Source organism: Rhinolophus sinicus, chromosome 4 (genome assembly GCF_057876585.1).
Source record: "Rhinolophus sinicus isolate RSI-liver-muscle chromosome 4, RSI-T2T, whole genome shotgun sequence".
Classification (NCBI taxonomy): Eukaryota; Metazoa; Chordata; class Mammalia; order Chiroptera; family Rhinolophidae; genus Rhinolophus; species Rhinolophus sinicus.
Genome location: NC_142504.1, coordinates 102,161,301 through 102,279,922, shown reverse-complemented (window position 1 = coordinate 102,279,922; position 118,622 = coordinate 102,161,301). Strand labels below are relative to the sequence as shown.

Below are 118,622 nucleotides of genomic sequence, written 5' to 3'. Positions count from 1 at the left end.
AAAAATGGCAAAGTAATTCCCCTCCCCCAAAAGATGTCCTGGGTGAGTTGTATGCATAGTAAAATTGTCAAAGTGCTGACCTGGTCAAAGAATAAGTGTTCAGGAAACGCTAGATTCTTCCCTTTTCATTACATTCATCGTACTAATAATTCAATTCAACTGGGACACAGTGACTGTCACCATCATTTCTTACTGTTGGTTTAAGGACATCAGGTACACTTTTAGCTCGTGCACAGTGGAAAGGCATTCATAAATAAACAAACGCATGGTCTGGAAATCGAGCTCCTGCAAAGGTAACAGGATTTCACGTTCAGGCCTTTGCTCCCACACACTGCCACAGGCATGAAGAAGACAGCACACATTTTTCAGTCTTCTCTAATGATTATTTCTGAGCTGGTACATGTCGCTGACAGTTTCCTACACAGCTTTCACTACCATTTAGCAATTGTGGGTAGCAGCAGAGGCCTACAGCCCATAACTCAATTGGTCAATGCATGAATCAAAATTTGTGTTCGGTTTCATAAACAGGTTTTTCTTTTTTTTTTTCTTTTCACTTCCAGAGTTTATTATTGAACCCTGCAGAGTCAGAAGAGGAGAATTAGGCAGAACCTGTCTTACTGCATCAAAGACATTTTCAGTAATTGCCAGCATTAAGATGTGTACAGCACATGTTAGTACATGACAAATGAAAATGAAGACTATATATTTTAAACTTTGAGGGTGCACTCAGGGAATAATGGAAAATGCTGGCTGCTGCAATTAACATTTTAGCTGGGATGCTTTTATTAAAACAGCACATAAGTTTAGTTTAATGTTTAAAAGTAATAATTTATTCTTATAAATAGAATTTATAACTCTAATTTAACTTTATAACTTTTAATCTAATTCTAAGATTTTATTATCCTTACACTTTATAATCGAATTCTCAGATTTATAGATATTCCAGCCACAAAAAGAGAGATTCCTCCAATGTCTTGTGTTTCTTAAACAGTGTACTCCCCAGCAGAACTTAGTGACATCTGGTATTTGTAAGTGTTCCATCACTGATATGTTCCTTATAAAAATATTCTTTTCACAGGTGGCTGGTTGGCTCAGTTGGTGAGAATGTGGTGCTGGTAGCACCAAGGTTGCCGGTTCGATCCCAGCATGGGCCACTGTGAGCTGCGCCTTCCTTCAAAAAAAAAAAATAAAATAACTTTTTTAAAAAATGTATTAAAATATGTATATTCTTTTTGATTTTCCAATTCTTGGAGGCTTTTTGGTTATATACACTGTATTCTGTAGCTAAGCCAGCAGTCTGACTTCAACCCCAGCCCCACCTCTCTCATTTTCTATGCTGAGAAAGTGGTAAGGTGTGTTCTGTCTTATTGTTCCTAAGTTCTTGGGGAAAATCTGTATTTTGAAAGAGTAGAATACCGAGTTGGGTAGGACTGGAAGTCCACGTGGTAGGTCTTTGAATTTACTGACCATTCTTTGCAATATTGTGGAGGGCAAGCTTATTCTTCTCCATTTCAATGAGATAGATTCAGCAAAGAAAATGAGACATTCCTTGCTTGAAATTGAGAAAGAAAAGAAAAAGCATCGTTCACTAAAATCAATGGGTCATTGAAGAATTAGGTCTTCAAGAAAAGGGCTTTATACCTAAATTCACAATATAAACTATCCTTCACATTACAGGTTGAATTGTGTCACCCTTAAATTCATATGCTGAAGTCCTAACCCCCAATACCTCAGAATGTGACCTTATTTGGAGATGGGGTCTTTAGAGAAGTAATCAAGTTGAAAAGAGGTCACTAGGGTGTGTCATAATCCAGTGTGACTGGTGTCCTTATAAGAAGAGGGAGTTTGGACATAGACACTCGTAGTGGAAAGACAATGTGAAGAGACACAGGGAGAAGACAGCCATTTACATACAAGTCAAGGTAAAAGGCCTGGGACAGATCTTTGCCTCATTGAAGGAACCAAACCCTGCTGACATTGATTTTGGGCTTCTTGCCTCAAGAACTGTGAGACAATACATTTCTGTTTAAGCCACAGAACTTGTGATACTTGGTTAGGGCAGTCCTAGCAAAGTAATCCACTTCATGAATCATTAGGAAAAGAAAACAGGAGGGGATGTAGTATTTAGCAGGATTAGGGCAGCTAAACTCTCCATTATGTACTTATAATAGAAAAAAACAAGATTATTGATTTGATGAATTTTTTTTCAATGCAAACTTTAGGTTGCTTTTAACTTAATAATAATAACTGTGTATACTTTATAGTCATATTGCCACAATTGAGGAACATTTTTACTTGTGTTATTTCATTGTCATTAGGAAGTACTTTCTCATTCATTAACTCTGTTGATCTTCACAGAAACCTTGAGCCAGACAGGAGATTAGCCTATATCACCCTCAAGTATGGGACCAAGTACAAGGACAGAAACATCACTAATACCTTCCGTCTGTTACCTCTGCTGATCTCCTTTATTCTTGTGGAAATGGGGGTTGTGGGAGGGAGGGGTTTATTCCACAATCAGGAATAATTGCGTCAGATACCAACAGAAAGCAGAAAGTATCTATTCTGGTTTGTACATTAATTGGCTGTCAAGGGAGAGGTGGACCTAAGGCCAACCTTATATGGAAAAGGTGAGATCTGAGGGACACGCCAGGGATATCACGCTCTTCCGAGACTTCACAGTCCTGCCAAAATGCCTGAAATTCCCACCCCTGGAAAAGGGTTCTTGTAGAGCTCTTCTACAGTACAAATATCCCTTCGAGGAGATAACGAGTTCCTTTTGACGATTCTATGGGAAGAGCCAAAGGTCTTATGGGAAGGGGCGAAGATTAACCATCTAATCACGACTAACTTCCAAAATGAACCTATAATGCTACAATGAGTACATGCAGCTCATGGTCACCTCATTATTTGATTCAAGGGTTATCTTAGTTAAATCAGAACTTTCCTAAAAGGCCACTTTCCTTTTGAACTGACTATCTACACAGAAGTCACAGGGTTTTCTGAAATTTATAATTTACATTGGTTTGGATACAACACAGGAGTTGGCAAATTTTTTCTATAAGGATACAATAATAAATATGTAGGCTCCTTAGACATAAGTTCTCTTGATGTCTCATGATTCAGCTCTGCCCTTGTAAGTGAAAGCAGCCATACACAAAACATAAACAAATGGCCATGGCTGTGTTCCAATCAAACTTTATTTATGGACACTGAAATTAAAATTTCGTATAATCTTTATGAGTCAAAAATATTCTTTTATTTTTCCAACCATTTAAAAACGTAAAAACCATTTTTTAGCTCGTGGGTGCTAAAAAAAAACATATGTAGGTTGGATTTGGCCCATAGGCCCTGCTTTGCCTACCTCTTAAATAACAGTTTCCCCCGCAAATAATTGAAGCCCATGAATTCATAATTGAGATCACTCTTAAAAGTCACCTAGTTTGGTGGCTTTGGGGGAAAAAATTGTTTTGAAGCAGTGGAAACTTTTCTTCAAATACAACTACACAGTACATCCAAAAAAAGGGAAGCTGCTCTGGTTGAACGGGTAGAGATGCAAGGCAGGCCAAGAGTACCAACTGCTTTGCTCTTTAGGGCCTGGACTACTTTTCTAGACTCCACACAACAGGCTTAAAATCACTGATTTATTCCAAAACTACAATTTTCCAAAGAGTCGTCCAAGATGGCTTAGCTACTTAGTGGACAAATGTAGACTATATTTCAGATCCATTGATCTGTTTATGAAATATAATGTGAAGTCTGATTCAGCCCTATTAAGAGTCCTACTACATTGTATGATTCCTAAGTGACTGTGTTTCTATTACCCCTTTTTAATTAATTTTTAATTTTCAAATAATTTTAGGTATACAGAAAAGTTGTAAAAATAGTAGTAGATGGTACTTTCATATATATATATATATATATATATATATATATATATATATATATATATAATATATATAGTAGAAGGAACTATCCTTTATACAGATTCATAAATTTTTAACATTTTGCCACACACATACATACATACATACACATTTTTTTCTGAACTATTTGGGAATGGGTTCCATACATCATGCCTTTTACCCTTTAATATTTCAGTGCATATTTCCTAAATCCTATCACTCCTTTGGGTGTGTAATTTTGCAGTCAGAAACACTTTTTTATTGAAATCTAATCATCTAGTTTATATCCTTTCCCACTCCTAATTCTTTCCAACATGGTACATATTTATGCTTTTTGTGTGCTATTCCTTTTCAAATATTTTTAGTCTATGGATTTCTCATTTCACCTAAGCAGTGAAAGTTTCCCAATTCTTTGTCTTTCCTCATGGCTTTGTTCCCCTACTCTCCCCTGTAACTTTTATCTACATTTCTGGTAAGGAGTGGCCATAACTGAATCATAACTTGGCTCTACATTTTGGCCTCAAATTTACCTTCCCAGAGCTCGGTTGTTATCTTTCAATCTCTCATGATTATCCTTCTATTCATATCACAACAAGAGCACTGGTCATTTTGTTACTTTCATTTGTTATTTACTTTTAGTTTGAGTTTAATGTGGATTGAGTAATGAAAGGAAATATCACCAGTAGAAGTAACGCATGCATAATTAGTGATTCCAAACAGTTTTGCTTTCTCTTGTGTCTTTTTGTGGTTTACTCAGGAATTTGCTGAGATCAGAAGACCTGAGTTCGTGTTCCGGTCCTGCTATTTATCAGATAGGTTATCTTTGCCAACCACATCTCTATCCTCTAAAGATCTCCCTTGTGTTCTTTAAGGATTTTTTGGAGGATAAAATGATAAAGTGTATAGGAAAGGGCTTTATAAGAAATTCCAGAGTATTTTAAACAGTATACATTCAAGTATTCAGAGTTGGAAGGGGTTTATAGAGACTATCCAGCAACTGGGTCATTTTACAGATGAGGAAACTAAAAACCAGAAAGATAAACTAACTTGCTCACAGTTATTGAGCTGTTTGGCAGAACCAGGTTTTCTGGTTCCTAAACCAGTGCTTTTTAAATCTCAGCCAACCGTCTTTCTAGACAGTCTACCTCTTAGGTGGCTCACGTTCACCCTTCCCCACATCATGATTTGAGGTTGTGAAGAACACAATTTCAAGAGCCAAATATTTTTAAAGCATCAGTGGTGCAGAGTAGAAATAAATAGACAAGTTTAGAAAAAGAGAGACAATTTAAAGATGCACAAGGATTATAGGTGACTTAGAATTTTGTTTTGACATTATGTGAAATACCTGTCAGGAAATCATTCTTGTTCACCGAGGTGAAGGTTTTGTAAAAGTGTCAACAGCTAGGACCTATGTTACGCTGGAACAGGTGAGTCCTTCGTTCAAGGTCCACAAATGGCCAGTGTAAACTGTCAACAATCGTCATATTTCAATTGATTTCAGTATAAAGACACTGACACAGTATAACAGGTTAAGCGTGAAATAGTCCTGCCTAAAGCTCTATGCAATATTGATCTAATAATTTAGACTTGCAATTCTTAAAGCATAATTTTTTAGGTGAAATTAGCAACAAATTCATTTGCAATGTTGAGGTTTGGAAAAAATATCTTCTAGGACACTTGGGTGAATGGACTCTGTGTCCATTCAAACAGAATCTCACTAGTAGAATTTAAGAAAGTTAAGAGGGTGGCAAAGCTTGAAGCTCATAAATCTGAGATTTTTAACTGTTCTGATATGAAAGTCTACACTGTACACAGTAACTAATTCAAACTTTTTATTCAAGTGAATTATATGGGGAAGTATTACTAGGTTTCAATCAGAGAAAAGACTGCAATTACAAAGTCAAGGGCAATGTTAGAGCAGATGTTAGAGCAGAGAAGGCCTGCAAACTTTCTGTCAGGGCTGGGGCTTCTGTAATCTCATGCACCAGAATTCTTCCACTCTCCTCAGTGAAAGTTCGACTAGGCAGATTCAGGATTTTTCACATATACTTACAGGTAATAAACTTATAATAAAACTGAAAACTCCTGAGTTCTCAGAGGACCTCATCTGACTTTGTGCCTCCAGCTCACTAATCATGGAATTTTAAACATGAGAAGGATAAAGTCTCTTTTAGGTTGCTCTTGATCTGTTTTTCAATATCTGAGGCAAATTTCAAGAAATAATAGAATTTGAAAGCCCATGATTTTCAACCAGGTCATTTAATTTTTATCTTTTTAACTTAATAAAAATTTCTGACAAACATAAAGCGATGTGTTCATCCTTTATCAATTATGAAGGTTAAATTCTTAAAAAGTACTGTGGCCGGCAAAACCACTATTGGTACAATCCTGATCACAGAGAATATACAGTGTGAAGAGAAAAATGCATGCCATAAAAATATTGTGTGTTTTAACTCAATAAATACAAGCAGTAGGCATCTCCTTCCGAAACAAACCAGATTTGCCGGCATTAAGTACCGTGGCTCAGTGGCTCATCCTTTTCCTGAGTCACATTAATCCACCATTTAGGAAAAATGCTGAGATAGATTCTCACATTAGTATCATGTGATCAGACTGTAACTACTTTCAAATCAGCCTTTTCTACCTTGACATTTACTGTTTCTTTTACTTATGCTTTCTTTCCTTTGCTTTCTGCAAGGCTCAGCTAATGCTTGTGTACCAATCAGCCTTTTTACAAAGTATCTCAATAGTTAAGGATTAGGGGAGAGAGGAGGGAATCTAGTCTTGAAGGCATATACAGAGAGGATGAGGCAAAAAACAGAGAACGCTGTGAACCACATCGTGTATGTGTCGTCTGAACTGGGCAATGCTGCCAGGAAGGGAACAGGATGGAGCCAAACACACTTTCATAAGTCAGTCAAGTTGTTTTCCGGCTCTCAGAAATAGACCCAAGGAGACAGAAGATGGGTTGATCCTCAACTTTATGAGCAGTAAAACTAGGTTTAAAGGAAAACAGTTTTTCCTGAGGCCTCTCCCCTAGCTCTTGCTTTGCCCTACACTCCATCAATTGAAGGTAAACAGTGATATGAACAGCCAACCTGACGTTTCTACCCAGTAGCAGGGTTAAGAAGCTGGTTGTGAGAGAACTGAGGCCTGTTGGGATCTGTGGGAGGCCTAACAACACCTGCCAGTTTACTAAATTGGAACCAGGAAACACAGTGAACCCACAATGCTCCGGCAGGGGATGGGGAGGGGGGGGGAGCAGGGGAGATGGGGGTAGGGATCCAGGAGGACTTTAAGTAAGGGCTCAGCCCCAGCACCATTAACCCAGTGGCCTTTCGATTGTCAGGCTTTTCTCCTCACTAACTAAATAAATATCTGTTTTTGCCTTGGGGAAGAGGAAAGAGAATGAAGAAAGAAAAAGAGAGAAAGAACATAAGTCCATTGCCTCTGGGAGAGGAGAGCCAAAGTCCTCTTCATTATTAAAATATTAAGCAAATGTCTACCACCACCACCACCACCCCTCAATCTGCAACAGTGGGGAGAAATAGATAACCACTATTGTTTGGGATGTGACTCCATCTTTTTATCTGTATTTCTTTTTTCAATCAGGCTACAGTATTGATCTCAAAGCTCAATGATGCACACAACTCAACTTGGAGAAAGCCAGTCAAGACTTAAAGAGATATCAGTCGTTGTCTATTAGAGTCCAAAACATCTACCCTGAGGATGGTAGTGAGCAAAAAGAGCTTAATTATTTTTCAATTAACCTTTCACTTTAAATAGATAATGCTAAATCCAAGGGTAAATCTAATGTTCCCCTTAGATTTCTACTGGCAACATCTCATTTATTGCTTAATACAGTTAGAGAAAGGTTTCTGCTTAAGTTGGCATGTGCACCCTAGAAGGATAATCATAAAACAAAACACCAAAAGCCTCACTGTCATTCTACATTGATTGCAACGAGGCTTTCAATAGCCCCTGCACCAATTCTAGTGCCCACGTCTCCAATAATAATATCTACCACAGGGCACGACACGTAAAATAAAGAGGGCACCAAATTGTAGCTGCACATTTTAGCAGGCAGTGCATGTCCTGGCAGGAAAGATATGAATATAGAGGTAAAGGACATCTAACATAGTAGGTGATCAGATGAGCTCAGAAGAGATTCTTCTTATACGGAGAGGAAAGTAGCAGTCCCCTCGAATGAGCTGGGGATCAAAGTGGTTGCCTTATCATTTTCTGAGCCAAAACTTTCAACGTGAGCAAATGAGTTGTTTGAAATCCAAGTCTTTCCCAGACACATTCATTAAAAACACACTGGACAACCCAGGAAGAAAATGGGCAGGAATATTTGAACAGACACTTCACACCCAGAAAAAAAGAGATGCTTCACATCATTAGTCATTGGGGAAACGTAACTTAAAACTACCACACGCCCATTAGAAAAACTACACTTCTACAAACTGACTATACCAGGTGAAGACGAGGGTGCAGAGCAACCAGAACTCTCCTACATTGTTCACAGGAAAGCAAAATGGTGCAATGACTGTGGAAAGCTGTGCAGCAGTTTCTTAAAAAGTTAAACGTGATACCCATAAATCATTCCATTCCTAGCTATTTACCGTGGAGAAATGAAAATGTATGCCTGGATAAAGATTTGTATGTGAAATTTCCTGTCAGGTTTATTTGTAATAGCTGAAAATTGGAAACAACTGAAATGTTTGTTAATAATAAATGGAGAAACAAATTGTGATACAGTCATACAGTGGAATACTATTCAGCAATAAAAAGGATGGATGTTTGATGTTCTTCAGAACACGGATAAATCTCAAAATGAGTATCTGAGGGAACAAAGACAGGCAAAAAAGAGCACACACTAGAATTTTCTGGAATTTATGTAAAATTCCAGAAAGTGTTAATATACAATGACAGAAAGCAGGTCAGTGGCTCTTTGGGGAAGGGGATAAAGAGGCCATGGCAACTTCTGAGGTGGATGGAAACGTTCATTATCTTGATTGTGGTATGTGCATACGTTGAGATTGAGCAAACTGTACTCTCTCGATGTGTGTGGTTTGGTACACTTTTAATGATGCTGTAACACAATTGGGGGACAAACATCTTGAGAAACCTAACACTTTAGGACATTAGGATTTAGGTTCTTACCTGGCCTCATCCCAGGAGAGGAAATCTTTGTCAATTAGGAAGCATACATCAAGGAATCTACTGTGTTTGGAAAATTGTATCATGGACTTTATACGGCCTACAGTTAATTAAAACTATAGCTGACAGTTGAAAGAACTGACCTTGTCTGGTAAAACGAATACAGTCACATCTGGGTAATAGGAGATTTATTTATTCAGGTGTAAGGCTTACTCAGTGACACAAGATGGGCTATTGTGTATCCCTGAAGGAGAGAATGAATGCGGGGTCTTCATGCAGTGCAAGAAACCCTCAGCTGGAGGAGGCGATGTCAGTAGTCCCGTTATCAGACTGGGCGGATGTACAAATGGTCACATTATGTAGCAGTTCCACAAGTCCTATTAAAGAAAGAATTGAACTAAATTATTACTTGATTTGGTTCCTGAATTTTCTAGATTCATTCACTGGCTGTAGATCCAGCCTTCCCAACACTATCTTTTCAAACTCATCTGTGGCTTTCAAACCTTTTTAAAACAATAGACTCTTTAAGCAAGCAAAATCTCACAATACCACCCCACTCACTGCCCCACTGCAGACAAAAGGAGGAACTAATGATCATAATTTATTTTATAAGGTTACATTTTCAATTCTTATCGATAAGTGCAATGTAACTGGAGGACAGTAAACACAGACTTGCCGTGTAGATTTTGTACATGATGGTTGCTGATATATCAATCTCAGCGTCCATTTCTGTATCTTGTTTGGTTTGCAGAGTTTCCAGAAATTCCAGATTCATACAGATTAGCCATTTCAATATTTTTTAATCAGTGTCCACTACAAACTGAGTATATTTTTTGAATTAAACTGTCCCAGATGCTTGAGAGGATGTCCATAAATATTTGCCTCTAAGTGAAATAACTAATAATGTCTAACAACTGATTTCATTTCTTACCAAAAATGCAGGCAAGAAGCACCAAAATTTTACAGTTAAGTGTTAAAATGATTTAATATGAAAGTATCACAACTCAGTGTGTTTACTTGTTATTGCATGACTTCTACTCCAGAGTAAGCACACCTAAAGAATACATACCCCAGCCTCACCTGGTATTTCACAATGGTGCACACATGTCGTAACAGTGCTTTTACTTGTATAATTTTATGTGTTCAGACATGTGAAACTCTAAATTAAAAATGAAAAACAAAAAAGCTGAGTCAGAACCGAGTAACAAACTCAGCCCAGGAAGCAATACAAGAATTTCAAGTATCTAATCCAGATGGCAAAGGTGAAGGGGTTTTGCAGATGTAATTAACATCCCTGATTAGTTGACTTTGAGTTAATCAAGACGGAGATGATCCTTGGTGGGCCTGACATAACCCTTTAAAAGAGCGTCTAGAGATCAGAAGCAGAAGCCAGAGGCTCTTCTTCTGTCGTGAAGAAATAAGCTGCCATAAGTTCTACAGCTGCAAGGAATGAATACTGCTAACAACCACGTGCGTTTGGAAGAAGACCTGAGCCTCAGATTGAGACCCTGGCCCCAGGCAACACCTCCAATTTGCCCAAGAGCAGAGGACCCAGCTGAGCCATGCTCCATGGAAACTCTGTGATACTAAATGCATCTGTTTCAAAATGCTAACTTTGTGGTCATTTGTTATCCAGCACAAGAAAATGAATGCAGATGCTTTATTCCCAGCCAATAAATACTGTGAACACTTCAGGGCTATCATTCAATGTTAAAAGTTCTTTAAGCTCAGAGGTATGGCTGAACGTAACCTCAGATCAGAAAACTCAGATCAACAAAAGTAAAAACAATATGAAGAGTCATTCAAAATTATATAGTAAGAACCTGAGGACGGTAGTAAGTAATGTCCTAAGCTCCATGGAAATATGACGGAAGCCACCAACTTAAAATGGCCTCCAAGGAATTAAAATTTGATTTATAATATAGGCGACTGTGTTTTACTATCATTTAAAAATGTTTGAGCCTATATACTTAAATATGTATAAACGACGAAGGCGAAAAACATAACTTGACAGTGGAGGAGCTTGCCAGACCCCACCTTACTCAAGTGACCAAGGTGAACATCACCAGTAATGGGACAAATTGAAATCTTGTGTCAGCTGATACGAGGTTACGAGAACACAGCATCGCTTCTGCGATGTTCCTGCCAGAGATGCATATTACCTGAATTTAATTATGAGGACACATCAGACAAACCCAAATTGAAGGACTTCTACAAAATAACTGACTTGTAATCTCCAAAAGCTTCAAGGTCATGAAAGTCAACACAACACGAAAGAATTCTTCCACAATTGAAAGAGACTAAAAAGATATGACAGCGAAATTCACTGGGATTCTGGACTAGATCCCTTTGCTATAAAGGACATAGTTGGGAGAACTGGCAGAACTTGAATGGGGTCTGAAGATTTTGGTTACATAACAATGTTAACTTCTTGATTTTGATGGTTGTATTGTGGTTGTTGTGGAGAATGTCCTTGGTTTTAAGAACTACACATGAAAGAATGTGGGGTTATAGGACATCAGGTTAGCAATGTACTTTCAAATAGTGAGGGGAAATATGGTCTTAAAATTTTTCTGGAAGTTTGAGATTGTTTGTAAATGAAAGGTACACAAAAACTACATACACGGATTTTTAAGAAATTACGTATTTGGAGAACTGCTCAAGACTTCCCATGGAGCACAGTTTTTAAGTCTATTTTGTTTTTTTCCAAAAATAACACAATGTTAAATAAAACTTTCTCTCATGTATATGGCTACCACACAACTTTTCTATTTATTTTAAAACTGTAAAATTTATTATTTTTCTTTTTTGTGGTTTCACTAATTGCTTTTTCCCCTTTGTGATAGATCCTTCTTGTGTAATCAGAGACTTTGAAAAGTTGGCAAGAGATGTTTTCTATTATAGAATAGGTACAAATTTCTCTCTTCATATTTTCAAGTGTTCATTAATTCTCCATTTCTCTCTAAAATGTAATTTAGTTTGGAGCTTTTTTCCTTATGCAGCTTCAAGTGCTATTTATTTATTATTCAGGATCAGTTAATTATATATAGTGTTCTGTAAATTGTAGTGGCTAATAGCATATCCACCATAGAAGGACAAATGTTATTTAAGTGTAAGCTACAAAAAGTATACATTTGGAAAAAAGTTTCTTTCTGACCTTAGAGGCTAAAATAATCAATTTATAATCCTAGCCTCTTTTTATTGTTAACTAGATTCCAAAGAGTCTCTTCCTCATGTATAATTACTATAGACAAGTTACGTGTTCAGAAAAATTTGTAAACACTTGTGTTTCATGTCTTTTAAAGAAATATATTTCCCATTAAATTTTTGACATTACTTTAATATTTTCATACATTTCTACTGTCACGAAACCCTTCTATTGGAAGATTACTCACTAGTTAATAGAGGGAGATGAGTAAGGAAAAGAAATGAGGGCTTAACTCTCATCAAGAGCAAACTTTACTCTTTCTGTTTCCTAAGGCTGCTGCTATCATATTTGGCTCTTTGGTCAGTGAGCCTATAGAAACTCGGATTTTCTAGACACACCTTACCTGGTTCAATGAGCACATTTCTTCTTCATAGACCAAGCAATCAGACTTGCAAATGAATACTATGAACAGTTCAGGACTATCACTCAGTGCTAACAATTCCTTAAAGTTCAGAGTTAGAGCTGAGAGCAATCTCTGAAACTCACATCAGCTAAAGAGGAAACAATATGATGAGTCATTCAAAATTATGCACTAGAAACCCAAAGAAGATAAGTAAGCTACAGGCTGAAAATGTTAATTTAAGGAGTGACAGCATAACGGACAATACTGACCCACACATACATAAAGCCCACACAGGGAATAATTAATTAGCACGCGCAAAATTAAAATTACATATAAACAAAGGTAAAGCTGTATTTTACCACAATGTGTAATTGAAAGAGTCCAGTTTTTAAAACCAGATGGCGACACTCCAGCTTTATTATTTACCAGTTAGGTAAACTCTGGTGGGTAACTGAACCTCTCAATGCCTTAGTTTCCTCATCTATTATATAAACTGGAGATAATATTTACTTTGCATGGTGTTGCAATGATTAGATATAAAGCACATGAAGTATCCAGCAGGTAATAAGCACTCAGGAGGTAATAAGCAGGTAATAAGCACTCAGGAAAAGATGGTATTTTTTTCTTAATATCATGACGTGGTTAGTGAAGGTATTAAAAGGAAGTCACATTACAATTTTTAAAAATTATTATATTTTTACCAAAATCATCCTTGCACATTGTTCAAAAAGTTAAATAATACTAAGTATATATATATATATATAAAATGCGGTACCCAGCCCTACCGCTCTCTATTCCTCAGTCCCACTCCCCAGAAACAACAAATTTCTGCTTTATTAGCTACTTCCTTCAGTAGATTCACAGTCCCAATTTTTGGTTAAAGCACTCAAATATTAGTAGATATTATATAATATCACAATATTATGACCATGATTCTATTTTGTTTCCTTTTTCCTGAAGTTACCTCCTTTAAAAAATTTTCTTGGTGTTCTATGTAATTATCACTGATGCCACTACCCCCCACGCCCCGCTGCCACACACACACACACACACACACACACACAGTTTCCAAGAGCTTTCTAATATAATTTTGTGCATAAACAACTACATGGATAACTGATCTTTTTTTTTATTTTTCCCTAGATGTGCCTCCTATAAAGGTCCCCTTCCCCCAATGTGGGGTATTGCTCTCTGGGCCTACTGCACTGCTCTTAGGAGCTCCTTTCCCCCCATCCTGGGCATTCCTTTGTCTCTCTTCTGTGTTACTGAAAGCCCCCTTTCCTGGATCCCCCATCTTCCTCAATCTTCTTTTACTCCCATGTTTTGGTAGAGCTCATCCTTCAGCAGCCTCTTGAGAAAGACTCCTTGGAAAATTCAATTTTTGAGACCCAACTTGCAGTTCTGAAAGTGATTGTTGATTGTTACATAATTCTAGTTTGAAAATAAGTTTTAAAACATTTAAGGTAATATTTTTTTGCCTTGTAGCTTTAGGTGTTGTTGAGAAGTTCAGCAGTATTCTTACGGCCAGTCCTTCATATGTGAATTTTTTGAGTTCAATGGTGTTCTGATTGCCAATGCTTTTGCCATGAGGAATTTCTTCTCTCTGGAAGCTTTTAGGACTGCTCCTTTACCTACGATGTTCTGAAACCTCATGATGCTGTATCTAGGGATGAGTTTGTGTTTTTCTCCATTATGTAAAGGTCTCAGTGGGCCTATCAATCTGGAGACTCACGCCCTAGAAAATTTCTTAAATCGTTATTATTATTATTATTGATAACTACTCCTCTTTGCTTCTTCTGTTCTTTTATTTCTGGAACTAGATGTTGGACTTCCTAGTTTTTTGTTTTTTCCTGTCATTTTCTGGGAGATTTTCTTAATATTCTAATACCTCTATTGATTTTTCCTAAAAAAAAAAAAAAAATTCTGCTATCATAGTTACATTCTAATTGTTCCTTTTTAATATCATTTCTTCATCCTGAAACATCTTATGACTATGTTAATCTCCGAGCATATTAGATTTTGCTGTTTTTCCATGTTACGGGCTTTCCTCAATATCTGGAGAGCCCAGGCTGCCCATATTGAAGAGTAAAACATGAGAAAGCTGTTTTGAATCTCTGTGTACGTGGACAGGAAACATTTCAAAAATGTCTTGAAAGATTAAAAAAATAGTACAATACACTGAAAACAAGGCATTTATGTCCCTAAAGACTTGGGGATAGGTGCTGAAGAGTTAAGTAAAATTCTCTGAAAAAAAAATCTACCTTATATAAAGAATGAAAGAAACAAGATACTGTAGGAGGAAACCAAGTAAAGGTCCTTGGCCAAGCTGGTGAAACATTTGAAATGTAATCAAAGGAATGTATCTGATTGAGATACGATGAGAAGGTACCATAAGAATCTAAGTATGGGGCTGTCTGATCAAAATGAGTGAGAAACATTTAGAAGTGAGTGAAGGGCAGGCTGTTGTGCTGAAGAACGCAGTCATGATATAATGGTAGTTCAAGGAAGAGAGGTCAGTAGTCTGGTCATCGTCCTGCTTCTAGACGGGTGAAAATGACGTACGGCTTTATCTGCGTCTGGTTATGAAGGCAAGATCGACGCCAAAGTACCGATGAGAACAAGGAATGTTAAAATGTGATATTCTGATTATCTCTTTTATTCCTACAATCCAATTATTTCAGCAGGGAACATACAAAAATTCCACCTGCAACAACCTCCCCCCCAACCCTCACCCTGCCTTCAGATGAATCTTGAATAATTAAATAACATATACTCTAAAGTGGAATTTCTCTGGCAAAGAAAATTCACATTCTCATGATGGTTGCAAGAGGTTCCTATTTCAAAATATGTTCAGAAATCATTTCCTTATCTCATCTGTTCCATGATAAAGCAAGTTTAGGCAAAAACTAGACTGATTAAAATTCTATTTCTTTCCAATCACATTACTGACTTTGTGTTCCCTCCACCCCTACAGTATCAGTGAAATATCAAAACTTGCTTCACTTTACAGAAATTATCAGTATGTTGTCCTTCTATCTTATTAGACCATTTAGATCCTATGATCTTGTCATTATTCTAAGTTTAGGGTTAACTCATCTGAATATTTTCCAAACTTCTCAAAAACAAAAAGTAACACGATTTTGAAAGATAATGCTTAAAGGGACAATTTTCAACACTCATTAATGATACACTACTCTTAGAAGGGAATGTGTCTTTTCTACTCGTGTTTTTAAGCAGAGAAATATTTCTGTTTTGTTTTTCTTCTGGAACCCTCCTGTTCTCTTGTCTCAATTCCCCAGAGATAGAGTGAGTGGTGAATTGGGGCAAGAACAGGATCTTTGTAGCTCAGTTCCTTCCTTGCTTCTCTTCCTCTTTGGCATTTTGCTGCTCGCCCAGCCCATTTGTTGATTATTCTTAACAATGTTATAAAGACTAAGAGTAAAAACCAGGCCCCTGGGGGGGTTGGGGGAGAGACCCTATATGACTATATAGTCTTAACCAGGCAGGTTAGTCTATTAACTTTTGGGGTTCAGTGACAAGCCCATTCAGCTCTCACACTAGGTATGTCCTCTGGCCCAGACTTTCTCATTGACGAAGGAGTTATTTCTTAATTAGACTCACTACTCAAGAGTGATAGATGGGTGCCAGGCTTTGGGCTGCTCAAGACCTCAAAACTTGGAGATGTGCTATAGGATTATTTATCACAGGATGGTCGTGCCAATGCTGCCTAAGCCATGCTGGCATCGGAGGGCAAGGAGGGGTTAGCTCCTGTGGCTAAATCTGACGAGTAGGTGACGTTGCCAAGGAGAACACATAGAGAAGACAAGCCACCTAAAGATAGAACCTCAAAAAACACCATCCTTTAGGAACCATCCAAGAATGAATATACCCGAAGGCTACTGGAAAGTGATACACAGAAGGAGAATCAGAAGAGTATGGTATCTCATAAGCCAAGAAAGGAAAGAAATTTCAAGAAGTAGAGGGTCACCAGAGATGAATATTAATTTCTCAGAAATCTCATCACATAGGAAGAAAGGATATGATCATAAGAGTGCAAATTAGAGCACTTTTTCTCCAACTTGAGAAAATACATACTCCTTTTACAGAGAAAAAAATCATCGAGGGCCTCCACCAGCCCAGTTTTGAGTTAAATTATTGTTCTGATGTTACTTAAATGTGTAAAAACACTTAACTTGTTTTAACTTCACCACTATGCTTATGGTTCTTGTATAATTTCAAAAGTTAAATTAACTTATAAGGTAAAATGATCAAATAGTCATTAAATTAAATCAATTTACTATTTGGATGCTTTTCTCCCCCACAGAAGCCAAATCACTGATCTCAAAATGAATATGGTACAAATTGCCAGTCGTCAGATACTTTAACTCTTCAAAAATTTTCTTCAAAAATTTTGTTCCTCAAAAATTTTGTGGAATATATGTCATCAAAGATCTAATCACAAAACGAGGCTCTGCTTCTAAATAAGCATTCCTGAATTTGTGTATTTATCTACTTTACGTTTATGCTCTTTGACTTCAAATAACTTGACTCTTCCTAATATTCTCTGAAATTATATACACCCACATATAATTCAATGTCTTTTTATTTTGGAATCTGTTACAGTTTTTCTCAGATTGTTTTCTTTTTGGCTTGGCTAATTTCTAATTTACCCCTAACCTGCAATACTTGTTAGCATCAAGTTACTTTCAATTTATGCAGAAGAGACTACTCTAAAGAAAACGTTATAACTATCTTATAATCAAGCATGCTTTTAAAAAAAGAATTTAAGCCTCATTTTTAATTAAGTCAAATATCTCTTGGGACATGAAAACCGGTCTACTTTTTCTAAGACTGTAACAGCTGTTAATATTATGATTTTAGATAATCCATGTTATTATACACTTTCAATGAGAAAAAAATACATTGCTCGTCATTTTGAGAGTACACAATTTCTACAAATTGAATTAACTTGTTCATCAGTACCTAATAAATCCCTCCCATGTTCCAGGTAAGCCCAGCAGTAGGCGCTAGGGATGCAATGGTGAACGCGAAGAATAGCCTTCTAGGCTGGTACAGGAAGACGATGAAATAACTAATTACGATAAAGTACAGTAAATGGTTGGGGAAAATACCTAATGGTAGTGTGGTGCAGAGCACACAATCCAGGGGGTGCAGGAGTGGAGGGGTTGGAAAAGGTCAGGTAAGACTCCTTGGAAAAAGTGATATCTAAGGGATAAGTAGGAATTAGCCAAAGAAAGGTGCTGGGGTGTGGATGGAAGTGGAAACATAGGAGCTTTTCCCACTTCGAGGTAGCAGCCAAGTTCAAGGGTGAAGAAACCAGAAACAATAGGGCAGGATGAAAGCAGCAAAGCAGACAAAGCTGTAAGCTGAGACTTTGGGAAAGCCACAACAGCACAAGGTCTCCCGGCAAGATGCACTTTTCCAACCCACTCAGTTAGTGTTCACCCCCTTTTTGTGAACAGCAGCCACAGTCAGCCCTTATTTTTCATGGACTGGATCGTGTCCTAGGAGTCTGGTGTTTTGTAGACACAATTACGGTTAAAAACCACTGTTTAGCCTGTTAAATGGTATCTTAGAACTTTGAAACCTAAAGGTCATTTTCTTTCCACTGGTAGTATTATTTCTACTGGTAGTATTTTAGGAACTTAAATTGAATAAGCATGTCCCCATTCCTTAATCCTAAACACTTAACAGTACTAGCTACTTATCCACGGCTAATGTAACAACTAGCAGAAAAATTTTAAAATATTAGGTACTATCTTCTGAAATAATTTCCCTTGGTTCAAATTTACCATTCCTTGTTTTCTCGTCTTTCAAGTAATTAACTCTTCTTTTAGTTTGAACTATGCAGTATAAGATTCTCTGTAGTCATTCCAAGTGGAAGGTAATAATAATAAAAAAAATCTTTATTTATACAATATGTACTTGAAAGTGTCATTCAGCCTCCTGACATGCCACACGCTCAGCAGCATTTTGTTTTAGTTGGGAATTAGGTGAACAGTAGTTGGGCCAACTCAGTGACTCATAAAACCTGTTAATCAGAGCTGGAAAATGTCTTTTGGCTATGCCCTCACTCTTATTTAATGTCTTGGTATACTCTGACCACACTGTTTGGAAAAAAGTAAGGTTTTCCAGTATTTAAATCCTTCTTTTATTATCTTATCACACTCAAAAATTCAAATGCAGGTTACATATTTGTCAATAAAATATACAGATCTCAAGACCAGCCATTACCTCTCAACAGTTCCTGAATTTGTTCTATTTTTCTTAATAAGAATCCAAACTAACACCAATTTTTCTTGAAAAGGACTTTTTTTAATGGCTTACCCTCAGCTTTACTTGGTCAACAATAAAAAAGAAAAATATTTTTTAAAATTGATAGTTTTCCACAGGTGACACTTGGTGTTTCAGCACCTGCTTTTACACCTGGGAGGCAGAGATCAGAGGTGGTTAAATTTCCATTGTTTGTTTAGTGGACCAGATTTCATACGTAATTCTCTCTTGTTGTCTCACTTTTTCCATAAGGTGAGGCCAGCAAAACGTTTTCTATTGTAAGAGAGATGACATTGAAAAATTTGGTCACAACTTTACTGCTTGAGAAAAAGTGTTCCTATTCTTCTTCTTCGAGGAGTGATATAAAATGCATTTCCCAGAATTATAAAAGGTGTATTATTGGTCCAGCATTTTTCAGGAAACAATGGGATCTATCTCTTAGGTATTAAGCATCTATTCTCAATGCGTGTAGGGTCTCAATCTAGTCCCTGTGAGAATTTAATGTTTCCTTAATTAGATAGTTTTCTTTTAGTGGGAGAGTAAGTAAGTGGGGGGTTTTTTGTTTGTTTTGTTTTGGTAATTTGCTTTACGGTATCACAACAGAAAAATGCAAGTGTGACCAAAAAAACCTTTTGAAATAGCTAAATAAGATTTTTGTTAACAGAGGGAACACTGAACTATATAATATCTACTGGGATTTAGCAAATGATATGTAGTAGAGGCCAAAGTAATTACCTTAAGTTCATAGTGATTTACTCCTTGAAACACACTTTTCTATCCACAATATCATTTGACCTATAGCATTGTTAGACATAGTATGGAAGGGCAAAAATTTCCAAAAGTATATCTTTTCCCATCTATTGTCTCAACGACCATTTCTACTGAGAATTTTGCTCTTTTACCCTTTAATTTAAATCAGGTGTGAAAATCAAAGCCCTTACTCAAAGCCCTTACCCAGATTTTGAGCTCATTATTTCTGACTTTTATTCCTTCACCTGAGACTTAAAAGTAGATGCTCCTTAAGATTCAGTTATCAATTCCTTCCTTTTCTCTTCTTCTGTTTCTTCCCCCATCAATTGTCACTTTCATAAGCTGACTTCTAAATGCATGTTTCCACAATTGACCGCTCTCTGGAGAACGTGATTTTCCAACTCTTTGCTGGACACATTTCTAGATCGATTTCCTGAAGGAAGCTATTCTGTAATTCAGTGTATCTCAAATTAAGGACATTAAAAAGAAGTCTAAGGCCAGGCTCAGAGACAGACAAGTTTTTGTGTATGAGTTGGTGTTTGCATATATTGCAAAGGCAAATCAAATAAATTTGCAGTTTTTAATTTTTGATTAATATAAATCAACTTTTTCTATACATTAAACTTGGCCCTCAACTTTTAGGTCCTATATGTACAAAAAGTGAAGATAGGTTATCACCAACCTGATAAAATGTACATTTTCAGTCTTCCAAACATTTCATAATATATCACCTTGGATTTCGATAGCACGTTTCTCTAAGTGCTAAACAACAGACAGAAAATGTCCCCTAAAATTTAAATCAGTTTTTAAATCAATTTGGCATTGTTCTTTAAAATCACTCCTGAATGATGAGCCGGCAGATCCAAATGAATTCCAGATTCCTAAACGCGTGACAGTGGGTGAAGTTGGTCTTTCAACATAAGGGAGTATTTACCAAGCCAAAGGCCATTGATATCTGTCAAAGGCCATTCGTGAAGGAAGTCCAAATTAAAAAAAAGATCCTAACAAATTTGGTAAATTCGAGATGGATTCAGGGATTCTGGTCATTTTAAGGAGAATTCAGAGGTGAACTCCACAGAACTGGAGGGAGCGTTCTAAGCTATCATTTCCCTGCCTACAACCTTACAAAGCTCTGGGAGGACGATCAGTCCAGCGTCCTAAGGTCCAGAAGCCAGACTCTGGAGGACAGTGATACTAACCTAATGGGACGCTTTGACTCACTCTTTCAGTCAGCGCCCTGGTCAGTTTTGGTGCAGAGAGGCAGGAAAGGGGGTATCTGTTATCAAGTTAAATGAATAGTCGAGTTAGTATAAAATATGATATATATTTTGTTTGTTGTTCACTAACTGGGAAGCAAACGAGGGTCAAAATTACATAGTGGGAGGTTAGCACTACTCGAAGCACAGTAACTGCAGTACCTCTGACAACCGTGCACAAGCCACTCCACATCCGACCCGCCTTCCGGGCTCCGCGCGCCGCGTGGGGACCGGGGCCGGAAGGGCGCGGCCCGGGGAGGAGCGGGTGGGGCCGGGGGCGTGTCCTCGAGGAGGCGGAGACAAGATGGCCGCCCAGAGCGCTTGGAGGACCTAAGAGGCGGTGGCCGGGGCCACGCCCCGAGCGGGAGGGCCGCTCTGTGCGCGTCCGCTCTATGATGCTTGCGCGCGTCCCCCGCGCGCCGCGCTGCGGGCGGGGCGGGTCTCCGGGATTCCAAGGGCTCGGTTACGGAAGAAGCGCAGAGCCGGCTGGGGAGGGGGCTGGATGCGCGCGCACCCGGGGGGAGGCCGCTGCTGCCCGGAGCAGGAGGAGGGGGAGAGCGCGGCGGGCGGCAGCGGCGCTGGCGGCGACTCCGCCATAGAGCAGGGGGGCCAGGGCAGCGCGCTCGCCCCGTCCCCGGTGAGCGGCGTGCGCAGGGAAGGCGCTCGGGGCGGCGGCCGTGGCCGGGGGCGGTGGAAGCAGGCGGGCCGGGGCGGCGGCGTCTGTGGCCGTGGCCGGGGCCGTGGCCGTGGCCGGGGACGGGGCCGGGGCCGGGGGCGGGGCCGCGGCCGTCCCCCGAGTGGCGGCAGCGGCCTTGGCGGCGACGGCGGCGGCGGCGGCTGCGGCGGCGGCAGCGGTGGCGGCGGCGCCCCCCGGCGGGAGCCGGTCCCTTTCCCGTCGGGGAGCGCGGGGCCGGGGCCCAGGGGACCCCGGGCCACGGAGAGCGGGAAGAGGATGGACTGCCCGGCCCTCCCCCCCGGATGGAAGAAGGAGGAAGTGATCCGAAAATCTGGGCTCAGTGCCGGCAAGAGCGATGTCTACTACTTCAGGTACCGCCCTGGGGGCGGGGAGGGGACGTTGGGGTCAGACCGGGGTCAAGGGTCAAGTGCTGACCTGGGCTGAGGACGCCTGAATGAGAGCAGGGACCCGAGGGAAGTGTCAAAGACTGACTGGCCTGGTAGTAGAAGATGCCTGAGCCCTTGGGTGAGAATTGAGCCCAGAGTAGTGACAGGCACAGTGTCTGAATGGTGAGAGCCCAGAGGCGGGCGTCTCGTGTTGAAGGTATTGAGGACAGTAGTTTGTAAAGCCAGGGTTACTCTGGCAGCGATGAGTAGTCCCACTGAAGGGTTAAAAGAAGGTGTAATTCATCGAAACTGTAAAACCCAGTCACCGTTGGCTCCTTTCCCAGTCTGTCCCAGACTCATCATCACAAGAGTGTTTAATCATGCACATGTGGAAGAATTAGCTATCTGTGGTAGCAAGGTTTCAGTTACTTTGTGGGATCCAGGAAAGTTTCATATGAAGTAGCCATTTGGAATGCCTGAAGTTTCTAAGAACTCTCTTGGTGTTACAGAACTTACTGTCTTTTGGAAACTAAGACACTGTAACAAGTTGTTAGACTCCTAGACCAAAATTTGTCCCCCAGGGGACATTTGGCAACGTCTGTGGACATTTCTGGTTGTCACACCTTGGAAGGGGCTGCTATAGGCGCCTAGTGGGTAGAAGCCAGGGACGTTGCTAAATATTCTATAATACACAGGACAGCCCCCACCCCAAAAAATTATCTGCCCCATATGTCATCAGTGCCTTGCATCTAAGTGATTCAAGGTTTTCAGCTTGACGTGATCTTGCGATCCTGTGGACATACTGTCCATGTCATTAGCTGGGATGACCCAGTAAGCTCAGGAAAGTGCCTGTGGCTATTGATATCAGTGGAATTTTCTTACCAACAAATTTACTGACTTTTTTTTTTTTTTTTTTAATAAATCATCCCATTTATAGAAGAAAACAAACGTTATATTCTAGTCCTTGGAGGCCATGTTTGTGGGCTGATTGAATCATTTTACAGGGAGTGTATTTAGGTCTTGCAGCCATTTGTTGTCAGCTATTTAGTCTTTGGAATAATACTATGAAGGATTTCCATTCTTTCAACTTCCAGTAGGTTCACACATTAACCCCTGGGAAAATATATTTGTGTGTGTGTACTTGTGTGTCTCCACACAATACAGTATTTGTGAATTGCAAATACTCTTACATAGATTAAAAGGTTAAAAAAAATAGCTATGTGCATGTGTATATACATACATGCGCAAAAGAATGTGATCACTACTTGTATATGACATGTAAACATGAACGTATTTGTGATGGTTGCTCAAAATATATGGAGGAGTAGCTTCAGTAAATGTATTTCACCTCTTCAAGTAAAAAGAATTAAATGAAGTGGTGTTTCATTAGAACTATTTTGTCACTTGATCTGAGACAATTATCTTGAAATCTTAAATGATAAAAATGGAAAACTTACTGTAAACATACAAAGGTGATTATCTTATTATGTATTTCTCCGTCATTAAATATTAAATTTATTTGAATAATACGAAGAGAGTTATTGTAGAACAAATGGTTTACTCCTCTCACTTGTTTCATGTAGTGCTACTATTCACAATTGTTCCTTTTTGCATGCATATTCTTTTGTTAACAGCCCCTTCTGTTTTCTTTCTAAGCAGGTAGTATGCGTAATCTTTCTGTGAATTATGTTTTGATGTCTTGTAGCCAATTATATTAGACAGGAATATCCTGTATCTGGGATTGAGCTCCTTGAGGAATAGGAGACTAGACTAGTCTCAGTGGAGCATCTTAAACTTTGAATTTCACTCCCTATGGTATATTTCCGGGGATATGGTTTGTTTGGTTTTGGGATGACGCATTTGTTCAAACTAACTTTTGGTTACTGCAAAGCTTTTCTTGTTGTTTTCCTTGCAAAAGGTGGAAAAGTTATTTCAGAAAGGCAGCTTGCTGTATTCTGATTTGTGATCACTTAATATTTTTTGAATGTGTTGTAAATGTTTGATGTGCTTTTTTTTAATACATTCAATAAATATTTTGTGGTAGAAAAACTGATAAAATCAATTTAAAACAAACTTTCAAACAAATTGATTTTATGACGAATTACAAACCAATATAGTGATAATTACTTTCTGAATTAAAGTCTTTTTATGAGACAATACAATGTGATTTGCTTTTTACTTGTTTATGCAAAATGAAAGGGCAGGTTGAACAGATTTGTGCCACATGCGCTTAGTTCAGGGCTGCAAGGAGTGTTGTCTGTTGTTTGTTGACTGCCTACAAATTGTTAGTTACTATGCAGGATTGTAACACTCAGTCTTAATTTCCTCTTGAGAGGTTGGTTGCATTCTGAGGCAGGAGGACACATGTAGCATGACTTCCTCTTTCAGTAATGAATGATGGAGGTTACCTACTTAGAGTAAAGGTGAACATGTTATTTTTTCAATCTGCAGTGTCACTGCTTTGCATGTTAGCATCCCCATATATATCCACCCGTTAAAAACCAGTAGCTCAAAACACCCCCTGTATCTGTTAATAGGCGGGTTAAGGGTTAACCATCCTGTTGGTCTGTGAACACCTGCACCCAATTGTTCACACGGAGCCTAACAGTGCTAACTCCTGAATTAGCCTCACCCTGGGGAGATTAATTTAAAGCAATCTGGATCTGGTAACCTGGGGTGTGTCTTACACTTGTTAATTGGACTTAAGCTCATCAAGAAAAGCTCAAATACTGGTAGAATGGTTTTTTGTTGTTTCCTGAGACTGCCCAGCTCTAATAGGAAGGTGTGCCTCTGATGGCCAGTTGAGCAGTGTAATCATGCCTCTTGTCAAGGACTGCTGATAGGCCAGTGGCAGTTCATGTATTATCACCCAAAGTTTGTTTTGTAAAAGGGTGTGGTTTGATAAAGTGTTGGATCCATTAGTATAATTTCTGAAAAAGTAACCATCATATGAAACTCATTATTTGAACAATAATTTTCTAAACTGGTCTACTTGACTCCTGTCATTTCTGGTTTTGGGTTTCCTGCACTTGCAGGGAGATATTTTTGAAATACTTTGCTCTGCGTAGGAACCTTTAGTAACTATCTCATGCCCTTTTATTTTTTTTAATCTAAACTTTTAAATCTGTTGGATTCTAACTCTTTTTGTTATAATTGGGTTAAAGACCTGGGGAGTCATGGTAACCTGTTACAGCTGCTGCCATAAAATATCATCTGGTTGGATATTGGAAACATAACAGTGAACATTTTTGACTTTTATCAAAATTATGATGCATTTGCACCTGATCATTTCTCTGACGGATACGGTGGAATCAGAGAATAATTAAAATAATCATAGGGAGCCAGGTATATGAAGAGAGACTAAAAATATTTCACCTTGATCTAGAAAGAAGAGGACTCAGAGGCATTAGAATTGAAGTCTGTAAAGTTATGAGTGATATGATAAAAGTAGGAGTCTCTAGAGAAGGCAGTACAACACAGCTTCAGCTCATCAAGAAAACCTCAATGGTTTTCTTGTAGAATGTGTTTTTGGTTGTTTCCTGAGACTGGAGTTGGTATTCTAATTCCACTTCCCAGTGGTGCAGCCCTGCAGACGGCACCTAAACTTTGCAGCGCTGTGCTTTGTCTCTCCGTTTGTAAAGTGGCTATGGTGGTACCTGTACCTCGTAGTGCTATAAGGATTAGAGTCCAGAATACCAAAATCAGTACATAGATTCCTTGACGCCTTAGATATGTTTAAAGGCTAATTAAGGAAAACAGTTCATTAAGTAACTCAAGTTGTGTGGGCTGAACATACATCAATAGGTCTTTAAAAATGTATAGTAAAAAGTATTAAAAAAATTCCATTTGTTACTAAAACCGGGTATGGTGCTTTAAGGACATGAATTCTGAATCATTGAGGATGTCAAAGTTCAACCAGCTCCTCCTCCATTTGTCTTAAGGAAAAAACATCTCTCTCATGTAGTCTTTGTTGGAAAAAACTAGCTGAATAAGTCAAGAGAGAGATCCATTGTCACAGCTCTTAAAAATTAAAACCTCTGACTTGCAGTAAACTGTCCTTCCCATAATATTTTCTTTCTAGTCATCTCTGTAGTTAAACCGAACGTCCTGTGTGTTACTCTCCTGTTCATTTCCATGGACTCTGGCTTCCCCTTAGGCACAATGCTGAACACAGATGCTCATTAAGTGTTTACCAATTGATATAACTTAAAATTTTGTAAAACAACTGTTAAATGACTTCTTAGCCATTGCATTATGTTACCTGTGTTGTGCTGGGATGGAATTGGGAGATATTTTACGAAGTCCAAACATTTTCAACTTTATAATTTTTATCATTAATGTTGAGGATAGAGAGCTTTCTTCTTTTTTAGTATTGGAGATACAGTAAAATGACCAATAAGATGCTCACGGGAGATGTGAAAATGGTAAATAAGGTGCTCATTAGGGCACAGACACAGTAAGAAATCACCATCCAAGTTTCATTACTACGTACTATGGGATACAGTATAGGGCCTTAGATGCCTTGATTTTATGTGTATTGTGTCATAGCTGTCATAATTTTGGCAGTGATTAGTAGTATTTTGCTAAATGCTTTATATGTATTATCTTACCAGCTCCGTATAACCCTATGAAACATATACAGATTCTCCATTTTACAGGTGGGGAGTTAGGGCAGGAAGTTCAGTTCTGTGGACCAGGTTGTACTGCTGCAAGGGCAGAGTTAGAGCCCTGCTGTGGTGACCACCCTGCTGTGGTGACCACCCTGCTGTGCTGACCACCCTGCTGTGCTGCCTGTAATAGATCCCCACCTGTGTTCTCAAACATTGCACATCTCACGCCTCCTCTACCTATTGAGTTTGGTGTGCTACTACAATAATGTAATGATTCACTATTATACTTGCATCTTGAATCTGACAAAGGGTAAATTGGAATTCCAATTGGGCAGTGAAGCCATTCTACCAAAAGATGATCTTCCAGCTCTGTGTAATGTTGGAGGGCAAAAAATGGAAAAATGTGGTAAATTAACATTAATTAAAGCAGTTTTATTCTGGGTAACAGAAGTGATCATTTTGTTTAGAAATGTTTCCCTCCTCCCCCGCCCCTTTCATGTATGTTTAACCTCGATTGACCCTGTTATTTCTCAGATATTCAGATGGGCAACACATTCCCTAAGAAGCAAGCTCTAGGTCTTTATTTTAAAAGCTTTCAGAATTTGAAGGAATCACATTGTAACTTGCAGGCTAAATGTAACTTACTGAGATAGTTTTACATGGTTCCTGTAAAAAGTTCGTATGTTTCTTTTCAGAGTTGAGACACTATTGAAATGTACCCTACAGACTAATTTAAAAATCTCTTTAGTTGGAGAAAGGAAAGAAATGAAATATTAACTGTTGTTGCGTAATTGAAAGTTTGACTCGCTTTTAGTCTTTTTTCTTGATATTGCCTGATTGAAGCCAGGATCCACAAATAAAAGACATATGGGTGTGGTGGAAATTGTTCTCTGATAATTCTCCTTCAGCTGTACCATCACTTTTTGTGATGTGCTAGAGTAATTTTTGTGAGAGTGCAACACTGCCATCTGCCCTACATCTGATTTTTAGAATCTGACATGCAAAGTCTCACCTGCCAAAATGCCCACAATACCTGCAGTAGCGGAAATACGAGTACGTACCTCAAAAGGAAGTGATACACATAAATTCTAAAAATGATCAACAGAAATTGATAGGTGATATTTTCAGATTGCTTTAAAAATTTCATTTGTGAGACACAGTCATAAGTTGGTTTTAACAAATGGAACAGAAACAGGTGATTTGCAAAGGAGGTGATGCTTTTTTTTTTTTTAAGATTTTGTAGTGGGACTAACAATAGAAATTCATAACCTTTTATCTCATGTTTGAGATCTTATCAGACTTGCATGATGAATTGGAAATAAATCATCAACTCTTATTTCATGGATTTGCTGTTTGGCTAGGAATAGTAATACTCTTTGCAGCTCTTGTTTATTTTTTTATTGCTGTTTGCCATTTCCACTAAGAAACGACTAGGCAAGTTGTAAAATGAAGTTTTACTTAATTTCATCATAACTTTGAAAAACTAAAACTTGCCAAGATAGGAACATAAAAGTATGGAATAGAATGAAATTTGAATAGTATCTGTGGATCTTATGTGTTTGCCTTGTCTTATAAATTCAAACTCATTTGGTAACTAGATGTGAATATAAATAATAGTAAAAGTAACTTAAAATTAGATTTTAAAATTTGTCGGGAACAATTATGAGTGGTTTATAAATGTGAGGAAAAATGTCACCTTTTAAAGATTTTTGAAAAATGTGTCTTGGTATTTTTTTTTTTTTTCTTTTATGCTGGCAGAACCCATAGATTAAAGCAAGGCTGAATGTCCTTAAAATTCTTTTTAACATGTATGCAGTGATGTACATACATCTCTTTAAAAAGGCCTCTCTTGTAGGCCCCTACCCTCTTTTGAAAAAAAATACAGCCTGTTTTGGGGTTTGTTTGTATGTTTGTTTGTTTTATCTGTCTGTCTATTTTTTATTAGGAAAAGTTCAACATATACAAAAGAAAAAGCAGGTAGAAAAGTGTAATGAGTCCCCCAGGTGCTTGTCAGCCAGGTTGAACAACAAGTCCTGGCCAATCTTTCGTCAGTATCCAGCCTCTACCCTCCTGTCCCTCCCCACTACCCCCAATTATATTTTGAAATAATCTCCAGCCATATTTAGTTGTTGACATTTCCATAGCAGTGTCCAGTTCCAAATTGAACCAAAATACCAGTGTTTTTCCTTTTTCAGAAAGAGAGTGCCTTAAGGCAGTAGGATGAGATAGGTAGAATTCTACATTCATTCATTTTTTAAAATTATTTTTTTATTTTTTAGTGGATAATCTTGGCTTTTTTTCCTTCTTTAACCGTGATATAAAGATAATAGAATTTGCTACCAGTGATATGAATGCTGGTTCATGGAATGAGAATGATTGGTACAATTTGAATTATAGTTAAGGTCTTTTATACTGTTTAAAATTGTGTGGTGTGATTCCTTAAACATTTATGTCGAGGGAAAAGGTGGAATGCTGTCACATTTTATTAGTAGCCAAATTGTAAATAATTTTTTTCCTTATCAATACTTTAAAAATAATTCTGCACTCCCCTATCCCAAATGCTAAAGAAATTCTTTAATGCTCAAATTTACTTGCCCAAACTCTTCATATATTAAAGAGAGCTTTCCAACTTTCAAGGGAAATACTCAGTTGCATACTTTAATGTTTATATTTTAAACATACATTGTAGAAAATTTCAAACATATATATAAAAAGGTAGAGGAAATAATATAAAAAACTGCCAAGTCCCCAGCCTGGCAATTGCCAATTTTATTTCATCCATACCCCAATCCACTACCCCGATGCAGTCTTTATTATTTAGAAGAAAATCTGACATTATATCATTTCATTCATAAATAACTACTTAACATTCATAAATAACTACTCAGTATGCTATTTGTGAAGATAAGATTTAAACTTGTGGAAGTTTTATAGCCATACAGAACTCAGTATTTCAAAACTAGAATATAAGAGATGCCAACAGGAAGTTCATGATTATTTGCCTGATACAGGCAGTAATTGCTATATTGTTCAGGGGAAGGAAACAGTCCTATTACTTTGTTCTGTTAAGGCTTTATGGAAGAAGTATAAGTGGATTGGTATTTTTGGTCTTTTGGGGGTTGGGGATAAAGGACATGCATAGGCCAGGGAAAAGACATGGTTTGCGAGGGCTGAGGAGGGAAAACCATTCAGCCTGTTCAAAATAGAGTGAATAAACCAACATGGCTGGAACAAAGGTCACTGGGTAAGAGGAGTGGAAAGTAAGGTTGAAGATTAAGAGGAGGCTAGATGAAAAAAGATCTCAAATGCAGGACTAAGATATTTGACTCCCTTTTGCTAATGCGTGCAAGTCCATTGAAGGCTTTTAAACCGATTACGTAGTGATGTTTTTAGAAGAGCAATCTGCATAGGTTAGAACGCAAAGAGACTAGTAAACAGAAAATCTGCCTATCATGGTGACTTAGACCTGAGATGATAAATATTGATTTAGAGAGTAGGATGGAAATGGAAAGGTTTGATTAAAAGGTGATTATGAAGGAACTGGATTTAGTAACTGATTAGCGATGCGAGATAAAAGTGAGATAAGAGTAGGTAGAATGTACCAGGAACAAACTATAGAGGAGGACTGAGGATGGTTCATTTTAGGAAAGGTCTACACTTAAAGTTTGGAAACAAAGGAGTTAAGGGGGAGTGGAGAGCTGACTTTTAGATAGATATTTCTGTGTGCGTGTCATGTAGTTTTGAAGCAGTGGTATATAGTTTTTGAGTTTTGGTGTGGCAGTGTTCTGATTATATGCTTTGTATCTGAAAAGCCTTCCCAGACCTCATTCCAGTGTGTGTGTGGCAGCTGCCCCACACCAACAAGCAAATCTCAGACACCAGCCATCTGTCTGAGATTTCAGCTAAATTCTGACACCATGTACGTACCTGGAGATAGAATCAGACCCCACAGGTTAAGTGCTCAGTCCCACAAGACCTCCCACCACTTCGGATGCCAGTGAGATGCCAGCCGTAAGCCCAGGTTATTTGTGCTTCTGACCCGTTGGCTGCAAATTGGATGTTTCAGCAACCCCTGTTAGCTCAGGATGCCAGTGGCAATTCTAGGTTATCACCTGTACTTCTGACTGACTATGAATCACAGGTTCCCCACAACCCCTTCCTTGGGTTCTGTTAGTTTGCTGGAGTGGCTCATAGCACTCAGGAAACCCATTTACTCACTAGATGACCGATTTAGTACAAAGGATATTAAAGGATACAGATCAACAGCCAGATGCAGAGACACGAGGGTGAGGTCCTGGATGAAGGAGCCTCTGCCCTGGAGCTTGGCGTGTGGGAACGTCCTGGTTCTCTAATGCGGAGATCCTCCCAACAGGGCTGACAGGCGTCTTCTGGGATTTTTTTGAAGGCTTATGACATAGTCATAATTGACTAAGTCATTGGCTTATTGGCTGTTGAGTCAACGTCATGCCCCTCTCTCCTCCAGGAAGTCAGGAGGTGGGACTGAAAGTCTCTACCCTTGCGTGGGGTCCAAAAGTCACCTCATTAACATGGCAAGAGGCAGGATTGTTGCTCTTTCCACTTAGGAAATTCTAGGGGTTTGGGAGCTGTACGCCGGAAAGGATGAAGACCACGTATACATACATGAGATACGTGCATTTGGTTTTGGTCGGCTGCGTCACCAAATACACATTTCTTATACATCACAGTATTGCGGTACCTAAGTCCAAACAGTAATTTTAATTTCAGATTTTTAGTCTGCTAAAATTTAATTTCTGGAGACAATGGTTATTTAAAGCTAGAGAAGTCTTCCTTTCAATACTTACTTTTGTAAGTAACAGGTAAGCTTTAACATTTAAGGAGGGTAGGAAAAAATAGAGGTGCTGTTTTCTTATTCTCACACTTTTGCAGTGCTGTAGCTGATAGAATTTTCAGTGCAGGTATCTTTCTTATCCCCCAACAAGTACTTCCTGATGTTGTTGAGAGTGCTGCATCTCTGAGCGTGCCCTTCAGCCTGAGCTAACCATCTGCCACCCACAGTGCCGCTCGCCACTCATAGGCCATAGGCCGGTTCCTGTTACTCTGATTACTGCCGCCCACACAGCTCATCCTGTCGTAAACTGGTTTGAAGATATACCTGTGTTTGTTCAGACCTCTGGTCTTCGCAGAATGATTTGACTAAATACCATGATTATCCACGTTACCAAAGTAACAAGAAAAAATGTGTTCTGCTCTATTAGACTAGGAGTGTTTTCAGAGCAGTTTCCCATGCAAACAGCAGGTCGTCAGAAGAGTTAATTTGTGTCTTGTAGACAGGCAGGGCATGTTATAGTTGTCAGGTAATGATTACAGGTGAGTTTATAGAGTGACAGAAGGTGACTATCATTAAATTAAGGTGACTATAATTGAAGTATTTTGGTATTTCAGTTTTTTTTTAGATTTGAAAGCCAGATGCAAATAAAATTTCTCCTGATAATCTATAGTTAGAAACCTCCAATCGTAAGGTTAAAGAAGTGCTTTAAGCAGTTTAATCAGAATGAAAGCGAGCAAAGACATAGTTTCAGTGATGAAATTTTCTTCCATGCACTGGAAAAATATAACTCATGTTTTTGATTTGTATTAATTACTTTTCTTTAGGGTACTTAGTGGGTAGAATTTAAAGGTGAAGCCATCACAAGTTGGTTCAGGATTGGCATACATAGGGGGTAGTTGTAGGGATTTTTTTGTGGTTGAAAGTGAAATATTAGTATTTCATTACTGGGATTAGAAGTAGTCACTCTAGGCAGAGAAATCTGAAAATGACTAATCTTCACTAGTCTCCTTCAGTTAAAAAAAAAGTAATTTCCCTAAGTTACAATTTGATGCTTTTAGTCACATTAAGTCATGGTGTGTCTGAAGCTGGGATCTACAGTAGCCATCTTTAGAGTGCAGACAGATGGTAGTTTTGTCACTTTGGTAAGACCAGAGCTTAAATGACATACCATCTTTTTGTTCATGTAGCATTTACTTCCTCAGCCACGTCTAGGGCCATTTTGCTGCTGTGCAGATGGTCCGTGTGCGATGGGCAGAATTCCTGCTTGACCATCCCCTGAGGTCTTTTCCTTCAATATGCTTACCTTCATTTCCTGCAGAGGAAGGTCCCTCGTCTTAAAATCCACTGGGAAGCTAGGTCAACCTGCCTTAAATGTACCAAGCACAAGCTATATAGCAGTTATGGAGAAGAGTCTGGAAAAAAATATGTACACAGATTGAAGGGTTTTGATGTGTCATTAAGGTGAAGCTGTTTTGTCAGCATTGAGGAGTCTGCACTTTAGGACTTGGTATTGCCTTTGTGGCTGGCGGATGGGGGCACTGAAGTGCTGTGACTGGCCCTTCTGGCTGGAGGGTCACGTGCCAGGTGGATGGTGATGCTGCAGCAGAGGGCAGTGCGAGATGGGTTTGAGAGGGGATGTCTGGTACGCAGAGATGCTTCAAGTTGGGGACAGTATGGAGGGCTACGTGCTCTTTTATTTTACGATACTGAGCACATTGGGAAGTCTGCATTAGAATGGGAGTGGGGGGTTCCTACCCTAATCTTCCTTTCTTTTTTCTGCTGTGTTCTTGTTTTCCACTTTGTTCTAGTCTGTCACATTCTGGTTGTCACTGGTTCTTATCTTCATCTGTAGGCCGAATTCTATACTTTGAATTGTGTTTCAGGAATACTTGACGTCATGTGGTTGTGGAAAAAGAATGGTGATACGATCTTCAGTTGTCTTGAAGTCGGTGGTGGCAGAATACCAGAGTTTGTGACAAAGAGGGGTGTGTTGGTTTGGACTTGACCCAGAGAGAGATTTTGCTGTTCCAGGGGAGTGTTTTATTGCTGAGTTTTCTAGCCTTTTCTCTTTTGTCTTTTTGTTGAATTATCTTTCTTTTATTGTAGTCAGTTGGTGCAAGATTAAGTTCTAAATATAATATGTTGGCTTCTTTGAGAGGTAGTCTAGAATTCTCACAATTCTCTCTGGTGATACATCCCGCTGACTTTATCAGTTTATTCTAGCACATTTAGCTTAGAAAATTTAGATAAGACTTTGGAGCATACTTCCATAAAGATTTTCTTACAGATAAGTGCCACACAGGAAAAAATGTTTTAGAACATACCAGGTTAGCCTTCTGTATAATTCTGGCACTTTTGTAATTTTATAGCTTTGACAATATTTCTTACAGGAAATAAATTATTCTTGATATGCTTCTCTAAGGTAGGATTTTGGCTACAAAAACTCAGGTCAGCATCATATAAACACATTTACAAATGTTTGCCTTAGTTTTCTCCGTTTAGTAGTTAATACATAAGAGAGCATTTAAATATTGTCTAATTCAAGATTTTCTTTCCCCATTGTAAATGTTATGAGTTCAAATTGGTAGCCCAAAGAGATATGGATTCCAAGTGTTTATGTATGTTGTATGCGTGTTTTCAACGAGGGTGTTGACTTCAGAAAACAGTAGTTCTGAAGTTCTTTTTGATTACTGCTGACATTGTGTATATGTAATACTTATAGAAAAATCAGCATTTCAAAAGTCAATTTGGAAAAAAGTTTGTAAGATTGAAGACATTTGCAGTGTGCTTGTGCTGTGCATGTGGTTTGTGTAGGGATTCTGTTAGTGGTTGCTGAGTGAGTGACCAGTGGGATCGTCTGTAGTAACATCTGCTATGTGTTCCACTGGTGGACCTAGTGGATGTTACACTAGATGACACATTGTCTCTTTTTATAGTGAAGTTACAAAGTTCCTTTAAAACTTTAATGTTTCTTTGAAAAAAATAAACATGTACAATTGTGATGTGGTAACAGTTGAGAACAGGAAGGAAGGCATGAAGAAAAAGATGTATGTAGCGTCCAGGATAAATATTGCCGACTTTTGTACAATTAACATTATCTTTGTTCTAGTCCGAGTGGTAAGAAGTTCAGAAGCAAACCTCAGTTGGCAAGGTACCTGGGAAATACTGTTGACCTCAGCAGTTTTGACTTCAGAACTGGAAAGATGATGCCTAGTAAATTACAGAAGAACAAACAGAGACTGCGGAATGATCCTCTCAATCAGAATAAGGTTGGTTAATACGCATGCTATTTCAGAAGCTCTCCAAAAAGTATCTTCTGTTTCAGATATCTCACTGGAAGTTTGGTTGTCTGAATGTCCCAGTTTTCTTTTTTCCTTTCTCTCCTCGCTGAGCATTTGGACTTACACATCGGATTAATCTTCTGGTGGTTAGCAGTACGTATATAGCGGGAGAACCTAAGTCACTTGTGCACAGTTGAAAACATTTCAGTGTCTCTAGGCCAATCACACTTTTGGCTCATTGGGATTATTTACAAAAGATTGGTTTGTTGATTATTTTTCTTCCTTAGAAATAGTTCCTGTTGCGCAAAGAGGCAAAATTTTAATGTGGTATTCTTACCACATAGTTTATACTTATTAATTTTCAGGATTAGGATTTGAGAAAGGGGACTTTTTATTTGACTTTTGATGATGCTCTCATCACGGTGCTGTGATTGGAGGTTTTTCTATTAGCTCGTATTTTTATTGGGCTACTTAGTTTATGGTTTATTGTATAGGAATTTAAACAAATAACATTTGAATTACGCTAATTTAATTGTACAACAGCACCCAATATCTTTACAAAGAAAGCCTTTTCCTCCCTCCAAGGGTAACTGATCTTATAAAACCTTTTTCCGCCCCCTCAATTTTTCTTTCTCTAAATTTCAGAGATAAATGTGTATGTGTGTTGCCACCACCATTGTCTCACTCTGTGTGCAAATGGTGAAGGGAAAAGTAAGGGCTTTCTTTCTAGGGGTATGGCTGATGTACCCCTGCATGCCCCTTGGGAGTGTGCCTTCCTCTTCGGAACCCTGAGGCCGTGTGTAGGGTGGGAAGGGCTTGGGCTGCAGCGGGTGTGGTTCCAGGCCCTGGCTCTGCCCCTTAACTAGCTCACCCTGTCATGGGCAACTTCCTTAACCTCTGATGGCCTCACACTTCTCTTTGGTAAAATTAAGGTAGTGAAATCTTTTCCTTAGCATTGTGAGGAATAAATAGGAATTTATATGAAAACATCTAGCCAAGTATTTGACCCACATTAGTTCCATTCCTTTCCCTATTCCACCTTCCTACGCACTGAGCCACCTCGGTGAACAGTGTTGCCTGGTGGCCAGTCTAGGAGACTTTCTGATCCAAGCTCTTTTCCTCCTCATCTTTTTGCTTTTCCTGAACGGTATGGGGTCTCTGCTTCATATCTCTCTTGATTCAGCATTCAGCTTCCTACTTTGTTGACAGTAGTTTTAATTCAAAAAATTGTTATGATGGTTAGAATGCACTGTTTCCTCCTATGTTGCGTTGGTGACCTTGCATTGGTTTCCAGAGGGGCGTTGGCGGGTACCTTGTTTAGGGAGGCAGAGTGGGAAGGGAAGGCTGAAACTGCCTCTGTAATGCTTAACCACGGTGACATTGTTGACAGTTTTGAAGGTGTGAAGGATACGAGAGAGTGACAAGAGGAGAGGGAGCTCAAGTTAACAAAAGTTAGGACCTTGAGTGTATATAGGCAAAGCTGTGTGATTGCAGCTTAAGAAAACATTTATTCTTGGTTTATTTTGCTTCTTAAATGTGCAGAGGAAAATCAAGATTTATTTTTCTAAAACTGCCTTTTAAAAACTCTAACCACAGTGTTGGGTATCAATTGAAGGGGCTCAAATATTTCTGAAATGAATGGAATGCTTTCAAACTATCCTGCTGTTACCAGAATCACAGTTAAGCTACACTAAGTGTAATGTGAAGATGTGCTTCCTGATAGTTACGAGTCACTAAAAACCAAACACTGATTCGTCTCTTTAGTTTGTGTGCACCTTTACGCTCTAGCTGCGCGGGACCGCTCGCTCATCACCCTGCACCATGGCGTGCGCTTTCAAGACTCTGCTTGCTCATGTGCTGTGTCCTCTGCTTGGAATGCGCTCCCCCCTCCCCCTCACCTGGCGAACAGCTCCTCATCCAAGGCCCAGCTCCATTGTCTCCATCTCTGTGAAGCCTGCCCTGCATCCTCCCGGCAGAACCAGTCCCTCTTCGTTGTGCTTCCCTGGTGCTTTGCTGCTGTGTTTGTGGTTGTCGCCTCCTGCAGACTGTGAGCTCCACGAGGGCAGGGACCAGGCCTTTTTTTATAATTGTTTTTGTGTATATTTTCCAAAGCCTAGCACACGGTAGGTACTTAGTAAATGTTTGCTTCATGTTTATTTGATTGAATATCTACCTCATTCCAGAAGTTTATAGTGGTGATAAATGTTTATTGAATAAATTAATATACCATACATTATTTTGGAAACACCTTTCATTGTCAATGTTTTCTGAAGCTTTCTATCTGAATTTTTGGGGGTAGAGCCTTGTTTTGCATCTGATTGTATTTTAAGTAGTCAGAAAAATGCAGGAGTATTGCATTTTAAAAAATAAGCTCTCTTTTAAAATAACACCAATGTTAAATATCTCTGTAAAGCAGAAAACATATTTATGAGTAATTAATAACTGCATTATGTGTTTTTAATAATTATACAGTATAGAGAAAGCTGGGAGATTTAACCCAGTAAACAGGAATCTGAGGTAGTATTTTGTTCTGTGGTTGTAAACCTGCCTGAAGTGCATTATTACGTTGTTTTGAGTTTTTTTTAAAAAAAGGCTTATCTTCAAAGAATTAGGAATGTAATTAACAAAATAAACTTTGAAACAGGCTAAATTATAGTTTATATTGACTGATTGTAAACTGTGCTCCATCTTCCATATCAAAGGTGAGTTTAGTGGGTGAATAATCCATTTGGGTATGTTGGGAAGATAATCTTCTGATGATCTTTGCAAAGTGGCTTTTAATTATTTTAGGCTAGGTGGGTACAGTGGAGTGGGCATTGTCTTTTGATTAATGTTTATCATTTTTGCAGTACCTATTCTTGCTGGTCTCAGTCTCAGTCTTAACCTTACTCTGAAACTATTCCATTCTTGATTTCATTGTACCATAGCGATTTTCTTGCCACTGCCATAATTATTTCCAGTTAGTACCTCCATCTCGCCATCTGATCGAGTTGAGATATCAAGTAGGTTACTGACGCTGTTCCATTAGGTTAATGGGAAAAGACTCGAGAAGGATTTGGAAGTCATCACCATGGACGTGGTATTCGAAGGCGTGAGCGGCTTTCTCAGCTTACTCAGAGGGCGAACTTCTAGAGCAACACTGTCCAATAGTCGTTTCTAGGATGATGCAAATGTTTCAGCCGCCAGCCACATGTGGCTATTGAATACTTGAAAATGTGGCTAGTGTGACTGAATAACTGAATTTTTAGTTTTATTTAATTAAAGCTTAAATAGCCATGTATTCGTAGTGGTTACCATGTTGGACAGCTGAGTTCTAGAGCTATGACTCTCAATATGTAAATAAGACCACAGAACTTTTGCTTTGACAGCTAAGTATCATTTAGGCATTTATGCAGGCTTAGGTTTCTCAAGAGGAGCTGTTTCAAGGTTTCAGAGAGAATGATTCTCAACATTTTAAGAAGCAAGTTAGTTTCTTAAAAAGATCATAAGTGTCTATAAATTTAGAGAACACTCTAGGGTTAGATAAAGAAGAGGAGTGATTTTCAGTGCAAGATAATGTTTAAGGCACTTAAGTAGCTTGGTTTTGTTGCTAGAAATTCCTTTTATTTTTAATGTTTCAGATGTGTAAACAGTAAACTCAGTTTCTTGTGTTTCTAGCTCTTAACAACCGCAAAATGTTTACCAATTAAAGCTACAAAACTGACAAAATTTAAGTTCCCTAACATTAATGTGACATATGCTGTACTTTGTAAATTGTTTACAACATGAATATGGAGCAAGTTATTTTTAAGCTTCACTTGTCAGTGGTACTAATACGTTGGCAAGGCTCAATTTTTCCACTACATTTCTCTATTCACACAAATATGATAACATTTGAGAATAAAGGACATCATATTGTCTTGAATGGAATTAATTGTGTAAGTGTTGTTATTCATTTCTCATGAATTACCTTGGTTTAAGGTGGTATGCTATTGTGATTAAAAACACAGCCTTGAATTCTGTATGGCTGTGTCTTAAGTACTCAACCAAATGATCTAGCAGTTGCATGTTTTAATTATCTTCAACAAAATAATAAAAATAAATTCTTTTAGAGAGTTAATATATCATGGGGACAAAATATGTGCAGTTTGAGAAACTTAAGTGAGCTGGTGTGATGGTGGGAATCAGGGTGGTTATAGAATGGGTGCAGTAGGGAGAATGGGTTGGCAAAAGGTGCAACTGGAAGTAGGGAGAGCAGTTGGGGCTGTAGAAGTCTAGAAAAGTAATGATGACTTGAAATAATGCTGTAAAAGAGGTATGGAAAGGTGTGAGACTCAAGAGAATTGGTAGATATAAGTACCTGGTACCTGCTACAATTCTGAGCTGAGTCATTTGCTGCAGGGGTGGACATGAAGTAGGGAAGAAGAGCAAGTTTGGGGATGGGGTGAGGAAGATTGAGTTAAAATAGTTTTGTTTCTTGCACTTCTGAAAGGATCTTGTGGACCCCAGGACCTCCCAGGTCACTGAGAACTCCTGGCATAATGGTTTGCCATAACGGATTGAGATGGCCCAACACTGGGGCTAATAGAAGAAAAGTGTCTTGTCACACTTTGTGTCACACTTATTCATGTGCCTACATTCATTGTAGGCACATGAATAAGTGAACAAATTAATCTTATGGAGAGTAAGAATGAATTTCCAGAAAGGTGTAGTGGGAGAACCAAGAGAATGTGGTGTTATAAAAGCCTAGGAAAGATTTTTGTTAAACGTCATGGAGAGATCAAGGAAGATAAAGACTTGGTAGTAAAAAAAAGAAAAAAAAGAGGACTGTAGTATTCATTGGATTTCCAAATTAGAAGACATCTGGTGACCTTTACATACCAGCTTTGAGGGATGGAAGTACCAGAAGTCACTTAGAATGCCAGAAAGTTTCTCGGAAATGAGAAATTAGAGGCAAAATGTAGCCTGCTGGCCTGCTCTTCTAAAAGTTTAAAAATTTTGATTTGTTATTACTTGATTATGTAATTTGTACACATGGTACAAGTATGTTCAGTGAAAAACGTCTCCCTCCCTCTTCAGTCTCTCAAGCCCAACCCCATCCCTAGAGGAAACTATTATTAACCAGTTTTTTTTTGTATGTCCTTCCAGAGTTTCTACCCTGTTTCCCTGAAAATAAGACCTAATGGACAATCAGCTCTAATGCGTCTTTTGGAGCAAAAATTAATATAAGACCCGGTCTTATTTTGCTGTAATATAAGACTGGGTCTTATATTAATTTTTGCTCCAAAAGACGCATTAGAACTGATTGTCTGCCTAGGTCTTATTTTCGGGGAAACATGGTATATGCGTTTATAAATGTACACATGTGCATTTTTATCCCTCTCCCATAATAATGATTAGACTACTTTTATGAAGCTTGAATGAGATGTCGGGGAGGGAGGGCAATATTCTGAAGAGAATACACGATGAAGGAACATCATTATTTCCTTTAAAGGTTGAAAGAGGCCAGCTCAGAAGGAACTAATAGGGAGGTGTCTAAACTGAGAGTCCATGCTTCAGGAGGCTTTCCAGGAATCTTTGAACTTGGTGCAATATTTTCTGTTGTGCATTTTTCTAAGGCGAGAGTCTACATGAAATTCTCTAAGGAAAATGTCGTTGAAAAGTGAATAAATAGTGTTTCAGAAGCAGGAGAGGGAGCAAGGCCTTGGCAGAAGATGTGAGGGACCAGCTCACTTGCTGGAGCTCAAATTAGGCCTTGGCTTAATGAAGCAGGAATTTTTCAGTTATTGAAGTACCTCAGTGGGCTGACTTCTTTCTGTCCTAGAGACCTCTTGGTCAGTTCACCACCACTAAAAAGCCCTATGGTAGGATCATTCTGGTTCCTGGCTCCTGGCAGAGCATATTGTGGTAAGAACTGCCTCATGGCAGCTGCTTTCCTGGCCTGTGAAGAAAGTAACTCACATCTTTCCTAGACATGCTGGTGCTGTTTTTTGCTGAAAAAAGTGTCGTTTGGTCTCTCTCTGTTGGATATTGTTGGGGGAGAAGGGGAGTGAGTGGATCACAGATGATAAATCTAACATTCCTAGGCCTTGAAGTCCTTACAAGGAAGGGATTACTGGTATCTCCCTTTGGTGTTGGCCACTGTTGAGTACATGGTTCTATTTGAAATGAAGTTGACAAAAGTGGAAGTGAGGAACAAGTAGCTGTTATAGTTAGTCATTGACTGAGGACTCATGATGGCCTAGACACATGGTGGAGAGAAATAGATTATAGTTCTGTTTTGAATATAGAATTGAGAAGATTTGCTAAGGAAGGTTTGCTCGGGAAGAGGACAGAGAAAACGCAAGTGTGAATGAGCCCTTAGTTTTTAGATTGAGTGACAAGATGGATTGGGTTGCCATCTCCCAAAATCCCCTTAGGAAAGGATTTATATGGGTGGATAAAATCAACTTTGAATATGCAAAATTTGAGGTGTTTATTAAACACCCAAATGGAAATGTCATGTATGCAGTTGGTATACTGATTGAGAGGTCTGAGCTGGAAATTCCTTGGTTATTCCAAATGATGGAGCTGGAGGAGATTACCCAGCTATAGGAAAGTATCCAGAACCAAGTGCTGAGAAAAATCCATAATTAGAATTTGGTTGGAATAGAAGGAATCAGCAAAGTGGATTGTGAAAGGATGGCTAGTAAGGTAGGCGAAACATGGAAGGGGAGAATGTTTTAAAAAGGGGAGTGCTCAGTTACAATGATGGCCGCTACAAGGTTGACTAGGGGAGGACAGAAATCTCCATTGACCTTGGCAATATGAATTAATAACCTTCATAACAAATAGTTCCAATGGAAACAAAGGCCAGATTGGATTAAGTTGAAAGTGAATAAGATAAAATGGGTCAGTGTAGACAATTATTTCAATAAATTTTTTTGGGTAAGGAGGAGAATTACTAAATCAGTGGTAGATGAAAGGGATGCTGATGTGGTTAATTTCCCATTTTAAAGACTTTGGAATGGTTAAGAAGAGGGGGGTCGATAGCACAAGTGGAAAAACCACAGAGGTCAAAAAAGTGAAGCACATTTGCGGTGTGATGGTGGTGATAGGCCATGGGTAGGAAGGAATGTGAAAGGACTGAAGGAACAGTGAGAAAACAGTACAGTCAGTGGATAGGAGATATTGATGGAGTTAATGCAGAGGGCAGTGCTAAGTGAGCTGTAAGGATGAAAAGTAGAAACTGGAGGGCTGGCTGCTGGATTGCGATATTGGAGGTGGTGTCGTCACTAGGTTGACAAGCCTGTGACTATAGAGTTAGGGGAGTGAGGTTCGGGCAGAAGAAGAATTCTAAGAACTCGGGATGTTGTGTGAACTTTCCACATGGGTATCAAGGCCTCTAAGATTGAGGCCAAGAGTTAGGATGGAGAGGAAGACGGGAAACAGAAACGAAAGTCTTGAGTGAATGAAGGAGAAAGAGGAGGGGTAGAGAGTAGTACTGCCAGATCCTAAGAGCTTCAAAGGAGCTGGCGTTTTTTTGAAGGAGCAAAAATGAGGAAATGATTAGAAAAAGGAGGAAACCTATACCACTTCCTGGCTTGTAGGTATGTAGTGGGAAGAGAGAGGAAGAGGAAACGTCTTCATTTGAGAGAACGTAAGGGGAGATAGTATCTTTGAGGGACAGCCAAGTCCAAGGACTGAAGAACGTTTAGAGAATATTGAGGATGTAGGAAAGGCTGCCAATCAGCCATTCAAGAGTGTGCGGTGTTAAGGATTGAGGGCAGGGGATTGGTTTTCAAACTTCAGATCATTACATCAATGTAATTGTTCAAGACTAGAATTTTTAAAAAATGAAATACAAGAGGATTATAAAATAGTGCACATCTCATTTAGTAAGGGTGAGTATTTTAGGCAAGTTGTATTACACACGTGTGTACTGGAGTCATGGCGTAAAATATATTTCTACTTTTAGTTGAGGTCAAAAAAGTTTGAGAGCCACTGAACTGTGGGGTGAATGTACAGAATACTGTGGGACGAGTGGTGGGTAATAAGAGAGACTTGGCTGTTTATTACCAAGATAGGGATTTGAGGTGTGATGGGATTCATTGTGATAATAGCTAGAGCAGAGCACACAGTTAAAATAATATGGTCCTGACTTTTCAGAAAGGAGATATGTGTACCTCTGCTGGATTGCTATTATAAATGGATTTGTAAGACCTTCCTTAGGCAGCTAGGACCTGTCTGAACTCTGAGCCCCCAAAGAACTGGCTTTATTTCTGGCCTTAATTCTCAGCCTCCTACATGAATGATGTGTTACAGGACTATGCAGCAGAGTATGAGCTCCTTAAACGCCTTTGCTTGCCTCCCTAAGAGAGAATAGTTTTCCATTTGAAGCAAGCTTAATTGTCAGTCAGGTGTATTGGTGTGCAAGGTTGGTTAGCTCTGTTTATCTCCAAGTTGATACTGTTCTTCCAAGTAAGCTTTCTTGCAACTCAGCCAAGAAACAACCTGTCCCATCTCTATAACTTACCCATTGGCATCCTATTAATGAACCTTATACTTTGCACTTTGCCCCAAGGTGTTAATCTCCACGATAGTCTCCTCTGTCCAGACCACTGTGCTAAATTTTAAACATACAGATGAAAAGCTACTATGGCAGGTTAGTGACAGGGAGATCTAAGTTTTCAAATTTATACTGAAGAACATTTTCCCTGAGCCTCAGCTCTCTAAGAGCAATAGGCATGCTTTCTGCCAATGGACATGGTTTATTTTGATGTCTTAGTCTCATGTTGGCAGTCTGCTCAGTTCTAGATTCTTTGTACTCTATTTCTCTTGTTTCATGATATAAGCACTATGATTGACAGGGAGTTTGCCAGAAACACCATCTGTAGACTGAGGATTATTTTCCCGTGGGATGCTTGTGTAGGGCTGGCATGTGACTCAGAGGAAGACACTGGCTGTGTATCTGTAACTTCATGTTAAGTAGTAAAGATGGAACAAGTTGAGCGATTATTCTCTTACATTTATAATCTTGAGGCAGATAGTACAGACGACTACTTAATAATTTTGAGATGGATATTGTAAATAAACTACGTTGAATTGTAATATTTTCCACTTACATAGCATCTGTAAGTTTAAGGCAGAAAATGAGACTATTTAAGGGTAAGGGCTGCATAACAAGACCTAACATGTAGTAGACATTTTATGCATCATTTGTCTCAGAATTGTTTCAGCGCATTCTGTGTGCTCAGGTATTATTCCAGATTTGGGGAATACAGTAAAGAATGTTTCTATATTCATGGTGCTTATATTACAGTGGAATCACAAACTAATACACAATTTAAATACTACCTGCTACACAGTAAATTAAATAAGAATGATCGAGGTTGAGTGGCTATTTTTGGCTGAGTGATCAGGAAAGTTTTCTTTGAGGGGGTGATTTTTTTAGGCAAAGATCTGAATGACAAGGAGTCAGCTATACAAAAACCAGAGGGAAAAGCATTCCATGCTGAGGGAATAGTTAGTGCAAAACTCCTAAGGCAGGATACATTGAGCATAGGAGGGCAGAAAATAGGCCCCAGTGGCTGGAGTTTAGGGAGTGGGAGAGGAGGGCTAGGTCAGTCAAGGATGTAGACAACCTAATCTCAGGGCTTGGCCAGCCAGTGTAAGGAACAGTGTGGAATGCTACTTGCAGACTTTATGTAGGGAGCAATATGATTCCTTTGGCTGGGATTGTAGAGCTGCAGAAGTGGAAGTCGGGGCCCGTTAAGGAGGCTGTTATATTTACCCAGACAGGGATGATGGTGACTGGAACGGTAAAGGAACGGAGGACACTGGAACGATTTAGTAGTCTCTTGTCCGAAGAACATCTAATTTTCTTATGTGCAGAAATAGCCTTAATAAATAAAGGATATTTGTCTTTAATACATGAAGATAACTAATAAGTTGTTATGAGCTAATGGCACCATTCAATTTTTTTTTTGGTTAATTTGAACCAGGTGTTTAGATATTGATTGGCTAAAGATGGCTAGGAAGTAAAAGGTGGACAGAACTAAACAAAATAACTTTAGTTTGTTAGCAAATGGTCTTGCTCATGAGAATAGTCTGTTCAGGATTATGGTAGGTTTATCGTATATTAAGTTAGTGCTTTGTGTGTGTGTCCAAGTGTGATAGACCTTTCAAAAGGATCTGGGCTTGGCTTTCGTGCTAATAATAAAGGTAGATTGGGGACATAGTTGCTGGTGATATGGCTTTGTCAAGATTTATTTTGGATGCCCAGGTTTCTGTTGACAGTTGAGGTGTATTTCACTAAGTTTCATAGGTCCTAAAGAGTTACCTGACTTTGTAGACTCTACTTCAGCAAGACAATTTAGCCCTGCAGAAAACAGTTTGTGTGACTATTTCCCCAATTCGGAGGATGTGTAGTCAGCTAGCGCCAACCCAGATGTAAAGGAGATAATGAATTCTAGGCAATAGATGCCTTAGTTTGAATAGAGCTGCTCTGGGTATCTGGTTTAAACTCGTTACTCCTCGAATGACCGCATATTAACTAAAGCTCCAATAAGTTACTTGTCAAGCAGAACTTTTCAAAATTTGTTTTCAGTGATGAATTTCAGTCCTCTACCGCTTGAATTAACTATAAGCATAAGTCCTTTTTTAATGAGCTTAAATTATAGTTCACCCATTCTATTATTTTTTAAATAAGATCCATTGACCTTAAAAAATATATCTTTCTAGGATATTACATAAGTGGATTTTCAGTACAGAATCATAGATCCCAGATATATGTTTCTTTACTTGGCGCAAAGACCTATGCAGGTTGCACAACGTTGTGAACATACTAAAAACTGCTTAATTGTGCACTTTAAAATGGTGAATATTATGGTATGCGAATTCTGTCTCAATCAACAAAAACTCTGAAGGATTGTAAAGCACTTTTAATTGTTGGCTTTTGATTTTGTGGAAAGATACTAGCTGTTGGGTCCTATGCGTATTCTGGAGCAAATCCAAAATTACTTTTTGAGGATAATCCTGGTTTGACCTAAAGTTAACCATTCAGGCTCCCTATTTGTGAGCCAGGGGATGGTTTTCCTTCTGGGAAAGCATAATAGGTTAAGTTTCTAAATTTCAATAGTATATTCAATAACATTTTAACGCTGATAATAGAAATAGCTGCTGTTCAGCATTTATGTGCCACATGGCTATAAACTATAAACCTATTTTGTTAATTGTCTTCCCTCTACCCCAGAATACAAGCTCTGAGGCAGGGATTTTGATGCTCTGTAAATGACTGTATACCCAGCTTGCGGTCAGTCCCTGACAGACAGTGGGCACTCAGTATTTGTACGATGTCTGAATAAAAACTGCATCAGTAGCAGTAGCATTTTCTCATTTGATCTCTAAGAATCTTGTGAATAGTTATTCTCAGTTACAGATGAGGAAAACGACCTTAAAAAATAGTCTTTATTTCTCAAATTGGGGCATGAATATCTATTGGGGGTATGTGGTATATACAATGTTACAGAATTAAAATATTTGAATGACACTTGAAAGTGTTTTATTTGAACACTTTGGGTAGGTAGAGCCACAATTTACATTAAAGCAAACATGGCTAATTTTTTAAATAAATGCAAAATTTGCATGAATTTTCCAGATAAACTGAGCAGCCCTCCAGGCTCTTGTCATGGAATATGTACTACAATTTTGAGTTGTCGTGCAGTAGCTTTATTTCAAAGCCAGGCTGAGAATAGCGGTATTTACGAGTAGAATACATGGTGTATGTCCCTGATGTTCCGCCTGTGCTATGTGGTGGCTTTACTGTAACACCACATGGATGGGTCTGAAGGAGTTGTTTCTGTATCGTTAACTGTCGTATATACATTCTTCCCTTCAATTGATCTGAGACTGTACCTAAGACAGAAGTACAGGTTCTTTTTTCCCCAGTTCCCCTTTCATACGTAACTCTCTTCTGTTTTACAGAAGAATAGCAAACTTCTCACTTGTGTGCAGTATTACCATGCTATACAGAATGTTTGATCTCCAATAAAGGGACAGTTGGAAATATTGGTGTTGATACGGAGAAAATGAATGACTTGGTAACAGTCAAGTCTTTCTGTTAGTACAATTCTTTTCTGGCCACAAAATTTACAAAGGAGTTAATGTAGACGTGATTATTAAAGTTTTTTGATGGTGTACTATGTAATATTTTGACAACTCAAAGAAGTTCAAAGAATTGAGTGACAGAATAAGTGATTCTATTATTTATGTGAACAAGGTTTCTTGGTGTTACATTGATAAAAAATGAATAGGAATAGAGTTCTAACAATTAGTAATACTCATTCAAGCCATGAAGTTATTTTTAAATAAAATATATTTTTATTAATATATCTAATTTTTATCTCTTATGTTTAATAATTATTTGTTAAAGTGTATAATTTGCCATTTTTTGTCAGTTATGTACTACTCATAATTGTAATAAACCAGAACAAATTTTCTTTCATCACTAAGAGCTTTATGCTCACAGAAAATTTAAAAGTGTAATTGCATGATACATTAATGATCAGTTAAAGGTTTTCAGGTTTAAAACAGGAAATAACTCTGGGAATGGAATTATTAGTTCAAAGAGAAAAAGGAGTGAAATAAAATAGAAACTACTGAAAAGTTTGTTCATGTATAAATGGTTGATGGTATGTTTTAATTCTGTTAGAGATATTGTATTTTATTTTTGTCTGTTAGATATATTTTAAAATGATGTAACAGTTTATTAAAAGTGTCAGTATTTGAAATACTCTATAGTAAGTGGATCCTTCCCAACTATTTACATTAAAATACGAAATATTCCTGATGCCAACTTTAAAATGTAGGTGTGTATATACACTTATTTTCAGACATTGTTTAGGGAGTAGGAATGCAAACAATGTTTGCAAACCACCTGTTTATGACACGTGCCCTTCACCTACCTCCTTAGTTTCCTCTTTTCTAGTCTTAAGTTCGATCATTGAATGACGATTACACAATAATTAGGTCTCACTGGTTTAGTCTCTTTCAGAATCACCTTCACTGAGTTGCCCTTTAAATGCTATTTTCTTGGTTTTATGGAAGGTCATTGACAAAAGAAAAAAACACTTGAAATCTGCTTAATATTTGTTGTGATGTTCAGTGCCTTTAATATTTTTCTAGATTTAATATCAGATGGACAGCTTTTTGTTTTCTTCATTAATTGGTATGCTTCCTCCTGTATAATTTAATCTTTTTTCACTCAGACCCCTATACTCCATATTCGTTGCTCAGCTCTAGTATCACTATTAACCTTTTCAAAAGGAAATTTGTCTTCTCTTTGTCCTTGATTTTCTATTTTTAAAAATTAATTTTTATTGAATATTCTTTCCGGGTATAAAAGAGCTACCTCAGACACTTATTGTAAAGAGATGAAATAAAAGTTTAAAAAATAAAAGATTTATTTTTGTATTCCTCTCAGCACCTACTGGGATAGAATAGACCCTCAAAGTTTATTGAGTTATTTGAATATTTCCAATCTAATATGCACCTTATTATAAAATACATTAAATTTTGAGGCAAGTGTTAGTCTGTACACTGAGAAAATTTATCACAGGTTGGAAATGTTTCGCTCTAATATTAGAATATGTGTGTTTGCCAGTTTAATTTTGCAATGTAAGGAACTGCTGCTTCACTTTTCCTTATATTGAAAAAGAAGATCTCAAGTACATGACTAGCTTTAATCTTATCCCATAAAAAATAGTGTTTGCTTTATAACTCGTAAGTTTATGGCAGATTGATAGTTATTTAGCAAGACTCAGACACGCCACTGGGCAAGAATTAACTGACTGTGGCAGTCCTCAGGGAGACTGGTAATAAAATTTACTGTTTCTGTGACAGTTTCCAGGAAAACCAGTTCACCCAGCTTTTCAGATTATTCTACATGATACTGTTTTGGAATACAAAATTAATTAGTAAAAAATTCTGTCTTCAGAGATCCATGCCAATTAAAAGAACAAAATAATAAAACCCAGAATACGATCAAGAGAGGAATAACGGCACACTCTTGAATAATCTCATTCCATGTCACTGGGGAATGAACCGTCTTATTGTCAGAGAGTGGAAGTTAGTTGTATGTTTTGAAAATTTTTTAGCCAGCTCTTTTCCTTCTAATTTTTATTTATTGCACCAAAAACACAAGTTAATGGAAAAAACGATCAGTCTTACAGTTATAGTGCCAACATTTTTACACCTTTCAAGTTTCTTCCAGTCTTTGTTGATCCGTAATTCGTAGTTTAGAGTAGTTTGCTACCTCCAGCCATCCTTTGTAACAATGAGAATCTTACAAGTTTGACGGTGGCTGCTCATACAAGCAGTTGCAATGCCGTCTTCATTCTAATACCAACAGTGTATATTCTTATTTTAAAAACAAAGATATTAAAACCAAGCAAAGAATTGTTTCGTGACATATACTAGTTATAACTAGTGACAGGAAAAGTTCTCTGTGTTCGTGTGTTAAGCTTCTTTGGGATTGAACATTAACTGTAGGGTGGGTGGCTTCTCTTGGAGCCCAGAATGCTCTAGATGTCATAAATCAGAGGTGTCCAAGCCTTGTGTGCATCACAGAATTACCAGGAGAGCTTTTAAAAATACACATTTCTGGGCCTCGCACTTTTAAAAAAATGTCATCCTAAGTGATTCTTTTGCAGCCTGTTGGCCAAGTTTGTATACCTCTAAATCAAAGGTTTTTGAAAATCCATAAAGATAAGAAAACTAAAAACCTGAGAAATAATATTGTTAGGAGTTATTTAAAATGAATATGTCTCTTAGAGGTAAGCACAGACATTGGTAGAAAATTGAGTGAGATAAAGGAATGACAAGCATTCCCACTAAACAGAGAAGAACAGGTGTGTGTGGGTGGGGAGGAGGGTGGAGACCGGTAATAGTGGGTCCACATAATACTGTAATAATCGTCAGATTAGGCATTGCTAATAGTCTTTAAACAGAGGTTACAAAACAACACCTACAGAGCTCAGACAGGTAACACAAATGTGGGTTGTTGAGAAATGCTGCAAAAGAACCCTTGACACCTCGAGCGGGCAGCCGTTACTAATTAACCGTGGCCTGTGGTGACCAAATCATGTCCAGTATTTCTAGATCTTTTGAGTTTTTAAGAGAAGCTAGAATTCTAGATTTGACATGAAGTCCCCAGATTTGTAAATGTTGGCTTAATTTGTTTAGGACACCAAAAACTGACCTGCACACATCTATGAGTTAGACTTGCTCTGCGTGTCACCATTTTGCAATCTTTGTTTTAGGGCAGTGGTTCTGCAAGTGTGATTCCTGGAACAGCAGCAACAGCAAGCACCTGAGACCTTAACAGAAATGCAAATTCTCAGGCCCCACCCCAGACTTAATGAAGCCTCTGGGAGTGAGGCCCAGTAATCTGTGTCCTAATAAGACCTCTGGGTGATTCTGGTGCGTGCTCAAGTTTGAGAACCACTGTTCGGGAGTCTGGAAATTGACATTAAAATTTTTATCTGGAGGTAGCTGTGAAGATAAAAGTTCATTGACTATCCTGTAGATTGATCAAGTATATTTGTGTGTCAAAAATATTAGATATATGTTGGTTTCATATATATATATATATATATATATATATATATATATATATGTATGACCTTTTATATTTTTTGCCGTAATCATGTTTTGTTCTTTTCCTCACCTCCTCCTCTGCCCCACTCCCCGCCCTTACTGTTAAGAATATTGCACATGAAGTTCCACACGTTGATTTCACTGGAACACATATTGCATTTTATTTTCTGGTTGATTAAAAGTAGATAAGTATGTTGCTTGACTTTCTGAAGCTTCGATTTTAAGTCTCTTCTTTAAAAGTAGGAAATGTGATACACAAAATAAATAATATTTCCGTATTTTATTACATTTTTCTAAGGTGAGTTGTGTTTGCTAGAATTAGAACTTCTGTTTCGAATTATCTTTTTCTGCGTAAAAGGAGAAGGTTAATTCATGTGGTTTTACGTAAGCCTGCCTGGCTTCCACCAGCTGATCAGGTGGTTTATATTTTAAAAGCCAAGGATGCCATTGTTTTCCTCCATTCGCAGAATGTAGAAATGATTGCTGCTGGTTGTCCTGAAATTTCTCCTTCCTTTTGTATAACCCAACTTGAAACATACTGGTTCATTTGACAGCCCTTAGTATCTTGCTAACCCAAATTAATTTTGAATTCTATATAGAGAATTTTCTTACATTTAGAAGAATACAAAAAACTTTTTTATTATGTGCTAATTTCATGTATGTCTTATATAGTAAAGTACTTAAAATGTACTTCAGAGTATTTAAAATGCTGCTGTTGAGAGGTTTGGAATAGTTGATTCATTGATATTGGTATTGAATTAATAAAAATAATTTATTTATGCTATGTATTAATGAAAATATGCTTATATCCACAGGGTAAACCAGACTTGAATACAACATTGCCAATTAGACAAACAGCATCAATTTTCAAACAACCAGTAACCAAAGTCACAAATCATCCAAATAATAAAGTGAAATCAGACCCACAACGAATGAATGAGCAGCCACGTCAGGTAAGGATCTAACTGGTTCTCCAATCTTATTTTTCAGAAAATTCTGGTATTTTTTACCAGGTATAGTTCAAGTAAACTTTGGTTAAAATGGAATAAATTTGGAAAGAAGTTTGTTTTATGTCCTAGGCTATTACATGAATGCTGGCGAAGAACTAATTCAATATTTAGGTAAAATGTTTTAAGAAAAAATTTAAGAAGTTAATTATAAAAATGAATCTAAATTAATTTCATATTATAGACTACATTGTTATGCTTTTGTGTGTTAATGTACTTCAGACTGGGTTCTGCTAATCTTAGTCTTTTAAAGATTCTTTCTAGGGATAGTATTTCCTAAGGGGATGAAGCATGTAGTTTGTGTTGCTTAGTTTAAAAAATATTTTCTATTATTTGAAAATGACTTTTTGTTCTGATTTCTTATAACATGAAAGCTGTCCTTCCCCTTTTGAAAAACAATTAAAGAAATACGGTATATGTCAATATGGTATATTGTCCTGTGACTTCCATTTTTGTATAAATTGAATTTATTATTCTCTTTCTTTATTGCCTCAAGCTGTATTCAACCAAATCTTTTCTTAGAAAAAAAGTATTATCTGAAAGGCCTCCCTGCTCCTTAATAATAATGCCAAATAGCCAGGGGAGGGAGACTTGACAAAATGCTTAAACTTTCCAAGTAATCTTGCTTATTCACTCCCTAATTGTGGTCAAAAGTTTAGGTACGTTGTGAATTTTCAGTAGCAGTTGGGGTGAGGGACTGGAGGGAGAAACTCTCTGTGCATTTTTTTTCTCTCCTTTCTCTGCCTCCTCCCACTCAGGGATTAGAAACACTGATTTACCTAGGACGACGATTATCTTTTGCTCTCGTATTCCCCTTGTAGATGTCTCCACCTTTTCATTTGAATTTTGGTTTTCACTAAGTCCCTCAAGTGTCTCATCTCCAGACTTCATAAAGGATTGGGCCAAAACTTTCAGACAGTTGCTCTAGAAGAAACTACATAAGGAAATTCAGTTCCCACATCCTCTGTAGTGTTTTTTCCTCTTCAGGTGAGCCAGGAAAACAGAAGATATTTGGAGCCACATTGGATCAGCATCTTGCTATAGATGTCTCAAGATTTGAAGTTCTAAACTTGCTTTACTGTTGGTCCCCAAGAGATTCAACAGGGGCCATGTAAGTGTATCACATCCAATATAAAAGATGCATACCTGCATGTGCCTTTAGGCTCTTGTCACCACTTAGGTTTCTGTGGGCCATTCAGCTTCCTGTGCCAGGCTTTTCCCTTCTGTTTTACTACAGGACCCAGAGATAGTCACCAACTGCACTGTGAGTTTTAGTGTATTCATTACAACAGGGAAGGAATTCTGCTGTTCTGAACTTTGCCCACCTTGATAAAGCTGTTCCCTGATTGTACTCTTCCTTAGATACTGTCTAAAGTCTTGAACATCTTGTCCTTTGGCTTTTTGGTGATTTTTTAAATCATTTTCTTGTAAAGATTTTTTAATGAAAAATTTAAAAGTATGTAATTGGCTAAGACAGTTTGCTTCAAAAAGCCCAAAAAATAAAGAGAGTGGAATAACTAAAAATATTAGTTCCGTGTTGGAAATCTGAGTTGTCTTATTGAGGGGAGAGAGTATTTAGTAGATTTTATCCTCATCTTTTCTTTGCCAAATTGTTCTCAATGTACTCTGTAAACCCAAATACTTTGGTTAAAGACCGTTTGAGTAGCAAATTATGTTAATTGTAACAGTAATTTAATTGTTTTCTGCACGTAAGTTTAGTCACAGATTTTAAAAACTACAGTATTACTGAGTGTTTATCTGGCTGTAAAGATGTTGATAACCTAGATTTTTAAAGTTGAAGCAACCAGATTAGTTGCTCTTTATTCTTTGGTATGTTGAGTAGTTTTAAGTTTTCCTTTTATTAAGATTTATGAGATTTGTCTCAAATGAATATGTCAAAAGATTCTCCCCCCCCAAAAAAAATACCCAAAACTTATTTCATTTTACCCCAGATCTTTTGAGGGTTTTATGTTTCTTGCAGCTTGCATAGACAGGAAGTGTTAAAATTTTTTAGGAGGTTACTTTTCCATTAGTTTGGACTGTTTTTCACTTTATCCTCATGTCATCTGACAGTTTTTGCTGAATGTTTTTGATTATAGTAAGACATTATTAGTTGTCTTTCCCCCTTCTTTATCTTCAACATAAGAATTGAGGTAATATTTGACTACTACCTCATAAGAGTTCAAAATATAGGACTATGCATTGGGCAAATGCAGGATAACAGTAGAGAGACAACTTTTGTATTAATGTTTTTAAAGTCATGACCTGTCACCGTGACTATTCTGGTTTAGAGTCAAGGTTGCTAGTAAAGGCAAGATACTGACTTTAATTATATTTTAACATACATATGGCAGATGACTGCCAATATTGTTGAGGAGATAGCAAAAAATACATAAGCAAAAATGATTCTTCCAATTTTGCCACTTTTTGCATAGCTGCATTTAACTAGATTAGTAATATAAATTGCCAAATACTCCATTTGGAGAAGTTATTTTGATGATAGAGTAAATTAATTAGACAGTGAGGTTTCTATTTTTGTGGTTCCTATAGATATAAATGTGTTTCTCTTTAACCGTATCACATTCTTTTAATAAGGTATTCAAGCTAGTGGTATTGTAATTCCTTTCAAAGTGTTGAATTTTGAGACCTGGAACTAGGATTAGATTTTTGGATCTTAATCTAGGCTCTAGGTTTGAAGTTATTTAGATGTGAAATTAATAATTCCATCTTATATAACACATCCTATGCCTAGGTCATTATATGGCAGTCTGATTTGATTTCTGTAAAATATAGAAATTATGAATCCCTAATGTAGTGAATCCTTGAACATGCCATAGCTTTCATAGTGCAAATAAGGTAATGTAAGCAGAAGTGCATTAAACAGAATTCAGCAGTGATTTCTGCCTATGATTAAAATTATAAGGTAGAGATGGAATTTGTAAAACCTGGTTATGGTAGGGTAAGTAGCTAGATGTTTTTATATATACTATCATCTTATTTAATGAGCACTTGTTTTTTCATTAGATTAAAAAGAAATCTGGAGTGGGGTGGAGGGAACTCTCTCAACTATAAGAACATTATCCCAAACAGTAAAATCATTGAGATGTCCTTATTTGGCCAGATACGTAAAATACATTCAAAATTGTTTTGAATCTAGTTGAATTGTGATTTTACTGTTAGAGGTGTCTTTCCTAGTTTTCTTCTTTCAATATATGAAGAACGCACATTTCTGTTTCTTCCTTATTTCTTTGATGCTGTCATCTTGGACTCTTTCTGGTCTCACTTTTTTCTCTTTTATCATAACTCAAATCAGAACTTTCATCTTTCAGTCATTACTTCCTCCTTTTAATTATTAGACTATAGGGTGCTGATAGGCTTTAGGTGTTTTTGATAGTCCTTGAATATTAATTACATTTTGTATAGAACATTTACTTTTTTTTTTTAACCAAAAAGTAAATATTTGAATCAGTGAAGCGGATTTAAATCTTCCATTTGAGTCTAGATTTTTTTCTTTTATTTTGTTTGCTAATTCTTCTTTCACAGGATATGAAACTTTCTTTTACTCCCTTCCAGAAGTCAGCCTTTTTTCAGAATGATTTTTTCCAACTTTATTGAGATATAATTGACATTTAACATTGTGTAAATTTAAGGTGTACAATGTGATGATGATTTGATACACATATACATTGCAAAATGATTACCACAATAACACTAGTTAACACATCCATCGCTCCACATAATTACCATTTTTTTGTTGTGGTGGTGGTGGTGGTGGTGGTGGTGGTGGTGGTGGTGGTCGTGGTGGCGGTCGTGGTGGTGGTGGTAATAATATTTAAGGTCTCTCTTAACTTTCAGGTACACAGTACACTATTGTTAACTGTAGCCACCATGCTGTACATTAGGTACCCAGAACTTACTCATCTTATAACTGAAAGTTGGTAGCTTTAACCAACATCTTCCCACTTCCCTCACCCCCTCGCTCCTGGCAGTCACTAGTATACTCTCCTGTTTTTATGAGTTCTGCTCTTTTAGATTCCACATATAAGTGAGATCATACAGTATTTGTCTTTTTCTGTTTGGCCTATTTCACTTAGCATAAAGCCTTCGGGGTTCATTCATGTTATTGCCAACGGCACGATTTTGTTCTTTTTTTATGGCTGATAATCCATTTGTGTGTGTGTGACATTTCTGTATCTGTTCATTCATTGATGCACACCTAGATGGTTTCCATGTCTTGTCTATTGTGAATAATGTTGCCATGGACATGGGCGTGCAGAGGACAGATGACATGTTGCCCAGTACCACTTAAAAGCATTATTCTGGGCAATGTTGGAAAGATGCCATGTACAAAGTGTCAGATAAGTACTATAGACAAGTGCAAAGGATGCTCAAGAAGGGTAAGGTTACTATGGCTAGGAGGTTGGGGGAAATCTTTAGAAGAGATATGGAAATGTACCGAACTGTGCAGATTGAGTGGGATTTAGAAAACCAAATGAGAGGGAGAGGACATTGCAATTAGGGAGAGTAGTGTTTGCAAAGCTGTTACATGGCAATGGGCAGGAATGAGGAGACAAATAAGTTGGAGATCAGGGTTTTCATGGAAAGTCATGGGAGCTGAGAATGTAGTCAAGGGTTTCCTTAAATATCAGTCTTTACAAGTTTTAAAAGTGTTATCATTTGCTTTACTTAATAAGATAAAGAAATTCGGAATAGACAAAAGAAAAATACCTATAATTCTTTTTTTATAATGTAATTATAATAGTATTTTATCATTTTTATATTTCAATATTTTAATACGCCTTTTGAAAATATGATCATAATATATATATACATACTTAAAAAAGTTTTACCTAACTTTAGATTATGTATATTTTATTCATATTTTATATAATTTGTGTGATATAATTAACCGTATATTGCCCCAACAACTGTGTATTTGCTAGCATATGATTTACTTAACCATTTCCATATTCTTTCCACAATTTTTCACTCTTATAGGTAGTACTCCAGTGAATATCCTTATGTATATAAGTTCCTTCCTACATTTTACAATGTTTCCTTGGGATAGATTCCCAGAAATATAATTAGTGTGAATATTTATGATTTTTGATGCATTGTGGCAAATTGATTTCCACAGAATTGTACCAAATTAAAAGTATATTGAAAAGTTACGTGCATTCCAGTTTCAGCTTATCTTCTATGGCATTGAGTATTATCTATACTCTTCCTTTATTTTGGTAGTTCAATATATAAAATGTTATTTTAAATTTGCATTTATTTCAATAGACTAAAGCCTTTGTGTTTAATTTTGCAAATGAGAAATGATTAGAGGATTTTGAACAAGGGAGTAGTTTTTTTATTACCCTTCTGAACTGAACTTGAATGCATCTCCTTGTTGCCCAGAGCTAATTGTAACATCTGTGCGCCCCAGATGCATCCCTTCCTACTTCTCTTTCCGATCTTACTCAGTGGATTATGTCAGCTGCCTTTCATCTTCAACTTCTCTCTCTAAACTGCCTTCTTCCCAAAGCATTTAACTGTATTCAAATTTTCCCTATCTTATTATTTATTTCACTCTATGTCTTCTTTAGGATTTCCTTTCCTTTCCCTTTACAGTCAAACTTCTTGGAGTTGTCTGTATTTACTATCTACTTTGCCTCTTAATTTTTATATCTCTGAAGTATAGCTTTTGTTCCCACTGTGCCACTTGAACTGTTGTCATCAAGATAGCTGTTTCCTTACGAAATTGGATGGACACATTTTGGTACTTCAGTTACTTACCTGCTGTAGCATTAGGCACTGTGACTACCCGACTTCTGCAAAATTCTGTGACACTGTACTCGCTTGGTTTTCCTCCTTCCTTGTTTTTTCTCAATCCCCTTCTTAGGTTCTTCTTTCTCTATCTATGTTTTTAAATGGTGGGGTTTCCCCGGGAATACTTGGCATTCTTCTCTGGACGGGAACCCTCCATGGATGATTTCATTCATTCTCATGGCTTCAGTTATCATCTATATGTTAATGTTTCCAAACTGGTATCTTTACCCTGAGCTTCCATTGTTTTTATCAATCCATCTAAACATTGTTCGCTTGGAAGACTCACCAGCACCTCTAATTCAGCTTCTTAAACTCCAGCATCATTCTGTCACACTGGCCCTTTCTTCTATGTGCTTCACCTCAGTGAAGGTGCTACTGTCCCCTGGCTGCCTAAGCCAGGAAACTGAGCATCATCCTTGACTCTTTTACCCCAAACATCTTTTACCCTAAACTCTAATTATCCAACAAGCCCTATTGACTCTACTCCTAAATATTCACTTGCTCCATCTCTATACCAGGTAACTGTCATTTCATTTCATCTCCCTCCTGCTTGTCTTATTCTCTTCAATTCATTCCGTATATTGCATCCAGAACCTCCATCTGACGTGAAGATCTAATAGTGTTATTCTATTGATTAGTTTTTAGGTCAAAAAACCTAAATATGACTTACAAAGTCAAAACACCTAGCATTACTTACAAAATCCTTCATGATTCAGTTTCTGCTTTTCTCTCCGGCCTCACTTCCTTCTCTGGTTCTATACTTGAGTCACATGAAACTTTCTGTAGATTTTTGAATGTGCTCTTCATCTCCCTCCTGTATGTGCCCTGTCCTTGCCTCCCTGTTCATATGTCATGCTGTTTTCTTTCCCAACTATAATTAGCTCTTTCCTACTCATCCCTCAAGTCTGATCTTAGATATCACTTCATCTGTTCAGAAAGCCTCTGATTCATCAAGTCTGGACTTGGTGTTTCTCCCTTCTCCTTTTCAGATCATAAATGTATTAGTTATTCATTGCTTTGTCTACAGGATCTCTATTATGCATTTGTTGAATTAATGAATTAATGATTTTCAATTCAAATACCATAACTTGAGTCCTTGACTTGTGCCAGGCACTGTTCTAAGTAGTGAGGATACCACAGTGAACAAAACAAAGTCCCTGATCTCATGGAACTTACCTTCTAGTGTAACAAGGAGAGAGACAGACAAATAAATACGAGAGCAGAGAATTATGGGGAGGACATTCTAGACAGAGGTTTTAATCTGACTAATTGTGTGTAGCATGAGGACTGACTTAACACTAGGAGACCATTGGAAAAACTGTAGGAAGTTAGGACGTAACTAAAATTTGTTTCCTGCTGGTCGTAAAATAATTGACAAAATTTATTGACTGATCACCTGTGCCTGTGAGAAGAGTCTTAGAATTTAGGTAAATGGGAGAACAATGTCATTAGCAGGAATATGGAAACATCGAGGAGTAGCTCAGTATATTTTTTAAGTAATAAACTATAAATATGAGTATTAGGAAATTTATACTCTTAAAGCAGTCATGGGGTATCCAGGTAGTAAAAGATGATGGGTTGGAGCCCTGGACAGAAAACTGGTTTGGAGACTTGTCAGTCTTTATGGAGGTTAAGAGTTGTAGCTGAAAGATGATGTGTGAATTTTTTAAAAAAACTAATGAATCCATTGGTTATCTATTCATAGTAACCTTAATCATCATGTATTATTCTAGTCCATTTAAAAATATTTAAACTATCATGTGGGGAGATCCGTGCCAGTTTTGAACTTTAAAAATTTTCTAAGTCGCATAGGAATATAGAGTTAAACAAATACTAAAAAACTAATGTTTCAAAACAATAGTTCCTACTTTTATGTCTGTTAGTCCCATTTCCAGAAGCATTTATTCTCAATTCTTGTTATTTCTCTTTATAATTACCTCTCTATTTCTGAATAATATATTTATTATGCTGTTTGTTTATTTGTTAATTTTAGATGTTATTTCTTGACTTCCCACAGTGGTAGATGAGTACATAATTCTTTCTCTCTGCTCTCATGTGTTCAACATAGTTGTATCACATTTTTAGTTAAATAGGTTAAATAGTCAGTGTTTATATTATGATTGAAAATATTCATCAGTAGGGCAATTCATGCGCTATCGTCATCAGAATTGCTGTTATAATGCTTTATTGTTGTTATTGATCTTAAGAATTGTATGCTAGGTGTTATTTCAAATTATAGTTAGTATTTCCTAATGCGTTTTCATTTCTGCCTCATTTATGCCCATCAATAAAATTTTCCTTATGCTGAAGTCCGTGGGGTTCATTCTTGTGTTTTTCTGGAATCACCTCTGCTCCCCTTCAGTCTAGATCCATCCTCTGGTCCTGCTGGGTGGCTGTAGCTCTGCTGTGTTTCTACATTTCTGGATTTCTGTCTTTTCTGTCTTAGCGTACACTCTCAATTTGTAAATCATCCAGTAGCTTTCTAATAAAGTATAAAGGGAGGTAAAGTTTTTGAAAACCTGCACATGAGAAATAACTTCATTCCACTTGGACACAATTAAGTTTGTCTGGATATGTAATCCTGGATTGAACATCGTTTCCCTGGCGTCTTGAGGACATTGTTTCACTGTTCTCTAACTTCAAGGTTGCTGAAGAGAAATCCAAAACCATGCTGAATCTGTGTTCCTCTTTTACAGTTTTTTTTTTCTCTGAAAGTTTTTAGTATATTTACGATTTTTCATTTTTCCCTTTGTGTAAGTTGGGTATTGCCACCTTTGAATTTTCCTATTTCTACTTTTATATTTTCCGTCTCATTATCATTGTTGTGTTTTTACTTTCTGGGCTATTTTCTTGATTTTAACTTTTAGTACTTTTTTGAATTTTTAATTGTGATCCTATGTTTAATTGCCAGCAGCTCTGTCTTGGCTTTTATATATAAAATTTTACTGTTCTTGTTTTATGGGTACAACTTCTACTCTTACTCTTGAATATATTAATTATAGGGATATTTCTTATTTGTTTGACATTTAGCGTTTCTCTGTTCCCTGTATTAACTGTTTTGTTGTTGTTTATTTTAGGTTCTTATTGGTTTTTATGGCTATTGTTTAAATGAATATTCTAGTGCATGTTTTTAGTTTTGCGTTTATACCTAGCAGTAGAATTGCTGGGTCATAGAATATATAATATGTTCAGCTTTATTACATAATATCAAATAGTTTTCCAAAGAAGTTATATGAAGTTACACTTCTACTGGTGGTGTACAGTTTCTTCAAATCCTGGTCAACACTTGGCATTGTCAGTCTTTAAAATTTTAAACATTGTGGTACGTATTTTAGGGCATTTCATTATAGTTTTGTGTTTTCTTGGTAACTAATGATATTGAGCACCATTTACATGTTTATTGGCCATATAGCATCCTTTTATTTGAAGTACCTCTTCAAGTCTTTTGTGCCTTAGTTTTTTTGTTACACACACACACACACACACACACACACACACACATCTCAAATGTCTTCTCCCCGTTTGTGGCTTACCTTTTTTACTCTCTTAATGATGTCTTTGATAAATGTAAGTTCATACTTTCGAGTGAGCTGGGAAGTGGGACAGGGACTGGGAGGGTACAGGGGATACTAGTAATATTCAGTTTCTTGATCTGGGTGGTACTTACATGAGTGTATTTGCTTTGTGAAACTTTAGTGAGCTATATGCTTGTTTTTTGTTTTGTTTTTGCAGTTTTCTGTATGTAGTACTTCACAATACAGATTTATAAAAAGTAAAAAAATATGCTTTAATTTATCAGTCTCTTCCTTTGTATTCCTGTGACATGTTTAAGAAGTTTTTGCTTACTACAAGGTTATGGGTACATTCCCCTGTCTTCTGAAAGCTTTGTTTGACTTTTGCATTTAGGTCTGCAATCCGTTAGGAATTGACTTTTGTGTATGATGTGAGGTAGATTTATTTTTTCCAATGTGGATATTTAATTGACCCAGCACCATCTAATGAAAAGACCATTCTTTTTCTATTACTTTGCACTGTCACTTCCTGTCATGTGTGAAATGTCATGTGAGAATGTTAAACGTCAGATGTGAAAGTGTGACAGTTCTGTGAAAGTCAGGTTTTTGGACTCCCTGTTCTATTCCTTTGTTCTGTTTGTACATGTGAATCTGTTTCTACACTCTGTTCTGTTTCATGGGTCTGTTTATTCTTTCCCCATACCACATTGTCTTAATAACTATATTTTTATAAAAAGTCTTGATGTCTGTTAATGTAAGTTTTGCAGCTTTGTTATTTTTGGTTCAAAATTATCTTAGCTAGTCTTGGTTATTTGCATTTCCATATCAACTTTAGACTCAGCTTGTCCAGTGTTCCCCAAAACCTGCTAGGGTTTATATCTATAGATTAATTTGGGAGAGAATTAACAATAGTCTTGTAATTCATGAATCTTATATATCCCTCCATTAATATTTTATAATTTTCAGTCTAGAGAGCGTACACATCTTTAATTGATTTCTAGACAGTTGATGTTTTTTAATGCTACTCTAAGTGATTGCATTGAATTTAAAATTTTTTATTTGTTGCGAATATATATGTTAATTTTGTATATTGACTGTGTATTCAGTTATCTTCCTAAATTCACTTATTAAGTAATGAATGAGTCTCCTTAACTTTATACATGAACAAACATGTCATCTGCAAATGAATTTTATTTCTTTCTTGTTGATCCTTAAACCTTTCATTTATTTTTTTTCCTTGTCTTATTTCACTGGTTCGGACTTCCAATACAATCTTGAATAGAAGTAATAACAGGTATCCTTGTCTCATTTGTGATACCAGGGAGCGTTTTTAAAGTTTCTTCATTAAATATAATGTATGCTGTGGGTATTTTTTATGAGTACCCTTTGTCAGATTACAGAAATTCATTTTTATTCAAAGTTTACTAAGAATATTTTTCATGAATGGGTATTGAATTTTATCAGGTTCTTTTTTTCTACCTACTTAAATGATAAAATGATTTTTATTTATTCTGTTAATACAGTGAATTATAGTAATAGGTTTATGTGGTGAATTGCCTTGCCTAATTTTTTTTGAGTGTGAAACAAAGTTTGGATTACTGGATTAAGCCCAAAATGGTCATGATATATTGTCATTGTTATAGCTGTTTAGGTTTGCTGTTACTTTGTTTTAGATTTTTTGCTTTTATGTTAATGAGAGAGAGACTTGCATTTTTTTTTCTCGTAATCTTCTCCAGCTTTATTATCAAAGTTTTGTTGGCCTCATAAAGTAAGCTGGGAGGTGATCCCTCTTTTACCATTCTCTGGAAGAGTTTGTGTCAGATTAGTACTTTCTTTAAATGTTTGGAAGAATTATAAAGCCATCTCAGCCTAAGGTTTTCTTTTTTTTTTTTCAAATGGGAAAGCTTGAAATTACAGATTCAACTTTTTAAAAAAGTTACATGGATGAGTATTCATATTTTATATTTCTTTTTATACCAGTTTTGAGAACATCTTTTTCTAGGAATATGTGCCTATCATAATTTTCATATCTAGTGGTATAATGTTCATAATATTTTCTGGTACTATTTTTTAATATTTTTAGTGTCTGTTTTGATACCTACCTTCTTTTCTCCGCTTTTGGTAGCATCTTGATGAAAGATGGAAAGAAGTATTGAGGAGAGCTTTCTTAACAAGTTGCGTGCATTTTTCCCCGTGGAAATCCAAACACCAATTTTATCATCAAATTTGTTAAAATAACGTTTATTTCATAGAAGTCAGTTAATTATAATGGGTTATGCTTTGTCTTATTTGACGTTTATTGCCTTGAAGTAATCTTAGTAATATTGAGATCTTTGTTTTCTTAATGTCTATATTGGCTTGCTATTTCTTTGCTCTTTTCTTTTTTTTTTTTTCCCCCCAGCTTTCTGAGTCCCTTTATTTTTAGATACATTTCTTACGTAAAACACACAGTTGGGTTTTTTTTCCCATTTGATCTGAGGGTCTTTTTTTTCTTTTATAGGGGAGTTTCCCGTTACATTTATTGATTTTACAGATATGTTTGGTCTTGAGGCTATCATTGTTTTTATATATTGTTTTTAATATTTTATTGTCATTTTCTGGTATTTCTATTTTTATTCTATAGTGTGGGTTTTCTCTTTAAATTCATCCTAAGAATAATTTTGAGCATTTGTAACCTGATTTTAGTTCTAGTGGTTGCTTAATGTCATATTTTGAATAGTATGTATATACTTCTATTTCCTGATTTATCAATATTAAAAAGGAAATAGTATCTATTGATGTTACACTATAAAAAATGAATAACTAATTTACATTATTGAAATTAGTTTCAAGGAAGCTTTTCTGAAGGGCATCTCTTCTGATAATGATAGCTCTTATTACAGATCAAAGTTCCTACAGTTGAGTGGATTTTGAAATCATTAATTCATTTATTCAACAATATATATTGCTGATTATATTACAGGTACTATATAAACACACAAGTCAGATATGTACCCTGTCCTCATAAAACAACTTCAATATAGTAAGGAAAACAGACACTGAACAAATAACTCCAAGTGTGTGGAAATGTGACAAATAAGTGAAAGGGAAGAGCATACTTAAATCCCTGTATGGACTTATGTATTAATAAGAAAGTTATTATTATAACTTTTTCTGTGGGAGGAGCACATGGAAAACTTACAGGCATCATGAATGAGTGCTTTTAGTCCACATTCCACGATCGTCTTATGGTAATGGCACCTTTGGAGTCACTGACGAGTATTACCTGCCCACTTTGTGTGAGTTCGGTAGTATGACAAAATTTAGACAAGCAGCTGCTACAGATGGTTCCTGCTTCCCCATCCTCCGCTTCTCTTTTTCGCCTTTCACTTCGTTCTCCCATCCTCTTTAGCCAAAATGTTATCTTTTGCCCTAACAAGAGATCTTACTGGAGTTTTGCACAGCCACATGAATCAAGTTTTTCCTTCGTTTACATAATAATTTTCTTGTCATCGTCTAGCCCTTTCTTCCCAGGCCACTCACAAAATAAGGGGGTAGCTCATGGTTGACTTTGGATGTTTGAAGACTGATATTTAAGTTAAGTTGGTTTTTGCTAACTAAAATGAGACAGCTCAGATATCATATGGGGTTGATTTAAAGTAGAGCAGTTTATAAACTGGACGGCGAATTCCTTCTGTGTAGGAATCGTCCCTCTGTGTAGCCCTCTCCCAGTGTCTGACATATTTAGCTTTTCATGAGTCAGTGAATATGAACTGCACAATTTCTGGGTTTTGCCTTAGTCTACAAATACATAACCAGATCCTTTGTTCTTTGATTAGATTCAGCAAAAGCCTTCAAAAAGTGAGTAAGATATTCATTGAATTTATGAAATCCTAACTTTTGAAAGTATTTTGAGCAATTCAACAACAAAAAAATAGGTGTTTTCAAAGAATTTTCTCATTTTTATCAGTGTTTTGATAACCTTCTGAGACAGATAAGGCAGTTACTATTATAATAGTATTTCTATTTTCCTAGTGAAATACATCCCAAGGGACGAAGTGGCTTGCCTAAGACAGCACAGTATTTAATGGTTGAGTCAGGATTAAAGCATTTAGCTCCCACACCATTGTTCTTTCTGCTTCCCTGTACCCCCTCTACTTAGCTGCACATTCACCCCACAAACATTTGAGTGCCAGCCATGTGTCTGGCATCGTGCTCTTGACAGGGATGAGTCTGTGCTGATTAAAACTCTTAAAATGGTGAGATTTTGAAGGTAATCTTGGTTCTTCTGTTTTACAAAATATTAACACTTTTGTCCTCACTTTAAAGGTATATCACATCTTAGGCATTTTGAATGTTGTTCTCCTTAGAGAAAATGCTAATAGCCTTATTTCTTTGGCAATTACTGTTAGAAGTTGCAATTTGTTGCTTAATAGTAGTAGAAAATGCAGAAACATACAGAGACCCATCATAAAAGGCAGACTTTCATAAGTCTTCTGACAGCCGGCGATTGTAACAGTGATGTAGAGCAAAGGAGGCTTAAATCAGGAATTGGATTCGGTAATTAGAAGATTGCTGTGACCTTGGGTAGGTCAGTGTTAATATAGTACCCTATTTCCCCAAAAATAAGACCTAGGCGGACAATGAGCTCTAATGCGCCTTTTGGAGCAAAAACGAATATAAGACCCGGTCTTATATTACCCGATATTATATTGTATTATATTACATTACATTACATTACATTACATTACATTACATTACATTACATTACATTACATTACATTACATTATATTATATCATCTCATATCATATTATACCCAGTCTTATAGTAAAATAAGACTGGGTCTTATATTCATTTTTGCTCCAGAAGATGCATTCGAGCTGATTGTCTGGCTCAGTCTTATTTTTGGGGAAACACGGTAGGAGGAGCAGAGTCTAGGTTCGAAGGAAAAGGATGCAAAGAAGGCGAGGAAATGAAATGGAAAGCTTCTCTCCTAGTGAAAGGAGGAAGATAGCGGTGGTGTGAAGGAGAAGTCATGTGAATAAAGACAGTTTTTAGGTTATTGGTGTTTGAGGTGTATCTGTCACTTCAGGGGAAGGAGCGTCAAGAGAGTAAGGGGGAAAAGGGAAAATGTGAGCAGAGAAGTCGGGCAAATTGATGAGACTCGTCAGGAGGAGGCAGGAGACCAGTGACCGAGAGCCAAGTGTAGCAATAACCTTAGAAAGGCAGCAGGCTGCTTCCGGCTGGGAGACAGGCGATAAGGAGGGGAACATGGTTCAGAGGAGCCTGATGTGGCGGGAGGAGATTTGAAGAGCTCAGGGCCGTTAGGCTTGACCTCCTGGTTTTCCTCGTCAGCCTTAGAGTTGATGATTACAGGCTTCTTGGCTGAGGAGCTAATAGTCAGCCTGTGGTATTAAAAATAAACAATACGAAATAGGAGTTCAGATACGTAGGACTTTTAGATGAACTTTATTTAGTTCCGTTATTGAAATTTCAGTGTGTTTTATATAATCAGTTTATTTTTTTTCTAACAGACATTAGAATTTCAAAAGATGAGAGAAGATGCATTTTAATATATGAAGGCTAACATAAGTAAGTTTTTGTGTGGCTCAGTTTGGTGAGATGTTTTTTCTCTGGCTTTTAGTTTAGAGTTGGCCAGGCCCTACTGATAGCTGCAGACTAAGCATTTACGGGAGTTAACATGTTCAACATCAGTGTATCCATTCGGTTTTGTTGCTGTACCTACACTTGGACACCCTAAAGTCATTCTGAATGGAGCTGTGCCTTCCTCTCTCAATAGCAGTGACAGATTTGCACCTGCTTATATGCTCTGATCCTGTGGTGGTTTCGGAGAGCTCCTTCTAAAATCTGTATGTACAGAGAGAGGCCTTCTAGCTTACAGGGTGGGCTATAAAATGTCACGTTTCAGTTGTTTGGAACTCTACATCTTCCAATAGAAACGATATAAATGGTTCTAGCATCCCAGACCAGCCCATCAAAGACCACTGAATCTAAAGTGTGTCTGAATTATTAAAAATAATTACTGTTGATAACCATGTCTCTATCAGGAAGTGTGTTAAACGTCAACTCCTAAGGTAAGAAATGTTTCTCCCACTTCTGCTTTATCTTACTCTCCCGTTAATTGTCTGGCAGTGACAAAGAGGCACCCAGCTCCAAATCACTTAGGGCCAGGAATGAGGAGGTGGGACAGAGATGGTTATGAGTTGAGAAAGGAGCTGGCTGCAGTGATGGCTGTGCCAACGGAGGGGTCTGCCTTCTTTTTCTGCTACGAGATCTGGGCCCCTGCTGTTGTAAACATCCTACTCTCCTATCTTTTTCTCTGGACCAATGGTTCTCAGGCAGACCTGATGTTGTCTCTCCCACCCCTTCTACCCCCAAACCTGGGGGAAACTTGGCAATGTCCAGACATTTTTGGTTGTCACTACTGGGGTAGTGCTACTGGTAGGCTAAGGATGCTTCTCAACATCCACAACAAAGAATTACCAACCCCAAATGTCAGTAACGCTAAGATTGAGAAACTCTGCTCTAGGCTCTAGCTGCTGCTTCAAGCTTTTTTTTTTCCCCTTCTTGCTTCACTGCAAAACAGAAATGTGGTTTGTGTTCCCTCATTCTCTTCTACCTTCTATTCTTGAAAAACGTTCAGAGCCCTTTTGAGGTTTGTCTAAGGGCTTCACTGTCATCACAACATGGAAATAGAGGGGGTAAAAATAACAAGAAAATTACAGTTTCAGGAAGTCTTAATTAAAAGCCCTCCATGTTATCCACTGGACTTTAAATAGAACAAAGTTCTGATGCTTCTCTAGGCTCCAGTCCATTCTTCCCCGTTGCGTTCCTCATCCCCTGGGCTTCCCTCCCTCCTTACCCACACTGCTTCGCTGTGGAGAGCCTGGGCAGCAATCCTTTCAGCGGCCCTCCCCCCAAGTGAGGAGTGACAGGGGCGAAGAAAAAATCCTTGGGTTATTTTAAGGAGGAACGAAGGGACCATTCCTTTCTGCATAGATCCAGCCAGAACTATTTTCTCTTGCCCTCCTTCTTTTACGAAATCCACAGACTTCCATTATATCCCAGCATTTCCCTAAGTCCCGCTGCATGGCACAGGACCGGTCTCCCCCTTCCCATGGCTGCACAGTGCTTGTCACCAGCACTGTGAGCTTCACCACTGCGACCTGAGCGCCAGGCGCAGGCCCCAGTGCCTGGCTGAGTTCTCCACTGTCGCCATCATGAAATTCTTACTTCTTTTTGAACAAGGGGTCTCACAGTTTCATTTTGTACTGGGCCCTGCAAATTACCTAGCCGGCCCTGCTTAGTACGGTTCTTCCAGTCTTTGGCCCTCGGTGAGAGGCAGTCTGGCGTAGATGAGAAGAGGCAGTGGAAGAGTCATGAGCTTCTTGTAGCAGCAAGAAGACCCCAGCTGAAAACTGGGAGGGAAGGGCCAATTTGTAGCCACGTGCTCAGTCTTCATTGGTGAATACCCACCTTTCAGAGTTGATTTTTTTTTTGCTTTGTTTATATTTATTAATTTTAATAAGACTGCCAACTACTTATTAAGTGCTATTGTAGGATCAGCAGTGTGCTGAGCCATGAGTGAGCATCTATAGTAAAATGATACTTGCTCTCCACTGGGCATGTTCAAGTGTTGGTAAGTTTCCAAGTCCATTTGAGATTGTTTTTATTGTCCCGTTCCATAAGGCCCCAAACATACTGAGAGAGGTTAAGTTAGTTGTCCAACTTTATAAAGCTAGAAAGTGAAGAAGCAAGTATTGGAACAAGATCGGTGTGACTAAAGCCCATTCCATTCACTCTGCTACTCAGAAGTTAAATCTTCCTACCCTCTGAGCTGACTCGCAAGTTGAGGTCTTGCTTATACATACATAGAAGGTCAGTTTCTTTTTTTCATCAGTGATTGTTTTTTTTTAAATTCACACAGACACTTCAATGCTTTTTAAATTAAATATAATGGTGGATGAAAATAATACTGGTATATTTGATCTAGATGCTTTTCAGTGGGTTTATGAGAAATAGACGTTAGCATACTTAAGCTAAAACAGTATTCTAATAGAAAACTATTCAAACGCCTTCAGTTATATTCGCTTTGAAAATGACTGCCTCTGTCATTTTATGCCATCACTCCATTGTTAGTGTGACTCATATGCAAGTGATTTCTTGGGTATCCTTGGTCAGGCAAGTTGACCAAATCCCCCAAAGTCCCAGTTAAATCCAAGCAATGAAGGAAAAAAAAGGCTGCAGTTGTATCCTGGGTTGGTTTTACTTTCAGGAAGCAGATTTGATCATTCATCTCGCTAAAGAAGCAGCTTTCATAACACACCACCATGTTTGTCACAGTACATGTGCTGTACCTCCACTGATGTCACAGAGGTACCTCCTGCATCCACGTGAGGAGCAAAGGGCTAGAGATGCACTGCCACGCTCTACTGCCTCGGTCACTGACGTTTTAGGCACTGGTGTGGTTTCAGATGCCCTTTAATCCCATTCTGTTCTCCATCAACTGGTTTACTGGGGAGGGTGTTGCCCAGACCATTGGCCATAGGCAGTGATGCACACAGGAAGCCATCCAGTTTTGTTACCTACAGGAGGGTGACAAAGAGCAAGGTATTAGAGGCACCTGGAGGGTCTGATTAGTGGGGGTTAGAAAAGGATGTAGCAACTGAGGTGACAGCGCGTTGTGGGAGTTTCTGCGAACGTGAAATCATTGCCCCTTAAAAGTGTTACATTGATTATTCGGCCTCACCCCAGGCAGCAGGGTTAAGCTGAGGAAAGCACTGATTTGGCAGGGGAAGTCAGATCTTCAGCAGGGGGGTTAGGATTGATGAAAGCAATCGTGTTTAGAAAGTGTGGTAGGGCAGCCATGGTAGCTGTCATAGAGGGGGACTCCTTCCAAATTTAAGGAGATGCCTTTTCAGTATTTTTGCCTGTAGACTTCGAGGGGTTGGGAAAAGTAGTGCAATGGGAAGAACTGCAGGTGACTACAGTTAATCACCCAGTAAAAACGTGGGATTCCTAAATGAGCAGATAAGGAAATGTTAAATTCAGGCAGAGGAAGACCCCTCCTTCCCCCCCCCTCCCCCCCAATGAGAAAAGGTCATTGAATTTGCTGAGAGGAGCTGACTGCCTTCTAGAGTAAATTGAGTGAAAATTCCTGGAAAAGGACCTAGGGGAACGGAGGTGGTACATATTGATCGTTCCTTGAGGAATTGGCTTGGGGTGGGGGGTGGGAGGGCAGAAAATGGTATTTGTATCAGCTAGATCAAGTTCGTGTTTTTAAAAACCAGTACAATTCTAGCTCCCCAAAGAATTCCCTTGTGCGGACCCTTTGTAGTCGGACCCTCCCTCTACCCCTGACCCCTGGCAACCATCCCTGTAGTTTATTCTTTTTCAGAATGTCATTTAAACTGAACCATGTCGTGTGTGAAAGACTTAGCATCATACCTACTGTATGTACATTTTAAAAATATTTTAAAATGCAAAGAATGTCCCTTCCCCAAAACAAATAAAACCAAACAGGTAGGAACCTGACAAGATGAATGTAGTGAGTTAGGAACACACTGAGGTGTAGACAGACATTAGCTCAAGGTTTCAATTCTCATGAAAGTGAGGTGAGCGTATTAGCTTTGAATGAGTGGTGGAAAGGATGGAGAGGGCAGTGGTGATCTTCACCAGGTAAATGTTGTCTTTTTTCAAACCAGCCCCCTTGCCTTCTCTGACCTTTCCCACTTCCCCCACCTCCTCTGGCGGGTGGGAGGGATATATATGCGCACACATACACATGTATACATACGTAAGTACATGTATCTCCGTTTTCATGGCGTAAGCATTTCATTTATAAAGAGGTCATCCATGCGTATCAGATTCAACTTCCGATTTAGTTGAGGGCTATCTGATGACATGTGGTGGTACTAGGAGTTGTAATCTAGAGCCGTGCATTCATTTCTCAAGCCAAGATTTATTTTGCAAAATTTCCTTCCTCAACTTTTTCATCATTTTTCTTCAAATTCATAGGAATTTTAAAATTATGAATTAAGAATGATAGAATGTTAAAAAATTTAACTTTCGATATTTAGTATTGGAATTTTTAGATGTAAAGTATTATTAAGTATATCTGTTCATAATTTCCATTCTTTGTTTTCTTGGTAGTGTTGATTTGGTATTTTTCAAATTAGATTATGTCTATATAATTTTATTGTAAAAGTATTTGTTAATCTCATACTCACTGGTTCCTCTGAGTAAGTTTTCATTAGGAATTAACTGGCTTTTGTTTTCCTTGTCTTTTTCTATAGTTGTGATATTCAAAGCATAAGTGATGTTATTCCCCCAAAGAGGAAATAGAAAGCAGTCTGGGTTTCTCGGGACACTCATCACATCATCAGTTATAACGTTCACCTAACCATTTTTGGCCCACGATGGTTAATGTAGGCGTGTCCTCATATATGTTGACCACACATTCAGCTGGTGATGTAATTTGTAAGGAGATGTAAGATCTTCAAAGGAGAGTGAGGGCATTCTGTTGCAGGTTACTCTTGCTGCTAGCATTAGCATTGAGGTTATTACAAATGCAACATGTTACTATTCTGCCATAACTCCAATTGTTTTACTGTATCTTTGCGTTTGTCTGGAGGGCAGTTACCTGATACCTTTCCCATATCCATAGGTCAAAATTTGCTGAAAGTAAATATAGTAAACCTTATGCCTACTCTGTGGCAAGTACTTTATATATATTGCCTTATTTAATTCCCACAATAATCTTATGTGATAGTCATTGCTGCCATAGTTTATAGAAGACAAAATTGAAGATTATAGAACTTGTCTAAGGTCATACATCCAGAGCTTGGGTTTGTGTGTCCCTTCAAGGTCTCATTCTAAGTCCATTTACTCCCATGTTCAGTCATCCGCACAAACGCTTTTTCAGTACCTACTATGTAACAGGCCTCTGGTTTCCAGGATTATAGACAGATATACAGAGTCCTAAGGAACTCCTTTATCTGTTTTTTGCGGGTGTAGTAGATACAAACCAGACTAGAAAAGAGGTGAAGGCTTGAGAACAAAGGCACTGTCTGTCTTATCTACTGTTTCACCCACAGGGCAAGCACAGCACATAGTAGGAGCTCAATAAATACACACTGAATGGATGAATGGCAGTAGTGAGAAGTAATAGCTAAGTAGGTGGGAGAATGAAGTGTAGAAAGGATATCAAGTCTTGGAGCACTTAGGATTTAGATAAGCAGTCGCGTCCTCAGTAGCCCTGTAGGATATGAAGAGCTTCCGTGTGCTCACTGGCGCCCCAAGTGGTGACCTGGGCCACAGAGTGACTAAGGTGTCCCAGGCTCTGTGCAGCAGGGAGAAGGTCACTCATGAATGTGGCATCTGTTTCCAGAGCAAGGAAGTATGTAAGGCATTTTAGAAAAGTTTCCGTAAAGACACAGCCCCCTTTGCCCTTAAAATATGCGAAAGGGCTAAACTTCTTAGAAAACGTTTTGGAAAAATCGCAAAGGTAGAGGAGCTCTTAATGATACTGGATAAAGGGGTGTTACACCTTATAATTTGTTGTCTTTTCCCTGATAAATGATAGCGTTACATTCTCATGCCAAGTGAATCTTTAAAAATGTTTAAGTTACATTCTCCGGAAGATACCTTATAAAGAACTGTATATAGTACATAGCACGTAACAATCTGTATGGTACTGTATGTAACGAGTGGATAGGCTGCATAAAACAAGAAAACGGTTTTTGAGTAATATCATTTGAAAAGAATTATGATGTGTTAAAGTAATTCATGTTTGGAGTATCCTTTAGCTTTTTGTAAGGAACAAATGGGGAAATTAGGAAATTGTTGAAATAATTTCAATTTCATCATTCAGCAGCATCGATGCGCTACTTTCTTGTTCCAAGAATGTACCTATTAACGGTGATGTTTTGCCTTACAGCTTTTCTGGGAGAAGAGGCTACAAGGACTTAGTGCATCAGATGTAACAGAACAAATTATAAAAACCATGGAACTACCTAAAGGTCTTCAAGGTACTACTGAGTTCAGTTGTGCAGTGCCTGCTGTGTGCCAGGCTCTGTGTTAGGTGCTGTGGAGTCAGAAGTGATTGAGATGAGGTCTTTCTTGGGGGGATGGAATGCCTTTCTAGATGATGTACCTCTTGTGTTTTAGTGAACCTAGGGGAAATGCACACGGAAAGCTTGTGTGTTGCAGGAGTGCTTCAGGGAAGTGTACTAAGATTTTCTTCTGTGTAAAGATTTGGCTTTAGCTTAGGTTCATCACACTAATTCACCCAGTCAGCCCAATGCAGGTGAGTGGCGGAGTTTCCTAAGCTTCCTGCTCACAGCAGCGTCTGCCCCAGCCCTTGATCTTTCTCTCCTCTTTCATCTAAAGAACAGCTAACAGCTCTCCTTCTTCCTCTCCCTCCACAAACCCCTGCTGCAAATAGCAGTGGGAAGAGGTGCCCCTCTGTCCAGTCACAGTGGCACGTGGGATCTGGGCTGCTAGTGTGCTTGTCACATCATATGTTAATTCCAAGTTATAGACAAGCGTTATTTTAGAGTATGAGAAGTTCAGCTTCTAAATCTTGCTAGATTGTGGATTGCTTAAAAATCCTCATGATTCATGGTTAGCATATTGTTTCATCCCTCTGTGTCCTTGGAAATGATTGCTTTAATTGGTTTAACAAGCGTAGGAGTTGAAGCAGTGCATTTAAATGTAGCCATGGGGTCAGTCGCCTTAGAGTAGTCAGGGTGTACAATTATTAAATCTGTTAGCTTGGATAGTTTGTGAGGTATTTGAAAAAGCTGTGAAAGCTGCAGGTACAGCATGCTTACATTGACTTTGCCTTTGAAGTCCCAAAACAAAGAAGACAAGTGTATTGCTTAAAATTCATGTTAAAAGCTGTAAAAGAAAGTATTCCAGGACTCTTAAGAATTCATTAACAGGGATGCTTGAGTATAATACGACCTTAGAAGGGACTTACATCATTAAAATAATTGACCTTGCTTGAGGAAATGTAGTAGCCAACTTTTAAAAAGTTTAGTACTTAGGAAAATGTATTTTTAAAGTTATGTTAAAGTTTTATTGAAATGCTCAGCTATTTTGTTACTGTTTCTTGAATGTTAATCCTTTGGTGTGTAATAACTATTAAGTAGATACAATGTAGTCCTTTGCTGCTTTGGCTTATGTCAGTTTTAAATGTATGATCTCAAATGAACATTAAAATAGCAGTTGTTTTAGGTTACATAAGGTTTGCTTGGCACGTCCAGATTTTTCCTTTAACAAGTCCATATTTCTGATTGCAGGAGTTGGTCCAGGTAGTAATGATGAGACTCTGTTATCTGCTGTCGCTAGTGCTTTGCACACAAGCTCTGCACCCATCACAGGCCAAGTCTCCCCTGCTGTGGAAAAGAACCCCGCTGTTTGGCTTAACACATCTCAACCCCTCTGCAAAGCTTTCATTGTCACTGATGAAGACATTAGGTAAGGCAGTTTGACGTAACTTCAAACATATGTTTACATTTGATAAATTTTACATTGCCTATTAGGTTTAGTGGCACATCTAGTCAGTGATGAATCAGTCGGAATGTTTTATGTATTATATATACAGAGCTTTCGTGAACTAATGGAAGGTGATACAGGACATTTAAAACAAGTACATGCTTGAAAAAAGTAGAAGTGCGGTGTATAAGGGGTGTCATCAGAATCATGTGCAAAGGACGGATCCGTTGTGCTCTTTGCATATCATTTCTGTGGTCTCTTGGCAGTTTGCGTTTCCTCCGTTCTGCTCTGAAGAACCTCTTTCATTCAGTTTTGCCTTTTATGATTGCTTCCTGCATTGGTTTGTCTGCAAGCCAGTCTCTCTTTAAAGCAGATCATAGCCATGTTGCGTTAAGCTCAGTTGTGTCTTCACAGTTCAGTTTACTTACCTTGATTATGTTTACCTCACTTAAGCTCAATTTAGAGATTTATTTATCTCTACTTCACCTTGTTTCAAGGAAAGATTTAAGGTGGCTCCAAAAACACACGCACGCATGCACACACAAGCAAATGGAAAGGTAAAGGAAAGGGTAAAGCAATAAAACAGAGCTGGGAATGAGGAGATGACACGAGCTGCATCTGTTAACGGTTTTTACTCTTTCTAAGTCTGGACCACAAATTAGGTTTTCAGCAGCAAATAGTGAAAGGAAAGCATCCAACTCAGATTGATAATGCCCAGAAAGTATAAGCAAACCATTGCTCAAGAAAAGCAAAACTATTATAGTTATTAACACCTCAAATAAATTCTTATATGGGATTTATGAACTTTGGTATCATTACTTTATAATCATGGTACAGTATACTGTATTTTCTTTAAAAATGGGATAGTGTGTATATACTTCAGCGTTTCTTTCCTCTGAACGTCAGTCAGAAAGCTTTGCTGGGGTATTATTCCTAGACAAAACCAGCAGATGGCACTTTTGAATCATAATTTTAAAATATGTTTTATTTTTGTATTTTAAATCCATAGAAGGTGACATTAGAATGTTTTTTCTTCTTTTTCTTTTTTCCCCACCTATTTTTATTAATTTTATTAAATTTATTAGGGTGACACTGATTAATAAAATGATACAGGTTTCAAGTGTACAATTCTATAATACATCATCTGTGTGGCATGAGAATTTTTTTTAATGTGTGAGTCTAGCTAGGTTTATAATTGGAAAGTCCTTCCTGGATTTTAAAATACTGTAGTTCCTTTTACAAAGACGTAGAGTGGTTCAAAGTTGCATCCAGATGCTTCGATTACATAGCATTTAGGATCAGCATTATTTTTTAAAGAAAAACAAAATACAAAATCAAGGAGAGGAATCAACTAGTTTTTTTGGATTATTCTTACCCCTGAGGAAGGAAATTACTCAGGAGACAAGTTCCTTTCTGTCTTGGAATGAGTGATCAGCAGGATTTCATCAGGTCACTACGGGTGTTGCCTGAGGTTCTGAGTGGTGTCGTGGGAAGGTTGGTGGCTTCAACACCACATCTTCTGATCATAGAGGAAAAACTATCTCAAAGCCAGAGCTGGATGACTTCCTTTTAGGGTAAAATCATCTAACAAATTACCCATTTGATTTAATTGTCATAACAGAAATTGTTAAGCAAACATTTCTTGTTGAATCAGTACCCGTTCCAAATAAATTACTGCAAATGGAATTGTTACCCATTCTCCAATCATGTAGCCAATATTCTGTTTATATTAAACCTTCAGTTAAAGATCTCAACGTTAAGTATATATTTTTTCAGCATATTTGATAATATTTTCATCTGTGGGTATGTTTGTTTTCTTAATGCTGGCTAACAAATTCTCAGAAATGTAGCAACTTAAAACAACACCCACTTACAGCTCACAGTTGCATAGGTCAGAAGTCTGGGCCAGGCATGAGTGGCTTCTGTGCCTGTGCCTCACATGCCTGAAATCAAAGTGTCAGCTGGACTGCATTTCCTTCTGGAGCTTGGGGTCCTCTTTTAAGCTCCGACGGTTGTTGTAGAATTCATTTCCTTGTAGTTGTAGGACTGAGGCCCTGTTCTCTTGGTGGCTGTGGGATGGGGGCTGTTCCCAGCAGTTAGAGGCTGAGGGTAGTTATCCTGCGGCTCCCTCCATGTTCCTTCTCCAGCTTCTGTCAGGAAGGGCCAGCACCTTCTACGGGCGCTTCTTACTAGGTCAGGCCCTCTCCGATAATCTCTTTTGATTAATTCAAGGTCAGTTGGCTCATAACCTAATTGTGCAGTGATAGTCCATCGCATGTACACATTCTGCTTGCCCTGAAGAGCAGGGAATTAATTATACAAGGAGTGCACACAGGGCTGGGACAGGGGCACGTCTTGGGGACTGTGTTAGAATTCTGCCTGCTCCAGTGGTCAGATGGCTTAATTTCAGCTTTTATAAATGTGGGAAGTAAGGCTCAGGATGAAGGCGAATCAGTGGCAAATGTTAGAGTCAGAGATGTACTCCTCCAGCCAGAAGCACCGTTCGCGCCATTTTCTTTGTTCTTCTCATGGTGACACTCCAGGGCAGGTGTGCAGATTGTCGTACTCAACTGTAACTAGGAGTGAGAGACTGCCAGTGAGACCAATCTGTCGTTTGTCATAAACCTGGAGTCACTGAGCCAGGGGCAAAACGAACTATATAAGAAATAAACAATGTGTTCTCCTTGACCTTGCTGCACATGAAAATCTGTTGAACTCCGGTTTCTTTTAATATGACAGAGGCTATTGAGCTAAGGCTTACCGACAGCCTCCCTCTTTTTGAAAATTCATTTAAAAAGTGGAGTTCTCTCTCTTTGAACTCTTTGTGCTGTTTTTAGAGTTTAATAAAGATGACATGTGATGCTTTGGTGGCTGCACAATCTGTGAACTTTGCTACCTTGGACGTAGTCTCATGAGATAAAGAGACACGTAGGCGGGAATATATATACGTAACTTTCCAACTGGTTGAATACTCAAGGAGTGAATACTGGGAATCTTGGAGTCTTCTGGAACATTGCTCCTCTACTCCTGCTTTTCCAGGTTTGGGCAGTGCTGTAATTTGTCTTCCTCAGTTAGTGATGGAGAAAATCACTTCTTTTTTCAGTAGAGTCCTCAGTATTCCTTGTCACATCTCGTCATTGGGCTGCTCCATTCCCCACTCTGCATCATCCTGATCACCTTTCCTCTGGTCCCAGGAAGTGATTGTTCCTGTTTGCTAGTCAGAGCTAACTCTCCCTCCTGTGCCTTTGCCTCTCTCCCATCCTTGTTTTTCTAAGACTTTTACTCACCGGTCTTCTCTCTTCTGTGTGTCTTCAACCTTTGCCTCTCCGTGTGGCTCTGGACGTGACTTCCTGTTTACCACCTCTGCTTGCTGAAACTATTTTAGGAATTCCTCTCGTGCCCTGTCTGGAAACTACTCAAATATTTTCTGCTTTTTAAACATAGAGTGCATACCAATTGTCTTTCTTCTTGGGCTTTGTTTTCCATCTAATGATTTAGAATCTTTGTTTCTATCTTGGAGTTATTATTAGCTCACTTTTGAGGCCCTGTTGCAGTCCCCAAGACACAGAGAAATTCATGACATGTTCTTGACCTACTCAGCTCATCTGATTTGAAGAGATGCTTTTAAGTGTCTCTCCTCAATGTGTAGGATCATGTGGTCTTGGCTTCCTCATAATGACTCATTGCCAGTAGGCCTGGGAACCCCAGGAGGAGCTCTGCCATGCTTTCCCCTAACAGCCATAGAATACCAGATGGAATCACAGCTTATCATGCCCGCACTGCGTCCATCTTTCTCAGTGCTTCATTGAACAAATCTATTTTCCTTCTTTATTCTCCATGCTACTTCCCTGTTCTCTCCCTGCTTCCAGGATGTTTCTATTTATCCATTATAGAAATAACCCCAAATCTTCACATATTTGAAATTCTTGAAGTTGAAGAAAAGGTCACTGGAATAAGTCTACTCCTACCAGACTTCTCTGTGAGATGAAGGATACCTGCTTGTCTGAATATCCCTCTTTTTGGCAAGGCTCATCAGTGTGATTTGGTTTTGTGAGTGTAGAAGCAGCTTTTGCAAAGTCTAGTGAGAAGGAAGCGTGTTTTTCTCAGGAATGTTCATGATTTTGAAGTACAGATGAACTTCATTCGCAGTTTCATACATTTCCATGACTTGCCAAATGACCGGCATCTTTTTATTCTGTGAACAAGGAAACAAGAAGAGCGCGTACAACAAGTGCGTAAGAAATTGGAAGAAGCACTGATGGCAGACATCTTGTCACGGGCTGCTGATACAGAAGAGATGGATATTGAAATGGACAGTGGAGATGAAGCTTAAAAAGATGATCAGGTAGAGTAACACCCATGAGAGATGCCTGGGACGTAAGGTGTTTTCTTTCCCTGCCCTCGCCGTGGGTAGCCTGCCTCAGCAGGGGATGAGAGGGCTTCTCTCAGACACAGAATGAAAGCACCTATCATCTCAACCCCGCTAGCTTTCTGGAGGGCTGCTGTCCCCTCTTTAAAACTATGGCCACAAAGTAGGCAAAATCCATCCCTTTTTCTAGGTTCTCTCTAGTATAGACTTGATGCAGGGAGCATGAGGACATTTGAAATTGTCATAAATAATTTCCCTTAAAAAATACGAGTTTTAATCCTACCCTAAACTCACATGAGTTTCCTGGTCTCTGTTCCATTGGGTGTATGTTCTCTTCTGATAAATGCACTCCAGTCTCCAAGGGTTTATGTGGCCTCTGGCTTCCAAACCTTCTATCCTGCATTGTTTCGGCAGGCCTTGTCTTACTTTCTACCATCCATAGCTCATTATTTACTTGTGTCCTTTGAAGCCAGCACTGTGAGGGCAGGGTGTGTGTATGGGGGTGGGGAGAGGGAATGAGCAGAGTGAGTTAGAGCGTTCTAACTCTAGTTGGCTTTGAACCCTTCCTCCCCGTCCCTTGCAGTCTGGGGACATTTACCGCATCCAACAGTCATCCTTGCATTCAGTGCTAGGTCCTGAGGACACAGTGGTGGATAGTCCATACGCTTACATAACCTTAGAGTATAGTTGTATTAAAAAAATGCTCACATAACGGTGTGATCACCAACGGTGTTCAGAAAAATGAAGGTGTTGAGAGGGCTGACGGCAGGGGGAGCTGCTAATGAGGTGTGAAGGGTCAACAAAGTCTCCCTGAGGAGGTGACATTTACTCTGATTCTGAACGGTGAGGGCTATACTGTGTTGAGCACCTTTTGTGTACAAAGTGCACTGACTGAATGCTAATCAAGGCTTTAAAAATGTGGCTTTATGTGAAATTCAGCCTCTCACTGTAATACTTTTTCAAGTTTTGCTGACCTCACCTGAGACAACACTGAATTACTTAAGTTTGTTTGTTTTTCCTTACAGGTGACTTTCGGCTGACTTTCCCCAAGAGTGAATTCCTAGAATTGAACAAAAACGTTTCCACTGGGTTTTACCTGTAAGAAAAAAAATGTACCCGAGCACATAGAGCTTTTTAATAGCACTAACCAATGCCTTTTTAGATGTATTTTTGATGTATATATCTATTATTCAAAACAAATGATGTTTATTTTGAGTCCTAGGACTTAAAATTAGTCTTTTGTAATATCATACAGGACCCGAGGTGAAGCTGAGCTTTGGATGCCAGGTGCAATCTACTGGAAATGTAGCACTTACATGAAATATTTGTTTCCCCCACAATTTTAATATGAACGGATCAGGAGTACCAAATAAACGTCCCAATTAAAGATTATTGACTTCACTGTATATAAACAGATTTTTTTATACTTTATTGAAAGAGGACAACTGTACATTCTTCCATCATCACTGTAAAGACAAATAAATGATTATATTCACAGACTGATTGGGATTCTTTCTGTTAAAGAACACGCACAATAAACAGCCCCTCCTGAGGATCCCTGATTTTCATGCAGCTGTGATCCCTGGGCCTTAGGTTTGAAATGGAGGTGGTAGGAAATATTTATACATTTGCAATAGGCCTCCAGATATCATGAGAATTGTGCTGTCACCTGAATTCTTAAGTTGACATTTAGCATGTGTAATTCTTTTTCCCCCTAGCCTGTGACTAATACTTTTTGTTAGTCTGTAAAAATAAGGCATGTTCTTCCCTTGGGCATAAATTAGGTACACAAGTACTTTTCAGGTGTTTCTTGAAGTCCGTGGTTTGTTTTTGTTTTTGTTTTTTTAAGATCATTGTGCATTTTCTAATGTCCACTAGCTTATGAACGGGCAGGTCAGACCCGTGGCCACAGAAAGAGGCAGCTTTCTAGGCAGAGTTGCTTAATGAGCCAGGTTGTAATACCTCTCTAGTCAGTACCCAGCCTCCAAAGTATTAACAGTTTGATTGTTTTTTGTTTTTTTTTCCTGTTAAAATTCATAAGTGCAACTTCATTACCACTTAAATTCCTTGATATCTGATTACTAAAACTGGCGTAGTATTATTAATGAGTTTTAAAAATCAAAACATACGTCAGTCTGATTCCAAGAAAAGGAGGGAGTGGTTATAAGTAAATTTAAGCACATTTTGAGAAATACAGAAAAAATATCTTTCTATAGGAAGGTTTTATGTACTCCTTCTTAACTGAGTTCTTTTAAATTTAGACCTCCAAAATGTATGGTCCAAGATGTGACCAATTCTACATGAGAGCACCTGTGCGTTTCATTACCACAGCCTCCAGCACCCTTCCATTCCCCGAGGACAGGGAAAAAAGAGAAAATAGTCAAAGCAGTATGTAGCTGGCTAGGTTTGGGCTGCTGTCTCTCTGGACCTCGTGCCAAATTACATAAGTCACCCTTTCCTGGAATTCCTGATTTACATTCAACCTTGATTTCTGGACCGTAGCCTCCCAGGGTCCTGGGAGCAGTGCTGCTGGTGGATGAGCAGGGATACTTACAGGCTCTGGGCAGACCGTTGGCAGAGAGGGTCTGCTCCGCCCCCACTGGGGTGGCATTGGGAGGTTAATGCTGATTTCTTTCTAAGCTCTGGCATGACTAGTTCGAATGATGTCCTAAGGCTTCCTTAGCCGCCCCTCAGTCCGTGGTTCTTTGTTTGTAATCAGGCTCGGGGGACTTCATCTTGGCGTTCTTTTGTGTGTTCCTTTTACAAAGCAATCCAACCAAGATACATGTGCTTTTATACACGGCTTTTGTAAAAGCGAAAGCACAATGTACACACCTACAAAACTTTGATTTTTGTTCGTAACATACTTTGCTCAGGGTAGAGAACAGGTATGAAAGCCATCACATGGTGTCCAACTGGAGAGCATCCCATTAGGCCAGGTGTTCCCCGTATGCCCGCAGGACACGTCCAAAATGAAATGCATCATTTTATCTCCAGAGACTCCCACTCGCTTGCATTCCCTAACGTGGGTAAAAGCCAATCGTCTGATCACGTTGCCCAGGGAAGAGGCCCAGGAGTGATCCCAAATGCCACTCTTGCCCACATCCCATCAATTCTGTTAGAACGAGTAACCGCCCTCCTCACATCTGTTTCCTTTCCATTCCTGCAGCCACTGCCTTCACGCAACCTCCTTTCCTCTCGTCTGAGCTTCCAGGGGTTCCTTTAAAATCGTTTTTTTACCTGTCCCCATTCCTTTCACCTTCTCCATCCTTTTTCTCCTCCACATAGTCATCAAAATGGCCCTCAAAGCCAATGTGACTGTAGCACTTCCCTGCTCAAAATTCCTCACTCGTCTGTGTATACAGTTGAGAGAACTTTTTAAGAGCAAGCACTTTGAAATGAAGAGAACCTGGGTTTGAACCCTGGTTTGCCATTTGTGTGACTTGTCAGGTCACCCAATCTTGCGTGTGCTCCTCATCAGTGACAGGGATAATAATACCTACCTCATAGAGTTGTCGTGAGGACGGAATGAGATACTGTTTGTAAGGTGTTGGCCCAGTGCCTGGCGCGCAGTGGGTGCTCCCATTGGGCACCTTATTGTTCTGATCCCAGCAGGTGTCACTTTATGTCATTTCCAAGAGGCATTTGTTGATAACTCTAAATACTCTCTACCCCCCTCCCCATGATGCTTATTTGCTGCCTCAGCATCTTGTTTATTTCCTTTGTAGAGGTCTTCTACATCTGTATTTTATTTATGTGTTGACTTTTTGTCTATCTCTACTAGAATGTAAGCTCCCTGAGAGCAAGGGTGTGTATCTCAGTCCCCGTTTTAACCCTCGCACCTAGCACTAGTGTCTGGCACATAGTACGCACTCAATAAATGTTTGTTGAATAAATGGAAGAATGATCAGAAGCCTCTTCAGGATCTGATACCTGCCTGTTTGTCTAGCTCATCCTGCCACTCTCCCCATTGCACCTGCAGCTCAAGAAAAACTGCATAACCCGCTCCTGCAAAGTACCCCTTGGGCCTCTCCGTCTTTGCACCTGTCATTCCCTTTGCCTGCCTGTCTACATGGCAAATTCCCAATCATTGGTCAAGTCTTAGCTCGTGGCTACCTCCTCTGTGCAGCTGTCCCTGACTTCTCCAGGCAGATGTTCTTTTCCCCCTCTTCCAAGTTCCCCCTGCACTTTGTAAATACCTCCATGGAAGCACTTTATTGTATTGTGCATTTTTTTTGCATGTCTGTTTTTACTTTGAGACTGTAAGCACCGTGAAAGCAGAGATTGTATCTTTTCTTTCTAATGTCCCCAGAACATAGCACAGTGCCTGGCACGTAACAGTTTGTCAATAAATATTTGTTGATTGAATTTGTGAATGAACAAATAGTCTTGCAGTTGGAAGTGTTGCAAGATGTGTGTATTCTCAAGGAAAGGAAATGCCCTTGGTGGCTTCCAGGGTCTTTTTTGTGTTAGAAAGGAGATCTAGAAAGCATTGTGGGACCTTTTTTTGAATATAAGATTGCTTGTTTGAATTTTTAAAATAAGTTGAATAATATAGATCTTCATAAATGATTGCAAAAGATAACAAAAAGCTTTGTGATCTCTTCCAGTGCTACAAAGTCCAAAATAAATATTTGCACTATTAGTATTTCCATAGTAAATGCTATGTGAAAATGTACAGCAATAAATTTTGAAGCTTTCAAAATGTTTGTGTAAGTCATCTTCCGTGACTTGATTCAGGAAGGACGTCTCTGACCTGTGTTTCCCGGCCACAAGGGACTTCAGGCTGACGTAGGGCCCCAAAGCTTTCAGAACTTACCCAGTGATACTCCCTAGGCTTGCTCCTGAGACCGTTGCTCATTCTGCCGGCATGTCCAGTGGACAGGAAGGACTGAGAGCATACTCCACAGGATCACGGGGAGGCCACACTAGATCTGAGGCCACAGTCTCCAGGCCTCTGCCCGGGCTGTTGTAGCCCCTTCATCCTGTCCACTTTCACTCCCGGGATGCAGATGTGACCCCTGTACAGAATATACTTCGGTGGCTTCTGCGAAGTCCACAGCTGGGACATTTACGTCACTCAACGGGATTAGCTAGGGATGGCTGAGGAATTGGGGCGACGGCTGAGGCATGGGAACTTGCAGCACCGGGCTGTTAAATCTGCACGGCTCAAAGGGCCTGCCGGGGAATTTTAAGTCACATGCTGACTTCTCTAGAAGGGCACATGTGAGTCACTTCATCAAATATGTGGCTTTTGTTCTTTGACAGGAGGACAAGAGGTTTTCCTTCCTTTCATTCGTACCGCATTTTATAATTTACAGAACACGTTTACCTCCATTAATGTCATGTTTGAGTTTTAGCCTACTCAGGAGCATGTGTATGCACGTGTTCTTATCCCCATTTAAGAGTTGAGGAATCTAAGAACCAGACTTCCTCGAGCCAGGACCGTGCAGAGAGGGGAATTTGAATGGAGAGGTCTTCTGTTTCTAGAACATGCGAACTTCCACAGCTCTTCCCTACTCAGATCTCAAGCTGCCTTTCTGTGACAGAACAACACAGTTGTGTTTATAAAACACAGTGTAACTGTGGCATGATAGCTTATATAGGGCAGAGTGATTCTTCCTAGGAAACTTGGTTCTTTTATGTGTGACTAGTCAAAGCTTTTCCAGGGAACTCTCCTGTTCAGAAATCTTTACTAGAATTATTTATCTTTTATAAGAGGTGGGAACAGGGGCAGCTTCTTAGTCACACAATGTTGGGACAATGTTTTATTCAGGGGGTTAGCATTTTTCTTTCTGCTGCAGTACTCTCAGCCTTTCCATTTTCTCCTTTTCCGTTTCTTTATTTAACCATTTAGGTACTTGATGTTGTGAGAAGTGTGAGCAAGATGCAACTGGACAAGAGGTCCTGGGGAAAGGGGCTTCAAAGTGGGGTGCATGTATGAAAACATTGGGCATGTGTAGAAGCATTCACTGGGGGTGGGAAATTATCTTGACCTTTGAATATTTGTCTTCATCTCATCCTTTTGCGATTTTAATTTTTGAGTGTTTTATTAAGCACATAATACATTTGTAAAGTAGTTCATGTATACACTGTATATGCACATAACCATACATTTAGGACATGTGCTTTTGTTTTTGAAAGGGTTCAGTATTAAAAGTGTTTTGAGACCACCAATCCAGTGCAGGACTCCCCCTGGAGCCAAGGAGCCTACAACATCTTGCCCTCATATGCAAAGCTTTGTGACAATGTGCTCTATTTGTGGGGTAGTATCCTTGGCTTTCATAACATTCTTAATAGGGAAAATATATCACAGTGTCCGGCATACAGTAATGCATTTCACGAATGGTAGTAATCCCTTCCCTTAAAAAAAACCCTGGTGATTTTTTTCAGATTGGAGTCTGCTTTTTGGAAAGTTACCCTGAATTTTACTGACTGGACAGATAGATACTCCTTGAACTGAGAGAGAAGCAAAGTGGGGAGTTATGTGTGGTGGGGGTGTGGGGGAGGGGAGAGGTTGATGGCCAGTTGTCAGAGTGCCTTGTTGATCACAGCATGATTTATCCTAAAGGGCCTTGGACCCAACAATAGCTAGTTGTGTGGAAATAGAAACATTTGGAAACCTAAGGAAAAGAACACAAATAGCAACATGGTAGAATATGCTATTATGATGGGAATGAATGTCTTCTTTTAAAGCCTTTCTCTGTCCCTCTGTCTCCCCCAGAATGCAGAGTCACTTGGTATAATGTTATAAAGGAGAAAACCACAACCTTACACTATGACTGATAGTTTTAAAAACGATTGTAGCTCTTGGGAGCAAGCCAGATTTAGGTTTATCAGCAGCTGCTGTGGGGAGCTAGTGAATTAGTCACCTAACACTGAAAACACTTAACACTGGGGGTGGGGGGGCTGCAGTATTTCTCAGTGAGTCAAAAACACATTCAACTTTCCTGGAACTTGAAATTCATTCAGGGAATAGTCACCGTCTTTGTTCTGAAAAAAAAAAAAAAAAAAAAAAAAAATTATTTAAATGAAATCCTATAGGTTCTATTACCATATTTTTAAGAACCAGTAGAGACAACAGGAAATATGGGTGAGAGTTAAAGAATGGAGATAATTCAAATGGCTCAAGGAGATGTTTACCAAATATGGTATGTTAGAGCATACTTGGGGAAGAAATAAATGTTACAATGAAGGAATGTACTTTAAGAAACATGTCCACTTAGTAGTCTCTTGTTTCAGATGTCCAAAACCAAACTTAGCTTACATCTTCAAATAAAAAGGGAAACCTCTTTTCCATTTCTTTATTTAACTGTGTGACACGTGGCAGACACAGAAGTTTGGCTAACCCGATCAATAGCCATTCACAGATGGACTGGTACCACATTTATGCTTCTGATTGAGATCCAATGCCTAGCTCTTCAGCAGCCATCGTGTGACCTTGAAGAGACAAACATGAGGATGAAAAGTCAGCATGCAAGGATGGTGGATTGGAAAGCCAGCAAGAGCCCAGGTTCTCAATGACGTTGTTAAATTCTTGGACCAGCCTTGATAATATGTCCTCTGGACTGGTTTTTAAATCAACAATACCAGCATGCAATACCAACATGTATGTATGTCCCCCGCCCTTTTTTTTGGAGTTGTTGATAACTAGTACATACCCAAACTTTAGACTCGAAACTCTAGTCATCGAAAGCCCTGTCAAGTGTTCTTTTCCACTGACACGGTTTTCTATGCTATCAGACGTGTAGGCTTTTGTTAACCCCTCTCTGGATTACTACAGTGACTTCTATCTGTTCCGCTGCCTCTAGTTTTTCCAGTTCCATTCCATTTTGCATATTGCCTCCAGATCTTAGATTATCTGCTCTTCTAAATGTTCACATTTACAGTGAGCTTCTATCTTTTGCACCGGGTCTGAATTCCTCAAATGGCGTTGGTCTACACACCTTACCTGTGGATACTTCTAGCTAAAACCCTTGATCAATTCAGACACTGTATTAGTGTCCAATTGCTGCTGCAACAGATGACCACAAATGCAGTAACTTAAAACAGTGTCCATTTATTATCTCACAGTTTCTTTGGGTCAGAAATCCTGGCACAGTGTGACTGAGCAGGTTCTCTGCTTGGAGTCTCACCGAGTTGAGGTGGAGGGAGGTGTTGGCTGGCCTGCCCTTCTGTCTGGAGGCTCTGGGGGAGAGTCTGCTTCTAGGTGCCTTCAGATTGTCTGCACAATTTGGGAACATGCAGGTGTACGACTGAGCTCCCGTGTTCTCAATGACTGTTATCCGGAGGTCGTTCTCAGCTTCTGGAGGCTGCCCGCATTCTTCCCTGGCTCATGGCTCCCTTCATCTTTAAAGCCAACAAAAGTGGGTCAAATCCTTTCTGTGCTTCGTATCTCTCTGATCTCCCCTTCTACCTCATGTCTCCAACTCCTGGTCAGTCTTCTGCTTTCAAGAGTTCATTTGATTAGATTGAATAATAAAGATAATCCAGGACAATTTTTTTTTTTTTCTATTTTAAGGTTTGCAACCTTAATTGCATCTGCAAAGACCTCTTTGCCATGAAACCTAACATATTTATAGTTTCTAGGAATTAACAGCATGGACATTTTTGAGGGGCAATTCTATTTGCGACACACTGTTAACCTCTAAATAACAGAAAAATCAGTCTCAATTGGTTTAAAGAATAAGAACATTTATATTAAATGTATATAAAAGACAATACTAGTGGAGGACAGAAATCCCCAGGGCAGACCATCGGGGGCCCAGCTCTGCTTTCGGGTAATCCTCTGGCTCTGGCCTCCCATCCATAATAAGATGTATGAGCTTCATCTTCTCAGTAGCAAGGTGATTCCAGATGACATGTTGGGGCATGAAAATTGCCACAGGAAGAAGATAGACTGTTTTTTCCTAGGCCTGCTTTGTAGAAGCTACCACACATTTCCCCTCATGCCTCAGTGGCCAGCCTTGGGTAACCTGGCCATTCCGAAACCACTCATTGAGAAAGGGGGTTGGGATTACCCCGCGTGGCTTAGATGAGTCACTTGGAAGTGATATGACTGTTGGGAGTCAACCACAATACCTACTTCAAACTGCGTACTATTCTTTTGTGTCATGCTTTCCCCCAACTTTGCGCTTTCGTTTTTACTGGTTTCTTTGTAGAGTTAGCTTCTTTTTCTCATAATCAGTTCAAGTCTTAGATTTTCTTTAAGCCCAAGAGCATCACATTTCTTTCCCAAAATCTTGTCCAGTGTATACCTCCCTCAAATCGATCCCTTCCTGGTAGCACGACTCTACCTGACACGTTGTATATGACTTCATATCGCCTGGTCCTCAAATAGTTCTCTCAGTTAGGTGAGAAGCTCCTCCAGGACATGAACAATGACTTTTTAAAAAGAGTGAATTTGAGGGTGAATTCATCAATTTAGTACCTGGCATTAGCTGCAAAGTTTAAAAGCACTGTCTTCTACAAGACCATTTCTGACACTAACTGCAAGTGTAGGGGGTCCCCAAACCACCCTCAGTTTCAACACTTTGCTAGAAGGACCCATGCAACTCACAGAAAGCTATGCTATTCATGGTTATGGTTGACTGCAGGGAAAGGGTACAGATGAACATCAGCCAAAGGAAGAGAAACATAGAGCAGAGTCTGCAAATGTTCCAAATGAGAAGGCTCTGTTGTCCTCTCCCTGCAGTGTAAGGACACCCTACCCTTCCAGCATCAACCTGGGATAATATGCACAGGGCATTGCTGATGTATGAGGAAACGGAAAAGTTCCCCCGACTGTTAGTGTCCAGAGCTTTTTGCTGGGGCTTCACTATGTAGGCATGATTAATGGATTGACGAATTGTTTGATTGATTGATTGCCCATGTGGTTGAAATGTCTCCAGGATGATTAATACTACTTGACCCAAAGCACCCACCCCAAGTCACAGGGTTGGTCTTTTTTGGCATCACCAGGTCACTAGCGCCTCTCCCCTCAGACTGTTGGATGTGATCGGCCTTACCCTAAAATCGGTGCCCAAACTCAACCCGAAAAAAGACACCCGTATTATTAAGTATGACACAGAGGACCTCCCAGAAGCAGAGGGCAATGGCCAGTCCTCTTTTTGGGCAAGGCCAAATTCTTTACTACACATTTCATGATGAGTGTTTTACTAGCAGACATGAACTTGGTGGTTATAACCAGGGTCTTCAGCAAAGTTCTACTTAAAATCAAGTTAATATTTAGATATTCTGGAATGATCCTACATAAGGAGCAATGAGCAATTAGTGCCATCCTGATAAAGCCTTATTTTTCAACTTTACTCTTACTACACAGGAATACTTCCTTCCTTGTAGTCATCATATAAAATAAAAGAATCTCCTGTTGCTCTTTCTTCACAAATTATATAAGATAATTAAGACATAATTGCTTTTTTTCCCTTAACCTGGAACAAATACATGGTGTAAGAATAAACAACAAAGCCACAAAGTAATCTTGCAAACGCTTTACCTCCTAAAAAAAAAAGCAATGATCTCCATTAAATAGCAATAATAATTCATTATTGTAGGAATTACAAAGTCATAGGTCTTCCTTACTTTTAATTTAATATTTTTTAGAACTTTTTAAAATCCGTCCTTTTATCTATATCACATTAGAACTTTCTTGGTTCCAATCTTAGGACTTTAGCAAGATGGAAAAACCAGCTCAGTGAGGCTATACGACAGGAAAATAAGTGTTGACACATATTATTTCTGCAATAGAGTCATTATACCTGGGGGGTCCTGAGCTTCCAAAGTCAGCACATGAGGTGAAAATATATACAGTCAAAATGTGGAGATATCTGAGCATTTTATTTTGCCTTTCAAATAAATGTCATTCTCCAGAGGTAAACGGGGGTGGGTGGAAAGTTCTATCACCACCACCCTCTCAGATTCTCCTGTGACACCCTCTTGTAGTTCATCCCCTCCTTAACCCTAAACCCTTGTCGACCACTGATCTGTTTTGTTCTCCATCCCCATATTCTTTTGCCTTTTCCAGAATGTCATATGGATGGTGTCATGCAGTATGCAACTTTATGAGTCTGGCTCTTTTCACTTATCATAATGCATTTGAGACTCAGTCATATATCAAAAGTTCATTCTTTTATTGCTATGATGCTTATTTATCCATTCATCTGTTGAACAACATTACTCCATTTCGTTTTAATATCACAACGTGATAATCTTAATATATCTTAAAAGATTTGTTTATTGTTTGGAGGGGCAAGCTAAAGCGTAGCCTTATATTCTATGCACATTGAAGTTCCGAATTCAATGTGAGTCACATACACACATGAGGCAATTGCTCTGTTTTTAATCATTCTGTATTTAGCTTCAGAGAGATGCATTCATTCACCTTCATACGTGCTCAAGGTTGTGCTGGATACAATAATGAAAATACAAAATGCTCTCCAAACGCAACGCATTTTTGCCCTATGGCTTAACCCAGCACAATATGGGTATGCTGCTTGCTTGATAATCACAGCCTTTGTGGAGTTAAAAAAGAAAAACAGTATTATATACCCTTAATGATATTCTTATGAAGTCGTAACTTAATCCTGATATTTATTTTAACATTTCCCCATCAAGAATTTTGAGTGATCTTTTTCTTGTCTTAGCTACTTTCATTCTTAGTGATCAGAATTTCTCTGGCTGTCCTAGTATTAAACAAATATGGGCGGGAGGGCTTTCTGGATACAACATCTGCCATACCACCAATCTGGCTGGAAAGGGGTGTTGACTCTCTGGAAGCTCTGTAAAGAGGTTAAGTCTTTATGGGACACATCTTGGTCAGTGGTAGTCAAATGTGGAACTTATAGCAGTGTCTTCCTTATTACAAGTTTTAATTTCTTTCTTGGTGTCAGACGAGTTGGTTTTGGCAACAGTTTTTGGCTAGTCCAGAAGAAAAAATGCTGATGTCTGTCGTCATCTTCCATGCTGATGTTAAATAATAGAAAATTGACAGACCGGGCTGGTGAAACTACGAGATAACTATTCGTTGACCCAGTGATGTGCTTTTAGAAGATCCAACTACTCTTAAAGCTGTGTGCGAAGGTACAAATGGGAAGGGGAGAGGATACAAGGGGCGTAAACCCAGCATCACCCCCTGATCACATTAAGGTGCCACATTAGAAAAGGGAGATGGTCTCTGCCATGACTACGCCTACGTGGCACATCTTTCTGCTAGCACAGAGGGAGGTGACACGGATTAAATGCTTCCAGGATAAACATGATTTTGTTTCATTTTGTGGTCCATTTTTGTTTCCATGGAGAAGGCTTATCAGTTCATACTGAGTTGGAGAACTTCCAGAGGACAGATCATGATATAATCATGCCAGACCTAGGCATTATCTCATTGTAGACTCACAATAGCCCCACAAGAGAGATACTACTGCCCTTATTTTGCAGATGAGGAAACCGAGGCCTAGAGGAGCTTCATCAGGGCCACTCAACTGGTGGGCATGTGAGCCAGATCTGGAACCTGGCCAGCCTGGCGCCAAAGCCCATGCTGGACCCCATCGTCACCTCTCCATTCTGTCTGTGTGGATCAGGTTAATATATTCACAGAAAGAACAGCACGGAGGCCACCCTAAAGCTAGCGAGGAATGGATTGTGTTAAAGTGAGAGACAAACTTTTCTGACACCTTTCCTGCAAAAACTCCAGAACTGAGAAAAATAACATGACCTCTAACAAGTGGAAAGTGGGGAGCTTGAGGAAAGTAGGAGACTTGGAAATGAGAAAGGTGAGAAAACATGACTTGAGTTAGAAATTACATACATTTTAAGACAGGGAATGATAACGAAAGAACTTGTGTCAAAGTTTGTAAAAATAGGGGCATGAGTTCCATGTTGAAAGAAGCCACATTTAGATATTTTAGAAAATATTGCTTCTTCAGCATTTTGCATGTCTGCTTAAATGGCATGCTTTATGTCTTTAATGCTTCACTTTCCCTAGCCTTCGGTTGGAGAGGCAGCCTCATTACCTTCATTTTTACAGGCTCTCGAGATAGCGCAGGTGCAGGCAGGCCAAACCGAGGTAGTGACCCAGGCTGGGTAAGTGGGAACGTTTCTGTACTCTTGGGAGTAAGTCATCAGTTTAATATATTTCCTGAATACTACCTTCTTTCTAAAAATAATATATAATATATAATATAAAACGATGCAAGCTAGTTTCTGAATTGTTTTTATTCAAGAAAATTTAGGATGAACGCTGCCAGCTCATTCATCAACGTCCGTGAAGCACTTTCTAAAAATGAAACGTGGCAGGCCTTGAAGAGTCAGTGCTGAGTTTCTAAAATAACTCTTCTTTAACAAATCAGAGTTTTATTTACCATACTTTTTAAGAGCTTTGTCCTGATTATTTCCCAGAGCTGGTATGGAATTCTTGCCCCGGGCTAGATCAAAGGGAGCCCAGTCCCTAATGGGGCTGTTCTTCCTTCCTCCCCTCTCCTCCCCTTCTTGCCTCTCCTCTCTCGTCCTCCTCTCTCCTTTCTCTCAGTCAGTACCACAGCACGCGGAGCTTCATTTCAGAACCTGTTCAAAAAGAGAAAAAACAACCAGGTCGGCTCACAGAAGTGGGCTATTATCTTCCCAGAACCAACATTTGGCGTTAACATCCACGTCCTCTGCCTGAAGTAGCAGCCCTACAATTACCCTCAACAGCGTAAGTGGTGTGCAGGGAGGCGCAGTCTCTGCCCTCTGGCCAAGCCCGACTTGTGTTTCTGACAAAGGACAGCCACAGCCTCCCCCTTCAACAGAAGTGCCTACATCTGCCTCACTCCTGCTTGCAGGTACTTGCCTAGGCAGCCTTGCACTCTTTCCACGTACTGAAAATGTATCTGCATGTGAAAGCTTTGTATTTATTATTGGCTCCTTTGGACACTCTCATGTAGTCAGACATTGTAACTGATTCATATGTCAAAGGATGTGGGATTTTGAAACAAGGTCTCCATAGCATTCATAATAGCAACTTCTTTTCTTCACCTCTTTTCAATATCCACACATGAAAGTATAAAGGAATACTACTGTGTTCTTCCTCTTTTTTTCAATCCTTTCAACTCTTTGGTGAGGGTTATCTTGTGCTCTCACTATGTCTGTTACCCTGTATGTTCGTTTGCCAGGGCCGCCATGAGAAAGCACCACAGACTGCGGGGCTTAAACAAAAGTTTATTTTCCCATACTGTGCTTCCCCGAAAATAAGACCTAGCCGGATCATCAGCTCTAATGCGTCTTTTGGAGCAAAAATTAATGTAATACCCGGTATTATATCACATCACATCACATCACATCACATCACATCACATCACATCACATCACATCACATCACATCACATCACATCACATCACATCACATCTATAGTAAAATAAGACCAGGTCTTATATTAAATTTTGCTCCAAAAGACGCATTAGAGCTGATGGTCTGGCTAGGTCTTATTTTCGGGGAAACATGGTAGTTCTGGAGGCTCGAAGTCCAAGATCAAGCTGTTGGCAGTTTGGTTTCTCCTGAGGCATCTCTCCTTGGCTTGTCGATGGCTGTTTTTTCCCGGTGTCTTCACGTCATCTTCCTTCTCTACACATCTGAGTCTAAATTTCTTCTTTAAAAGGACACCAGTCATATTGCATTAAGACCCACCCTAAGGACCTAATTTTAACTTACTTACCTCTTAAAAGACGTTATGTCCAAATAAGTCACATTCTGACTTGCTGGAGTTTAAGACTCAAACATATGAATTTGAGGGACACAATTCAGTCCTTAACACTCTAAATACTTGATTACCACACCTGAAGTGTTGACATGTGTTGTTATTTATATTAACGTCCATTGTGCCCCCATTTTTGCACTGTAAACCTGATTTTCTCTTGATGCAAGCCTTACTCTAGAGCTTTTTTGGGGACAAAAAGAACATGCTGAAATTGTAAGCCAAAACTTACGGTATCATACATTGTGAACACACTTCCATCAGACTCTTAAGTGTTAGGATCTAATGGCTGATGTAAAGGGCGTTGCTGTCATTCATCTCAGAATATCTTCCCAATAAATAACAAGCAGTCTAACTCGTGTCCCTGTGATCGGTATACGCACATACAGCATTGCGCAGCCCTTATAATGTATGAGTACCAGGCAGGTTTTCAGTGCTCGGCAAATATGAACTCAGTTAACCCTCACAGGGACACTGAGGAAGGTAATGTTTATCGATGAGGAACTGAGACCCACAGATGTGAAGTAACCTAGGTCATCTAGTTACCGAATGGCTGAGCCAGGATTCCAATCCAGGTGGTCTGGTTTAAGACTACCTACTGTCTACCCTCCACTAACTCTGCCTCCTCATGCTGGTGTGTATGACACTTCTAAGCCACGGTATTTGCACCCATGACCAAAAAGCACCCATAACCTTCACAATCCTTGACACAACTTACAGTTTTACCCAAAACTTACACTCGGAAAGAATTTTACAATGAGATGAAAGCCTTGGCAGTGTAGGCACACCACTTTTGGCAGCTTTCAGTAGTAATACTCTACCTCCACTTTGTCAGTAATGTGGTGTGTGTTTCTGCAATCATGCATTCGACCAACTTCCACACCCCTTGTACATCAAAACCCTGTGGTTTGGCTAGGGTGTATGGACAATGAGAATTGCTTCTAAGTTCAATAACAATCAGTGATTACTGTAATAATGCAAATAACAATCTTTAAAACTCTACCAGGCTTTCTACCGTGTATGAATCATTTCATATTGACCCAACATTTTGAAGGAAAGGAAAGACATACTCGATAGAATTTCTGGAGGCTTTGGAACAACAATAATATTGTCATTGGCCTTCTGTAAATACAGTTGGAGGAGGTGACTGCCAGGCTGGACCTGGCCATGGCAGGCTCTTCACCCCTTTCCCTATATTTGGATTGTCCCACCCACTATTTGCTCCACAGTGGGAGCAGGTTTTAAAGACTCAGCCTGAGACCTTAGGGACAGCATACATGACTGGACACCGTTAAAGCCTCTCTATAAACTTTAACGTTCTTGTGGGCATGCATGGAGGTCTACTCATCTTGTGGCCACAAAGGCAAGTCTCATTGATACATTCCCTGTTTGTTAAACCAGCTACCTGCTCATCTGGCGTGGTGTACCTACGGTCTCTGCTTGCCCTCGTATGGGCAGGGGGTTGGGGACGGTTTCAAATTTCACCAGAGGAACTAGATTGCGAACCAACAGCAACATTCTATCATTGCCAGGCCAGATATTAAATTAAAGGAGGTGTTGCATCCTTAGGGGACAGGAGTGAGCCAGTCAGCACTTCCTTTTATGTCCCTCCTTGGCTGTTCTATTTCTTTCTTCTACCTTCCAACCCCAGGAAAAAAGAAATGCCTCATTCCCTTGGACAAAAGGTACTTAACAAAACAAAACAAAACAACACTGAAAAGGAAAGTAAGTACAGTTGACCCATGAACAAAGTGGGGATGCAGTGGTTAGGGGCACTGAACCCCGTGCAGTAGAAAATCTGTGTGTAATTTTTTGACTCTACAGTGAGCCCTATGCATCGTGGACTCAACTAACCACACAGATCGAAAACAGTATGTATTTTCTACCAGAGGTTAGGAGTCTCTGTTGGCAATGTGAAAATACCGTTTTCCAGAGTCCCTTGATTGAATCTGCAGATGCGAGGATACCAAGGGCTTACCGTATTTATTGGAAAAAGATCCCTATATAAGTGGAGCTGTGCAGTTCAAACCTGTGTTCGTCAGGGGTCAACTGTATAAATCACATCTTTTTGTAATTCGAGGAGATTTATATTCAGTTTTTCAGAAATTGCAGATGTAACTATGAAGCCTTACAATTTGGCAGTAGGTGCTTGCTCTGGTCGGTTTTTGAAATTCAAAATCCGTGTGTGGGGGAAAAAGGGCTCTACGTGAAGACTCCCCTTAGAACTGACTACACCTGGACTCCTCGTAAATGAAAGTGGGGACTTCTCAGATGGAAGGTTGCCAGCAGTAAGGTGGGTACATTTGATATGTGCTTACATACTCGTGTTTAGGTATTTCTTTTGCTTAGTATTTTGGCATACGTTGTGAGTGACTACTGCAGTGGGGATTTGAAACATGTTGTGAATAATTACGATGGTCTATGACTCTGTGAAGGAAACGCGTGAAATCCTAAGGGGCCAAAGATGGTGTGGAAGCTCCTCACCTGTGAAAACTGCCAATCCAATAATTTTGGCGAAGTCACCCATCAGATCAGGTCACTACCCGATCAATTACTAGTTTATCAGTAAGGACAACCTGAAATGTCAGATGAGAGTGTCTGGGACAATGTCGAAGGCACAGTGGTCATTTTCGTGAAACAGGCAACTGGTTTAGTCACAGGACACGAGTTGTTGAATTACATTTTATGTTTTTATTTTTGGTGTTAAATCAAGTTATCTAGATGAGAAATCATGCCCCACCTCCCCTTGTAGGTATTCATTTTTAAAAAGAAAAAAATCCACCCGCGTATATGTATATACCGGGGGTGCCAATAAAAAGTATACAGGTAGACACTTTGGTTAACGTTGCTCAAGCAGTAGTTTGCTTTCATCAGAAGTGTCTGGACGCTGATGGTAACACTTTGAGTACTTGTAATTGCAGATGTCAAATGGTGACTTGTATCCATCTTTTGTTTTTGGTATGTATTGAGTATTGCAATTTTAATATAGTTTTGCTTTCTTAAAATGTGTACACATTTTTTTTTTGGCACCCTCTGTATATATACAGGCTTAAGAATCCTTCTTCCACAGGTCATAGGCATAAAGAGATTTACCTGAGATTATATTTCTGAGGCTTACCACTTTTCAGTAAATGCAGCCTCCTCACAGGTGTGTGCTATGTAGAGGCGGCTTTGTTGAGACAACTTCCCACTGCCTTCCCCGTAGTATTGGGAGGGATTGGATTGGCTGGCAGCTGGCCAAGGGTCTCAGCTGCCACATGGGGCAGGAAATCAAAGATGCCCTTTTAAAACACAAGTACTTGTTTCCAATCCTCCTGGGTAATATTGTAGCAAGCGAGCGTAACTGCCCGGAGCTCGGGGCAGGAGAAATACATGGGCAAATTTGTTTCTATTAAGAAGGTTTTAATTGATAGCACTTGGCAATGAGATCCCGCTTTGCTACCTTTCCATACTCTTGACATCCCTTTGGATTTTAAGAAAGCAAAGAAACTTTATCCCTTATTTTATTTATTTCTTCTTTTCCCCTGGGCCAAATGCCTTCTGAATAAAAGGGAGAACCGCTAGGGGTCAGTGCAGTGTAAAAAATGGCCAACACCCTCCTGCTGAGCTGCATCCCTTGTTTCAATTACAGTTTTCTCCCTATTTCATTCCCATTCCTTTATCCTGAGACGGGCTCCAGAAGCAATCCCCATTGATGGCCATTTCCCTTTAATATAAATTTAAACATTTGCCATCAAAGGCGGCTCGAACTTGAGATTTAGAACAGGTAGTGGTGCTGTTTTGAAATTGGTGGCTTTTCACCTTTTCTATTTGAACCTGGAAGTTTGCCCCCTCTCACTGTCCTTTCAAAGTTTCAACCCAGGGTAGGCAGAAGACTGCTGCCCTTTCACCTTATTTTAATTACCTATTATTATTATTTTTTTTAGTGAAAGAGGACGCACGTGTGTGTGTGTGTGTGTGTGTGTGTGTGTGTGTGTCCTTTTGGCCTTTGTCCTTCAAATTTGAAAAGTCCTAATTTTTTTCCTTATGTTATCAAAGGACAGTTACGTTTTAGGGCACGGTGGGGGTGGAGTGGGTGTGTATGGGTAATGGGTACAGTGATGAAAAAGCACAGCATACACTGTGGTGGTAAATCTGAACGGAAAACTGTTGAGATTCCTCGGCAGACACTGGCGAGTGTGAAGAACACTCTGGGAACTTCTTGAGCCGCAGGCTCTTCTTGTCAGGTAATTTCAACTCCTCCCTTCTGCTCCTCAACCCTCCTCAGTTCTGGCCCCACTACATCACTGAGACAGGTGTAAGTTAAATCACAAATATCCAAATTCCGGCATCCCTTATTCAGCCTTAATCCTATGGGATTTCCCTGAGGCACTTGCCCCTGTGGAACATTTCTTTCTGATGTGCTTTCTTGCTGTTGTTTTGCACTGTTGTGTTGCGTAATGTCCCAAACCTGGGAGGTAAATGCAGGCCACTGGTGGCACCGCTCCCAGCCTCCTTCTCCCCACTAACAACCTTGTGAACCCATCCTGGCCCCTGGATGTAGCCCTAGTATCTTTCCGGGAGACTCCAGGCAGACACTGCCAATTGGGTGGAGTTCATATGATGGATGACACCTCTTTTCCATCCTGCCTCAATTGTGCTTTTCCTACAATCCTGATTCCATTCCATTTTGATATCCGCCCATCCCTGGAGGACATCACCCCTTCCTACAGTTCTAGTTAGTGCTCATGTGCTGAAAACACCTGGGTCTGTAGCTCCAGAACAGATTTCCCCCTGATCTCTAACACTGATTGTTCTAGAACCTACCAGATTTCACCATCTGGAACTCTTACAAATACTTCTAATTGAGTATGCCCCACTCCAAGCGCATCATCCTACCACCCCAAATCTGGGTCTCCTATGTTCTCCAACTTTGTTAATGGCGTCTTAAAGCATCCCGTAGCCCAAGCTAGAAGCTTTTTGTCCTTTCTTTCAATGTCTCCCTGTTCCTCCCTCCCTCCACCCCCCCCCCCCCACATACATCACCACTGCTTTTCTCTCAAAATGCAACCAGTAATAAAGAGTGTGCCTGACAGGTGCCAAATGAGGAGAGTGGATGATTATTTGGTGGGAGGGCTTTAGTTTGTTCACATCCCCATTAAATCACCACTCACACCCAACAATCCCATGTAAACATACATTGTAAGTATAAATGGTGTCCTCACTCTGCAAACACAGCTTCCTATCCAACCCATCCTCACGGGAAAGCAGCCCTGACCTCCTTGTATAGGAATTTTGGAGCTCTTTGCAAGGATAAGCTTTGTAAAGCATACATCTTGTTACACCATTCCCAACTTAATGAATGTTTACTGGTTTCTCTTTGTTTATAAGGTAAAGCCCCAAACTCTTAGCATGTTATTTGAGGCTCCGTCTGTCTGCTGTCTACATTTCCAATTATATTTACTGTCCCGTTCCCCGCCCCCCGCCACCCACATCCAGCCTCCATGCCTGGAGTGTTTGTTACACACTTAAGTAGTTCATGTTTCCAGGACATTTTTCTTGCAGTTATCTACTGGGTATACCTTTTCTTCCTAATTCTCTATTTGGTCACTCAGCTCTAGTGTCACTTCTAGGCTACCTTCTCCAACTCATCCAAGCCGACCAATCAGAATTAGGTATTCTCTGCTCTGTGTTCCTAGATCACATGATGCATTTCTCAATAGCATGTCATGCAGAGTCCTGATTGGGTGTCTCTCTCTGTCACTAAATTCCAAGTTCCTACAGGAAGGGACTACCTGCTTATTTTTTCAGTTCACAGCACTTTGCATGGTGTGTAGCACATACTGGAGGCTCATTAATTGTTTTGTGAATGAGGGAGATAGTGGATGTGCTAACAGGGAAACGAGTGTCATCAGTGACAAACTGTTTGTTATGATTTTGCTCCAGCCCAATCCTTAGTAAGGACATTTGAAATCCAGAAGCGCAGTTCTGGGCTTTGCAAGGCACAGAGGAGCCTCGCCCCTGGCCCCATCCAGCTGGAATGAGGAGCATAATTCCTTTCCGAGGAGTATGACGTGTATCATGGCCAGACTCTGTGTGTGTGTGTGTGTGTGTGTGTGTGTGTGTGTGTGTGTGTTTTAAATAAAGGTTAACCTTACAGTATTTTCAGGATGCAGCAGGGGGGTGACATAGGAGGTTGCAGCTATCTAGACGTAAGGTCATAAGAATCTTAAGTGGGGCAGTAGCAGAGGGAATGGGAAAAAAGAATGTTTGCATGAGTTTGTGAAGGGAACAAAACCAAACAAAATCTGGAGACTGCACGTGGGAAGTGAGAAATGGGAAGAGGAAGAATCCAGGAAAACTTGAGGTTTTGATGCTGGGTGACTGGGCGGGTTGTGGTCCTAAGTTACTAGAGAATAAAAAGTAGACGGAAATGCTTGGGGAAGATAGATAAGCTGGGAGAATTTTAAGTATTTCTGCTTTTCTAATTATGATGTTAAAAGTAACGTACGCTTATTTTGGAAAACTTGCGTAATGCAAGAATGACAGATGAGCGTTTTCTCATCTTGTGATTTTGATGTGTCTCATTCCTGGGTATTCCTGATGGCCTAATAATTCTGAAGAAATAGATGTAAACAGCAGGGGGCGTGAAGGTGAAGCCTGATTTCTATGTGAGTTTTTAAAATGGTTTGTCTTCTGCGCTTTAGAAAATATTTCACTCATAAAAATGTGTTTATGAAAACTTACGGGCCTCTTCCTCTGCGCCAGGCACTGTAGAGGAAATGGCATTGAAAAGTGGCGGGGCAAGATTCACAGGTAACAACTTAGGGGACATGTTTCACATGAATGGTGGTAAAGAGTTTAGAGACTGGAGAGATTAGCTATCTGAAATGAAAAGCCCTATTGGAATATACTCACCGAACACTAATTCCAGTGATGGGAATATGAAATACAGTGAAGATGCTGACAGCTGCCTTGGATGTTTGAGGCTGAGACAATGGAAGATCCTCTAGGATTTATTTTCTGTAGAGCGTGGGTTGTTCTTTTCTGAACCACACTATTTGTCTTCTCCCAGCCTTCTTCTGTTTCCTTTGTTCTTGACTGATGTTCTTTTATCAGGCTGTGGATGTTTAGCCAGCAAGAATATTTATGTTGAATATTGGTGAGGTCTGACCCAGGCTGAATTCCATGACATCGTCTAAAGGCTCCACATTGTACCCAAGCCATGGAACTTTTTTTTTTTCATCAGGGCACATCAGCTTGAGCTCAAAAAGGTGCCAACAGTTGTAATAAATACTCCCCTTCTGGCTCTTTCCTTTCCTCCGATTTCAGGATCTCCTGTAGCCAGTTATTTCTAGGGGTCTTCTGAGATGCTCATGCTACTCATGAAATAGAATCCTGTTTAACCCCTGCAAGGCATTCTCATTTCCCTTCTCTTTGACAACACACCCTGATATTTTCTGCCAAGGTGTTTGGTGATGCTGTTGGTTCTAGTGCTGATGCTGCTGGAGCTGCTCTTGGTACCAACATCTGCTGATGCCCCTGAAGTCTTGCTGAGCCGACCCAACAGGGCCCTTTGGCTGTTGTCTTGTGCTAATGCACTGATACTGCTGAAGCCATTCTATATCTGGCTCCCTCCACGTGACCGTGCCGTGCTGTGCTGATAGATGAAGTGAGGGGACATCCTACCCCAGTTATGTGTTACATCCTCTTGGTTGCAAGGCAGTGCTACCTTCTGTTCTCAAAAATGACACTGAAAATAGATATTTCAATGTTTATAAGAAGCCCTCAGCTTTCAAAGACCCTAACATAAGATGAGGCTCTTTGGGCCAGAGGATGGTGTGAGTGAAGGATACCTCAAACTTATTTCTCCCCTCAGATGCCAGGACACTGTCACGTGACCAAGTGTATGGGCTGCCGTCCTCTGTAGGACGAGCTCTGACCCAGGTCTTCTCCATTTGCCCTGTAACCATGTCTCTGCAGAGCCTACTTGACTATGCTGAGCAACATCCCCAGGTGTGTCTTTTTACGTCGAGTTAGGATGGGCTCACGCTCTTCTGCTAGCTCCATAAAGATGGCCTTCTAGTTGCAGGCAAATTTCTGTTGCAGCAACTGGAACAGCCAGGCCTGAAATGCTAATCCCATCTTTCCACCAGAGGGCAGGTATGTCCTATCTATTGAGACAGTCCGGTTCTGTTTCACAACAAAGAGTGTAACATAAAAATTATGTTCCCGCGTCTTTCTCTGTATATCTTTAATATTTACAAGCATTTACAGGGTATATTAGTATATGTTACATTGTTATCTATCCCAAGTGAATATGTATATTCTTAGAGTGGCTTTGCTTCTGCTTTTACTTACAGTAGATTTATGGGTATGGGAAGGGTATTTAGCAATAGCAAGTCTTTTATGCCAGATTTCCTTTGAAGCATAAAACATACATCACCCAGGAAAGTTTTAAGGATTAAATAAATGTAGAATTAATTGGCATGTCATGACATTTTGCAAGAATTGTTGCTGTCATATCCTACTTTTGCCTAATATATCTTTGGAATAACAATTCTGATGTACTGATTTATTTTAATTTCAAGATTTTTTTCCCCCACAGTTTGGAGAAGAGCTGTCTGCAATGTTTTTTGAGTATCCTTTTTGTCAGTTTACTTCTGCACAGGAAGGTTGTGGCTGATTTGTGGTATTAGAGAATTCTCTAAACCATGTAGAAGTGGACGCCTTATAATATGAATGTGTTATATACATTGTATTATGGACTTCTCTTTGGCTGCTGAGAAAACCACGGCGCAGAAATTACCCTGTGGTCCAGATAGAGAGAAGTTCTTTTTATGCCTTTATTTGGGCCATGGCTTTTTAAAAATTGGTGTAGTGGCATATCTACAATTTTTCAGTAAATATGTTTCTAAAAATATAGAACTATAGTCTCATAGTTAGTTTCAAAGTTGATACAGTGCTTAGAGCCCAAAGGTATTCTGGGGCTTATGTATTCCCTTTGCTTTAGTTCAAAGGAAAAACTTTACATATTCAGGACTATTGTAACAGCAACATCTCAAGAGAGGGAGACTGCCAGAGTAAAAGGCATTGCATGAATTTTGTTGAAAGGGTAAGCATATGGTGTTTCAGTGGAATAATATTACATGAGATCAAAGTTAAAAACCTTTGACCATTTCTTGCCATGTCTTTTCATTGCTGTTGTGAAATATGAAGACTCTGCCGAAAACGTTACAGTGTCGGACTCCCTCCCTCTTCCTCTTCCTCGCCCTCCCCGGCCCTCCTGTACTCTTTATTCTTTTCTTTACCAGAAAGTTTTTTTCTAGGGTTTTTACAAAAAGGGTTTCCTAGAGTAGATTTCCCCCCTTCCTGTTCTGGCTCTTTCCTGGGACACTGGCCTACCGGGCGCAAGTAATCCAAAACGAGAGCAGCTGCTCTCCTGAACCTGATGACTAGGAAGCATATGGAGATAAAGTCGGCCAGTGAGCTGCCATTTCCTCCTCACCACTTGTTTTCAAACATAAACTACAAGGTACAGTTTGTCTTGCATTAAGCCAACTTGCTAAAACTCCAAATTGCAAGCCATAAAATAAGGAAGTGATTATTCATATTGTAAAAAAGTCTCTGCTTCACAAGGGAATTTACTAAATTAGTCCCTTAAATTGCCCTAGGGCAGAGTTGAAATAGAATTCAACTCACATGTTGATGCACAGTGCAATTTTTGAGATGGCATATAATACATAAATTGAGACATGATTGTACAGATAGTAGTTTGGGGCACATTATTAATAATTTTCCAAAAGAGCTCTTGACCACCCTCCTCATTTCTTTTTCCCATTTCATTCTAATTTTTCTAAGCCTACAATCTGGAATGACTTCTTTTTATTCATCTACCAACCCATATAACTCTATTGCTTCACATCCTTGCAAAGCCAAAGATGTCATTGAGACTAAATTAACAGAGGAAGTATCTAAAGATGAATACTAGAAAAATGACCTTTTAACCTGATGAATAGTAATAGTGGTATTATGCTTGATTTGAGCCTGTAAAATCCTCTTTGGTAGTAAAATCCTGCCAAGGGGAAGTGGATGCATTCCTGTGGAATGCCAAGCCACAGTACAAAAATATTTCTCAGACCCCAAAGTATTATCTACAGCTGGTAAACCACATTGGACCAGCCTCTCTGATCACCAACTCCTCTGTGTCGTGATGGCTTTTGTTCAGATGTCTGTATGGTACCTATATTTCCATAGAGCCATTTGTGTTTTGTCTGTTTCTCCTAGGAGTTTTTGGAGGGCAGGAACTTTATTTTTTCTCATCTTTATTCATCCAGTGCCTAGCACATAATAGTATTTCACACAAGGTTGTGGGCTGAAAGGCTCAGGAATCCATGGCACAGTGACTGATACCTTTAGGAAGGAACACGAATTTGACATCTGAGCCAAGCACCTTCAAAAAGGGGGCGAAACACTGATCTGTTCTCTCCTTTCATGGAGGCAGTGGTATGGTTCATTTAACATAGCAAATAGTATTTGGCTTAGAAATTGTAGCTATATTTGAATATTAAAATCTGTGAAACATTGGGAGCCCCCAAATAATCATAATGATGATGGATAATAATAATAATAATGAGGTGGAGAAGGAGAACAACTATGGCTGTTTCACTGAAAAGCTCAGACTGTTGCTTATGTCAGTTTCTACCCCTGCTTGTGAACTGTCACTTCTTATGTCGGCACAGAGAGCTTATTTCTGCTGGAGACCTTTCTTGTTCAAACAGGCAGATAAGATTTTTTATTTTATTTAAATAAGCCTTTTCCTAGACCTTGCGTAGAAAGAAGAATCAGAATCACATCCTTGTCATCTAAGTACAAAACTACATGCAAAGAGTCCTCCCAGACAGATAAAAAAACCTACTAAGGTAACATCTGAGAAGGTGGGCGACACTGTAGGGTATCATTCTTTATGTAGTCGGTGCTTTCCTCTCCAGGTACTAGAATTCTGACTGCTATGGTCAGTTGGGTCCACCATATTCAGATATCTCCTTGCCATGCTCTCTGGAGGAGGTCTTTAGTTCCGAAATTTGTGATGATATATTAGTTCAGAATGACTGAACTCATACTTGGGAATGAAAGCTACACAAGTTTTCTATATGTTTAAAATAATTATGTACAACAAATCAAAAGTGATACAGTTGGGTTCTGGTAGAAACTTCTAATTCTTCCTCACTAAGAAAATGATAAGTGAATGTAAAGAGAAGGGGCCCTGTTCTTGTCTAGTCTGGATATTTCTTCTACCATTAAATAAATTATGGTTATCCTCTGAAGGATTTTTTATACTATTCTTTTTTCCTATTGGTTTACCCAGAGATTTCACTTGCTTCTATTGTGGCCCCATTTGGCTAAAAATACTAAGTTCTTGTTTTTAAGAAGAGGCAAATATTTTATTTCCAGCACATACCCACTTTATTCCTGATGCAGCCTATTGTCTTCAGCAAATTTATTGGTTGCTATTTATTATCCCAAGAACGGTATCCCATTCTGTTTCTTTCTGTAGTTTTCTCAGCTTCTATTCCAATTGTTTTCAAGGCTTTGGGTATCTGCCCTTGTGTTTTCATGATCTACCCTTTAGAGCTTTGAAGAAGAGGATCTCACCACTTTTGACAGGAAAAGTAACTTTCTGATCAGAGTCAGGGCTGAAAATGGATCCCCTGGTAGATAGAAATATGGGCATCCAGGTGTTTCCCACCTAACATTAAATACTTCCTGCTTCCAATTGCAGAAACTAAGTAGTGATTCTCTTTAAAAATACCATGCCCAATATACCATAGGGTTTCAAAAATAGTTGGAGGCAAGAAGAATTTGGAAGGACAGAATACAGGAGGAGATAAAATAAAATGGGGTCAATCATTGAAGATAATTGCAATGGTCAAGGCGTACCAGATTTCTCATGGAGGGGGTAGAATAGACAGTTAAGGCTTCTTGATTAGTGACTGTTGGAATTACATGACAAGCAGTCCCCTTCCTCCACCTTGAGAAATAGCTGACACTTGGAGATGTGAAATTTGCTGGGAACATTCATTGTACTCAAATCTGTCTTTTTCTTTTCTTTTTTTTAATTAAAAAAACTTACAGGCACATTTAACAGAGCATTTCAGAAGTGAAGCCAAACATACACTTGATCTATTCCCTGGACTGTCAGTCTCCTTTTTGTTTGGGTGATACCTGGATAGTTTATGAGGGTATGAGAGTGTGTGCTTTAGCCTAAGACGTGGGAGGGACAAGGGAGCTTTCAAAACAGGTGACTCAGCATTTTCTCACTCTGGGGTTTTACGTGGTGCATCTTGGGACCTTTTTTTTTTTTTTTTTTTTCTTTCCCATGGCTGTCAGAGGTGTGACAAAAATTGTTATGGAATGCAGCAAGAGAAGCTGACAAGTGATAAAACAGTTGATCTCTAATCTTTTATGGGCTGTTTTAATGCTCTAAGTACTCTCTTGGAGGACATAGGAAGAAAAGCTATTGATTTTTTTGCTCCATTTGGGACGGGATAGGCTTTGGTTGTATTGACAGATGCTTATCCCCAGGGAACTTGTTAGGAAGAATAAATATACCTCTGGGTCAGACAGGCCTGTTCTCCAGAGTGGACATGGAAGGATTCCGCAAACGCATGTTTTATACTACAAAGAATTACCACCAGTCAGTTGAGAATGTTGGCTGTTATTAATTCTGTTGCATAAAATGATTCATAATCTTTGGGATTATCCAGTAACTCAGGGTCATCAATCCCAGTTATCTCAAGACCAGAAACTCTTGCCACTGGCTAGAGTAATTGGAAAGAGGTGTCTAATGACACATCCAGGCTCCTTAACATCTGCCATCTGCCAGCCAATCTAGAATTATTACATTAGTCTGTAATTATTGGTCTCAATGTTCAAATGGTTTCCAGCCAGGAGCTATTTAGAGTGCATGATGTACTTCTTGGAAATATTTAGAAGAGAAAATCAAACTTGAGTATACTGGGGAAAGTATATAGCCAGATCTTACCCATGAAAAAGCAAAGAGCAACGCCAAGTTCGACTTTAGCACCTTGGGTATTCCTGGTATGAATTTCCCTGTTCTGTATTCCCTATCTTGCCTGGGAATGCCTACTTTGTTTTTTAACTTTAATAAAAAATTATAACCATCTTTCCACGTGAATGAAATATATGTGTTCATCAAATATTTAAATGGCTGCTATTGTGTATATGTTTTTAATCAAACCCTAACTGATGGACATTTATGTTTCTTCCAATTTTCTGCTCTTCTTTACAATGCTTAAATGGACTTTTTCACACATACATCTTTCTATCTTTATCCAATTTTTTGAAGGATAATTTCATTTGAGTGGAATTACTGAGTCAAAGTGTATGTCCATTTTAACAATGATTCATGTTACCAAACTGCTTTCCAGAAGGTCCTAATTTACCTAACCTTCAAAAGTACATCAGAGTTCCTTTTCCTCCTAGGCTGTACTGGTCTTTAGAATTTCTTTTATCAGTTGGAGAGATGAAAAATAGTTTCTATTTATTTCAATTTTTATTTTTTTGATTACTAGTGATTTAGAACATCCTTTTATGATTTCTAAGAGTTCTATAGTTTTAGCTCTTACATGTAAGCCTTTGATCCACTTGGAGTTAATTTCCATATGTGCCGTGAGGTAAGGGTCCAATTTCATTCTTTAGGGTGTGAATATCCATTGTCCCAGCATCATTTATTGAAAAGACTGTTGTTTCCCCATTGAGTTGTCTTAGCTTCCCTGTTGAAAATCAATTGACTATAAATGTATACATTTCTTTCTGGACACTCAGTCTTATTCCATTGATAGGTACAGCCATTTCATGCCAGTACCGCACTGTCTTGATTACTATAACTTTGTAATAACTTTGAAATTGGAAAATATTGTAACTCCAACTTTGTTCTTTTTCAAAATGGTTTTGACTGTTTTTTCTTTTTTTTTATGACATGATTGACTATTTCTAGTTTTTGAATTGCCAATTAATGCCTGTAGGTAATTCCTTATTCATTTGATTTGTGAAAGGCAGACATTTCTTAATCTCTCCTGGCTTTGGGGAATGACAGGAAATGAGCTTGTGATGTGGGACCCAGCACAGCATTTGGGGCATTATATTTTATTTACTTTTGTATGAAAAAAAATCAGATAAAGCAAAATTGTGAAGAGACCAAACTATTTCACCTTTAGTTACTGTGATGAGCAGAACCACCTTAAGACAAAGGTAGCTTGAATTAGAAAGAAGCAGGCGCAGTAATTAAAACACAGACTGACTCAGCCAAATCATCCCTGGCTTCTGAAGAGGAAGGAGGTGAATATATTCCAGGATGTGCAATGATCCATTGGTGTGTAGGAAAAAAAAACCAAAACATTTATTTTAAAATTAATTTCATCTCATTAAGAAAAATCTATTTTGTACGTATAGTTTATAATATATTAATACAGTGTACATGTATATGTGTTATAATAATATACCTATGTTAGAAATATGTGCTTAAAATACTTTCCTGATAGTGGTGGAAAATGAAGAAAATTGGAGGTCATTGGTCTGTTTTTTTCTCAGGCTACCTGCTCTTGAGCTTTCTCATGCATTTCCTTTATTTCTGTGCATATCTCCATACTGACTCAGTTTCCCTGTAGCGTGAACCCAGCTCCTTGGCTATCCAATTTCACCTCCTCTTGGTTAGGCAGCTCATTGACAGTTGAGCTCTTTGGGGTGGTGCTAATCTCTGCCTGTGAAAGTTGCCCTTGGCTTCTTACTCACTGGCTGGGCACCTACAGGTCCCTGCTTAGGGCAACCAGCACTTAGAAACGGAGGAGCATACTTCTCCCACTCCTTCCTGTTCTCGTTGTAAACCTTGCCTTTCCCACGCCTTTGCCTGGTCACTCACTAACCTCAAAATGTTGGACCTCTTTGCTACCCATCCCCATTCCTAACCTGTGTTCTAATGAATCCTATGCTAACATAAAGCAACATGGTAGGAAGTATATTGGGTCTGGAGTCAGGAGGGTGTGCTCTCGCGTCAGCTGATAGGACAGGACTTCTCGCTCTTATATCTGATCTTGACAGAATTTCTTTTAGGCAAGAGATTTAAAAAGCATTTCCACATTATTTAAATTTGTTAATAAGGTTTTCCCATTATAAGCGATCTTCTCTAAAAAGTGGCTCCTATACATGAATGATTGTTGGGAGACTCTGAGTCCTGGCTACAGGGGAAGGTAGCGTTGCTTGTATGAGATAGCATACATTGCAACATTATATTGTTATATTATATAATTGCAATATTATACCATTGTATCTAATGTGCATTTAGCAAATTATTGGCCACTACACACCTTCTCCATCATCACTGGGCTGGGCTATCCTGTTTTCTTATGTGGGCAGAATGCTCTGCCATATCCATGCCACGCTCTGAATGCAAACTTTAGAGATCTTATCCTTTATTCTAGTCATTACATTCACAGAAATCTATCAGAGATTTTGAAACACTCCAAAATATTAACAGTAGTTATCTTTTAATTAGTGGGATGAAAGTTTTTGTTTTCTATGACATATCTTTAGAATTTTAAAAATTTTCTAGGAATAAAACTCTTAAATTAGAAAAATCCAAACACTAAAAACAAATGTCCCAGAAAACACAGCATGTAGAAACAACTGGTAGCCAGTCACCATTGAATAACACTATGAGCCATGAGGTATGTATTGTGGACTCACTTTACAACTTCTAGTCTTTGCCACTTCCTACTTTTAGACCTTGGGCAAGAGACCTTCCTTTGCATCAGTTTTCTCAACTGTGTAATGAGGGTTCCCAACAGCAGACATTTACTGAGCATCTCCTACATGTCAGAAACTATTTTAAGTGGTAAAGTAGTGAACCAAACAGAGAAAAATCATTGCCTTCTTAGAACTTACCTTCATCTACTTTATCAACTTGTGAAAATCAAATGAGTTAACAGATATAAAGAATTAGGGCAATGACCGACACAAATAAAGTATTTAATAAATATTAATTGTAATAATAATAATTATTATATGAGGATTGCACTGTTTTGTTTTTTAAGGGAAGATGAGATCCTAGTAGCAAATAACTGAATTAAAAGCAAATATGTGAAAGACAAATGTTGGTAAGTCAGAACTTGCCTTTCTTGGAGCTATGTCAGGCCGAATGAATGATTTATGCAAGCTCATTCTGTCATATTAATTAACCCAATTGCTCTGTGGGTCCACAAACCAGGTATAGGATGGACACCAAGTTGGAGGGTTCTTCCTTTGGACATAACACAAACTCAGAGGACTGGGGCATTTTAGTGGAAAGTCCTCCCGTCACTCAAGCCAGTACCATGGGATCGTATAAAATCCATTCTGTCTCCTTTCTCCCTTACATACATTTGGAATTGTATCTGTTTTGTTTTATTATTATAGCATATATGTAGAAGACCTCAGGGGAGAGAAATCTTTCAAGAAAAATGATGGCCCACAAAATCGCCCTGGGGGAAAAAACAAAACAAAAATAAAAGCTGTCTTTGAAACACCTATCAGCATGTATTTTCCTATGTGCCAGCTATTGTTTTCGAGAATTCTCTTCAGAAACATGAGCATACATATTTTTTGCAGGCTCAGAGTTCAATTTCAGTAGCTTGAAGTTTCTTGTATAATTATTTGTAAGAGATTTAAAGAAGAGGAAAAAGAAACAAAAACAAAGAAAACCCATGTCCCGTTTCCTCCTCTTCTCTACCAACTTTTGCCAGTACACAGCTTGATTGAAAATGCTACTTTTTAATTTTGTTTCCTGACTCAAATCCTTTGTAATAATTTTCTGCAGTTTAAAGGGTATTATAAACCTTTAAGATTATGTCGTTATTATTTATAATAAGCTCTCATTGGTTTGGGGATAAGGTCGTTACTGGAGCTGAAGTAATCTTTCTCTTTTTAGGAAAAAAATAAGCTTTGCTGACAAGATTAGATCATAAAGGAGAAAAAGGGACAGTATGGTTTATTTTGTAAGCAGCACCTATTTAAGAGATACAATGTTTCATAGGATTTTTACAGTGCTTCCGTCTATTTTCCTTCCTGTCACATTTATTGAAGAAGTTTACAAAGGAAAAAATTAAACACCTTCAGGTTTTGCCTCAGGCTCTATGTCTGTCTGGCATAGATCTCAGCAAAGGGCAATATTACTACTTTATTTAGAGTTTTGTTTAAGTGAGTGAATGGAGAGTTATTAAAAATACATCTTTAAATAAGTCTTATTGGCAGGAATGTGCTATCTTAAAAGGTGAAAATGAAATGTAATTCTGTTTTTGAACACAATTAGTTGGTGTACTGCTAAGAACACTGATTAAGCAGTCAGCATTGCTGGGTTCTAACTAAGTATAGCTTTGCCACTAATTCGCTTTGTGTCTTTGGTCAAGTTGCTGTACTCCTCTGAGCCTCAATATAGTCATACATAAAGTGAGGGCATTGGGCGGTATCACTGGCTTTTAAGTATTTCTGGTTACAACTCACAGTAAGAAATACATTTTACATTATAACCCAGTATACATACCGTGTTTCCCCGAAAATAAGACCTAGCTGGACCATCAGCTCTAATGTGTCTTTTGGAGCAAAAATTAACATAAGACCCAGTATTATATTATATTATATTATATTATATTATATTATATTATATTATATTATATTATATTATATTATATTATATTATAGACTGGATCTTATATTATAGTAAAATAAGACCAGGTCTTATTTTAACTTTTGCTCCAAAAGACGCATTAGAGCTGATGGTCCGGCTAGGTCTTATTTCGGGGAAACACGGTATATACATGTATGAATAGATATACACACATAAACAGAAATTTTGTGAAAAAGTAATAACTCTTGGTGTATGTGATGCTCTGATCATTTCTAATCCACTCCATTTCATTCTATCTCATTTAGAGGAAAATGCTGGTTGGGACTCACTGTGTTGATTTCACTCATAGGTGGTTGCAATCAACAGTTTCATAAAAACTGGGTTAGATAGTGTTTAATGTCTTTTTTAGGTACAAAAACCAGTAAGTAGAATCATGAGAGATCAGGGAATGGCTTTTAAGTAAGAAAATACCACTTCTCAGTGAATGACTAACTCTCCCCTTTTATGAGGTTTGTCAGCATGTTTGACGTAATCGACCAGATTTTGCCAGATGAGAATGTGATTTTTCCGCATCTTAGATTTGGTGGGAGGTATGTTAGCTCCTGGAATCCAGTGCTGGTAGCTGCCTGATTGGCCACCAGGCCAGCTTTAGGTGAAATCATGAAATAGGTGACATTTGTTTGCAGAATCTCCCTTTCCTCCTTGGCAAACCTCCTGCTCCAGGTTCCTGCTTCATTCATTCTAGGTCCAAGAGATAGACATGGTCACGCGACAATGCAGGTGGGCTTGGGTCAAGCGTGTTCTTGGGGATCCAGCTAAGTCCCCAGCTTGTTTACATTGGAGGATTTAGTAGACCAAAGGCAGAAATTCATCTGTAATGCTTGAGGGCAAAGTAATCTGAAAACATGAATCAAGTTATCCAGGCAAGTCTCACTTCCTCTATTGAAATCTTTCTGAGGATTACGCTTTACTGCTCTCTTATTTTCCTGAATTCTTGGAGCTATTTAATTCTATATCAGTTTCTCAGGGTTCCAGAAGAGTTAATATGTACACCATGATAAAAGCATCCAATGAAATTCAGACATGATGGTAAAAGAGTTAGTGGGTTTATTTATTTCTGATGAACATTGCGAATCTCTGATTAGGGGACCTGGTGTGCAATATTGACCATCCCTACATGACCACGAAGCCCTTCACAGTCTCCTCTCCACTGTAAGCCCAGTGAGGGCAGGGGGGCATACTGGTTTTCTTCAACAAAGCTCTCAGTACCTGACATATAATTCATAATCATTTGTGGAGTGAATGTTGCTGATTGTAAATTATTTGACTATACTAGCATATCATTAAAATAATGAGTCCACCTGAAAGCAGGTGCCTGTGGAAATACAGGACAAGTGGAGACTTCACAGCACACATTGGCAGGGTCTCACTGGAAGGAGTTTCGGTCTTTGAGTATTTCCACTCCCAAGAATAGGGCGCTGTCTTCCTACTGGAGTTTAATGGAAAGGACTCTGTAGTCTGAGTATTTATGCTTCCACTGTATGAGATGGATGTGCTAAGCCAGCCTGATAAATTAAATATTGAAATCATATGATGCCTATTTTTTTTTTTCTGTTCAAATTTGGTACCCACTGAACCTCATTTGATTCCCACATAAGTCTACATAAAGAGTTAGCGGGATAATCATGTGTTGTAAGTATTTACTGTTCATGTGATGGCAATTTCTTCTTGCAAATGAATTCTTTACCATTTTAGTGTCTACCTCATCCTTGTTTTGTTGTTGTTGTTGTTTTTTTAGCTATTTTGAGTCTTTCTCCTGGAGCTGAGGGAGTGCCTCAGGACACTGATGTAAACTATTTACTGTTTCTTCTAAAAGGAAGTTTAGATCCTCACAAGTCGCCAAGATTACATCCCTGACAAACTAGTTCAAGATCTTCCAGAATCATCCATGCCAGACACATTCATGCCAAATCCATGTTTTGGGTTTTCCTGCATCAGCCACCAAGGAAAACCATTGTCCTGTCTTTTGACACAACGTACTCCATTTGCGTGTTTTCAAACATTATATAATTAAAATCGTAAGGTGTGTACTTCTGTAATACATATTTTTTTTTAAAAAAAGGAAGTATTTGGAGCTTATAAATATCTTAGTGGGACATAAATATTATTTCAGATGATTTTAATAGAGTCCCTTTGATGAGCTGCTTTGTTCTCCCCTGATGAGTCAAGAGCGATGGCTGTGAGATGAAGATGAGTACACTTCTGTCAAAGGGAAGTTGTGCTTGATTTGGAGCTCTGTTTGAACAGGTCAATTAATCAGATTGTAGAGGTAAAATATTGCCACTTTCAGGAATCATTGCAGGTGGTATTAAATTATAGAGTCTAGTCTTGATGTTTATGAATAACTCATAATAAATAAATAGACTTAGCATTTTTACAGAGTGACTAATAGAGTTTGATTTATTCCTGTGGGCTGATTTAATGTGCTCAATCATCTGCCAGGAATGGGTGCCAGGGAAGCATTGCCAGTGAACAAAGTCAAGAGGAGGCATTTCTGTTAAGGAAGGACAGGGTCTGGCTCTTAATGGATAAAACACTCAGGCCTTTTAAATAAAGCATGTGGGTCTCATCAACTTGGAGAATCTCCTCATCCGCTGGACATTTCGTTTTAACAGCTAGGCAGTTTGGTTCCCTAATGTATTTACACGGCTACCATTATGGTTTAAGAGGAAGACACAATAGATTTGACCTCAGGGCCTCAGTTTCCACATCTGTGAAGTGGGGATGATGATCCCACCTGCCTCACTGTGTTGTTGTGAGGATTACATGAGAGAATACGTGTAAAGCATTGGGCGTTGTACCTGTTGCATCGGAAACACCCAATCATTATCAGCTACTAGAGACAGGCTAATGTGTAAGTGGAGTCTATGGCTGCCTTGCTGATGATTGAGGGGCACCAAGAGAGTTCCATCTACGAAAATAATTTCTGACATTCCCCATTATCCATGGGGATTTCCTATTGGTTTTGTTAAATGTCAGGGCAACTGCACAGAGACCAACCCCCTGGCACTCACTCAATCTCTTCTCTGATGTTTTGTCTCCTAGGACTTCCAGGTACTCTGTTACTTTGTAGAGGCTCTTAATGCTGACCATCTATCTGTAGCCCACACACTTGCTCTTGAGCTCCATACACCTGTGTCCAGGTGTCTAAGAGGTAACCTCAATTGAATGTGCTCCAGGCACCTCAATATGGACATGTTCACACCTGACTTCACCCCCTTTCCTTCATCCACAATCATTAATTAATAAAGCTACTTATTCATCATGAACATATTAAGTGCCGGTGCTGTGCTAGGCACTGGGAGGACAGCGAAGCACACCTTGACTTGGTCTCTGTCCTCGTGGAACTTCTAGATCGGTGACACATTGGGACAGGGAACGAGCCATTGTGCCAGGGGTCAGTGCTGTCCCAGAGCAGTGCATGGTGCTATGGGAGCACCTGGGAGGATTAGTCGATCCAGAGTTGAGCAGTAAGGGAGAATTCTGAGTCCTGTCTAAGAAAAGATCTGAATGAGGTTGGCCGGGCAAAGTGAAATAGGCAGGTAAGCACCAGTGCCCAGGTTAAAGTTAGAATTGCATTTGTATTATTCCCTATCCCTCATTTCCCACGAATATCCACGAAGCCTACTGACCCATGTACACATGGTGTGTGTATATGTGTGTACAAATAAGAACAATAACATTTATGAGTATATAATACACGCCACACAATTTCTTAGTGTTTGACACATTTAATGTTCACCACAACCCAGTGAGGTAAATCTTCTCATTGTCCCCATTTCACAGGTGAGGAACATTGAGGCACAAAGAGGCTAAATAACTTCGCCTAATTTAACATGACAAGTAAATGGTGGAATTAGTTTTCATTCCTGGGATGTACTTTAGCATCTACCATCCTCAACCTCTGTGCTGCAGGCAACTTGTCCAGCTCATCCTCTCTTACGCTATCCCTGCTGTTCCTCACTCTTGCCTGACCTTTCAATGATTCCATCTGCCTCCATTCTTGCTATTTGCACACAACCTTCCACACCACTCCTAGGGTAATCGTTCTGAAATACGAGTGATCATATAACCCTTCCCTGCTTACCTTCTGCAAGGTTTGCTCCTCGCCTGCAGAGTCAAGTTCAGAGCTCTTATCTTGCCAACTCTGACCCTTCACGGGCAATGGGGGCCTGGCTCCCACTCTAGCAGCACTGTTCGTCATTCCTTGGTGGCATCCCAAGTTTTCTCCAAATTTATCATGGCGCTCTCACAATTCTGGATCAGCACAACATGTCTGCTTCCTTTGTTTGCAAAGTCCCTCCCCTCTTTTCATTGGACTGAAGAAGAGCCAAGGAAGGATATTCTTATGCATGCTTCAAAATTTGGCTCCTTCCCTAGTCTCCACCCCCTTCCAAGTCTGGTGAAGGGGCTTTATCCTGTGCTCTCATGGTACAACCTCCTCTCACACCTGCAAGTTTGTCCACATCAAGGCACTGTTACACTCCAGTGAAATGTCCATTTCTTGTCTTTCCTGCTCCACCAGACTGTAAACTCTGTGTGGGCAACAACTTTTCTTATTTACTTTTACATATCCAGTCTGTTGCCTGACCCACAGTAATGCTCAATAAATGATTAATGAATGAATACATAAAAGCATATCATACAGAGAGCAGGGCCCTGAGGCAATGGGACTAAGAACAGATGGGGCTTGGCTGATGGAAGTAGAGGGTACAGGAACATCAGATAAAGGGTACTTTGTTAGTAGCTGGAGGAATTTAACAGAGGGTACGGCATAATTACCGACCAGCAAATGGAGTGATGAGGGCTAGAGAGAGAGACCCAGGGTTGCTGCCATCTCAGTCCCTGTGCTCAGCCATGGCTTTTATTATTCTTTTATTCAGTAAGCCCCGTGACATCATTCAAGATGCTTAACGATAATAAAAAAACAAAATCAGTCTCACCATTTTCCTTCCTTTCCCTTCCTTCCTTCTTCCTTTTCTTAAAATGCCCTTTTCAAGATTATAAATTTAATACACATGCTTTGTTGCAAGAAAAAGTTTATAGCTAAGTAAGAGCATGAAAAGCATTATTGTGTTAGTTTCTTTGGGGTGCCATAACAAGGTACCACAAATTAGGGAGCTTAGAACAGCAGGAATTTATTTTCTGACTGTTCTGGAGGCTACAAGTCCAAAATCAAGGTGTTGGCACGATGTCCCTTTGAAGCCCATAGGGGAGAACCTTCCTTGCCTCTTCCTAGCTTCTGGGGGTTGCTGCCAACCCTTGACTTCCCTGGGCTTGTAGCTACATGGTTCTAATCTCATCATGGGCATTTTTCCTGTGTGTCTGTGTTTCACATGGCTGTCCCTCCTCTATGCCTTTCTCTTCTTACAAAGACAGCAGCATATTGGATTAAGGGCCTATTCTACTCCAGTATGACTTCTTCTTACCTAATTCCATCTGCAAGGATCCTATTTCCATATAAGTTCACATTCTGAGTTACTGGAGGTTAGGACTTGGACATATCTTTTTGGGGGACACAGTGATCCAATCTATAACAGTTATATTCCCACCACTTAGAGATAACCACCAGTAGCATTTTATCATATATTTTCCCACATCTTTTTAAAAATGCAGATGTACACATATATGTAGTTTTTACTGTGTATGCTGTTTTGTAACGCCTGTTTTTCTTTTTTTTTTTCGTTGTTTTTTTTTTTTAGTTAACAATCCTAGGTGATTAACTTTTATTATCTGATTTCTTTTGTCTCACTTTGCAACTCTTGCTTTCTGGCTTATTTACTGTGATTTTTAGCCCTTATATCTGAAATGCAATCCTGTAATGGATTTTTGAACAGCTAAGCATATTTTCTGATTATTAAGGAAACTTGCTGGGTTCCCTGTGGGGATAAAAAAGAATGAAGAAACAGATTTAAAGGCTCCATTTCATTGTGAATAATCCATGTAAGCATGTCTTCTGGATGTTTCTGCTCTATATAACATTCAGACATTGAAGGCCAGGCTAAGCTCCCACTGTCCGTCTCAGTGGACAAGGGCTGAGGTCGAGTGAGACTCTTGTTTGAATCTCTCTGATTAGATTCAACGAGCTGTGTGCCTAATGAAAAGTTTCATCTAAAGGCTCATTTGTTCGGAGGAAGTTTTTCTTAACCTTGCTTTCCTCTACCGAACGCAAAACTCTGCAAGGAAAATGCAAAGGAAGGAAGCTTTGCTTAAGCATGTGCTTTGATCACGCATAACTTAGACAATTGCTCAGGTGAAATAAAATACAGTGAGACAAATAGGAAAAGAGAGGATATTATTTAATCTTTCCTTTCCATCTGTTTATCTCCCCTTTCCCTTTCTGCAGTTGACCCTGGTGCTTTTCAGAAATAGGCCCATGTTTTTTGCCTGAAAAAAAACACACCATACTATTTGTAATGGCAGCAGTGACTGAATGGTAGCTGTCCATCTGGGCTAATGGAAAATTGATCCCACCATGATCAGATGTGTCATCCTTCTGAGACGGGGTTTGCCTCTGAATGTTTTACAGAGAGAAAGTGGCAATCTCCAATGTGGGAATATTTATGAGATGTTGGGAATAAACTTCCTGCCCACAAATATTTTTTCCTACTGGGCCATCAAGATGCCTGAAGTGATGCACTTCTTGGGGCGATGCCATTGAAGGGTAAGTTTAAAGCACAATGAGCTTGGTACACATACAACCATTGTCTTCAGTCATGTGACAACTGTGTGGGCTTGGGACTCTCAGAGTCAGCTCATACAGATCAGGACAGAGGGGGGTTAAGCGTTGCTGGGGGATGGAGACCAAGGGGATGCAGGTGTTTAGTTGCTAAGTGCTCCAGATGAGCGGGTGTCGTAAGGGAGCCAGGAGTCGAGGGGCTGAGAATGGAATTGACAGGGAAGATGGGGTTAAAGAAAGCAGATGGAATGCTACTGAAGACAAGGTGCAGTGGCATCTTTTGAAGTCAGACGATTTGGTTCAGTTCTGAACTATGCCACTTGCAGTGTGAAACTTTGGTCGTTATAGTCTCAAGTCGTTAAAGATGAAGTCTCTTTCGTCATCTTTAAAGTGCGGGTAATAGCAAAACCTATCTAAAAGGGTTGAAATGAGGATTAAATAAAATCATGAACATAGTACGCTTAGCACAGAACTTGGAACATAGTAAATGCTCAATAAATATTAGCTGCTATTATTACTAATGTTAAAATATTAGAGGAAATGTGTTCAACACCAGCCTAGGAACTTTTCAAAACTAAAGTGGTGACTTTTATTGGCATTATCACTTTTCAATCTCACCACAATTCTCCACTGGCATCCCCTTTAGAGGTGATGAAATTGAAACTTACAAAGATTAACTAATTTGGCCAATTTTAGGTAGCTAGTAAATCCAAGAATGTGGATTTGAAGCTAAATCCTTCCCAGGCTCACTAATGAGGTGTGGACCTTGCCAGCAGCTCATCTGCAAGGCCAGGTATCTTAGGGTGAGTCCCCTAGATGCAGAGTCCAAGATGGGGATTTGGATGCCAGGGATGAAATAAGGCAGAACGCTTCAGGAACGTGGTCTCAGTGAGGATGTGGTCACAGGGAAAGTCTAGACTTGGCATGGTCCATGGGAGGAGAGAGAGTCAAGAAAATAAATCACACACCATAGTTGTCTGTCCTTGAGGTAAGTGGGCTG

The 118,622-nt window shown here is 39.0% G+C and overlaps 1 protein-coding gene and 1 long non-coding RNA gene across 2 annotated transcripts; one reads left to right on the top strand and one right to left on the bottom strand.

The window, feature by feature from the left end:
- Positions 1 to 9,239: 9,239 nt before the first annotated feature.
- On the bottom strand, positions 9,240 to 21,203 carry LOC109441664 (uncharacterized). Its single transcript, XR_012498746.2, has 2 exons — positions 21,082 to 21,203; positions 9,240 to 9,445 (listed from the first exon to the last, which is right to left on the bottom strand). It is a non-coding gene; the product is annotated as an uncharacterized LOC109441664 (long non-coding RNA).
- A 66-nt stretch (positions 21,204 to 21,269) lies between these two features.
- MBD2 (methyl-CpG binding domain protein 2) lies at positions 21,270 to 80,000 on the top strand. The gene is made up of 7 exons (XM_019721880.3): positions 21,270 to 21,966; positions 34,511 to 34,670; positions 51,113 to 51,250; positions 72,571 to 72,661; positions 73,937 to 74,114; positions 78,339 to 78,477; positions 79,527 to 80,000. Exons 1-6 carry the CDS (start codon positions 21,422 to 21,424, stop codon positions 78,463 to 78,465), a joined length of 1,239 nt encoding a protein of 412 aa, XP_019577439.3. The 5' UTR covers positions 21,270 to 21,421; the 3' UTR covers positions 78,466 to 78,477; positions 79,527 to 80,000.
- The last annotated feature ends 38,622 nt before the right edge of the window (positions 80,001 to 118,622 follow it).

What these genes read in the sequence shown, in the direction of transcription:
- MBD2 (XM_019721880.3), top strand. Translation starts at nt 21,422, where the DNA reads ATGCGCGCGCACCCGGGGGGAGGCCGCTGCTGCCCGGAGCAGGAGGAG. An exon ending in TGAATGAGCAGCCACGTCAG is followed by an intron (nt 51,251 to 72,570) that starts GTAAGGATCTAA and finishes TTTGCCTTACAG; the next exon opens with CTTTTCTGGGAGAAGAGGCT. An exon ending in ACTACCTAAAGGTCTTCAAG is followed by an intron (nt 72,662 to 73,936) that starts GTACTACTGAGT and finishes TTCTGATTGCAG; the next exon opens with GAGTTGGTCCAGGTAGTAAT.